General features: G+C 40.6%; 7 protein-coding genes across 8 annotated transcripts; 1 reads left to right on the top strand and 6 right to left on the bottom strand.

Annotated features, from left to right (window-relative positions):
• Positions 1 to 1,679: 1,679 nt before the first annotated feature.
• On the bottom strand, positions 1,680 to 3,911 carry LOC146636465 (putative E3 ubiquitin-protein ligase RNF144A-A). The gene is made up of 4 exons (XM_085349530.1): positions 3,821 to 3,911; positions 3,489 to 3,580; positions 3,059 to 3,232; positions 1,680 to 2,135 (listed from the first exon to the last, which is right to left on the bottom strand). Exons 1-4 carry the CDS (start codon positions 3,909 to 3,911, stop codon positions 1,680 to 1,682), a joined length of 813 nt encoding a protein of 270 aa, XP_085205656.1.
• Positions 3,912 to 11,115: 7,204 nt separating this feature from the next.
• LOC146636462 (uncharacterized) lies at positions 11,116 to 38,195 on the bottom strand. Its single transcript, XM_085350339.1, has 12 exons — positions 38,153 to 38,195; positions 36,130 to 36,232; positions 35,917 to 36,038; positions 35,662 to 35,732; positions 15,869 to 15,994; positions 14,844 to 14,939; positions 14,552 to 14,683; positions 14,338 to 14,472; positions 14,187 to 14,224; positions 13,209 to 13,249; positions 11,683 to 13,125; positions 11,116 to 11,123 (listed from the first exon to the last, which is right to left on the bottom strand). The coding sequence occupies exons 1-12, from the start codon at positions 38,193 to 38,195 to the stop codon at positions 11,116 to 11,118; spliced, it is 2,358 nt and encodes a 785-aa protein (XP_085206465.1).
• LOC146636464 (uncharacterized) lies at positions 25,635 to 27,652 on the bottom strand. Of its 2 annotated transcripts, XM_085349536.1 has the most exons (3): positions 27,508 to 27,652; positions 26,546 to 26,548; positions 25,635 to 25,814 (listed from the first exon to the last, which is right to left on the bottom strand). In XM_085349536.1, the coding sequence occupies exons 1-3, from the start codon at positions 27,650 to 27,652 to the stop codon at positions 25,684 to 25,686; spliced, it is 279 nt and encodes a 92-aa protein (XP_085205662.1). In that variant the 3' UTR covers positions 25,635 to 25,683. The 2 variants fall into 2 exon arrangements, with proteins under 2 accessions (XP_085205662.1, XP_085205661.1); XM_085349535.1 differs by lacking the exon at positions 26,546 to 26,548.
• Positions 31,349 to 35,314, bottom strand: LOC146636463 (uncharacterized). The gene is made up of 5 exons (XM_085349872.1): positions 35,306 to 35,314; positions 34,598 to 34,693; positions 34,303 to 34,428; positions 34,077 to 34,211; positions 31,349 to 32,437 (listed from the first exon to the last, which is right to left on the bottom strand). The coding sequence occupies exons 1-5, from the start codon at positions 35,312 to 35,314 to the stop codon at positions 31,349 to 31,351; spliced, it is 1,455 nt and encodes a 484-aa protein (XP_085205998.1).
• A 903-nt stretch (positions 38,196 to 39,098) lies between the features above and the next one.
• On the top strand, positions 39,099 to 41,631 carry LOC146636461 (putative E3 ubiquitin-protein ligase RNF144A-A). Its single transcript, XM_085349529.1, has 4 exons — positions 39,099 to 39,177; positions 39,430 to 39,530; positions 40,294 to 40,467; positions 41,176 to 41,631. The coding sequence occupies exons 1-4, from the start codon at positions 39,099 to 39,101 to the stop codon at positions 41,629 to 41,631; spliced, it is 810 nt and encodes a 269-aa protein (XP_085205655.1).
• Positions 41,632 to 42,214: 583 nt separating this feature from the next.
• On the bottom strand, positions 42,215 to 60,915 carry LOC146636460 (uncharacterized). The gene is made up of 21 exons (XM_085350338.1): positions 60,858 to 60,915; positions 60,668 to 60,764; positions 60,178 to 60,290; positions 59,984 to 60,054; positions 57,517 to 57,642; positions 57,329 to 57,424; positions 57,113 to 57,241; positions 56,905 to 57,033; positions 50,503 to 50,551; positions 50,129 to 50,276; positions 49,907 to 50,022; positions 49,683 to 49,753; positions 49,458 to 49,598; positions 46,286 to 46,381; positions 46,030 to 46,161; positions 45,802 to 45,936; positions 45,638 to 45,675; positions 44,724 to 44,764; positions 44,030 to 44,632; positions 43,420 to 43,448; positions 42,215 to 42,355 (listed from the first exon to the last, which is right to left on the bottom strand). Exons 1-21 carry the CDS (start codon positions 60,913 to 60,915, stop codon positions 42,215 to 42,217), a joined length of 2,559 nt encoding a protein of 852 aa, XP_085206464.1.
• A 4,830-nt stretch (positions 60,916 to 65,745) lies between these two features.
• LOC146636459 (sentrin-specific protease 1-like) lies at positions 65,746 to 68,516 on the bottom strand. The gene is made up of 10 exons (XM_085350337.1): positions 68,435 to 68,516; positions 67,634 to 67,749; positions 67,251 to 67,292; positions 67,091 to 67,162; positions 66,871 to 66,936; positions 66,652 to 66,740; positions 66,469 to 66,577; positions 66,282 to 66,390; positions 65,969 to 66,039; positions 65,746 to 65,847 (listed from the first exon to the last, which is right to left on the bottom strand). Exons 1-10 carry the CDS (start codon positions 68,514 to 68,516, stop codon positions 65,746 to 65,748), a joined length of 858 nt encoding a protein of 285 aa, XP_085206463.1.
• Positions 68,517 to 122,297: the final 53,781 nt, after the last annotated feature.

Raw genomic sequence — 122,297 nt, 5'->3', positions numbered from 1 at the left:
TGGGCATCTTTCTTTGCCTTTAGACAACAATTCTGATGGCAAAAGAGCCAAACGGGACAGGCAAAAAAAACAAAACAAAAAAAAAAAAAACTTACAAAGAGTTTCCCTTGCTGTTACAACAACAGGCCCCCATTACTTTACATCTGCCCTCATTACTGTACAAGTTCACTCATTCAGCCAACTAATACTGCCATCTTCTGGTGAAAAAGAATATAGTTCTACGATGACATCAGGTAAGAGAAAATGGGCTTTGCATCAGTGACACAACATTGCCTTTGCAACAAAATTCAGAAAGAAATAGGGGGGATTACAGTCACAGTAAAACTCCTTCAGTATAAACTCAAATTTATTTTATTGTTAAACTTAATATTAATAAACGTTTTATTAAGTTATCAAGTTAATGAATTATTAAATTATTAAACTTAAACAATTTAGCAATTTACAATATGTAAACTAAACAGTTGGGCAGCCTTCTCTTCAAAGAAGAGAACTTTTATTTAAAAAATCTAAACTTATATTAAAATATTCAGGGCACCACAAGCCATTTACTCAGATTCATGCGTGAGCAGCATTTTATTGGTAAGTCTGGTTCATGTTGTTCAACCACTGGCCAAAATAATGGAGTCACCACATAGAAGATATTCTTTCAGCTTCTTTACTTTGCAAATTAAACAAAGACATGAAACCAAATTGTTTTTGTTGAATAGCTAAATGGTCTGCCTTCAAATTGTTTACATTAATAATAATAATGAAAGCAGAGGGTAAAATATGAGACCATTAAAAAAAAAAAAAAAAAAAAAAAAAAAAAAAAAAAAAAAAATCACAATTGTGACTTTATTGTACATTCTCTGGCTTTTGTGTGCCCTTTATATGAACTGTTTGAAACATGGACTTCATCAGCAGCTGACATTTGACTTATTTCTGCTCAGGTACTTATAAACACAAGCACAGCTAAAGCAACACAGTGAGCAATGTTGCTTTTAACAATAATAGCTTTCGGTTAAAACAATGCATGAAAACAAAGTTCACTTTAAGAATTTGAAAATCTCTAAATAAAACTTTTAAAACAGTTTGGAAATAATCGCTCCTGCTGCAGCTGTCACACAGTGGGCAGGTTGCCAGTCTGAAGTAAAGGCATAAAAATAATTAATGGGACATCAGCATAATTCAAGACTTTGTGGAAACATTCATAAAGAAGTTAGAAACGCTTCCTGTTAAAGGTGAGTGATGTAAAAGATACCTACTTATATCCTTCTGGTATTTTCAGATTACAGTGCTTCACATTTTATCTGAACAGCATGCGTCGGGTGTGTTAGAAGATCAAAGATTTCCCAAATTATGTAAAAAGGGTGGATATTATAGTTTTGTTTAAGTCCTTATCACATTTTTAGACTAGTCCAAGCTGAAGAAAGGGGAAGAAAATACACCAGGTCAAGTTCACCAATTACCAAAACAGCAGTGTAAACACTCGGAAGTAGAGTCAAGAAACCTTTCCCAGAAGCACATAGGCAGAGTATGTTATTTTATGATTCATTGGGCAACGCTAGGTAATATGCTGAGCTAAACTAAGTAAAACAAGGTTCTGCTCCAGCTTTCTGTTTAGGTTTTACCAGAATGACAATTCAATTCTAAAGGAAAGTCTGGTATGAGAGAAGAGTACATAAAGTCTGTGTTGTCTGCTACTTTCTGCGCCACACAGGTATTGATGTTTGTCTGGGAGCCACACCATCACTGCAGGGCATGTAGTGAGTGCTGGTTTTCAAACACACAGGAGTGAGTTTCAGACACACAAAGCAGAACTCTTTCTGACAGCGAGGACAGATGATGTTCTTGCAGCCTGTTTTGTCGTGCTCCACTATCTCACCACAGGTGGGACAGGCCCGGATTGAGGGACAGGCATTGACCCCCCGAACCTGAGGGAGATCAGTAGTCTTGCAGTTCTTGAGAACTTCGAGTTCGTGGTTTACGCAGCCATCATTATCACAGCGGTCTGATCGTGGAGCTCTACCTTTCCACGGCCTCAAACACTGGCAGCAGAACTCATACGCTTTGTTGTTGTCTGCTGTACAGATTGTGCACCTCACACTCAGGTTAGTCAGGTCCTCTCTCTCCACATAGGTTTTGCAACCAGGACACTGTTGTGAAAAAAATAAAAAGAATAGTTTTAAATTTGAAAAGTAAAACATTTTGTGCTTTCCTCTGTATCTAGGATAAACTGTAGTCCCTTGGGCTGGAAAAGCCTGCATAAACCCAGCCCCACAAACTTTGCATGGAGAGTTGAGTTTAAAGGCTAGAAGGCCACACCCTGACAAGATCTCCAAACAGTGGTGATCTCGGCCAAACGCATCATTCGATCAGAGCTTCCTGACCTTTTGTGCATCTACACCAAGCGGTGCAAGACCAAAGCCAGGAAGATTATGATGGACCTCTCTCATCCCAACAATTGACTCTTCTCACTGCTGAGGTCTGGGAAGCGCTTCCGCTCCCTTAAGGCCAAAACAGAGACAATGAATTCTTCCCCCCGCAACTCGGGCCCTGAACCAGGTGTAGAACTGGACTCTGCTACATCACATCACTACACACACTGTTTATTTCTTCTTATAATTTCTTTCTTAAATTGTTATTTACATATTTTTTACTGTAAATTTCTAAATGTAAAATCTGTAAATTTTGTACATTTCTTTATTGTAGTTTAATGGTCGGACATTACACAGCATTTCACTACATGTCATACTGTGTATAATTGAGCGTGTGACGAATAAAAATTGAATTTGGAAAGGTGGGATCTCTCTGTGTAGAGTTTGCTTGTTTCCCTTTACGTACTCCAGCTTCCCCTTACAAACCAAATTCGTGCTCATTCACCTATATTTGCATTTTCTTATTTCCATCTATATCTACTTTGTGGGATCTTCGACTTCTTGTGCATGTCACTTCTGGGAGTTTAAACATAAATTTTCAAGCAGGGAAGTTGAGTCGTCTTGCCCTGTGTCTTTCTGTCTTATACCTGTTTGTTCATGATTGCTGAGTGGATTAGAAACACTCTCTATAGAAGACTTACTATTTTCAGTTCACAGTAGTCTCTGGCTGCCAGCTGGGCAATCTTCTCTTCAAAGTAGGCCATCTCTTTAACTGTCAGTGCTGCCAGCCTGCGCACCTCTGGATATGACCACACTTCACCACACGTCTCGTAGGTGTCCTCATTTAAAGCAGGACACTTAAATTTGTATTGTCCCTGCAGGGACACAAAAGGTTTAATCACCCGTAATGGGGAAGACAGAGTGAGAAACCTTTTTTAAAAAAGTTTAAAATGAAACAAAACAAAGTATTGTCTGGCAACAAAGAGCTTCATCATACAAAGTCCTATCAAACCAGATCAGGATGACAGTTTTTAAAATTAAGAGTGTGATTTCCATTTGACGTGTTTTCTATTTTACTGTAAACATTGACCAAAATTTGGAAAGAAAAAGAACAAAAATGAAGAAAGAAACCTGATCCAGCAGACTGCGGCACCATCCGGTCAGAGATTCCGCTGTGACGGCATGACCGCAGGACATCTCTGCTACGAGACTGTCATCACCGGCTGCACAAAACAAAGAGAAAGCACAACGAGTTTTATATCAACGTCACATACAGTCTGTATTTGACCAATAGGAAGAGTTGCCAAAGTACTGAATATATGTGAGCATTTTCCTTACATAAGCTAACACCGGCATAACACGTGTATATAACTGCTTTAGTTGGGTTAACTGGTAAAATAACAAGTATACAGACAACAGGTAAAAGTACAAACCGTTTATTTTAAACGTATTTTAGTTCTTACATAATGGATCCAGCTCATCCCTCCTGTTGACAAATGTCAGCGTCGTATCGTTGGGGTCGTAGCTCTTGTCATCCTGATCTTGTGTCGTCATTCTGGTTCAGACGAGGAGGTTTGCTCTGTCCACAAATTTGATCTTGGTTTAAACGCTACAAATGAAATTAGCACCGAGGATCTTGCTCTGCCTTCCTCTTTTAAAGCACCAAGATTCAGCAGCCCGTTTAACTTTCAGTTTCTCTACGGTACTTACAACAAGTCACATGGTGCACGATAACAGGCTTGCATTCCCCTCTGATATATTCGCACTATGTGTACAGTTAATCCTCACAGCTTTAAGAAGCCTACCGTAGAATATTAATTGTGAGTTGTGCGTTAGTGCGTTGGTTTAAAAAACAAACAAACAAAAAAAACGATTAATTCCAACACTTGATAAACAACGCTCCCTGGTCATACGACAAACAAAGGTGAAAATCACCCCCTAATAAACATTTTAAACAGTTTTACGCAGACGGAGAGGATACTACCTTCAAAATAACAATAAATAAAAATAATTAGAATCTGAAGAATTCTGAGCGAAAGTGAAAGAATTTATCTGCTCTCTGACGTCAAACCTTGGAGCCAAACAGTTGTTCGCACTGACATATCAGTGACAGACTTTGGGAGCGCAACAAATCGGACTTAAGCGGAAAATGGGAAAAATCTACCAGGTGGTCGTTCATGGACTAAGGGGTCAGAAGATGATGTTGGACCTGTGCAACACTGAGGAGCAGTTTAAGAGCATGACTGTGAAACAGCTCAAGGAAAAATTGGCGCAGAAGCTTCCAGAGACCGCAGGTAAGACAGCAGATAATATAACAGTGTATGTATGCTTTTATGTTGCTGGTTAATTCAAAGGCATATTTACTGTAATGAGATTCTTTATATAAAGTTCTAATCCTAAAGTAAAAACTCAGCAGCTTGAAGTGAAAGTAAGTGTAACCCTGGTAAGACTTACAGCAATCAGAAGTACAGGGTTCTTTGAATGAATCGTAGTTCTTGTCTGATAATTTAATTTCCGGGCTTGCCCTGAAGGCATCACCTGCAGCTTCACAAGCACCCTGTTGTTCTTTTCTTAAATCTTATGTAACCGAGGACAAGGGATGAGTAAACGGGGCAAAGAAATAAATTGATCATTTATTTATTACACGAGTTAAACATACAAATTCCCAGTCATTTCCAGACAGGACTTACAACACATCCTGCTGATATCCCAGCTGCACATGAGACTTACCACACAAACTGTGCGAAACAACACTGCAACCCGTCACACCCCGCTTAGCGACACTGCAATCGTGGCACACACTGCAAACAATTCAGGTCTCGGCGCAGCTGGGAATCAGTGCTATGCATGGCCTGCGATCTGGGAGAAAAAGGGAAGTGGCACAAACAATTAAACAAAAAACAAAAAGGGAGGTTAGTCCGCCCTTACACAACTTACTCTCAATCAATAACCGCCTTTACGGCTGGACGGACTAACCAAAACAAAATCACAAATCAATCAAAAGAACGAAAAAAAGGACAGCAGAGACAGCACAGCTGAAAAACAAACAACGTTATCAATTAAAATATTACCCAATAAAATATCAATTTTATGAAACCATTCAAAATCACGAAGCTAAAACAAACACTCAATATACCTACAATATTGATCAGTTTCCCTGCGCGCTGTCGATCTAGGGCTTGATCAATTCTTCTATTAAAATTCGTGGTCACACTAAAAAAGTCCAATGACACATTAAAAATAGGCACATGCAATAGCAAACGATCCAAACAGAAATGGCAAAAAGTCTCTTACCGACAGTATACCCGCTGCACCTGAGTGAATTAATTGCCTCTGGGTTTCTCCACAGAAGAGCGCTGACTTTCACCCCACACACCCACTACCTTTTCACAGCTCTTCAGCCAATCACCTGGCAGAGAGCAACAAACTGCCAGGTGACACTTGTTACACTTATATACATCAATCAATATGATAAATCTAGTGTGTGTGTGTGTGTGTGTGTGTGTGTGTGTGTGTGTGTGTGTGTGTGCGCGTGTGCGTGTGTGTGTGTGTGTGCGCGTGCGTGTGCAGGAGAGGAGGCTCTGCGCCTGATATTCACAGATAAAATGTTGGATGGAGACGACACCCTTCTGTCTGAATATGGAATCCAGCATATGTCCGTCCTCCACATGGTGATGAAGGTTCCTGGAGGACTGAAAGCTTGACTAAGACCATCTCCACCTGTCCTACCACTACTGCTGCTACTTTCTGTGATGCTTCATAAAACCTCTTGACACTGTTTACATGTATTGTAAATGGTTCACTTATTATGCTGTTTTACTGTTGAATGACAATGATTGTTTAATTGATCATCCTTTATTCCAAATGCACCACCAGTCTGTGTTGTTCTATGAAATAAAACATTTTTTCCAGTTATGTTCTTTGTATTTTTGATTATTTTTAATTAATATTTAATCTTTATTTAAACGTTTTTTCAGTTACCATAATAGTCCCACAGTCTTGTAAACGGCCATAAAATACTTAACGCTTCTGTATACTTGCTTTGAGTAATTTCAAGAAATTGGCAATGACAAAGGATACTTTTTGATTTTCACTTTTCCTACTTTAGCTATAGGTACAAAATATTGTATAAATATGATCTTAAATCGATTTTTTAATTTCAGTTCTCTAAAATGGTTTACATAGTTGGTGCTAGTTCTAAGTTTAGTTTCAGTTAAGTTTAATAGCCATGTTCTCTCTTAATGCTTCATCTCCAATAATTTTTTCAGTTGTTACAACACATTCACAAAGCATATTCAACAGTAAATCAAGAGCATGTCACTGGTGTCTTTTCATAAATATTGTATTTGCTGAAGATCCAGCTGCAGGTTCTCTGACTCTTGAGACTGAGTCTGAGCACAGACTATCATAGATCCCACAAAGTTAACAAAGAGGTAGTGATCAAACTCAAAATGAAGAACTGAAATTATCCCTTAGGACTACAGGACTGCAGATGTACACATATTGGAAAAGTGTCTTGAAGGGAGCAGATTCCAAGAGCTTTAGTTCAAACAACATGAACATACATACTTTCTTTGTCAAGAGCCCGTGGAAGACTCAAATTGTCATCCTCAAATGAGAGGAAGCTGGGTATGATTTTCAAGAAAAACCCAGGAACCATTAAGCCTCAAGCATGCCATTGATGTATAACTGCTGGAACACCAGTTTTACTGTTCATAGTGAAGACAGCTATACATCTCTGCTGACCAAGAACGAAGGCACTGCTCCATAATCAGCACCTTCAAGATTGACTGAAATTTGCTCACATTTCAAGCCAAATCTCGTCTGGAAAAAGGTTTTTATGGTCAAAATAGACAAAGATTGAATTATTTGGCCACAAAACAAAGAAGTATGTTGAAGGAGAAAAGATGAGGCTTGTGAACTTTTTGCCGGAAAACTTTTATCAGTTTTCTTTAAAGTTACAGAGGGGTGCATAAGTCTTTAACCATCCAGTGGAAGATATGTGTGATACTGTTGAGTACTTTGAGAGTTTATCAGGGTTATGTGAGCAAGACATTTTGTTCTCTAAAAAAAAGAAAAAAGAGAAAAATCACCCATCTGTGGTGTTTGGTATGTGTCCATGGCAACCTGTTGCTTCACATCATGTTTGTCTTAATAAAAAAGTGCTTTGAAATAATATCCAAGCTGTGAGTGGTGAATAAGGAGCTTCACAAAGACAACATTACCACAAAGGACAAAGGTTTATTTCAACCGCAGTACAATAAACCCATTATTTGACAAATAAAGCTGGACTGTTAGCAGAAATAGTTAAAAAATATTGTTATTCTGTGGTCACATGACCTTTTATTGCTGCAAAGAAGCTGAAAGCATATAAAAATGTAGATGCATGCTCAATCATCCAGGTAAGTAAATCCCCAAAAGTTGATTCTGTTCATCTGGATGCAGCGTTTTCAGTGGGAGAAAAGTTTGGTCACTCATCCAAGTGACTTCTTCGGTCTTAGAGACTGAAGAAGCCACTTGGATAAGTGACAAAACGTTACATCCAGATGAACAGAATCAACTTTTTGGGACAAAATCTACTATCTATCTTCTTAAAAGCTTATCCAGTTTTAGCTCAGAGGTAGCTGGCACCCGAGCAGCACGGTGGCACGGTGGTTAGCACTGTTGCCGCACAGCAAGAAGGTCCTGAGTTCAATTCCACCATCAGGCCGGGGTCTTTCTGTGTGGAGTTTGCATGTTCTCCCCGTGTTTGCGTGGGTTCTCTCCGGGTACTCCGGCTTCCTCCCACCGTCCAAAGACATGCAACTTGTGGGGATAGGTTAATTGGATAATCCAAATTGCCACTAGGTGTGAATGTGCGAGTGAATGTGAGAGCGAATGGTTGTCTGTCCCTGTGTGTTGGCCCTGCGACAGACTGGCGACCTGTCCAGGGTGTACCCTGCCTCTCGCCCCATGACAGCTGGGATAGGCTCCAGCGCCCCCCGCGACCCTGGAAAGGATAAGCGGAAGCGAATGGATGGATGGATGGATGGATGGTAGCTGGCACCCATCTCTGCAATGAAAACAAACAATGAAAAATAAATTCCTTGACCACCTGAAAGATTTTCTAAATAAGACTTTGTTACTGAAAATAAAAAAATAATCCTGTAAGATATTATCCAGCTGAATCACAGGGTTATAGTTATTAAAGGGTTATAGTTTTAAAGACATGTTTCCTGGTACAACAAATTTTCTGACATGATATGATCTCAGCTGAGGCTGAAGCAGTAAAAGAAGGTGTGGGGAGAAACGCCTGTGTACAAAAGACTTGCCACATCATTAGGTACACTTGTTCAACTGCACAGTAGTTCAGCTTTCCACTCAACCAGTCAAATGCGAGCAACTTAATTCATTTTGGCATGCAGAGTGCTGAGATGAATAGGAGGCAAAAACAACTCAAGTAACCATTCATTACAACCAGGTATGCAGGTTGGCATCTCTGTATGCACAACATGTTGAACCATGAGAAGCAGATGGGCTACAGCAGCAAAAGAAGAACAGTAAACTGAGGCTGCAGGTCACACAGGCCCATCAAAACTGGACAGCAGAAGATTGAAAAAGCATTGCCTGGTCTGATGAATCTCAATTTCTGCTGTGATATTCAGACAGTAGGATCAGGAACAACACGAAAGCATGGATCCACCCTGCCTGATATCAATGGTTCAGGATGCTGGTGTGAGGAGCATTTTCTTGTCACACTTTTGGACCTTTAGTACCACGCAGACACTGTGTGATGCTTTCATGTCAGGTTAGATCAAAATCTCTGAGGAGGAGGTGTTATTTTATCTGTGCCATAAATAATTTTCTTTGTCTCTATTGTAACTACTTAGCTTTATCTTAGTGGTTTCAGTGACTCTTTGTGCTCACATTTGCTCACATTTTGTTTCTATGTTCTGTGTTTCCATGTTTATGACTCTTATCATCTTGTAGGATGTTTTCTTTTCCTTCGTTAAACTTATTCTTTATCCTGAAATGTGTCACAGCACATCTCTGCTATTGGTTTATCAGCACTAATCTTTCCTTTTATGTCATATTGTGAGTCTGTGTTTGTTTTCTCCTTAGGAAATGTAAATATCGACCACATTTTGGAAAGAAGAAAAAAAGGAGAAAAAGGATGGAAAAAATGAAGAAAGAAAGAAACTTGATCCAGCAGACTGCGGCACCACCAGGTAGGCAGTGTGACGGCATAACCGCACAACATCTCTGGTACTAGAGTGTCTCCTGACCACTGCACAGAACAAAAACAAAAGACACTGAGTTTGTTATCAGCATCACAAACAGTCTATATGTGACCAATATAAGGAAATACCAAAACACTAAATATATGTGAGAATTTTTGTTATATAACCTAACACCATCATAACAAGTGCATATAGCTGCTGTAGTTGGCTTAACTGGTAAAATTATAAGTGAAATTTAACCAAGGGAAAAACGCTATCTCTTACTCATTTAAAGCACCAAGATTTAGCAGCCTATTTATCTTTTTATTTATTATCTTTTATTTCAGTTTCTCCTGGGTACTTGCAGCAAGTCACTTGATGCATTATGACAGGTTTGAATTACCTTTTAATATATTCACAGTTTGTGTACAATTAACAATTAGAACAGCTCCAAGGCTTTAAGTTGCCCACCACTGGATATGCATATTTACATTAAATGAGAAGCATATTACAGGGAACAGCTGATAAACACTCCCCAATCAGAAGAACACTAGATACTAGTGTATTATTGTCAACAGAAACTGGGTGAAGCCCAAAATGAAACTAACTAACCCAAGAATTAATAGCTAAAACTGAACTACAATGTGCATTGTAGTCATAGTTAAAGAGGTTTAGTGTGTGTTCTGTGTTTTAGTAGCTGCAATTCCAGCAGAACAAAAGAGACTTAGCAGCAGATTAGAATCAAGTGAAAAAACATTTATATATTTTCTGCCTCAAGTGAACACATTCCAGTGACAACACAATGAACTATTTACAGAGCTGCAATTTTATAGGTGTAGTCCATTTGTGATCTTAGTAGAGAATCTATATTACACCTAAAAATGCTGTAAATAAGACAATCAGTGAAATTCTGAGGTTAATTTGAAACTGAAACTTTGAACACAACCTGCTCCTAATCAGGTTATGTGATCAAAATCAGGTTAGTAAACACAAATTAAATAGACTCCAGAAGTATGAAGCTCAATAAAGCTCAAATGTGAATGAAGACCGAGAACAAAAAAGAACAATGAAAACCAACAAAATTCATAAAAGAATAAAAGAAAAAGAAAATAATAAAAAATATGATCATGTTCAGTTAATCAAGAACAACAACATAAGCTACTTGAATATTTGTTAAACAGTTAGGTAAAAAGCAATTTGGGAAAATAATAGTGATAACAATAATAAGAATAAGAATAAGAATAAGAATAAGAATTTTCCATTAACTAAATCTTAAATAGTCTGTCATTTCTTCAGTGTGACATCAGGTTTTTGCAAACAATAACTTACAACCACTAGTTTCAGTGTAACATTTATACTTGTGTTCCCTTCAGTGAAAATTAAACAAAAATATGCCACTAGTGGAAATATTATTTTTGCCTCAAAACAGATTACCATTTATACCATTTATACTAAAATCCAAGAAAAGAGGAACGGTCACATGAAAAAACTGATATTAAAAACAATACTGGGAAATATTAAACCGGGAAACAATATTTTTAAGAAATCAGTCTGGTCATTTAACAAACTGCATCACAGTGAAACAGGGTTTATGTCGCAAAATCACAATTAAATGGGATAGAGTAAAAAAAATAGCAAAAATCGTGTTTTCTTTTTCACAGCAAATGATTCTAAAGCTGCTTAAAATAATAAAAATATACTGGTATGTTTTTTTTTGTTGTTGTTTGTTTTGTTTTTGTTTTCTTGCCTCTTTCTTCTTGCTGATAACACACATACTGCATTCTCCAATTAAATCAAAATCAAGATAGTTACACTTATTAAAGAGCTCCGCATATGGCTTGTATGCTACTGATCTCTGTGGCCTGCTTATAATGTCTTCAAATAAAGATGATTCATTTATGCTGAATTATCACAAGTGGAGGCTTGTAAAATATATAATCTTTTAAAAAATATTTCAACTTAATCTGACTCCAAATTCTGGTGTGGCCTTTTCAGTTTTTTCCTTGCCTGCGCAAAAAACCCAGTAGTTTTCTTTTGTTTTGTTTTTAATTTTCTTTCTGTGCTGCCACTGTTTTTTCTTTCTTTCTTTTCTTTTCTTTTTTTTTTTCTTAATGGGATGCACCCACATGTCTCATTTGTTTCATCATATTCTGAACCTGCAGGTTCTATTTCTCCATCATCCATTTCATGATTTTTGTTGTATATTGAAGAACTTGTGTCATTATGTTTTTGTTCTTCTCTTTTGGTTCTTCTTTTCTGCTGCTCTGGCAAACTTGACTCATTCGGTTTAACTCCTCCAGGCTTGATAGCATTGTTTGCCTGCACTTTAGTTTCAGTCTTTCCTTCATTATTTTTGACATGTCTCTCAGAGCTGCCCTGTGAGGTTTTCTCTACAGTTTCTATTCCCGTGTTCTTCAGCTTTGTCCCAGAATGCTCTCCATCAGGGTTCTGCTTTTTTTCTACAGAAGTTATTTGAACGTTTCCTGACTTCTGTGAACCACGTCCTCCTTCTGTGATTTCCTTAATCTCAGTGCTGACCTTTGGTTGACAATTCTCTGCTTTTGTTTTTTCATTAGTACCAAAATCCTGGTTTTCTTTCTGTATTTCTATAGTTTCTGATCCTGCTGGTCTCTGAAGGGATTTCTCTCTTATCTGAATTTGTTCAGTATTTCCTTCATATTCTTCCTCCACATCAACATCTTTTTGTGTTTTAGCAGCACCAATTACCTTCTCTGCTGTGTTTTCCCCAAAATTACTGTGGTCACCTTTATTAGCTCCTTTTATTTCTGTCCTGTCCTCCTCCATATCACTGATTTCTCTCTCTACACAAGCATCATTATTTGAATGTGTAACACTGATATCCTGCATGTTCAATGTATCACTGTATCCATGTTCATGAATCTGATCATCTTTTATTGTGTTTTCTTTTCTAACATCAACTGTTTCTTTATTTCGAAGTGTGTCACAGCACATCACTGCTGTTGGTTTATCAGCACTAATCTTTCCTTTTGCATCGTTTTGAAAATCTGTTTTTGTTTTCGCCTCCTCAGTGTGACTACAGTCGTAATAAATTTCAACTGTTTGTTTATCCTCCTGATGTTCATATATGTTCTCTCTAACAGCTGGAGGATCTGCATGGCTTTTTTTCTCTGACTGTTTATCTTCGGCTTTATCTGATTTACCATCCATTAATTTACTCATCTCATACTGTCTGTTTAGTTCATCACATACTGCTGATGTGTCACTGACATCAAGTTTAAAATCAGGATTAATTTCTGGCCTGTTCTTTTTAGCATCATCCACTTCTGTATGTTTTTGATCCAGGTCATCACTTCCAGTGGTTCCATTGTCCTTATTTAGTTCTTTGTCCGGAGGATCCACATTACAAGGGGTGTCAGGTGATCCCCCTGCTTCTTGTAAGCGAGCAGCCTTTGGATTATCCTCGGTGTCTTTCTCCTCCGCGTCTTCTCTCTTTCTCTTATTTTTCCCATCTTGACTCTGATCATATTCACTACTGATGGTGGGTGGTTCACTGATGGACACATCTGTGGACTCTTGAATACCAGTATCTAAGGCATGAAGCACAAAGCAAAAACAAAGTCATGCAGGCACCAAACAGCTGAAGAAACCACAATAAAATATCTGCTCTTACCTTTCTTTTTCCTGTAAAACAGAAGATATGCAGTCTGGAACCTAATGGACAAATATGATATATGTTACTGTCGCATGCAGTGATTTATTTGGCTAATATTTTAAAACAGATTTATTTTTTGCAGCAGTGTTTTCTGACTTATTAATATGTGTCTGTGTATGTTGATATTTTTCTAATAGCGTAAATATTTAAAGATACACCTGTTTACATTTTCTTCATTCATTTTATTATTTTCGCTTTTGCACAGGAGAGTTTTAGGGATAGAGTTGAAACAATACTTTAACATGTAGCACAGTATATTTGAGAAAAGTGTATTGAATGCATGTTTTGTTTGATACAAATGCGACTCTACGCTGGGGCAAGAGGGGGCGTTGCCCCCTGAAACAAACATCCTGCCCCCTTAAGTCAAACTTTTTGAAGTTGTTAAAGAAAATAATAGATAATAAATAGAATAATAGACAAACTGAATATGGATAAGAATTACTACAGTAGCTGAAATATCAGCTGGTTTCATGTCTCGTTTATTCTTTTCCTCTGTGCTCTGTTTAAGCGCATCCAATCTACAATCTACAATTTTTTTATTACTATGCATGTATTATGTATTGTCTATGTATTGTCTTTTTTAATATATATATAACTTGGCCTACCCTTTTTTAATTTTGTTAATATTGGGAATAGTGAGTAGTACTATTGTTGGGTTTAAACATATTTAATGTAGGACATCCAATTAAGGTAAATTTCATGTTTTTTTGTTGTTGTTAGAATCTCACGAGCAATATTTTATTTTATTTTTTCTTCTTTTGTTTTTAATGAGGTCAGGGGGTTTGCGTGCCTCAGTTACCCTAAAAGCTAGATTAGCTACATTTATGTCTGCCCACATATATATAGATTTCTAGAACGGCCATGGATGCGAACGTGAAAAGTTATGAAATAATTGGAAAATAATGTACAGTGAGGATACAAAGCACAAAAACTTACCTCTCAGTGGTATCCAGCTGGAATGGCTGATAGTCAGCCTGATGATGGAAAAAATAATAAAGTTTGACATGATGGATTTGTTTGGCCACTGTAAGTCATGAGTAATGTAAACTATTTTTTGTATCAACAATGAATGAGTGTTTAGTCCTACCTCTGTGACAATGGTATCATCAAATTGATACCATTTGTCTCCATGTTCCTCCTGGATCTTGATTGTTGCACTGTAATGTCCACCTCTCAGATCCCCAAAATGATCCACAAACGCATACAGTTCATATGTCTGACTCTGATTACCAAAGGAAAAACAGAAAGCATCAGAATGACTGAAGAAAACAAACAGGATTGTGATAAAATACTAAAAATACCTCTGGTATCTGCAGCCTGTAGGGAACCTTCACAGAACAGGTGATTTTGATGTATGACATGTAATTATAGTTGAACTCAAACCTCTTCAGCATCAGACACAAAACATCTGGATGATGCTTTATTACATCTGTCTGAATGAAAAACATTCAATTCAGTTCAGTTTTATTCATACAACACGAAATCACAATAACAGTTGCCTCAAGGAGTTTGTCTGTTCCCAATACATGTTAATATGCTTGAGTAATTGTATTTAATGAATCATAAAACAATCATAAACTTCTTTATACTCACCATAGTAGCATCAACTTTGTCATCACACTGCTCACAGTACATCTGATTTTCTCCACAGAAATCTGAAGGTTTAAAAAACTCTCCAATTCCTTCTTCCTGAAAAATAAATACACCCATGTTATTTAAAATCAGCTCAAACAATCATGTGATGACCAGTGAAGTGAAGAATGTTTCCACGAGGAGGAAGATTTAAACATGACCTACTAACTTTATTAATTCAGACTCAAAGGTTAAGATATATTGCTTAAGAGAAAAGTGAAAAAAATCCAAACCAGTAAACATATATACAACTTCTCATGTTAGCATTCATTTGGACTGTAGGAGCTGATTTAAATAATTTTTAGCTTAACCAGTTACCTGATATAAAATTGCCACACCAGCTTTTTTTTGTAGTTTTGCCTCCGTACACCACCACAGTGGATTGTAAATCAGTCAGTATGTGACTGAAGTGCAGACTTTCAGGTTTAATTCAATGATTTTTAAAAATAATTTTGTATGACCTGTATCAAAATTACAGCTTTTTTTTGGACACAGATCCCACTTTTTCAAATTAATTGGACAACTGACTGACAAGCAATTTTTTGGTGAGATCAGGACTATTTGCTTGTTCTTTCATGACAAAGTCAGCATATATACTATCTAAGATTGATTCAAAGTGTCGAATGTGTGCTTTATATCTTATTGCTTTAATTTTAATTTAATATAAATTGTGAAACCCAAAGATACGTTAGTGCAAGTCAGAGAGGCCATGATTAGTATAAAAAATCTTCAGGATTCCATTTTTTTCAGAGATCATTGCTATACATTTTCCTGCTACATAATCAGACAAAGCACTGCACAGAATCCACTTAAGCAAAGCTAAATGCAGTGGATAGAATAAAACAGTCATCATTTACTGAGCGAAATATGAAAAGATTATATATCTTTTACTGGCAAAAGGATGTGAGGTCAAAACAATTTCTCACAGCTGCTACATCCTGAGAATAGAAACATGCAGAGAAGTTTGCAGCTTGTCAGATCCTTACCACACTGTAGTCTTCACTGCAGGAATCCACCAGTGAAAGAGGAAGATGCCAAAATGGTGCATCTCCATCAGTCTGTATATGACTTTTAGAACAGGTGGTCTTGTTTGCTAACTGACCGTGAAAGATCTGAAAATACAGATGCACAAAAATCTGTTCATTTTCTTTCAGTTATAATTAGATAGCATTTGTTCACAACAAAAGTTGACAAAGCATTTTATACTGTAAGACAAAGACCCCTGAATTAAAAAGTTATATATTGATCCAGTGTATAGATATATCAATGAAGACCTTACCTCTGATGCATCAGGACTGGTCATTCTTAAAATCCTCTCAAAGTACTCTGCAGCATCCTGCTGTTCATTCACTGTGATAAATGCATGTTATTATTATTTTTAAGTCATTTTGTAATTTCAACCTACAATTTTCCATTGTTATAATGATGAAACATTTGAATAAATAATAGTAATATGTTTAAAGTTATACAGTGCTCAGGAATTTACAGTGTTAAAAAAGTTTTGTTGTTCTGTACCATTGTTGATGCCCATCTTCTTTGTTATTTTATATGTGTATGTTGTATCCTTATGTAAGTTATCAAATAAGACTTTCAGATGATGATCAAGGAAGTCAGTGTTAGGATTTTTTTCAGAGTACCTACACAGGAAGTAAACATGAGTGATTAACAAATGCATCCTAAACTTCATATATGATAAATACAGAATCACACTTAAAGCTGGACAACAAACTTTTTCACAGCCTCTCTGAAGTCTTTGGTCATGAACAGCACCTGCAGCACACTGTTCAAGTAACATGTGGATCCTTGTTTCATCAGACCATGGTACCTGTTAGCTGATGGGAAGAAAGAATGCATGCAAAGAAGCTATATATTTAAAACGTTAGTCTTGATCATAAAATACCATAGAAGAGAAACAATCCAAAACAGTCAAACCAATATATATATATAACTAAACACCCAGCACGCCCCTGTGGACGGTCAATCCTTCAAGCTCGGGTCCTCTACCAGAGGCCTGGGAGCTTGAGGGTCCTGCGCAGTATCTTAGCTGTTCCCAGGACTGCGCTCTTCTGGACAGAGATCTCCGATGTTATTCCCAGGATCTGCTGGAGCCACTCGCCTAGCTTGGGAGTCACCGCACCTAGTGCTCCGATTACCACGGGGACCACCGTTACCTTCACCCTCCACATCCTCTCGAGCTCTTCTCTGAGCCCTTGGTATTTCTCCAGCTTCTCGTGTTCCTTCTTCCTGATATTGCTGTCATTCGGAACCGCTACATCGATCACTACGGCCGTCTTCTTCTGTTTGTCTACCACCACTATGTCCGGTTGGTTAGCCACCACCATTTTGTCCGTCTGTATCTGGAAGTCCCACAGGATCTTAGCTCGGTCATTCTCCACCACCCTTGGGGGCATCTCCCATTTTGACCTCGGGACTTCCAGGTTATACTCGGCACAGATGTTCCTGTACACTATGCCGGCCACTTGGTTATGGCGTTCCATGTATGCCTTGCCTGCTAGCATCTTGCACCCTGCTGTTATGTGCTGGATTGTCTCTGGGGCATCTTTACACAGCCTGCACCTGGGGTCTTGCCTGGTGTGATAGACCCCAGCCTCTATGGATCTTGTGCTCAGAGCTTGTTCTTGTGCTGCCATGATTAGTGCCTCTGTGCTGTCTTTCAGTCCAGCTTTGTCCAGCCACTGGTAGGATTTCTGGATATCAGCCACCTCCTCTATCTGCCGGTGGTACATACCGTGCAGGGGCTTGTCCTTCCATGATGGTTCCTCGTCTCCCTCCTCTTTCTTGGGTTTCTGCTGCCTGAGGTATTCACTGAGCACTCGGTCAGTTGGGGCCATCTTCCCAATGTATTCTTGGATGTTCGTTGTCTCATCCTGGACTGTGGTGCTGACACTCACCAGTCCCCGGCCCCCTTCCTTCCGCTTAGCGTACAGCCTCAGGGTGCTGGACTTGGGGTGAAACCCTCCATGCATGGTGAGGAGCTTTCTTGTCTTTATGTCAGTGGCTTCTATCTCCTCCTTTGGCCAGCCTATTACCCCAGCAGGGTACCTGATCACGGGCAGGGCGTACGTGTTGATGGCCCGGATCTTGTTCTTACCATTCAGCTGACTCCTCAGGACTTGCCTGACCCTCTGCAGGTACTTGGTGGTTGCAGCTTTTCTAGCGGCCTCTTCATGGTTCCCATTTGCTTGCGGGATCCCCAGGTACTTGTAACTGTCCTCTATGTCTGCAATGTTGCCTTCTGGTAGTTCAATCCCCTCAGTTCTGACTACCTTCCCTCTCTTTGTTGCCATCCGGCTACACTTCTCCAGTCCGAACGACATTCCAATGTCATTGCTGTATAGCCTGGTAGTGTGGATCAGTGAATCGATGTCTCGTTCACTCTTGGCATACAGCTTGATGTCATCCATGTACAGGAGGTGGCTGACAACTGCTCCGTTCCGTAGTCGGTATCCGTAGCCAGTCTTGTTAATGATCTCACTGAGGGGGTTCAGGCCTATGCAGAACAGCAGTGGGGACAGAGCATCTCCTTGGTAGATCCCGCACTTGATGGTGACTTGTGCTATGGGCTTGGAGTTGGCCTCTAGTGTTGTACGCCACATCCCCATTGAGTTCCTGATGAAGGCTCTTAGGGTCCCATTCATCTTGTACAATTCTAGGCATTCCAGTATCCAGCTGTGGGGCATTGAGTCATAGGCCTTCTTGTAATCAATCCAGGCAGTGCACAGGTTGGTCAGTCTGGTCTTGCAGTCTCGGCTGATTGTTCTGTCTACCAGTAGCTGGTGTTTTGCGCCTCTGGTATTCTTGCCAATTCCTTTCTGTGTCCCGCTCATGTATTGACCCATGTGCCTGTTCATCTTAGCCGATATGATGCCTGACAGGAGCTTCCATGTAGTACTGAGGCAGGTTATTGGTCGGTAGTTGGAGGGGACCGGTCCCTTCTTGGGGTCCTTGGGGATCAGGACCGTCCGGCCTTCAGTTAGCCATTCCGGGTGTTTCTCGTTAACTAGCAGCTGGTTCATTTGTGCTGCCAGACGCTCGTGGAGTGCAGTCAGCTTCTTCAGCCAGTAGGCGTGAACCATGTCGGGCCCTGGTGCTGTCCAACTCTTCATACTGGAGACCCTTTCTTGGATATCTGCCACTGTGATGGTTACTGGACCCTGTTCAGGGAGGTCGCTGTGGTCTGCCCTCAGATCCTCTAGCCACTGAGCATTGCCGTTATGGGTTGCATCCTTCTCCCATATGCTCTTCCAGTATTGCTCCGTCTCCAGCCTTGGTGGTGCTGTTCTCTTATTGTTCCCTTGCCACTGAGAGTACACCTTTGCTGGTTCTGTGGAGAACAGCTGGTTTATTCTCCTGCCTTCTATCTCTCTGGTGTACCTCCTCAAGCGGCTGGCCAAGGCTGTGAGTCTTTGCTTGGCAGTTTCCAAGGCCTCAGGTATGGACAGCTTGCTGTATTTCTTAGGCACCTTATTTGTCGCACCTTTCTGCAACTCCGTTAGTTGGCTACTTTGATCTTGCCCTCTAGCCTCCTTCTCCATGGAGGGTACTGCCCCTTGTCGCTGTTCAACTTGAGTTGAGAGTCGGAGTTGCAGCAAGGTGCGACAAATAAGGTGCCTAAGAAATACAGCAAGCTGTCCATACCTGAGGCCTTGGAAACTGCCAAGCAAAGACTCACAGCCTTGGCCAGCCGCTTGAGGAGGTACACCAGAGAGATAGAAGGCAGGAGAATAAACCAGCTGTTCTCCACAGAACCAGCAAAGGTGTACTCTCAGTGGCAAGGGAACAATAAGAGAACAGCACCACCAAGGCTGGAGACGGAGCAATACTGGAAGAGCATATGGGAGAAGGATGCAACCCATAACGGCAATGCTCAGTGGCTAGAGGATCTGAGGGCAGACCACAGCGACCTCCCTGAACAGGGTCCAGTAACCATCACAGTGGCAGATATCCAAGAAAGGGTCTCCAGTATGAAGAGTTGGACAGCACCAGGGCCCGACATGGTTCACGCCTACTGGCTGAAGAAGCTGACTGCACTCCACGAGCGTCTGGCAGCACAAATGAACCAGCTGCTAGTTAACGAGAAACACCCGGAATGGCTAACTGAAGGCCGGACGGTCCTGATCCCCAAGGACCCCAAGAAGGGACCGGTCCCCTCCAACTACCGACCAATAACCTGCCTCAGTACTACATGGAAGCTCCTGTCAGGCATCATATCGGCTAAGATGAACAGGCACATGGGTCAATACATGAGCGGGACACAGAAAGGAATTGGCAAGAATACCAGAGGCGCAAAACACCAGCTACTGGTAGACAGAACAATCAGCCGAGACTGCAAGACCAGACTGACCAACCTGTGCACTGCCTGGATTGATTACAAGAAGGCCTATGACTCAATGCCCCACAGCTGGATACTGGAATGCCTAGAATTGTACAAGATGAATGGGACCCTAAGAGCCTTCATCAGGAACTCAATGGGGATGTGGCGTACAACACTAGAGGCCAACTCCAAGCCCATAGCACAAGTCACCATCAAGTGCGGGATCTACCAAGGAGATGCTCTGTCCCCACTGCTGTTCTGCATAGGCCTGAACCCCCTCAGTGAGATCATTAACAAGACTGGCTACGGATACCGACTACGGAACGGAGCAGTTGTCAGCCACCTCCTGTACATGGATGACATCAAGCTGTATGCCAAGAGTGAACGAGACATCGATTCACTGATCCACACTACCAGGCTATACAGCAATGACATTGGAATGTCGTTCGGACTGGAGAAGTGTAGCCGGATGGCAACAAAGAGAGGGAAGGTAGTCAGAACTGAGGGGATTGAACTACCAGAAGGCAACATTGCAGACATAGAGGACAGTTACAAGTACCTGGGGATCCCGCAAGCAAATGGGAACCATGAAGAGGCCGCTAGAAAAGCTGCAACCACCAAGTACCTGCAGAGGGTCAGGCAAGTCCTGAGGAGTCAGCTGAATGGTAAGAACAAGATCCGGGCCATCAACACGTACGCCCTGCCCGTGATCAGGTACCCTGCTGGGGTAATAGGCTGGCCAAAGGAGGAGATAGAAGCCACTGACATAAAGACAAGAAAGCTCCTCACCATGCATGGAGGGTTTCACCCCAAGTCCAGCACCCTGAGGCTGTACGCTAAGCGGAAGGAAGGGGGCCGGGGACTGGTGAGTGTCAGCACCACAGTCCAGGATGAGACAACGAACATCCAAGAATACATTGGGAAGATGGCCCCAACTGACCGAGTGCTCAGTGAATACCTCAGGCAGCAGAAACCCAAGAAAGAGGAGGGAGACGAGGAACCATCATGGAAGGACAAGCCCCTGCACGGTATGTACCACCGGCAGATAGAGGAGGTGGCTGATATCCAGAAATCCTACCAGTGGCTGGACAAAGCTGGACTGAAAGACAGCACAGAGGCACTAATCATGGCAGCACAAGAACAAGCTCTGAGCACAAGATCCATAGAGGCTGGGGTCTATCACACCAGGCAAGACCCCAGGTGCAGGCTGTGTAAAGATGCCCCAGAGACAATCCAGCACATAACAGCAGGGTGCAAGATGCTAGCAGGCAAGGCATACATGGAACGCCATAACCAAGTGGCCGGCATAGTGTACAGGAACATCTGTGCCGAGTATAACCTGGAAGTCCCGAGGTCAAAATGGGAGATGCCCCCAAGGGTGGTGGAGAATGACCGAGCTAAGATCCTGTGGGACTTCCAGATACAGACGGACAAAATGGTGGTGGCTAACCAACCGGACATAGTGGTGGTAGACAAACAGAAGAAGACGGCCGTAGTGATCGATGTAGCGGTTCCGAATGACAGCAATATCAGGAAGAAGGAACACGAGAAGCTGGAGAAATACCAAGGGCTCAGAGAAGAGCTCGAGAGGATGTGGAGGGTGAAGGTAACGGTGGTCCCCGTGGTAATCGGAGCACTAGGTGCGGTGACTCCCAAGCTAGGCGAGTGGCTCCAGCAGATCCTGGGAATAACATCGGAGATCTCTGTCCAGAAGAGCGCAGTCCTGGGAACAGCTAAGATACTGCGCAGGACCCTCAAGCTCCCAGGCCTCTGGTAGAGGACCCGAGCTTGAAGGATTGACCGCCCACAGTGGCGAGTGGGGAATTATTTTTTTTTTACATATACATATATTATGAGTTTAACTGGGTATTTATTTCCAATATTGATATTACTATAAAATAATTTCTTTGATGTGATCGGCTGATTGGGAAAGCACGTGCTGATTTATATTGTGTTCCAAAATTTACAGTGCAGGGATAAAGAGAGCTAATAAGTCCAAAGAACTGCCTGTAAACTTCCAAAATAAATTACGTTGACCTATAGATCAGGGCTATTTAGGCTTGGAGCATTGCCAGGAGTGTAGTGGCTTTAGTAAGTGGTAAACTAGAACAAGCAAAACTCTTTCTTTAGAGTCCAGTGTCTGTCCAAACTAAGTAATCAACCTAGTGCAGGAAATTGGTTAGAAAAAAGAATCTGAAAATAACTTCAGAAATTCTAAGAGAGATCTATAATTCAGCAGTTTTCTGTCTATTAAACATTTATGATGATAAGGATGTTGATGTAGGCTAAATGGAAAAAAGCCAGCACTCCAATTACATGAGTACTAAAAAGACAAAAAGGAAATCGAAATTTCTGTACGCTGGATAATTGTACAACTTCAACAATACGTCTGAGTAGGAAAACAAAAAAACCTCTAAATATTTTCTAAAATCGTTGAAATATTTGTTATAAACAATACCTCTGTTGTGTCCGCTCATTTTCCGTGCCGTCCTGCGATCACTTCACTTCTGCACTGCTAAAGAAACCTCACCTTAAAAAGAAATAAACCGCAATTAATAGCGGTAAGAAAACACTAAACAGCAACTAAACAACAACAACACGTACAAACCTTTAGAAACTATTTAGTTTACTCTCGACGCCAACAAGCAAACAAGCAAACTGCGACCGGCAGATTAAGTGAATTTAAAAGCCCCGGAATACTTTCTCTTTCTCTTCTAGTCGAGTTGCTGCAATGTTGCATTCATGCTGTGTTGGAAATCTCGAAATCATCAAAAGACAGCTATGACTGACAATTATATACAGTTATTTCCTTTTCAGAACCCGATTATTAAAAATGTGAATGAAGAACACGTTACATGTCCTGTCTTAAAAACACATGTGAATTAACCCAGGAGCTTTTAACATGGACTCCTTCTACACTTTAGTTCCGGCATTTATTTTTAGCTTAGGACCTGAAATTAGTGTAAGATCAATTGGGTTGAATTTGAAATTTAAATAAGACTGTGAACGCAGCACACGAAGTAATTAAACGAAGCAGGGCGTAAAGTTTCCTTTGGATTTCATTTTTATACAGTACACAGCTTATACTATGGTGTTAATATACCTCCATAAGAAAATATGTGTTGTGAAAAGTATCCATCTACATCATCTACGCCACTTTGAAATGCAGCAAGTGTTTTTATCCATGGAATAATTTTTATCACAGACTTTCAGTCTACACGTTCAAACCATCAATGTGTCTTTTAGACCCCATTCCTACAAAACTGCTCAAAGAATTCCTGCCATTAATTAATTCTTCGATCTTAAATATGATCAACCTATCTCTAATAATCGGCTATGTACCACAGGCCTTCGAGGTGGCTGTAGTTAAACTTTTACTCAAAAAGCCATCTCTAGACCCAGCAGTCTTAGCTAATTATAGGTCAATCTCCAACCTTCCTTTCATATCAAAAATCCTTGAAAGAGTAGTTGTCAAACAGCTAACAGATCATCTGCAGAGGAATGGCTTATTTGAAGAGTTTCAGTCAGGTTTCAGAGCTCATCACAGCACAGAAACAGCTTTAGTGAAGGTTACAAATGATCCTCTTATGGCCTCTGACAGTGGACTCATCTCTGTGCTTGTCCTGCTAGACCTTAGTGCAGCATTCGATACTGTTGACCATAATATCCTATTAGAGCGATTAGAACATGCTGTAGGTTTTACAGGTACTGCACTGCAGTGGTTTGTATCATATCTATCTAATTTGTACATGTAAAGGGAGAGTCCTCTTCACACACTGAGGTCAAAAGTGTTCTACAGGGTTCAGTGCTAGGACCAATTCTGTTTACATTATACATGCTTCCCTTAGGCAGCATCATTAGAAGACATAGCATACATTTTCACTGCTATGCAGTTGACACCCAGCTCTATCTGTCCATGAAGCCAGATAACACACACCAATTAGTTAAACTGCAGAAATGTCTTAAAGACATAAAGACCTGGATGGCTGCTAACTTTCTGCTTCTTAATTCAGATCAAACTGAGGTTATTGTACTCGGCCCTGAAAAGCTTAGAAATATGGTATCTAACCAGATTCTTACTCTGGATGGCATTACCTTGGCCTCCAGTAACGCTGTGAGGAACCTTGGAGTCATTTTTGACCAGGACATGTCCTTCAACGCACATATTAAACAAATATGTAAGACTGCTTTCTTCCATTTGCGCAACATCTCTAAAATTAGAAATATCCTGTCTCAGAGTGATGCTGAAAAACTAGTTCATGCATTTATTACTTCCAGGCTGGACTACTGCAATTCATTATTATCAGGATGTCCAAAAAACTCCCTGAAAAGCCTTCAGCTAATCCAAAATGCTGCAGCAAGAGTACTGACAGGGACTAGAAAGAGAGAGCATATTTCTCCTGTTTTGGCTTCCCTTCATTGGCTTCCTGTTAAATCCAGAATTGAGTTCAAAATCCTGCTCCTCACATACAAGGTCTTAAATAATCAGGCCCCATCTTATCTTAATGACCTTGTAGTACCATATCACCCTATTAAAGCACTTCGCTCTCGCTCTGCAGGCCTACTTGTTGTTCCTAGAGTATTTAAAAGTAGAATGGGAGGGAGAGCCTTCAGTTTTCAGGCCCCTCTTCTGTGGAACCAGCTTCCAGTTTGGATTCGGGAGACAGACACTATCTCTACTTTCAAGATTAGGCTTCAAACTTTCCTTTTTGCTAAAGCATATAGTTAGGGCTGGACCAGGTGACCCTGAATCCTCCCTTAGTTATGCTGCAATAGACATAGGCTGCCGGGGATTCCCATGATGCATTGAGTTTTTCCTTTCCAGTCACCTTTCTCACTCACTATGTATTAACAGACCTCTCTGCATTGAATCATATCTGTTATTAACCTCTGTCTCTCTTCCACAGCATGTCTTTTATCCTGTCTTCCATCTCTCACCCCAACTGGTCGCAGCAGATGGCCCCGCCCCTCCCTGAGCCTGGTTCTGCCGGAGGTTTCTTCCTGTTAAAAGGGAGTTTTTACTTCCAACTGTCGCCAAAGTGCTTGCTCATAGGGGGTCATATGATTGTTGGGGTTTTCTTTGTATCTATGAAGCGCCTTGAGGCGACTTTTGTTGTGATTTGGCGCTACATAAATAAAATTGAATTGAATTGAATTGAACTATGCTTCTTGTTCATGATTCAGGGAACCCACTGGTGGATATACCTTAGGCTACAGTATTTGTGAGAAAATGTGCCCTGCATTTATTTAACTTATTAATACGGCTTCTGTTTTCCAAGGACCTCCAAATATGCATGCTTAATCAAAGATGACACATTTGAAATAATACAATTTTATTTTATTCATCAGTGAAAAATGACTGTATCAAAAGTGATTTAAAACAAGTCTTATATGTACGGTAAACAGTGGCAGGAGTTTTCAGGAGGAGTCAACGGCATTGGCAGCTGTAGGTGGAGCCTGTCTCAGTCAAGCTCTCAGTCCTCCGGGAAGTCTCAGCACTACTTGGATAACAGACATATGCTGGATTCCATATTCAGACAGTGCCTTCTTGTCTTCATCCAGATTCTTGTCTGTGAATATCAGCCGCAGATTCCCATCTAACACACACACACACAGAGCGAGTGAGAGAGAGAGAGAATAAGAGAGTTACTACTTTTTCTGTGTTAACGATCCACTTTACTAAACTAAATAATTAAATAAATCTATAGCAAAATGCTACTAAAATGCTTCTTATCAATAAATAAATAAACAAAGCTTCATAATCTAATAATAGTCTTCAGTGGCGGTCTCTGGGCAAACACTCCCTCTGGCACCCCCCCCCGCCCCCCCCAACAAACACACACACACACACGCGCGCACACACACACACACAAAACATATTAAGGATTGTACATTAACATAAACTGTTGTACACACACACACACATATATGAAGACAGAGAGTATGCATAGTATGCAAATGGCCACCAAACAGCCATCATAATTCGTCATACAATGAGAACAGGACAAATCAACAATTGACAATGACTATTTAATATTAAAATCTGTAACATATTGTATTGTTTGGAGTTTAGTCTGTTACTGTTGCTATTTTTACCATTTCTTCTTGGAGCAACGGTAACCCACATTATTTCCTTAGGGATTAATAAAGTATTCTGATTCTGATTGTTTCAGGATGACCTGCCATTATCCAATGACACATCTGCTTACCCGTATCTTTTGCTCATTTCTCCTCCTCTTCTTTTCTTTTTTCTAAACTGAGAATCTGATGGCTTTGAACTTTTCTTGTCCATCTTCCATTAGTTTTAATTTTGCACTCCAGTATGAACTCCCTCAATCCGAGGATCACCACAACATAACCTAACAGACCTACACCTTAGTTCACAGATTCACTTTGTCTAGGGTTTATTTCTGGGATTTCACACAACCCAGGATTCAAATCATGACTACATGATGGGCTTGGATTTACAACATTATAAATGAAATGTGGTCTATTTGGAAGCAGCAGGGCCCCCTCCCTTTTCGACGGGTTGTGTGTGAGACTTTAAATCAACTGTAAATTATAAATTTTAAATTGTTATTGATCTCTTTACCCCTGGTCCTAAAGTGTATATTTATTTTCTCACTCTTCTTATATTTATTGTTTGTTTACTTGCACTGCTGTAACTGGAGCCTCGTCCTCTCGTCTCTCTATATACTGGACTGTATGTAGCGGAGATGACAATAAAGTTTACTTTGACTTCAGCAGCGAGCAGGCGCACCGAGGGCTCTCGCGCTCACTTTTCGTGTATAGAATTTCGAAAAAACATCGGTGCAAATTATAAGTCTGTATTATAATGTCTGGTGTTTTCGTGTTTGTTGGTTTGTTTTTATTTTGCTTTATTTTGCGAGTTGGTTATTAGATGCTGCTCCAGCCAGCCAGAGAATCCCCGGCCGCCCCGCCCTCTCCTCCCTGTGCCGCAAGCAGCACGCGCACCTCGCAAACGGGGGGTGCCCTTACTCCCAGCAAATGGGCGATAGAAAACCGATCGGTGCCTATGACATTTCCTGGCTGACGTCGGTGCAGCATGACTATCAGCATTTTTTTTTTTGCCGATGCCCGTGATGCCGCCCGTGTCGCCCGTATCTAAAACCGCTACTGATAGTCTTGATCCGCCATAACAAATGAAATATCTTTTTAAAAGGAAATTTTGGAACAACCTGAACAATATTAAACCAAGATTCCGAAAATTACACTGAGCTCGTTCATCGTGTCGATAATGTAGGCTAATGGGTGTTTCGGTGTATTTACCTGCAGTCTCCGGAAACTTCTGTCTTATTTTTTCCCTCAGCTGCTCCACTGTCATGCTCTTAAACTGCTCCTCAGTGTTGCTCAGGTCGACGGTCACCTTCCCACCCCTTACTCCAGAAACCACGACCTGGTACAGCTTTCCCATCCTGTGCGCTCCCTCCGCTTCTGCTGCGGACGCTAATAAGGTACTTCTGGGTCTGACGTCATAGGGCTGAGTATTCACTTTCACTTTCATCTAAATGATTGTTTTTACCACTCACGCGTCTTCTTTTTCTTTTTAAATTTTACATAGCTGTATAAAAAAGTGGGTTGGATATATTAGATTTCCTCTACAAAATGCAAATTCGGCTTTTTTTTTGTAAAAACAAACAAACGATGAAAAACAAATCTTTTAATGGTGTTTGTGAGAAGCAGTTTACCTATAGTGCCTGTGCTGTGCATCCCTCACCATTTACACACTCAATTGTTCAGTGTGTAAATGCATTTCCTTTTTGGATGTCACACTCTTTTATAGCTGGAAATCACCTAATATGCCAGTTCATGATGAGTGGGCGTGTTTGTTTACCAGCTGTTCCCTTCTCATGCGCATTTCATTAAAAGTCAGGGCTGCAAAAAAAACTCTGTATAAACGCCACTGTAAAATACCTAGGCTATTTGTTTATTTTTATTACTCTTATTTATTAGCATAAAAAAAAACTGCTGCCCTCACCATCAGTGCTAAAGAGTAAATAAAGTGAAATAAACATAGAAGAACACAGACCTGCTACACAGCGCTATTTCACGTGACTTCTGGTAACTGCTGGGGGAAACTGAAAGTTAAAAACAAGTCTTGGTGCTGTCAGTGGTGATAACACGGTAGCCTCTGTGTTCACTTCACTTTACTGCATAAACAGAGCTTGTTTATCAACGGAGAGGACGGAGCAGAGAGCTTCTGAGCTAAAATGACTGAAGAGAAAAGATACGACCCCAGAGACACGACGCTGAAATTCGTCAACAGGCCCGATGATCTGGATCCGTTACATAAGAAATAAAAATTAATAATCATAATTGAAGTCCCTTCATTCATGTCTTCTCTTTTTAATAACTGTGTATGATTTGATTTGGAATTATTATAATAAATGCACTGGTTATCCCAATTAAAACCAAATGAAGTGGCATCCCATACACAAGTTTTAATTTTGTGCTAAATTCGGCCTTTGAGCAAAGTAGGTTCTCTTTAACACCGGGCAGGCTTTTCCACACTGTTTAGTTCACTGTCTGCGCTTATTGTTGTTCCTCTCAGCTCCAGTGGAAGGAGACCAGGGTCTCAGAGCACAGATATCCTGCGGCCATGCCGTCACCCCGGAGTCGCTTACTGGGTGGTGTTGCAACTTGTTGGATCAGGTATTTTCCAGGTTCTGAATAAAGTCATTGGTTTTATTTAGTTTTACTTTCAGTTTTCTACAAAACTGCGCTACCAAACAAAATGCTGCACTTTAAAGAAATGGTGCAAAGTGTTTCAGAAGTTAATTAATAATTTAAATGTATAATGAAAAATTAGTAAGGTTTTTAAAACAAGGGTATATTTGTAGGCTCAAATATTAGCTGGCATACCTTTTTAAAAATTGGCAAGTGGAGTGAATTATTAAGTAAAGAAAAAGCTCTTATTGTATACCATGTAATCAACACAAAAAGAGGGAGTTGTTCATATATATATATATATATATATATATATATATAATTATTATTATTATTATTATCCAGTTACATAAATTTCAGCTTACCATTACTTAACTGTAACCACGCTTGATACCGTGATATTACTTGGCTATTACATGATTATTACTTTGGTAATTGCATAGTATTAACTTAGAAATTATCTCACTCGTTTCCCTCTTGTAACCCTATTATTACCCCTTTATAATCGACCTGTAATCAAAATAAAAATGGTACCTGAATATTTTAAATGCTTAATTTTGCATTGCTGTAAAATAGAACTATATACCACTCAAAAAATGTGACTGGTTGACTTTTAGAATGCGATGTCTTTTATTAGTTTGTGTCCTCACATATTACACATTATAGGATGGATTGGGGTTTTCTTTTTTTCACATTTTAACTAGCTAATACTCAGGTACTTTTTGATGCATCTGTTATTACAGATCCGGATTCATTTTGATGGTAAGAAACGTGAGTGAAAATTCCAGGGTTTTCTTTCTGTGGATGTTCCCAGTCATTCAGGTCTTCTTTCCAAGCTTCTTAGTTTTCCAGGGTTATTGCCTTAATAGTTTTTGAGATATTCATGTTTAAACATCGCAGCAGATTTCAACGTGTGGAAAAAAAAGGCCTGATTGTTGCTCAACAGCCCATCTTTAAAAATATATATATATCTTGAAAAGTTCTTGATATGTGAAGCTAAAATTTCACAGAACTCATTATAAATGTCCAAATTTTAGTCTATAAAAAATTTATGCAAATCAGAGATGGTCAAGCAGAAAATGTTCTTAAAATTTGATGATATTACACACTTGGTATCATCAAACACTTGGTATGTCACACAAATGGTACTTAAAAAGGGGTACCAGAACTCGAGGGGATTCACTTTGTGAAACCTGACTTTAAACACAAAGCCAATCTAAAAATAGAATTGTTTTAATTTAATTCAAAATTTTTGTGTGATTCTAGACTAGCTTTGGCTAATAACTGCGTGTCAACAGAAAATTTTTTTTTTGATCTTTTGAACTTTCTATTTCAGTATATGAATTTAGCCAAATGTAACATTTTTTTTAAAACACCTGTGCTGTCGGCCTTTTAGGAACTGTAAGTTAATTAAAAATGCTACACTGACATCAGTCACCCCTTTTGTGAGGATGTGATAGTACATTTCTGAAGTACAGGACAAATAAGTTGAAATATATTCAAACATTTATTTTTTAAACTACATACTACAGACAAAGTCAAAGTAAAATTTATTTATATTGCACATTTAAAACAACAGCTGTTGACCAAGGTGCTGTACATTTAAGATAATTAAAAGAGATAAAAACATAGGAAGACATAATAAAAATGAAGAAAAAGTAGTATAAAATGAGAAGAATAAGACAAATAAAAGTAGTACAAAACTCATTCTGATTTAATAGCCAAGGAATAAAAGTCGGTTTTCAGACAGATTTTGAAAGTGTCTAACGTTGGGGAGGTTCTGATGAAAAGGGACAGTTTGTTCTACAATTTAGGAGCAGTCACAGCAAAGGCCTGGTCTCCTCTGTGCTCTTATCTGGACCTCGGGACAGTTAGAAGCATTTGATCCGCAGATCTCAGTGATCTTGCTGGAGTGTACCAATTTAAAAGATCAGAAAGGTATGAAGGTCTTTGAACTGTAGGAGGAAGCCGGAGGACCGAGAGAGAACCAACGTAAACAAAAACATGCAAACTCCACACAGAAAGACCCTGGTCTGATGGTGGAATCGAACTCAGAACCTTCTTGCTGTGAGGCAAGATCAAGTGTAGTATCATAAAACATATGTTACATAAAAATTCTGAAAGCTAATCAAGCAAACTTGGGCTTATTGTTACGAGACATTCTTTTTAGGCCACATTTCACACAGGCTACATTAGCTTGTAGATTTGTAAACATGATCATCAACATTACCCTTCAGTTATTTTAATAATTTAATGGACCTTTTACCCCCAAATCATATGTACATCTTTTTCTTTATGCCTGTTGTACTGTTCATTGATCTAGATTTCTTTGGTGTAAGCTGGCCAGTTTTAGAAATACTCACTGTAGAAGCATACTTTTCTCTTTATAACAATGGAACAATTACAGGTTTAAGTATTTTTCTTTAAAGCACTTCTATTGAGTTTAAATTACGTACATTTCAAAGTAATTGCTGGAAAGAATGTTGTCAAACTCTGTGCGGAATTCAGGGTAAGAACTGTAAGTGCACGGTATATGAAGGGTAGCGTCACAAGTATGACCAACAGGCCTTCTTCTGAGCCCAGTTTCAGCATTAAAGGACACAAGAATTTTGTCAACACAAATGACAGAAGACCCAGTGCAGAAACGCAGGATTTTTTCAGCTTTAGTTTCATCAGCAGTTTTGACATAATGCTGAAGATAAGTAAAGATGGTATGTTCTCTTTGAGACAGCACCATGTTTGTTGTTTCAAACAGTTGCAATACTCTTTTGCCTGTGGCCTTCTTTGTCTCATACAGAGACAAAACCCTTTCCTTGTCTGACAGTTTCTGCTGTAGACATACCATAGGTGTGGAGAAGCAATCAACTATGTACTTTGGCTCTTGCAGAATGGCCTTATGAGCCATTCTTTCAATGGCAAGTTGTATGTTGGTCTTAGGGGGTAGGGAGTGGGAGCCCATCCTTGTGAAAAGGTCAAGCAGGTCCTCGTCATCACTTTCACCCATTGTGCCCTGGAGAGCATTTTCAACTGCTGATCTCTCAACAGGAGCGACATAGTTGAGAAACGATGTCATCAGAATGTCTATACTGACTGAGTCAATTCCATGAATGCAGGCTAAAATGAAAGCCTTTGATAGCCTCACTGGAAAGACACCATGGTCTAGAAATCCTTTCACCCAAATTTGACCAACCGCTTGCCATTCAGCCTCACAAAAGTCAGGCCTCAGCCTTGGAACTCGCTCTGTTTCACCTTCACACTGTTCCACAAATTGCTCCCAAAATGCAGTGTAAACCTCCCTTGACACACCAGCATCATCGATACCTCTTTCATTGACAAAGTCCATCTTTAAAGTCACAGTCATTATGCTTTTGTCCTTAAATACAAACAAAAGATCTTCAACAACCTTTATCCTACGAATTGATACAGTTCGAGGGCTTTCTGGACTTCCTGAGTTGCCAGTTGAACTTGATGGAAAACGTTGCTTGCTGGACCTTAAAGGCAGACTTTTTGCGATGGAATTCAGTCCATTGTTCTGAACACAAGACAAAACATACAAATGGCATAAAAAACACAAATTAATTACACAGATAACAAGAGAAGTGAGAACACACAAGGGACACAGCTGACACAAATTAACATGACGCCACAGGGGAAGCACAACTAGATACATTGAACAAGGAAACAAGACCTTTACAATAAAACAGGAAACAGAGAGACATGACTGCCCCGAAGCTGTTTCCATAAAGTTGGGCGCATTAAATTGTCCAAAATGTCTTGGAATGCTAAAGCATTAAAAGTTCTTTTCACTATGACTAAGTGGACAATTGATTGTGGACTCTTTAGTAGTTAAAAAATTTCATGGCCTTTTTGCACAGGTAGCTTCCTATCATGATACCAAGCTGAAACTGACTGAGGTCCTAAGAGTGAGAAATTATTTTACAAATTACAAACTATCACACAGATGCACAAACTGCAACGTCTTTACAGTATGTAAAAGGATTTCAGAGTTGCCTACAGTGATAAATCTTACCTGTGGAATTTGGGCTGCTCCCTCATGTATGACCTGCATATTTGACATGGCCAGGCTGCGCATCTCCTTGACCACTTCAGCAGCAGCATCTGGGAGACGAATTAGAAATTAGGTATGCAAACATTTCATGTACTCACTACGAAAACCAGTTAAGTATTTTTTTTTAAAAACAGTTTGTCCTTACCTTTACTTTTTCTGTAAAAAAGAAGATATGCACTCTGGGATCTAATGGAAAAAAGCATTTAATTCATTTTCAAATAAATTTAAATGTATGGCTTACATAACAGCATTTTTGTAAACCCAATTTTTGCACTTTGTTTTATGTGTCTTCATTTTCCCTGTGAAGTGCATTGAGTTTCAATTATCATTGTCAGGGTTTTGCAAACCAGCTTATTTCTACATCTACTCCAATATTTGGATGCTAATTTTGCACCATTTACTCTCTACCAGTCATTTAAGAATCTCAATTACTTATAATTTGCAGAATTTTTACAAATTTTAAAATAAATTTTGTAATTCAATATTATTATTGATAAAGCTACACAGAAAATGGACATTCTGCATAATGGGTATTTCAGTATATTTTAAATATAATTTGATACCACCTTTTACTTTTTACAAAACGCTTGTTTTGCCATTAATTCTCCATTCTCTTTCGCTTATCCTTATCAGACTTGTGGGGGTCTCGAGCCTATCCAATCTACCACAGACAAGAGGCAGGGTACATCCTGTCTATCGCAGTGCTCTTGTTTTGCTACTTTACAAAATTATTTAATATAAAACAATTTTCACAAACGATTCAGGCACCAAAAGAAAGATAGCTGTACATGCCTTCAGTGCTTATTCCCTGCATTGTATACATATTGTATGTATGTATGTATTCATACCAACTTTCAAGTAATATTTGAACTACAATGGAAAAATAAATGGAAAAATATATACAGTCAGGGAAACAAGCACAAAAACATACCTCTCAGTGTTATTCAGCTGGAATGGCTGATAGACAAGCTGATGATGGAAAAAATAATCAAGCATAACATGATGGATCTGTCTTGCCACTGTAAGGCATACAAGTAATTGTGCAACACAGTGATTTAGGAGCATGTTTTAGTATCAACAGTGAAAAAGTTATCAGTCTTACCTCTGTGACTCTGGTATCTTGAAAATGATGCCATCTGTTTCCGTGTTCCTCCTGGATCTTGATTGTTGCGGTGTAATGTCCACCTTTCAGATCCCCAAAATGATCCACAACTGCATACAGTTCATATTTCTGATTCTGATCCCCAAAGAAAAAATGACAGCCATCAGAATGAGCAAAGACAATGAAAATGATATTGATTAAATATTAAAATATACTATACATGTACCTCTGGTATCTGCAGGGTTTCAGGAACATCCACATAAGAGTTGATGTATGATATGTAATTATAGTTGAACTCAAACCTCTTCAGCAGCAGACACAAAACATCTGGATGATCCTTTATTACAGCTGTCTGAATGAAAAACATTCAATTCAATTCAATTATATTTTATATTCATAAAGCACCAAATCACAACAACAGTTGCCTCGGGGAGCTTGTCTGTTCCCAATACATGTTAATATGTTTGAGTAATTGTATTCAATGAATCATAAAACAATCAAAAACTTTTCTTTAAACTCACCATAGTAGCATCAACTTTGTCACCACACTGCTCACAGTAAATCTGATTTTCTCCGCAGAAATCTGAAGTTTTAAAGAACTCTTCAATGCCCTTCACCTGAAAAATGTTATTTAAAATCAGCTCTGACAAAGATGTGCTGACCAGTGAAATGAGGTGAAGAATTTTTCTTGAAGAAGAAGGTTTTTAACATGACACATTAACTTTATTAGGTCAGACTCAAAGGTTAAGATGTATTGTTTAAGAGAAAAGTGAAAAGAAAAAATCTAACCAGTACACATATAGGCAAAACTAGATAAATTGTGTATTTTTAAATTAAATAAAGCAGTCCTAAATCAATCATTTAGACACCCCAAAAGTTATTTTATAGGTTTTAGGTTTTATAATGAAGTCTGTACTTAGGCCATGGTACTTAACATGGTTCAACAACTATTTCATTTTTATAGCACTGTAGCTACAGGAATTATCATGTCAGTACTCCTCCACAAAGAAATCGTTTGATTTATGCAATAATGATGTGTAAATGATGTATACTAAAATATTAACAAAGTGATAAAGTGTAACACAATTTACGCAGTGAAAAAAATGAGTGTTGTGCTTTTTATAGAAAGTGGATAAAATGAAAGTAAAACAGTTATTATTTACTGAAAATCGGAAAATATTATATATCTGTAATTGACAAAAGCATGTAAGGTCAAAACAATTTCTCACAGCTGTCATGTCCTGACAGACAGAACATGCTGACAAGTTTGCATCTTGTCAGATCCTTACCACACTGCAGGAATCCACCAGTGAAAGCTGAAGATACCAAAATGGTGCATCTCTGTCAGTCTGTATATGACCTTTAGAGCAGGTGGTCTTGTTTACTAACTGACCGTGGAAGATCTGAAAATACAGATGCACAAAAATCTGTTCATTTTCTTTCAGTTATAATTAGAAAGCATTTGTTCACAACAAAAGTTGTTCAAAGCATTTTATACTCTAAGGCAAAGACTCCACAATTAAAAAGGGATATTTTGATCCAGTGTATAGATATAGATATCCTTTGGCATCGATGAAGACCTTACCTTTGATGCATCAGGACTGGTCATTCTTAAAACCCTCTCAAAGTACTCTGCAGCATTACGCTGTTCATTCACTGTGACAAATGCATATTATTATTATTTTTTAAAAGAAGTCATTTTGTAATTTTACCCTACAATTTTCCATTTTTATAATATTTTAATAATTATTTTAAATTATGTATGTATTATTTTAAATTATTTTAAAGTTATACAGTGCTCAGGAGTTTACAGTGTTAAAAAGGTTTTGTTGTTCTGTACCGTTGTCGATGCCCAGCTTGTTTGTTATTTTATATGTGTATGCTGTATAGTTCTGCAAGTCATCAAATAAGACTTTCAAATCATGATCAAGGAATTCAGTGTTAGGATTTTTTTCAGAGTACCTACACAGGAAGTAAACATGAGTGATTAAAAATGCACCGTAAACTTCATATATGATAAATACAGAATCATGCTTAAAGCTGGACAACAAACTTTTTCACAGCCTCTCTGAAGTCTTTGGTCATGAACAGCACCTGCAGCACACTGTTCAAGTAACATGTGGATCCTTGGTTTATCAGCCCATGGTACGTATTAGCTGATGGGAAGAGAGAATTCATACAAAGAAGATATATATTTAAAACATGAGCCTGGATCATAAAATACCCAAAGAGAAATAAACCAAAAACAGTTATTTTATAATTTCTACATTAGGAGTTTAACTGGGTATTTTTTTCAATGTTAATATTACTCTAAAACATCTCATTTGCCAATTCCAGTCAAATTCAGTCATTTGATTTGGTTGGCTGATTGGGAAAAGCACATACCAATTTATATAATGTCCCAAAATTTACAGTGCGAGGAAAAAGAGAGCTAATAAGTCCAAAGACTACCTGTAAACCTCCAAATTATATTACATTGAACCAAAGATCGGGGGCATCTAAGCTTGGAGCATTGCCAGGAGTATAGTGGCCTCAGTAACTGGTAAACTACAACAGTTTGGAACAAGCAAAACTCTCTTTAGACTCCAGTGTCTGTCCACAGGGGCGGTCCTAGCCTGTTTGGTGCCATGGGTGAACATTCCCTCTGGCATGCTGGGGTAGCAGGTTGAGGGTCACAGACACTAACAGACAAAATAAACGGATCCACAAGACCAGTAATGTTGTGGGGATGGAGCTGGACTCAGTTAGGGTGTCTGAGAGCCGGATGTTGTCCAGGATAAGGACAATGTTGGATAATACCTCCCACCCACTCATGCTGGCTAGTCACAATCCTGGGTTGTGCGAAATCCCAGAAATACACCCTCGACAAAGCGAATCTGTGAACTAAGGTGTAGGTCTATTAGGTCATGTTGTGGTGATGGTTGAGTTGGGGGACTTATGTTCATACTGAAGTGCAAAATTAAAACCAATGGAAGATGAACAAGAAAAGTTCAAAGTCATCAGGTGTTCAGTTTAGAAAAAACAGAAAAAAAGAGGAGAAGAAACAAGCAAAAGATACGGGTAAGCAGATGTGGCAGGTCATCCTGAAACAATCAGAATCAGAATACTTAAATATTAATCCCTAAGGAAATAACGTGGATTACAGTTGCTCCAAGAAGAAATGGTAAAAATAGTAACAGACTAAACTGTAAATTATGAATTTTAAATTGTTATTGATCCCTTTACCCCTGGTCCTAAAGTGTATATTTATTTTCTTAATCTTCTTATAAATATTGTTTGTTTACTTGCACTGCTGTAACTGGAGCCTCGTCGTCTCGTCTCTCTATATACTGGACTGTATGTAGCGGAGATGACAATAAAGTTTACTTTGACTTCAGCAGCGAGCAGGCACACCGAGGGCTCTCGCGCTCACTTTTCGCGTATAGAATTTCGAAAAAACGAAAAAAGTCTGTATCATAATGTCTGGTGTTTTCGTGTTTGTTGGTTTGTTTTTATTTTATTTTGCGAGTTGGTTATTAGATGCTGCTCCAGCCAGACAGAGAATCCCCCGCAGCCCACCCTCTCCTCCCTGTGCCGCAAGCAGCAGGCGCAAACGAGGGCGCCCTTACTCCCAGCAAATGGGCGATAGAAAACCGATCGGTGCCTATGCCATCCCCAAAATGCGCTGGCTGATGTTGGGGCAGCATGAGTACGAGCAACTGTTTTGTTTTTGTTTTTTTGCCGATGCTCGTGAAGCCGCCCCCCACCAAGATGCCGCCCTGGGCAACCGCCCATATCACCCCTATCAAAAACAGCTACTCTGCCCAAACTAAATAATCAACCTGGTGCAGGAAATTGGCTAGAAAAAGAATCTGAACATAACCTCAGATCCCGAGAGAGATTTGTAATTCAGCAATGTTCTATCTATTAAACATTTATGATGATAAGGATGTTGATGAAAGCTAAATGAAAAAAGGCAAAAAGGAAACATCGAAATTCGTGTACGCTGGATAAATATCCATCTCCAACAATACGCCTGAGGATGAAAACAAAAAACAAACAAACAAAAGAGCTTTAAATATTTTCTGAAATCTTACCCAGAGATGTATTGGTGCACTGTCCGTTCATTTTCTGTGCCATCCTGCAACCACTTTACTTCTGCACCGCTGAATAAACTGCTCCTTAAAAAGAAATAAGCCGCATATTTTACCGGTTACGCTAAGCAACCACTAAACAACAACACATAGAATCCTACCTTCCGTTTAATTCAAGGCATTCCTTCCGAACTACTTAGTTTATTCCCGACACAATCTGCGATCTACAGATCCAATGGATTTAAAAGCCCCGGATTACTTTCTCTTTCTCTTCGGGTCTGCAATGTTGCTTACGTGTTTGAAATCTCGAAATTATCGAATTACTATTTTTTTTCAGAAACTTATTAAAAATGTGAATGCAGAACACCTAATATCTCCTTACTCACAAACACATGTGGATTAACCCAGAGCCTAACATGCACTCCTTCGGCAAATTAGGTTTGGGAATATATTTTTCAGTTGGGATGTATTGGAAATTCACATAAGATCATGAAGGCAGCATATGAAGTAATTGAACGAAGCAGCGCGAAAAATATCCTACGAATTTCATTTTTGCACAATACACAGCTTATAATTTGACTGCATGCTTCAGTTCAGCCATTCGATTAATGTTACAGCAGCTCATGGTGCAATAAAAGTAGTTTTAGAAGTACATTATTTCCCAAACACTTATATTTTATTACATTTATTTCAATTTATTTGAGTTGGGTTAGGAGTTGCCACCTCAGGATGTAGTCTTGCTAATGACCCACTAATTTTATTGAGGTGTGTTGCAGTAGGGACACATTTAAAGAGTAAATAAAGTGAAATACAGATGCAAGAAGACAGACCAGCGTTGTCATGTGACTTCTGGTAACTGCTGGGGGAAACTGAAAGTTAAAAACAAATTCATTTGACTGCAGACACAGATTGTTTATCCACGGAGAGGACGGAGAGTTTCTGAGCTAAAATGACCGACGAGAAAAGATACGACCCCAGAGACACGACGCTGAGATTCGTCAACAGGCCCGATGATCTGGATCCTCTACGTAAGAAATACAACTAGTTATCATCACTGAAGCCATTTAATTCTGCTCTTTCTAATAACTTTGATTTGATTTGGAATTATTATAATAAATGCACTGGTTATCCCAATTAAACCAAATGAAGTAGTATTTTATACAAACATTTTACTTGTGTGCTAAATTTCCGGGGTCGGAGCCTTTGCGCAAAGTAGGTTCTCGGGCAAGCTGCAGCACAATGTTGAGTTCACTGTCTGCGCATATTGTTGTTCCTCTCAGCTCCAGTGGAAGGAGACCAGGGTCTCAGAGCAGAGATGTCCTGCGGCCATGCCGTCACCCCGGAGTCGCTCACTGGGTGGTGTCGCAGCCTGTTGGATCAGGTACTTTCCAGGTTCCAAATAACGTCATTGTTTTCATATAGTTTTACTTTTAGTTTTCTTGTCTAAGCTTGCGTAGGAAAATTAATGTCTACATTTCTGCAAGGTTTTGGTTTATGTCTGTATCCAGACATCCAAAATTTATATTTAAATGTTGCTGATGGATTTATAATATTAAATAGGCAAATACAATGGCAATTTGACAAGATAGATCATCGGATCTTTTAGAAAGTTGTCACTCAAATGTGAAGACACTACACTAACCCTACACCACAGACACCACACATACAGACTGGGAGGTCTCCTTTAAAGGATTTACATCCTTCTTCTCACTTTGAACCTCAGTAGTTCATGGTGAACATGTCTAAATGCACTGACCTGCTATTACTGCATTTAATGGCTTAGATATTTATGTTATTATTCAATGTTACTATTGATTTTTTATGGTGAATAAACACATGAACAAAAGGATTTTCTGTAAGATCCATCCATCCATCCATTTTCATCCGCTTTGTCCGGGGCCGGGTCGCGGGGGCAGCAGCCTAAGCCTTGTTTTCTGTAAGATAAAAAAATGTATTTAAGTAAAAACTCTCGTTTTATACCATGTAACCAACAGCCATGGTGACCAAAATCATAATTGTTAAGTGTAAGTAGTCAACACATAAATGGAAACATTAAATTAAGCTTGATGCTGTGCCAGTGTTTAGAACTTGTTTCTATCAAAAACATCGATTAGATGTCTTTACATCTTTAACATCTTTTTCAGGGCCAGTACAAATTTAAGTGCCCAGCTCTAAAGAATGGTACGCTACAGAAGTGTGATGCAGCGTGGTCCTACCAAGAGGTGCGCAGGCTGGCAGTACTGACAACAGAAGAGATGGAGTACTTTGAAGAGAACATCGCTCGCCTAGCTGCCACAGAGTACTGTGAATTTAAAACTGTAAGTGTCCAAGTTAACCTCATTTAGTTAAGAGTTTAGTGGAGAATGATTGCTCCTACAAAACAAAAGGCTATTTTGGGGATAATTTTCTTTGTTCCCTGATTTATATCAACAGCAGGATCAACACACTGAGCTGTAAATTTAATAAATGATCTCAATCAAAACCGCCTGCGCTGTCATGAAGAAAAAAAAAATAGACGGAAATTTTTAACTCTCACTCCCGTTCTCCAGCCATAATTTGGCTGACAACTTGATAAATGACTTTTTTGTTAGAAAGAAAAACATTTTTAGTCTTTTGTTTATTTAAACATTTATTTTGATAAGTAAAAATAAAACCTGAAAAAAAATATTTGAGGCAATCAGGATAGGCCCATTGTTGAAGTGAGCAGGTCCTGGCCCCTTAGGCCCACTCACAGTATTCAAACTGTGCTTAAAAAAGGTAACATTTTCACATGATAAGTGTTTCAGAAATTATCGATAAAAGTATTTTAGTTAAAGGTGGTATAAATGTAGTCATTAAGCTTTGGTCAAAGCAGTGCCAGCAATTCCCCACTGCTCTTAGTCATCATGATAAAAACAAACTAACTTGGTAAGTTTACTGCACTGATGTGAGGATAATGTCAATCTGATCAGTTTCAGTCATGTGACTCTAAATAAAGAAAGTTTATATCCAAAAACAATGAAATTCTTGAATGTTTGTCATAACAGTGTCCTGGTTGCAAAACCTATGTGGAGAGAGAGGACCTGACCAACCTTAATGTTCAGTGCACAATCTGCACTGCAGACAAGAACAAAGTGTCCCAGTTCTGCTGGCAGTGTTTGAAGCCATGGAAAGGCAGCGCTCCACGCTCTGACCGCTGTGACAACGATGGATGCATCAATCACGACCTCGAACTTCTCAAGAACTGCAAGACTACCGCTCTCCCTCAGGTTGAGGGGGTTGATGCCTGTCCCTCCATCCGGGCCTGTCCCACCTGTGGTCAGAGGGTGGAGCACGACAAAACAGGCTGCAAGAACATCATCTGTCCTCGCTGTCAGAAAGAGTTCTGCTTTGTGTGTCTGAAACTCACTCCTGAGTGCTTGAAGACAAGTTCTTACTTCTTCCCCTGCAGTGATGGTGTAGCTCCCAGACAAACTTCAATACCTGTGTGGCGCAGAAACTAAGACACAGCATGCTCTCTGAGTCATATCCTTCTCTCATGTTAGACTTTTTCTTTTATATTTCATTCAGAGAATTTCATTGAGAGAAGCCAAATGTTTTACAGCCTGACTTGTTCATATGCTTTAAATAGTGGTAAATTATGTTTCCTGTATGCATTTTTATGTTGTACAACAGACTTTTTAAAAAATAGTTTTCTTTGATAAAGATTCCTTGCAAATAAACAGAATACATATTTAGTGTCTGACAAATATCAGTTCATGTAGATATTTATGTGTTAATCAGTTTCTGCAGCTTTAATATAAATGAAATTAGATGAAATTAACCCTAGGTGCAGTAGAGGGCCAACAATGAGACAACCACAAAAGTAGGAATGGTTTTATTGGTGGAGGATGCTGATATTTATTTTTTTTTTTTTGTCATCATCTATTCTTTTTTACTAGTTTTCCTTTGGTTATGGTCAGTTTCACTGCTTTTAGCGTGAGGTGAAAACTCGACCCTACAGAGGTTGCACAAACAGTCCAACTCCACCGGATGCCACAAAACTATATGCCACTGCCAGAAGGTTTTCTGTGTCTCCCAGCAGTCTTAAGAGCATGGAGCAGACTCCAGGAGACAAGCGGTTACTCTAAGAGAGCTGGAGAGGGTTGTAGAAGGCCTTCCACCCATCTGCAGGACCGGCATCTGTTCCTTTGTTAAAAGAGGAACAAGTTGACTACTACCTTGTCTCTGACCAAACAATTAGAAACAGACTTCTTGTGAGTGGCCTTAGGCCCTGATGTCCTTTAGTGGTCCTGTGCACACTACTCGGCATTGTGGAGTAGAAATGGCCTTTGCCAATGAATACCAGAATACTAACAGAGTGACAGTAACAATAAAAATAACGGTTTCCTTTCCAAATATTTTTGCCACTATGATTTCACCCCACATGTGCCCATTCTCCTTGTTGTTCTATGTTTGCTAGCTGACTGACTCATGTTTGTGCTGAAAAACTATGGGAGTCAAATTAAAGTAATGAAACACACTCTCCTCTCTGTTGTCCCATTTATTATATTTCAATTAGGAAGTAAAATTGTTTTAAGTAATGTGCATTGAATTCACGTTCATTTAACCATGTTAAGTTTATCCAGAATAATTTTTCTTCAGCTCAGCCATCGTCACCAAAATTATTTTTGTTAATTTGTAAATTTTAAGTTTAAATCTGATCTAAGCTAGGTGAATTTCTTATTGGGTCCAGAGGTAAAGTCATATACAATATATGGACAACATTTTAGCCATGATTGTAATCAAAACATACTGTAAAATGAGTATTTTTGTATTTATTAATTCAGAGCCAAAGTTAAGAAAATCAATATATAAATGACAAAGAAATGGCAACAGATGAGCTCAGAGGGCTCTGCTGAAGAACACAATATGTCGCAATGCTTTAAAAGGAAATGCACAGCAGATTGAAAAGTAATTAAGTAATACTGCAATTAAAATCAGGCATTAAACATATAAACACACAAAAGTTTACATTTAAATATTTCCTTGTGAAATTTCTTGTCTGAAATCATTGACACTTTACATTCATTGGTATGTTGTTTTTTTTTACACAAAGAAATGTGAAAATAAAATGAAATCGGTAATACACTAAAAGACTGCATAAAAATGAAACCATTAAGAACAAAAGACAAAAACACTCAGTGATAACAGAAATATAATTCTGTGTTAAGGTATATCCCAAGTTTCTTTGAACGTTTAAAAACGTTACGGCAAATAAAGCCTTTAGTCAATTCTAACTTAATTCTAACTAAACTTAAGCATTTTGTAGCTGTTAAAATGAATGAAAAAGAGACAAATACAACACTCAAGCCATATTTTTCAAAAAGAACAGTGGAAAAAATGAGCAGTATTATAACACTTTCTCTGCGATCTTCAATGCAATTTTGGTATCAATCATATTCATGAATGAAAATGTGTATTTTGTTGACATTTAAAGAGTTTACATTTTGCCCAAAGTGACCTCTTTATCTATTTCAAGATTTAAACTTCTTCTAATATTTCTTTGTTTTTCTAACCATTTCGTCATGTGCTGTGTGGTTTCATCCGTAGTTTTCTTTATGATGATCTTTGTCTGACTGTCGTCTTTACAAGCACTATCAATTTCTGTATGCTCTTCGTCAATTACTCTAACAATAGGACTTGAATTCTTTGAAACATGTCCTCCTTCTGTAAGTCGCTGAGCTCCAATTCTTGCTTTTGGTTGAAAACACTCCAGTCTTATAATTTCAATATTTTCCTCACTACCTCCGTCCTGCTCCTCTGTTAGTCTTTCCTTTGTTATCTTATTCCCCTCACTCTGATTCAGTTTGGTGTCACGTTCATTTTTCTGTTCTTTGCTCTGTATCTGCACACCACCAACACTTTGTGATGTATGAGTAACACTGATAATCTTCTCAGCTGTTTTCTGCCCTCTACCATCTAATCTCATGCTAACATGCTTCACAGCTTCACTGTTGTCAGGATTTTCAATGGTGATTTCACTCATTTGAATATATTTATCAGCTTCTTCCGTTTCTTCCCTGTCATCCCTCACACTCCTCCTCTGAGTTTGCACACTAACATCTTTATGTGCTGAATGTGTAACATCATGATTACTGGCTTCACCCATCACATCTTCTTTTATTGGTTCATTAAGAAACCTGCTAATGCTCCTCTGCTCATTCATCTGATTATCTTTAGGTATGATTTGTATTCTGTCACTGCCTGTTTGCTCGTCCTGAGATCCATTTAAGAGGTCATATCTTGTTAACAGCTTTCCTTCTCCTGTCGTTACTTTATCAGCTTCAACACTTACAAATTTAGAGCTGTAATCTTTTCCAACATTTGGTCTACCTCCCCCATGTTCTCCTGTATCCTTTCTAGAGTCGTCTGATACTTCACCACCCTCACAGTCTGTGTGATTTCTATGGCGTGTTGTCAGGGACAGCTGTTCCATCTCCTTGATCTCTTCACCAACAGCATCTGTGGGATGAATTTGAAATTTGTTATAAAAGCATTTAATGCACACCAACAAAACATTAATGGAAAGCATTATAAAAAGATTTGTCCTTACTTTTCTTCTTTCTGTAAAAAAGTAGATAAGCACTCTCAGATCTAAAGAAGAAAAGAAACTGATTTATTTTTCAACTAAATCAAAATGTGTAGCTCATGTATTCAATACAGTGGTTTGAAAAGTATGTTAAAGCTTTGTATAGCTACAGACTGCGATATTCGCCCTTTGAAAATTAGCTCCAGTTCAGTCAGATTAAATGGGGAGCAACTGTGAACAGCAATGCTTAAGTCTTGCCATAGATTCTCAATAATATTTAGGTCTGGACTTTGAGTGGGTAATTCTAAACCATGAACTTGCTTTGATCTAAACCAGTAAGGACTGAGGCCTCCTGGTGGGTTGCCAAGGTACTGCAGGTGGGCCTCAGCGATAACAGAAATTCAGTTTGAAATACTCATGTACTGATACATATTTATATAAATATATTTATATTAAAAAAACTGAATTTAAACCGGGAGTATGGTTGCTTTATTATATTATTATTCTAACCTAAATTTTCTGCTCTTGATTTGAAGTTTGTGTCTCTGGATGACACATTGACCTTAACAACTGGCATATAACTCGGTACAGCCTGTGTTGTTTATGTTATTTAATACAATTTTTAGAAAATACTTTTTTTTTTTTTTGTATTTTGATTAGACTGAAGATTTAAGAGTGAGTGGGCCCCGAGGGATGTTCTGTTTTTTTTAAGTAGGCCTCAGCACTCTTGACTTTGGGAATGGCTGATCTAAACCATTCCTTTGTTTGCATCAGCAGAATGGTATGACATAGTAATGTGGTATAGTGCATTAAATTCAATGCCAGTGCATTCACCTGCATACATGAGATCTAATATATCTACAGTATGCACTTGTGCAAAATAAAGAAATATTTGCAAAAAAACACTATGTGGATATAAGAAAAAGACAAAATCTTACTTCTCAGTGTTGTCTACTTGGAACGGTTCATAATCAAGCTGTGATGGAAAAAGCAAAGAAACATATGATCGATCTCTTTCTCCTCCTCTGTAATGCATAACTGCGCAACATGGCTGTTTTGTATAATGTTTCAGCAATAGTGAAGAAAGGACTAACAGTCTTACCTCTGTGACTCCAGCATCATCGAAATTATACCATCTGTCTCCGTGTTCCTCCTCGATCTTGATTCTTGCACTGTAAAGTCCACTTCTCAGATCACCAACATGATCCACAACTGCATACAGTTCATATGTCTGACTCTGATCACCAAAGAAAGAAATGACAGCCATGAAAATGAGCAAAGAAAATGAAAAGGATATTGTTTAAATATTAAAATAAACTGTTATACATACGTCTGGTATCTGCAGGGTGTAGGGAACCTCCACAGCACAGCTGATTTTGACGTATGACATGTCATGATAGCTGAACTCAAAGCGCTTCAGAAGTAGAGGCAAAACATCTGGATGATGCTTCATTACATCTTTCTGAATGAATAACATCAGAATATGTCATCATGTTTTTTTCATTATAACATTATGAAGTAATAATTCTACAATAACAAAATCAGCTAATGTGCATAAATCAGAAACAAGTTTTCTCTTTACTTACAGTAGTAGCATCAACTTTGTCATCACACTGGTCACAGTACATCTGATTTTCTCCACTTAATTCTGTCATTCTGAAAAACTCATCAATGCCATCCACCTGGAAAATGCACACATTTCATTTTATTCCTTAATTCCCTCTGACATAAACCCGCTGACTAGTTTCACGGATGTACGGTATTCAGAAATGTTTTCTCAAGAAGGAATGTGTCTAACACGAGACAATTAATTAACCCTTGAGTCTAACTTCCTTTTGAAGGAGATCTGAGAGAAAGCAATAAACCCTCACACACTAACAAACTACACAACCAGCACACAATTACTGGTGTCAGTAGGCATTCAGACTGCAGACTTCTGCATCAGCTGCAGCTCATTTATAAAAAATCTGTAGCTGATAACTCAAACCATTCCAGTTCCTTTGTGTTACTTAGAAAGAGACAGGGTTGGACTTTAGCACCCCTGTTATCATTGTGGCCTACACTGTTCTGAGTTGTGCTACTACTCTCCCCACCCCCACCTTCCCCTGCATGTGGATTTAGGGCGGGAGGTGTGTTCTTAGATTTATGACATGGTCTAAGGAGCTTGGAAAGAAAAGCGTCTGGACTTCTTTAAGTTGCTTGAAGATGTTTCACCTCTCATCAGAGAAGCTTCTTCAGTTCTAGGGTCAACAGACACAGAGACTAGTGCTACTGTAACTCAGACAAACTCACTGTGATGAACAACTGAATGTAAAATAGCAGCAATCCTAAAGAGAGCCTGATTGAAAATGCTGGTTTAAAGATTTATGACACATTAGTTTGCATCTGACTGTGCTTGGCCTCGTAGTTTAGATCAGCGGTTCTCAAAGTGTGGCAGAGTTCTGACAGGTACAAGTTACCTGGCAGATAAGTTTTGCGGACCTCATGTTTAACATCTGCGGCTGTCGACTTACACACGCAGCTGCAGCTTTTTGGCTACAGCCTACACACATCAACAACAACAACAGGACCCAGTTCATTCTGTTTCAAGCCGGCGAGGCATGATTGGGGATGCCGCTCAGGTGTGTCCGCCTTCCCCGCAACCACGCCGCAGACCACACCCCGCCAAAGCTCTGCAGTCAAAAACAGGCTCACTACAGCCAATAAGAGCTAATAGTATAAACTCTCAATAAATTCTATATTTTTCATCTGTGTTCACAAGTTTCTGGATTTCTTTTTCTTTATAAGACTAAGACTGAACTTTATTTTTGTTTGTCAATTTTCACATTCTGTTTAACTTGTTGCTTGTTTGAAGAGGTGGTGCAGACTAGTGAAGCGGTTTAGTGACAAAAGTTACAAATAGTTGTTTGAAATGAAAGTTATTTGTTTAAAACAAGTTACTGAAGGATTCATTGTGAATTTATTAGAGTTTATTATCTAAATAAAGTTGCAGTTAGGCTTTTCTGTCATTGTTTTTATTAGACAGTGTGTGAAAACATTTCTTCAAAGTTGGAGAACCCCTGGTTTAGATCAAGGAACCGTGAAAGTAGTCCAGGCCCTTTGATCACATTATGGTTAATTTTTGGTGGGGATGTACCAAGTGTGGCAAGAAACAGGTTTGAATGTGATGATTCAAAACTGTTCATGTTTATACTGTCTTGATTTTAAATAGTTAAAGAATAGGTATACTTTCTAAATATATGTATCTTATTTTATTTAGAACTTTAGTTTTGGATATTCATCTTTAAGTGGGAGATATTTCTTTGTCTTTTGTTTTCTAGAAAAATATTTTTCTTCGTTAGTTTGTCTTAGTTTTTCTAAAGTATGGCCAACTAATCTGCACTGTAATTATGACTATGAATAAGCCACTGCTGTGAAGTAAAGGGAATAAAAACTGGTGAAAAGCCACCGACACGCTCAGGCGCAAAAGTTAAACCAATTGAAAGCGTACAGTGGAGGGAATAATTACTGGGTGCCCTGCTGAATTGCTCACTTTCAAAGAAATGAACAGTCTCAAATGGAGAGAGACAGAATATAAACCAAAAATCCAGAAAACAACTTTTATTTGCACTGTATAGAGCGAAATAATAATGTAGTCTGCAAACCAGCCAAAATTCTGGCTCCCACAGTTTGTAATCTGTGTGCCACACGGGTACACAGCCAATCAGTGAATTGCAGATACTCCTGGTCTCAGTATAAAGCTCACCTTTTCACAGAATCTGTTTGTTTCATTCCAACATCTCCACCACCATGGGTGAGACCAAAGCTCTGTCAAAGGGACAAGACTGTAGATCTGCATAAGGTTGGAATGTGCTACCACACCATCAGCAAGAAGCTTGGTGAGAAGGTGACAACTGTTGGTGTGCCTCATATGGTGAAGATGATCATGTGCCCAAAAGTACACAGGAGGAGCTTGTTAATGATATCAAGGTAGTTGTGACCATAATGGACTAAAGTCTTGCAGCACCCAAAAGCTCCCTCTGATCAAGAAGGAGCGAGTACAGGCCCATCTTTAGTTTGTCAGTGACCTCTAAATAATTTAGAGAAGGTTTAGGATAAAGCGCTGTTGTCAAATCAAAACCAAAATCGAGCTCTACGGCATCAACTTGACCTGCCATGTTTGGAGGAAGAGGAATGCTGAGTATGGCCCAAAGAACACCATCTCTACAGTCCAGCACGAATGTGGAAACATTATGCTTTGGGCTGTTATTCTGCTAAGAGTACAGGATGACTCCACCGTATTGTACCTTCGTCCCTCAGCCAGAACACTGAAGATGGATCCTGGATGGTCTTCCAGTATGGAGCTAATGAAAAAGAACATTAAAGTCATGGAGTGGCCTAGCCAGACCTCAGTCCTTAAAATCTGTGTAGGGAGCTGAAGCCTCAAAGTGCTAAGTGGCAGCCAAAAAACAAACAAACAAACAAACAAACAAAAAAAAACAGGATTATGAGAGTTCCTGTAAAGAAGAGTGGGCCAAAAATCCTCCTGAGACATGTGCAAGCCTGGTGACCAGCTACAAGACCCTAAAACTTTTATGTCACGTGTTTTTATGAATTTTTGGTTAACATGTTGTCTCTCCATGACACTATCACAAAAATTAGAGACTGTTCATTTCTTTTTCAGAAAATTTTCAAATTCAGCAGGGTTTGAAATTTCCCCTACGGTATATATTGAAAACAGAAACATGCTCAGAGGTTTGAGGCTTGTCAGATCCTTACCACTCTGTATCCTTCACTTCCTTTTGTGTCAGTGCAGGAATCCACCAGTGCAAGAGGAAGATGCCAGAACGGTATATCTATGTCAGTCTCTGTCAGGCATTTACAACAGGTGGTCTTCTTTGCCAACATGCCATGGAAGATCTGAAAAACAAATGAACACAAACCTGTTAACATCTATTATTTTTTTCCATCCTGCTTATAGTTACCCTTTGATGAAGACTGTACCTGTGAGGCCTGAGGACTGGTCAGTGTTAAAATCTTCTCAAAGTACTCTGCAGCATCATGCTGTTCATACACTGAGTGCAGAGATGTTCAACAAAACAAGTCAATTATAAAAATGTTTCTTTAACTATGAACTTTAATTATGGGTTATGAATGCAACACTTCAAATGCACAGGTGATTTACAGAATTCAAATGTTTTGTTGTCCTGTGTGTTAACATACTGTACCATCGTCAATGCCCAGCTTCTTTATTAATGCATCCGTCTTTGCAGTATGATTCTGTAAGTCTTCAAACAGTGCTTTAAGATGTTGGTCAATAAACTGAGAATTTTCATTGGTGTGCCTAAACAAAGACACTGCTGGTCATGAGTGATACAAAACTCAGTTTTAAACTGCTAATCTAGCTGACATGAATACATTATGGTGCACGGCAACAGACAACAACAAACCTCATCACAGCTTGTCTGAAGTCTTTGGTCATAAACAGCACCTGCAGCACACTGTTCAGATAGCATGTTGCTCCTTCTTTTGCCAAGCCATGGTACTTTACATCCGCTGCTGGGGAGAGATTGTTATGAAAGCATGCAAGTAGCAGAACTGCTTTCATACCATAAGCATGGATTATAAAACAGCACAGACAGCGAGTAGTTGCACCCGTTCATGTTTTGCACAATTTACTGTTTTGTAGATTGAATTTTACGAGAAAAGCGTCAAAATCTCTGTTGATCAGTCCACATTCCAGTGAATAGACTGCTTAGTATTACATTTTTAAGACCCAGTTTGCTGCAAAAGAGGTTGAGGACACTAAACGCACTGCACCTACCTGCAAGATTAAAGAAAAACTGTCGACCCGTGTAATTCATTTTCAGTCCCTTTAGAACCTCAGTCCCGTTTTACGCCGCCAGCGGCCACAAAGACACGGCTGGTTAATAGCAAAACAGTCGCAACGGTTCCGTAAATACCTTTTCTACAAATGCACTAATGCATGTGAGCATGCATTACGATTGCAACTTCGAGACACTCCCTGAGATTCTTCACGGACAAGAGGATTAAGCTGTTTTCACGTCCAGTTAAGTCGAAACTGTGGAAACAGTTTCTGTTTGACCTGTTCGTGCTGTATTCAGGGTACACCGGAAAAAACAACTATTTCTATTAAAATAAGCGTCACATGACCGAACAACGTTATCCTCTCCAAAAGGTAGTGGGCACTGCACCCTTAAATGTGATATTTAAAAAATATGAACCCGTAGTTATTTAATCAGAAATAAGAAACCTGTTAATATGTTACATGTGTCCCGGTTCTCAAAGGAAGGCGGGATAACTGAACTCTGAAGCAAACAATGCATTCCTTTGGAATACGTCAGTCATCTATTTTTAATTCAGAAAGTGAAGCAATCACTGTTGGCACAGGGTGTTAGTTATTAGAGATGTAGAGCAGGTAAAGCAATGACGTTATCTACTTGTTGTTCGGGTTACTACACAGTACACCAGTAAAAACAAATACTTTTATGCAATTTTCTTTTATGTCCATTTCTGGGAAACACTGCTGCTGTATGCTGAAATGTATATAGTGATATATAGTGTATAGTATATATAGTGATATATACTGGGGGACAATACTTTTTACATTTTAAGGTATCTTTGCTCTCATAGCCTGCTTCAACACTAATATTCCTACAGAATATGTTTTATCCTCATCAGCACTCATCTGTTGTTGCATGTGTGTTTGTCAGTGAGTGCTGTGGAAGCTGAGACACTCATTCTGTGTTAAATGAAGAGACTAGAGTTGACGTTCAGCCGGCTTTGTTGACTTAGAAACCAAAAACACTGCCAAAATGATGAGCTCATGAGATTATAATTACCAGGAAATTCCACTGAACATGCAACGTTCTGTCAAAACAGCCACATTGATTCCAGCTGTGAGGGTGTTTACTTGATAAGATTCCCGATGAGATCATTCATGATTTCTGCTTTGCAGGCAGCACATGCATTTCCTCTGTTTAATAACAATCTTTAAGAAAGTTTCATCAGCTGCATTGTCTTTCCACCACAATATCTGTCAGAAAGCAGAAAACGTACACTTATTTAATGCATTTAATGTTAATTTCTCTTATTTCTTTCCTGAAGACCTCCATATATACTTACAGACAGGGATGCATTGAAGAGCGCAGTTTTATTTTATACAACAATAAAAGCTGATCTTTTTCAAACTTGAGCATATTATTAGATTATTGTCACTTTTTATAAACAGTCTATATACAAAGCAACTTGCAAACAGTGGCTGAAGTGCAAGCAGTGGCAGCTGAAGTCATCGGTGGAGATGATCTCAGTCAAGGCTTCAGTCCTCCAGGAACCTTCATCACCATGTGGATCACAGACATGTGCTGGATTCCATATTCAGACAACTTTGTCTCAGATCCATCCAACATCTTATCTGTAAATATCAGCCGCAGAGCTTCCTCTCCTGCACACACACACACACACGCACGCACGCACGCACGCACACACACACACACACACACACACACACAGAGTAAATACTATTTTAATACATGCATTTTAATAGGCACATCCACAGAGATGTATTAGATTACTAGCCCACATTTAGAACAGAATCAGAAAGGGTTTTATTGCCAGATGTTGTGAAGGTTTACAACATTATGAAATTGCTTCGGTACTTAGTGCAAAACATACTATAAAACAAACACTTAAATAAACATAAAAATTAAAAGTGCTAAGCAAATAGATATATACATAAATGCAGGTGATGATCAGTGCAAAAATGGAGCAGATGCAGAGAACATAGTAGAGAGTCATGTGTTTGTGTTGGGAACAGTCTTATTTATTGTTCATGAGTCCAACAGCAGAGGGGAAGAAACTGTTCTTATGGCGAGAGGTTCTGGTCCGATTGGACCAGAGCCTCCTGCCTGAGGGGAGCAAGTCAAACAGACTGTGTCCAGGGTGAGAAGGGTCAGCAGTGATCCGAGCTGCACGCCCCAGTGTCCTGGAGGTGTAAAGGTCCTGCAAAGACCTACTCTGCAGGTCTATTAAGTAATGTACTTAAAGTTGGACTTGCTTGTTACTAGACTGAGTTTCCACATTATCTGCTTTATCTCCAAAGGTTGATCCAGTTCATCTGGACGTAGCGTTTTCAGTGGAACAATGGGCTGGGAGGTCAGTTCCTTCATCATCAGTTCCTTCGAACTGACCTTCCAGCCCATTGTTCCTTCAGTGGTGCTAGTTTCAGTCATTATGCAAATGCACTGTTTATAAGACTGGGAAACCTGCAGTCAGCTGAGACTGAAGAAGTCACTTGGATGAGTGACAAAACGTTTCTCCCACTGAAAACACTACGTTCAGATTAACAGAATCAACCTTTGGAGATTTACTTACCTGTATGATTGAGCATGCATCAAGACATATGTGCTTTGTCCTTCTACTTCATCTCATTTACTCCCTTTACAATATTTTAAAGAAAAGTACCTAAAACTGCTGCTTGAATAGACCTAGCGGAGCTGGAGCAATATACTAATACAGTAATGTTTAAAAAAAAAAAGCTTGTCGTTGTGTATAATGTAGTCTACTTTCACTTTTGATTCTTCAGTTTACTAAAAGAAAAACAACATTTTAAACGCTACTATGAGCGCTTTCATCAGCCACGGGTTACGTGGTGTCACATGATGTAAGTAATGGAAGTCTTAATGTCTCAGTGCATTTACCTGCGGTCTCCGGAAGCCTTTGACTTATTTTTTCCTTCAGCTGTTTCACTGTCATGCTCTGAAACTGCTGGTCAGTGTTGCACAGGTCAATCATCATCTTCTCACCCCGTAGTCCATGAACTACAACCTGGTAGATCTTTCCCATTATGTGCTGGTTTCTGTGCCCCTGGTTTTGCTCTCGCAGTGCCCGTTGATGAAACTAATAATGACACTTTAGTTTCTTCTTTGGGTTCATCAGAGGGCTCACGAAACTTTCACTTTCATTTAGATAATTGTTTTTGTCGCTACTCATGAGACGTCTTATCTTTTACAATCAGCACCTCTTTAAAAAAAACTGTCAAATATATGTTGATGTTTCCTCAAAAGTGTAAATTAAAATATTTTTAAAAAAAAAAGTTTTTAATATTTAACAGTGTTTGCTATAAAAAGGTTCATCACTGAGTTTATTCTTAGAGTTTATGGTCGTCATTATAGTTCCTGTGCAGCACTCAGCATGTAACAGCCTAAATTACCAAGTGTGTGAATGTGATTCTTTATTAGACGTTTCCCTAACTGGAAATCTAAACTGATATCTCAGTATATGATGAGAGCAGGGCGTGTCCTGCTGTTCCTCTTTAACACGAATCTCATTAAAAATCACTGCAAATATTATTTATCAGTTCCATTATAAAACAACATGTACCATGTTCAACATATTGACTGACTGTGGGGAAAAGTATGGTGGCCCTGAGAGGTCAAACTTACTAAACCCAAAGGAAACGACAGCTAATAGAAAATGCTGCAAAAAGCACACAAACACAGCAGAGGTAGAAAAAACAGAATGGACACGAAGCTGGAAAAAACATGTCAAAAAATGCCAAAAAGCACATGTGAATCATGTTGTTAGCGCACAAGTTATCTTGGACACAAGTGAATCTTTCACTTTTTCAGCACCTCTCAGCACAGTCCATCATATGGTTGAGTTTCTGTCACTCCTTCAGTTGTTGTGATGCATCTGACCTCTCAGGGCGACATTACAAAGATGTGTGTTTGAGATCTTCTGCAAGTAAATTTTTCTAACACAAATGCACAAAATGTCATTAAAGCAACGGTCCCAAACCCTTTTTTTTTTTGCACCACGGACCCATCGGGCAATATTTTCATGGACCGGCCTCTGAGGTGTAGCGGATAAATACAACAAAATAAAACTATTACTGGTACCAAAAGAAATATTCATAACACACGGGAAAAGGCCCAAGGAAACTGACTTAATGATAAAACATTAAAAAATAACGATAAACCCCCTGAAAACCATAAATTTCACCCCTGAGCCTCAACTCTTGCGGCCTGGTACCAAACTACTCACGGACCGGTACCGGTCTGTGGCCCGGGCGTTGGGGACCGCTTCATTAAAGAATTTACTGAACGTTTTAAATACATACACAGTTTGTTAGTGATTTATTTGGATTTACAGAGAACATGTGTAGAGGCCCAAAATGGGAAAACTATGATTACCTATGTGCAGATAAATAGTAAATAAGAAAGACATTGACATGTAACAAGGTAAACAAATGCATTCCTGATCACAGTTTACCAATCACAATTAACAACATCACCTCCAAGGCTCTTTTATTAGATTTTTTTTCTCTGTCACGCTTGCAGTTTGTTGTTGCTTGTGTTTGGTCTTGAGTTTGCTGTCTGTAGTAACAACGTGCTGTTCTTTCATAATGTTGCTGTTTAAGGTATTTACATTTCTGCCCTGATTTACTGAGTTTTTATAATTAGAGGCTTCATTGATTGTACGGTGACTCTTGGAGTAGTTTGTTGGGTTCATGACTGAAGAACAGTAACAACTACAAATCCTTTTATCAGCAGCAGAGACAGAACCGTTCCCTCCCCGTCTAACAGGCCTGCTGTTTTCTCGTGTTGATGCTTCTTTTAGTGCCTCTTCCTTCTTTTCTTCGGCTTTAGTCTCTCCAGGTTTCTCTCTATTTCTTCCTGGGCTACTCCTTGGTTTACTTGTTTTCGTTCCAGTCTCAGTATCAGTGTCGTCCCTAACTTCCCAGAAAGTGTCTTGTCTTGTCTTTTGGGAATTACTGTTTTGCTGAGTCTCGTAAATTTTCCGTGTTTTCAAATTTTCTGTTTTGTTGATATGAGGATACATGTGTGCCTTTGTATTTGAATCAAGCCACTGCACAACTGCTTTAATTCTTATTCCTATGTCAGTTGTTTTGTTTATCCGTGCTGCTCTTTGGTTTGGCTGTTTATCCGGTTCTCCATTAAAGTTCATCAGTTCTCCCAAAATTCCATCATCACGACAGCTTTTTGGCAAATCACCATTGTAGCCCTTTAAAATGTCCTTCCCTTTGTCATTATATCTCTCTGGTTGATAATGAGGAAAAGCAGTGTCCCCTCTGTGTGTCTCACGACTCCTTCCTTCAGCCTTGACGTCTGAATGTGCACACTGAGTGTCGTGGTCACTTCCTTCAGTCTTTGGAGCTTCTTTGCTCACTTTGAACATAAAAACGGAAGATTAGTAAAACACAGAATGATCAATGACTAATCTGTCTTTGGAGAAGAGATTATTGCTCTTGTGGCATTTATTATGAATGTCATCATTTTTGCATCAGTCTGATATGTGTGTAGCAAAACAACTGGTACTCCGTAAAAAAAAAAAAAAAAGCTGTATTAAGTGACATTTGGCTTTTAGGAAATTAATATTTTAGGCAAACAGTCCAATCAATTGTGCAAAAAACAGTTAAATCAGTTTGTGTTACTGATTAATTTTCTGATTTGTACATTAGTGTTCTTCAAAACAGTGAAAGAACTTAAAACTGAAACAAAAACAACCAGTACTTCTTTAAAGCATGCAGTTTTGGCTCCTCCTACAGGTCAAAAATAATTCTTCAGATACTCTTAATATTATTTTTATCTACAAGCTTTTGGGAAACACTTCTTAAGTATGCTAGTAAGACAACTTTTACATTTTTACACTCTTTGCACTACATCTAAGTCTAGTGAAATAATGTCACCTTCAATTAAATGTTATTTATTTGTCTCCAAATCACAACAACAGTTGACTCGATGCACTTTATATCATAAGGTAAAGATTACAGTAGGAAATGATTTTCTTTTCTCGGTGGGTTAACCATTTCAAATAAAGTGTAATTATGAATTTTAAAAAATTATAAGAGGTGATCTTAAGCAAACTTACCTTTCCTGTACAGGAGGATGTAAGCTGTAGAAGACCTGTTATGAGGAATTATGAGAAAGACGCCATCAAACGTCATCAAAAGTCAACCAGCTGAATAATGTGAACTCCAGCTGCATCATGTCAGACATTACATGGTTCTAGCTCAGGAAATATTCCTCATGTGGCATTAAACAAAATCAGTGTTTACCTCAGTGGGTTTTCTTTAGCAAAAAATAGTTTGACCTGAAAAATGAAAAATAATAATAAATTAATGACTTAATGTCATGTTGTTAAACTTAACTGTCTGAGGACTTGTCAAATTATGCTCCCTTACACTTTCGACACGTCCATCATCGAAGCAGTACCACTGCCCATTTTCATATGATTTGATTTCTGCGGTGTAGTGTCCTCCTGTTAGACTGCCAAAGTGGTTAACCACGGCGTAGAGCTCATAAGTATATTTCTGGAGAGAAGGAAATAAAACAAAGTCATTAAATTTAAAAGATAAAAGTTAAAACTTGTTGCTGTTCTCTCTTAAATACCTCCATGTGTAAAGTTTGAGGCACATCAGCTTTGCAGTGAAGCTTGACGTAGCGCCTCAGCTTGTAGTCAAAGGTAAATCTCTTTAGTAGGAGGGTCAGAACATCTGGATGTTGAGTTATCTCCCATTTCTAGGACACAACATAAAAACAACTACATGAACCAGAGGCATTCATCTTTTGTGATAAAATCTTTAAGAGATCAGATTCATCACTCACAATGTCTGCATTTTGCTTTTCATCACAGCGGCTGCAGTATATCTGGTCATCACCAGATACTTGTTGTAACTCAAAGAAAGCTTCGAGACCTTGCTCCTGCACACCATGAAGATTTTATGTAAAACAGATTGCTTTCTTAACATTTTGAAAATATATACCCTTCTTTTTGATGGGGGAAAATTCAGTACCACATTGTAGGTTTTATATCTTGAATCTTCCACCATTAGTGGCAGAATCCAAAAGAAGCTCCTGGAATCGTTCTTCATGTCGCACTTACAGCATGTTGTCCTGTGATTCAGCTCTCCTTTAAAGATCTGGACACGAAAAAGTGCAATTGTTGCTGTGCACCCGTGTAATCAGAGACACTGTTAGAGCTATACTGCACTGACAAAAGCATTTTGTTAGATTAAAGTACAATAATTTGGCAGGCTTATTGCTACATCTACTCCTATTTTCTGTTCAGGAATGCAAATGAATAACTCATTTGGCTTATTAATCAAAAAAGTAATTTCTGCTATTTTTTCTGCTTTTTTTGTAAAATGGGAAATGTGAAAGTTCATGGATTATATATTAGAATTAAAACTATCATTTTGATTAAAGACATCGTGAATGCGGTTAAAGTCATTATCACACGGTGGCGCTCTAATTCATTTATTAAGCATTGTATAAAAGAACTTTTAACCTGTCAACACTCACTAGAACATAACAAACAGTCTGTATAGAATCACCAACATTTACATTTTTAAAAAGATTCCTTTTTAAACTTTTTCTCCTTGGAAGTTAAACTTCTACCACCATCTGCACTGCTTCATAATTCTGCATGCAGAATTCAAAATACTTTGACTATGTTTCCCTCTCTTATATTGTCTCGGGTAAATCTAAGTATTTTAATCTTTACACTCTAACTCAGCTAATGCACATATTTGAAAAAGTATATGGATGTAAAGTGAGTTTGGCATATATATATATATATATATGTGTATATATGTATGTACACTCAACAAAAATATAAACGCAACACCTTTGTTACTGCTCCCATTCCCCATGGGATGGACGTAGAGACCTAAAATTCATTCCAGATACACAATATAACCATCCCTCCCAAACAGTGGTCACAAATCAGTCCAAATGTGTGGTAGTGGGCACATCTGCCATATTGAGATAATCCATCCCACCTCACAGGTGTGCCACATCAGGATGCTGATCTGACATCATGAGTAGTGCACAGGTGTACCTCAGACTGCCCACAACAAAAGGCCACCCTGGAATGTGCAGTTTTTTGCGCTATTGGGGGTCTGGGGACCCAGAACCGGTCAGTATCTGGTGTGACCACCATTTGCCTCATGCAGTGCAACACATCGTCGCATGGAGTCTATCAGATTGTCAATTGTGGCCTGTGGAATGTTGGTCCACTCCACTTCAATGGCTGTGCGAGGTTGTTGGATATTCGTGGGAACTGGTACACGCTGTCGTATACGCCGGTCAAGCACATCCCGAACATGCTCAATGGGTGACATGTCCGGTGAGTATGCTGGCCATGCAAGAACTGGGACATTCTCAGCTGCCTTCTGCCCTGAACAATGTGAACCATGATTCATCCGTGAAGCGCACACCTCTCCAACGTGCCAGACGCCATCGAATGTGAGCATTTGCCCACACAAGTCTGTTACGGCGACGAGCTGGAGTCAGGTCAAGACCCCGATGAGGACGACGGGCATGCAGTTGAGCGTCCCTGAGACGGTTTCTGACAGTTTTTGCAGAAATTGTTTGGTTGTGCAAACCAATTGTTCCAGCAGCTGTCTGGGTGGCTGGTCTCAGACGATCTTGGAGGTGAACCTGCTGGATGTGGAGGTCCTGGGCTGGTGTGGTTACACGAGGTCTGCGGTTGTGAGGCCGGTTGGATGTGCTGCCATATTCTCTGAAACGCCTGTGAAGACGGCTTATGGTTGAGAAATGAACATTCAATGCACGGGCGACAGATCTGGTTGACATTCCTGCTGTCAGCATGCCAGTTGCACGCTCCCTCATTGCTTGTGGCATCTGTGGCATTTTGCTGTGAGACAAAACTGCACATTCCAGGGTGGCCTTTTGTTGTGGGCAGTCTGAGGTACACCTGTGCACTACTCATGATGTCAGATCAGCATCCTGATGTGGCACACCTGTGAGGTGGGATGGATTATCTCAATATAGCAGATGTGCCCACTACCACACATTTGGACTGATTTGTGACCACTGTTTGGGAGGGATGGTTATATTGTGTATCTGGAATGAATTTTAGGTCTCTACGTCCATCCCATGGGGAATGGGAGCAAAAACAAAAGTGTTGCGTTTATATTTTTGTTCAGTGTATATATGTGTGTATATATATATATACACACACACACACATATATATACATATAGATATATGTATCTGTGTATATATCTATATGTATATATTGATTTTTACTCAACTACCCAGACACGTGTTTATGGTACATAAAAAAATCTGATTCTTTATTTTCCAAAGGACGCTTTTGACACCGATTAGCAGACAGCTACAGCTGGTGCCTGCTGTGCTGTACGTTGTACACGTGTACCTAGATATTTTCAAATTTCAGCACTGATTAATGAACACTGTGCCCTTAAAGTAAACAGAGCTGTATATTGGTCGCACCTTGGAAGCGTCTTGGCTCGTCATACACAAAATCTTCTCAAAATACTCAGCAGCATCACGTTGTTCAAATACTGAAGATCAGGGAGATAGAAGAGGACGCAAAATTATTACCAGAGCACCAGTGATAATATATTTGTTACAGCATTTCAAATGCACACACAGAATAATGAGACATGTCAAATAAACCATCTCACCATCTGTGATGCCCAGCTTCTCTGTGATGTTACGTGTTTCGGCCAACTGTTTCTGTAAATCATCAAACAGCCTTCTCAGCTCTGAGTCAACGATTGGTGATTCTTTCCTGCCCCTCCGATGATCTGGACTGCTTAATATGTAACCAGGAAACAAAGGTAATGTGATTAAAAATCTTTATATTTCCACTTAGTTCCAGATTTTAACACGTATTAACTCCTGGAAGAAATACACTTTCACATCAATCTGACACTTCTGTTAAATAAAAGAAAAACTTCATCTTGTTTCTTAAAACTGAGTCAAAGAGTAAAAGAAAACAAACATTTTCTGTGATACTCTACGTTTCTGATTTATTCTGATTTTCCTACATTTCTTCTTTTTTTTTCTTTCCCATTCATCCAGGCTTTATGCTAACTTATGACAGCTGTGTTCATCTCCTCAAGACAACAAAGCCACATTTAAAAACATCCCAAATAAAGTTTTTTTTCAAACCTTTTCAAAGCGTCACGAAAGTTTTCTGTCATGAAAAGCACCTGAAGCACGCTGTTCAGGTAACATGTAAGACCTGGACTCTTGAGGCCATAGTAATCTAAAAAGTAAGTCAATGAGGGTAAGGAATATAAGTCACACATCATTTAATCAGAGCCACATGCTTTAAGCTGCTGCATTTTATACTACTTACCTGCAACAGGAAGGCTTTTTAGTTTCTTTCTGAACCTCGACACGAGGGAGTGATTCATCCTGATGTCCGTCTGATGTGTGTCGGCATTTTCACTCCTGAACTTTACTGTCAGATGCTTGGGTTCATTCTGTTGAAGGATATTAGATACAGCAGAAGTTAGAGCAGGAGAGTCAAACACAATGCTCGGGGGCCACACTTGACCCGGTAAAGATGCCAATCCAGCCAATTAGATGCTTTGGAAAATTAGTAGAAAAGCATAGACATTAAGAAGCTTTTAAGAAGTTTTTTCTCCTGATAAAAACCTTCCCTGTGGCCATTCATACTGAGCCAAAAATAGTTAATTAATAGATAACAGTTGTGTGTAAAGTGCTGACAGAAGGGGGAGCTTCACTGGTCTGGCCCACTTAAAATTAAAGTTTGCTGTATGTGGCCCAGGATGTAAAGTCAGTTTGGCATTCCAGAATTTGAGGATAACCAGAAAGGCACCAACAAACATTCAGACGGCAGGGTCAGAGTTTGGTATAAACAACATGAAAGCATGGATCCATCCTACCGTATAGCCACAGTTAAAGCTGCTGGTGGTGTACAGTGGACCATTCCTGATGACTGCTTCCAGCAGGATAACTCACTATGTTAGCTCAAATCCTCTCAAAATGTTTTCTTTTTACATTAAAATTAGTTCAGTGTACTCAAATGACCTCCACATTCACCAGATGTCAGTCCAACACATCAACTTTAGGATGTGGTGGAACAGCAGAGTCATGGATGTGCGCAGACCAGGGGTGATTTTAGCCCATTTTTGGGGGTGCTTCAGCACCCCCAAAATTAATCAAAGCACCCCAAAGATTTCTTACTTTTTTTTGACAATATTTGCTGTTTGTGTGACACACTACTAAAAATATAAAAAGCATACAGAACTGTACTTGTTTGAGACGTAACATTTTAACAACAAAAGTATAGATAACCCCCCCTCCCAAAATGGTTTGTTCCAGCTCTCCCCTGCTCTGGCTCTAGCGCTCTTGCTGCCAGAGTGATGGTGGCTGAGACGCAGCGGAGCGGAGGTGTAAGTGCCTGACTTAAAACAGGACATATCAGCTGCATTTAACCTTCAGTTACTCTTTATATAGTTAGGTAGGAGTCAGACCATGTTTCTTTTTAGCTGAAAAACATTACACCAGGTAACATGCAGTGTTGAAAACGTGTTTCCCGACGTTTGCTACCCTACAATCCGTCCTGCTCTGTAGTAAATTCAGCGACATTTCACCGTCCTGTTGCTCCCATTGAAATGTATACAGCCTATTTAAAAATCTAAAACTTTAAATTCTCTGTAGCCTAAAGTTGTTACCACTGTCCTGCTTGAAATGGATACTAACTAGCTAACTGACTGGATGCCCATTAACCTTATAACTCCTGTTGTGCGTGTGTGTGTGTGTGTGTGTGTGTGTGTGTGTGTGTGTGTGTGTGTGTGTGTACAGAGAAACAGCCAGGTTCATAATGGATATAAGGAAGTTTTTTCAAAAAAAGGAGCCACATTCAGGTAAAAGTGTAAGATCAAATGATCCGTCAATCAAGAATAATGTTGGTCTAGTGTTTCAATATTTATATCTTTTATTGGTTGTTCATGTGGTTTGGTTATTTGCCTTATGGTTGAAAGTAAACTGAGAGAGGACTTTTTTTTATTAGTGATCTTAATAGTATTTTTTCATATTAATTAAATTTTTCATCTAATTGAATACAATCTATTTGTGTATGATTGTCAGTCCAAAGAGGGAGAGAGGAAAGAGGGGAACGTGAGGAGAAAGGGCAAGGTCAGGAAGAACCAGGTAAGAAAACAGACAGGGAACAGTGACAGGCACAACAGAAACTATTAAACTGACAAAGAGAAAAAAACCCTGATTTTACTCACACAATCTGGAAGTTGTGTTCTCCCTATATTAAAGCTGCTATACAGAATCTGCAAAACAAACTGGGTTGAAACATTTTGACCCTCTTTAACAACATTCCAACATAACATTATCATTGATTGGGGAGATTAAAATTAATGATATATTTTTATGTGGTTCAGCCACAACTCTACTAAAACCTCAGCCAGTAATAGGTAGGCCAACATTTGGACCGTCCAGTTGTCTGTATGACTGCCGCAGTACGTGCACCACATTTGCACACTATCAGAAAGTGCCAAACAGCCCTGGTGGAGTGAGGAGCTGTAAAGATAAGCAGAGTGCTCTGTTTATATTCTAAAAATGTTTTAAGCTTGTTTCAAAGATTCTGTACAGCAGCTTTAAATGTTTTCCAAAAGCACATATACACTTCTCAGTGTTTCTCAAACTTTTTACAGTGTGTACCACCTGATAAAAATGTCAAGTACCACTATGAAAGCATGAAAGTCATAAATCTTACAACACAAAATTATTATTATTAAATTAGTAAAATTAGTATCTGCATACATTGTATACATTCTACCAGAGGCAAAGTTGCCTCCATTTTTATAGTTTTTATTAATATTATGTAATAATTTATTTGTAACAATTTATTCTGTTTCGGGAGTGTTTTTTATGTATCTGTATTATATTATACATACACATTAAAAGTGAATCTCTGTCCAAAAAATGCACTCAGTTTACTTCTTACTAACTATGAGCATCATTCATAATTTTCCCCCAGTAATTAAGGTTAGGATATGTATTTTTTTTATTCCAATCCATTCTTCTTTAGCAGCATTTAAATAACTTTGATCAGATTTCATGGTTTTGTTACAGACTTTTCAAAAAAGTGTTTTGCTTTTCTTTTACAAATGTGGGGATTAAATTGTGTTAAAAATGTACAAAACAGTGATGTCATGTTTTGTGACGAGGACCCAGGCACAGAGAGACTTGATGAATTTAAGAATCTTATGATTAAATAAAGAAATTTGCAGACTTACACAGAGATGGTAAAATTATGATGACCGATAATGGAGATGAATACAACAGACGATGAGGACAGGGAGGAACAGGGGTTTAAATGCACCAAAGTGACAGTCAGAGAGAACTCGGGACAACATTTAAGGATGCAGGAACTGACAGAGACAGGTTTATCTTGCCTGGCTGGGCAGCTCTCTGGGTGCTCAGCACCCCCAAAGCTCTGATTCTAGAATCGCCCCTGGCGCAGACACATCTGCAACAGCTGTGTGACGCTGTCGTGTCTGCCTCCTCTCGTTTGTTCTGTTTTCTCTCTTCCTGCAATAACGTCACTGGACTGTGTTATGTGGCATCCTTAAATAAAGCTGGTCTAACTAAAGTTGAGCTGGTAATAATTAAGCAACATTATAAACATAATACTTTTACGGTTTGTAGTACAGGTTTCTTTTGTAATGTGCTATCATTACAAACCCTTTGGTTTACAATTTAAATTTGAATGAATTCGTCCACAGTAACAGTCTGTGTCTCGAGTGTTATCGAACCATGCTGCCGCCTCTTAGCTGTGCTTACCCGCCTTCAGGGGCGATAAAACAGACCATTCAAGCAACAGTAAAACAATCACAGCTTCAGTATAAAGTACCAAACGCACTGACGCTATAACCCGTAAGTCCAGACAGCAATAATGATGATGTTTTCTAACGGTGAGTAGTAAAAAGGGAGGGTAAACAGGAGAGTACTCACCGTGCAGCCTATCTGATTTACCGACATCAGCAAACTTTCACTTTCGATGCCGTAGCGACGCTGAACGAGGAAGTGCGACAGAGAGGAGGTGCGACAGACACACAAGGACCCACCGCTGGAAGTACACACAGACCCTGGAGACTCTATTTACCCTGGTAAATTTAATATTTATTTGAATACTTAAATTGTTATGGTAAGGACTAATTCAATGGTTCATGCAGCACCCTCTGGTGGTTGTGCCATGTGTATTTGTTGTTGCAGCTTGGCAATAAACAGAGTCGCCACGTTAAGACAGAGCTGGCCCAGTCTCGTTAATGGTGCTGCTATTATAAACCCGAGATTTACCAAAACATGGTGTCAGAAGTACTCTGGAGGGAAGAAGAACGCCACGAAAACGGAAGCTTTCTCACCGGAGAGAAGTCGCCCTGCAAGTTTGCATTAACAGCCACAGTAAGAGCTAAGCTAACAAATTAGCAAACGCTAACTAGCAGCATGGCAGCTAGTTCTGACAAAACGTCCTACCTTGTCAAAACATCCTACCGTAGCGTAAATTTATGGTCTTGTCTAACAATCCGTGCTACCTTATCAGAATATGCTACCTTACGTAGTTAATGGCTCCGTCATATAGGTTGGACGTTCAGATGGCTAAATCACACTATCAAAACATGCTTCCTGCTGGGATTTATTTAGGTAGCATGTTCAGATGGCCAAATCACACTATTAAAACATGCTTCCTGCATGGTTTTATCTAGGTAGCATGTTTAGATGGCCAAATCACACTATTAAAACATGCTTCCTGCATGGTTTTATTTAGGTAGCATGTTCAGATGGCCATATCACACTATTAAAACATGCTTCTTGCTGGGATTTATTTAGGTAGCATGTTCAGATGGCCAAATCACACTATTAAAACATGCTTCCTGCATGGTTTTATCTAGGTAGCATGTTCAGATGGCCAAATCACACTATTAAAACATGCTTCCTGCATGGTTTTATCTAGGTAGCATGTTCAGATGGCCAAATCACACTATTAAAACATGCTTCCTGCATGGTTTTATTTAGGTAGCATGTTCAGATGGCCAAATCACACTATTAAAACATGCTTCCTGCATGGTTTTATCTAGGTAGCATGTTCAGATGGCCAAATCACACTATTAAAACGTGCCTCCAGCACACAATCATCTAATGTTGACAAAGAATCCAAAGAGACATGGAGGGGAAAAGACAGCTGTTTTTATTAGAAGTTGTTATGTGTTTTCCTTACATTTTTTGCATTTATATTCTTGGTTGCTCTCTTTATATTTTGCACATGCAAAATGTGCCCATCTTTGGCAAGATTCACACTGCACCTGGAAAGGAAAAATAAATAGCTCATTATGTTTGGTGAATACTATTAGTCAACATTTTAAACATGATTAGCAAGTAATGATACTAAGACTTATGTGTTTCTTTTGTTTTGTTTTGTTTTACCATTTCAATCATGCTGCGGTCAGCGTCAGCATCTAACATAGAGCAAACAATGCAGTAATCCTCAGCGTTCCCTGAAACACATTCATGGTTAGGTTTTAATCAAACATTATTTATTGATTAATTAAAAAATAATAGTAAATTTGTTCCACAAATACTTCATGGCAAATTAGTCCCCTGAATTTTTTTAATTAGACTTAAAGAAGGGTCTTATCTGAAAGTGTTTGAAAAGCACTATTTGTACTGTGCTGTTTAAAAAGCACTATTTAAAATGGAAGTACACACTCTAACGTGATAAGGACTTTACTGGACTTACCTCGATGTTCAAGTAGGGTGCAAGCTATCTGCATTCGCTCCACCACAACTGCTTCTGTAGTGGTTAATACTTCACTGACCTCTCCAAAAGCAAGGTAGTGTTCTGCAAACTGTGAGATTTCTCATTATTATAATGTGAAGTCCTAATTGTAGCTAACAATAAATGGAATAATTTGAATAAGGGTTACCTTTAACAGCAAAACTCCGCAACTGCTGGAATCCTGTTGCTTGTTGTGTTGCATAGTCTGTAACTGCCACTCCATGGTGTCTTCATGCCCTCTCATCCTCAGAAAATTCCTAGTTGAACAAAAATGTTTGTAATGAAACAAGAAATGTTTTATCTAAGAATAATACCTCAGTATCATGCATACCTCCAGTTGCGCAGAATTTTCCTGTCATAAACACCTTCATTCCCCATGGGGTCTATTAGCAGTATTTTCTGTGCAGAAATGTTGACAATCTAAAGAAAAAGTTAATAAATTAAAAATTACTATAGTTTTTGCCACTGAAAACCTATTTAAGAATAACACTTTGAGCAAGAAACTGCTTCACAACAAATTACGCAAATTAATAACTAAATGAACACATACCACAAGAATCCAGTGCGTACCAAAGTTCACAGGGCACAGCCACATGTCTTCAACTGGGAACTTCATCTGTGGGATTGGAAGTGCAGAGTAATTTCGATTTACTTAGGTACCATGCATCTCAGGGTGTTTTCAAATATAGTGTTGTTTAAAGGAACTGAACTCTGTCCTCAGAAATAGAAATGAGTCAACTTTTTGGACCACTTCTTAACTTTCAACTTACCTTGGTGAGGCATCTGAACTGCCCAGAAAACAACGAGCTTGCAACTACTGAACAGAGCAGGTGTACAGCATTCTGTAGAAGTATACAAAAATGTTACAGAACAATAAATAAATTTTTTTTGTATTTCAATATAAGTGGGCAAAGGACATTTCTTACTTACCTTGCATCTCTCAATGACACGGTGCAGGTATGCATCAATGACCTGTTTTGAAAAGTCAGAGTTTATACACCAGCAGCAACAAGTTCTGAAGTAACTGCTTGAGTGCTGTACACAAAAACTTGGAAAGGAATATAATTGCTGATAAAGGTTCTTTCTGCATATACTGGAACTGGGTATTATGATGTCACAGATGTCACAACATCTGTGTTGTTGTTGATAACAATCTTTCCTATTGAAGTGAATGGGTGAAACTTTATCAGAGTTTTGCTATATAAACCCCCCACCTACCCACACATTTTAAACTATTAATGGTGTCTGCACTGCAGATGCTTCAGAAGGAGCAGCACTTCAAAATCAGAATCAATAATGATAAGTTCTCTTACCTCATCAGAAAGCCACCGTGACCCCTGCAGTGTTCGAAAAGAGGAATCAAATAACTTGTATGGTCCAACAACTGACTCCAAGCGCCCAGTATCCTTTGCACGCCATAGCCTCTTTACTAAAAGAAAAATATGATAAGTTAGCTCAGGCATGCATGAGATTTTTAGTGGAAAAGCCGGGTAAAGGCCAACGGGCCACAACAGGAAAAAAGTCAACACAATAAACATGCATTTTCACGCAGAGAAATAGGAAAGGTACAGCGGGTGGGCAAAAGAGAAAATTACTGACAGGCAGATCCATTTCCAGACTTCCACAAGCTCAGTGCTCGTTGCATGTTTCTTCCAATATGAGTTGAAGACTGCAAAATGCAAACAAAGTCATGCAATGATCAATCATGTTGCAACGGCAAACTGGCAACAAATGACCAACGGGCCAAAAAGAGTTGTTCACTATGCCACCTTCATTTTCTAAGCTTTGTGTCTGGGAGGGAAGTTCTTGTTCACGCGTTTCCGGTCCTGGAACAGAATTAAACTCCTTGTGGGAGCAACAACTTTTGTCAGCCGTTTTGGGTGCATAATGAATAATAGAGAGTCTGGTATCCTCTGGACTTTGCTGGCACTGAGGGTTAGTAGGATGGCAGGGGGGCATCTTCAGGTCTGTGCTGCTGTTCACTGTCTGACTGTGAGTTGGGTATTTTTCATTGTCACTGACATTTACATGGTGGCTTCTTCTGTACGGCTTGATATGGTCAGTGCTGTAGTGATTTTTTAAAGTTGCTCCTTCCGTGTTTTTTAATCTCACACATTTGCCAGCGATGTCTTGAATGGTGTAGGGTCCTGAAAAATCTGGATCAAACCTTCCTCCCTTCCTTCCACGTTTCCTCATGTTCAAGAGAAGAACTTCATCTCCAACACTGTACACAAGGTTTCTGTACTTCTTATGGACTCGTCTGGCATAGGCTTCCTTTTGTAAGTCTTGGGACTTTGCCATATTTTCCTCTACAGTTTTTTTAACTTGCTCTTGTGCGTCTCTTGTAGAAGATACAAAGTCACTGTAACTCGACTCCTCAGGGAGAATGATGGAGGACAGCTAAAATTTTCACATTTTAAATTACAATTAAAATCATAAAGAAAAATAATGCATGTGAAAAATGAACTGAAAATTCTAACTAAAATAACTCGTGTTTAAAAGTAAATATACTATTATAAAGCTTTGAGCACAGAAAGCCACAAAGATAGACTCATATCATTTTTTGTATAGTCATTTTTACTCTTGATACACTTCCATAGGTGAACACATTATACTTAAAGGTCTCCTCAAGATTTATTACTTTACATAAAGATACAAACATAAAGAAGTAACTAGTCACTTACTTTATCTTTTAAATGTATCTTGCATATAGAAGTTGAGCAGAGAAGATTAAAGCTGCAGCCAATATCAATATGCACAATTTCCAATTAAGATTACATTTAATTTATGCATTATCATAGTTGTTGCATGAATAGAATTCCTTAATAACACTTACTGGGACTTCAACAGGAACTTCAGAAGGATACAGTGGGGCAAAAAAGTATTTAGTCAGCCACCGATTGTGCAAGTTCCCCCACCTAAAATGATGACAGAGGTCAGTAATGTGCACCAGAGGTACACGTCAACTGTGAGAGACAGAATGTGGAAAAAAAAATCCATGAATTCACATGGTAGGATTTGTAAAGAATTTATTCGTAAATCAGGGTGGAAAATAAGTATTTGGTCACCTCAAACATGGAAAATCTCTGGCTCTCACAGACCTGTAACGTCTTCTGTAAGAAGCTTTTCTGTCCCCCACTCGTTACCTGTATGAATAGCACCTGTTTGAACTCATCATCTGTATAAAAGACACCTGTCCACAGCCTCAAACAGTCAGACTCCAAACTCCGCCATGGCCAAGACCAAAGAGCTTTCGAAGGACACCAGGAAAAGTATTGTAGACCTGCACCAGACTGGGAAGAGTGAATCTACAATAGGCAAGCAGCTTGGTGTGAAAAAATCAACTGTGGGAGCAATCATCAGAAAATGGAAGACATACAAGACCACTGATAATCTCCCAAGATCTGGGGCTCCACGCAAGATCTCATCCCGTGGGGTCACAATGATCATGAGAACGGTGAGCAAAGATCCCAGAACCACACGGGGGGACCTGGTGAATGACCTGCAGAGAGCTGGGACCAAAGTAACAAAGGTCACCATCAGTAACACACTACGACGGCAGGGAATCAATTCAATTTTATTTATTTGGAATCAAATCCCGCAGTGCCAGACGTGTTCCGCTGCTGAAGCCAGTGCATGTCCAGGCCCGTCTGAAGTTTGCCAGAGAGCACATGGATGACACAGCAGAGGATTGGGAGAATGTCATGTGGTCAGATGAAATCAAAGTAGAACTTTTTGGTATAAACTCAACTCGTCGTGTTTGGAGGAAGGAGAATACTGAGTTGCATCCCAAGAACACCATACCTACTGTGAAGCATGGGGGTGGAAACACCATGCTATGGGGCTGTTTTTCTGCCAAGGGGACAGGACGACTGATCCGTGTTAAGGACAGAATGAATGGGGCCATGTATCGTGAGATTTTGAGCCAAAACCTCCTTCCATCAGTGAGAACTTTGAAGATGAAACGCGGCTGGGTCTTCCAACATGACAATGATCCAAAACACACCGCCCGGGTAACAAAGGAGTGGCTCCGTAAGAAGCATTTGAAAGTCCTGGAGTGGCCTAGCCAGTCGCCAGACCTCAACCCCATAGAAAATCTGTGGCGGGAGTTGAAGGTCCGTGTTGCTCGGCGACAGCCCCAAAACATCACTGCTCTCGAGAAGATCTGCATGGAGGAATGGGCCAAAATACCAGCTACTGTGTGTGCAAACCTGGTAAAGACCTATAGTAAACGTTTGACCTCTGTTATTGCCAACAAAGGTTATGTTACAAAGTATTGAGTTGTATTTTTGTTATTGACCAAATACTTATTTGCCACCCTGATTTACGAATAAATTCTTTACAAATCCTACCATGTGAATTCATGGATTTTTTTTTCACATTCTGTCTCTCACAGTTGACGTGTACCTCTGGTGCAAATTACTGACCTCTGTCATCATTTTAGGTGGGGGAACTTGCACAATCGGTGGCTGACTAAATACTTTTTTGCCCCACTGTATGTAGCTTCTCTCCCATACATTAAACGGAATGGTGTGTATTTGGTTGTGGTGTAGACCTTGGACCTCAAAGAAAACAGTGTAGCATCCAGATACACATCCCAGTCATTCTGTTGACTGTTGACTAATTTTCTCAGGGCTCTACATGTGGACAGAAAAAAACCACAATAGTGACATTGTCTTAAAAGCAAATTAAATGTTACATACAAATAAAACATACCTTTTTATGTTGTCATTTGTCTTTTCGTCTAGGCCATTTGTCTGAGGGTGATATGCTGCTGTGACACTTCTTTCTATTTTCATTAAGCTGCAAAGTCTTGAGTTGAGCTTCAAAGAAAAAAGAAAATATTTTTTTAAAAACAATCACACAAAACGTTTGGCCTGGCAGCTACTTGGCACACTGTGGCCAAGTATTTACCTAAAGAGGTATGGAAAAGTAAACTTCAAATTCAAATTCAAATTTTATTTGTCACGTACACAGTCATACACAGTACAATATGCAGTGAAATGCTTAGACAACTGCTCGTGACCTAAAGAAAAAAAAAGGAAAAAGCTATGGATAAGATAGGAAATAAATATGAAAAATTAAAAAGTGTAAATTTAACTAGGAAGGAATAAAATATAAAAAATTAAGGTTAAAAATGAAATAACTGTACAACACAAATTAGAATGAAGGGTAAATTTAACTGGGAAAGAATAAGATAAAATATATAAATTAAAGTTGAAAATAAAATAACTGTACGACAAAATACACAATACACAGTATAGAACTATATAAGAATGTATGAAGAAATATAAATAAATATATATATATATACACACACAATAACAGCAGCTGTACAAGTATTAACTGGAAATGAAGAATATAGTGACCAGTGTTGTGCAATCCACATTATGTCTTGTGCAGTGCAAATATGCTTAAAGTGATTTAAGTGATGAAGTGAAAACAATGTCCAGAATGTCCAGTGTGTGTGTGTAAGAACTATATGTGTGGGTCAGTACTGTGTGGTGGTGTGATTGAGAGACCGTATCGCCTGCGGGAAGAAGCTCCTCCTCAGTCTCTCTGTGTTGGTCTTCAGGGAGCGGAATCGCTTTCCTGACCTCAGCAGAGAGAACAGTCTGTTGTTGGGATGGCTGAGGTCCTTCACCATCTTCCTGGCCTTGGTCCAGCACCGCCTGCTGTAGATTGAGTGCAGGTCAGGGAGCTCGGAGCGGATGGTGCGCTCAGCTGAACGCACAACCCTCCTTAGAGCTCGTCTGTCCTGCATGGTGCTGTTCCCGAACCAGGTTAAGATGTTTCCCATCAGGATGCTCTCTATGGTGCACGAGTAAAAGTTCCTGAGCACCTTGGAGGGCAGTTGGAAGTCTCTCAAGCGTCTGAGGTGGTAGAGACGCTGACGGGCCTTTTTCACCACGGTGTTGATGTGACAGGACCATGACAGGTCCTGCGTGATGTGACTTAACACTTACCTCGTTAACAAATTCTCTTCCTTGGTCGGATAAAACTATTGATAAAATTGTTTGATGGCAGATACTCCCTTCACCCTGGCCAAAAAGGCTCAAATGACCAAAGAAAAAGTGGAAAACCGTTAAACATGAGAGGTTTTTGGACAAAGTTTGTGTTTTTTCCATTGTTTAAGCACTGCTTCCAGCCAAGAGTGATACCATATATGCCCCATAGCTGCAGAAAAGGCTAACATTGTTATCTTTTTACAAAAAAAACAGCTGAACATGAGAGTTTTTTTGGACCAATTTTGTGTTCTCCAGTCTTTAAGTACTGGTTTGGCACCGGTATCGGATAAAACCTAAACGATACCCATCCCTATGTTACTTTTTAGGTCAAGGCCCTGCTTTGTAAATATTATTTTATAAGCTCAATAGTAGGGTGCTACTGGTACTCATTTCCATGAATAAAGGTTATCATTGTCTGTTTGCCAAATGTTATTGTGAAAATAACTAGAGGTTTATCAGATAAATGTAACAAAGTATTACTATAATGAAAATAAGAGCTCTGAAGTACTCCAGATTTGGACTTTAAGTAAATGTATTTAGTTATTTCTCTAATTATGCAAGTCTTTTGTTGTTGTTGTTGTTGTTTTCAGGGGAATTACAAATTCAGATGTAGGACTCTGTCCTACATGTGGCATGAGGGTGGAGCATACCACAGAATACTGCAAAAACATCAACTGTCCTCGCTGCAAGATGGAGTTCTGTTTTGTCTGCCTGGAACTGAAGCGTGAATGTTCACAGACCAGTTCACCATATGAAATCTGCCCCAGTGGAGTCGCTCCAAGGCAGACCTCCATCCCTGTGTGGAGGAAAACATAAAAACAAGACACACGAACAATTAAAGAGAAAATTTATATTTTCCGTCAAGGTTTTAACAATTGTTGATATAAAAAAAAATCATGTTGTGTAACTCAGCTCCAAAAGATACAGCTTTATTTTGTCAGCCTTCTGGCTGAACTTTAAATTGCACAACAAGAGACTGTTATTGTTCTGTTAAAATCACTAACTGCAGAGAGATCATTATACATGCATCTTTTACTGAAACATGTCTGTGAATATGAAATATGAATAAACTTTATCAGCACTCAAGTCTGTTACAAATGAAATCTTAGCATCACCCATCAGGTCTACTCGTGTGGCAAAATGTTAGCCTGTAGTTTAAGCGCAATGTGAAATAAATAAAGAACTTATAAAAAGTGCTGCATTTCTTCTGTTTTGTTTCAACATGCATATAGTGGATCACCAGCTCCTAAATTATAAGCATTAAACAAAATATCAGCTTGATTAGAAAGAAATAAAAGGAGACTGTGGGATTATAATATTATTTTATGCCATGTTAGACCCCTAATTAAAGATTGTGAATTATTATGTAGTTTTAGTTTGCATTATTCTCCTGAATTAGAAGAAGGTGATAACTATTACATTTGTTAAACTGATTTGCATTACATTAGACTGCTGATTTATTGTGAATGAATGATATTGTTTTATAATGCATTATACTGCTGAGTTATAAGAAATGCTGTTCGGAGAAAGTCATCGCCTTATTTGTCTGATTAGAAGAGAACAGAACATACTGGAGAGGTTTTCTGCCCCATCTCAGCAGGAGCAGATAAACAGGGAGCCAAGGTCGTAGTTTAGGCGCCGTGTGAGAGAAAGAATGTGAATGTGTAGGCTTTTATGATTAGGTGGGGGCCACTAGAGGCTACAAGAGTTTGATCAATGCTCCACCATTTTGAGATCTGATGCTGTCTGCGTACGGTGTCCATCTCCCACGCGTGTGATCATTAAAATCATCGTTTGACTCAACCCGGCCGGACCAGTGTTGTTATTTTGGTTTTTCCTCTTGTATCCATCCCCAATATTTGAATCCGTAACATGTTCTACTATTTGAATGTTTTCCAAGGCAGTAAGCGGAGCTGTGTTAGCTAGCCGCCTACCAATATTACTGATATATTTGATGTGTACAAGTAAGTTACCCTTAGTACAGCGGAGGAGAGAATATGCGGATATTTCACTCAGGAAAATGGATGGCGTTCATACACAGCCCCGTTTTTTTTTTTTCTGACCGTGGTCAACTGAAGATCCCTTCACACAGTGTTGCCAACTCCTCAGTAAGGAAAACCGCTTTTGGCTGTCCTAAAAGTTGCTAGAAGTCGCTAAATGACGTCATCACCTAATTTGTATAATTGGTCATGCTAATGTAATTGTCACCTACGCCAGCGGTCCCCAACCCCCGGACCGGTACCGGTCCGTGAGTCGTTTGGTACCGGGCCGCGAGAGTTGAGGCTCGGGTGTGAAATGTCTGCTTTTCAGGGTTTTTATCGGTTTTTAGCATTGTTTTGTTATCTTTTTTATTGTTAACTCGGTTTTCCTGGGTCTTTTCACGTGTGTTATGAACAGTGTTGGGACTAACGCGTTGTTAAGTAACGCGTTACAGTAACTACATTATTATTGTGGTAACGAGCACGGTAACTACACTGTAATCCCTAACAGTTGTTCTAGCTCATAACTAATAAGCTCATAACACTCAAATGTCGTTTTGTAGTTGAGCAAACTATAAAGTATTGAGCTCTGTTGGCTTTTATGCAGCTTTAATTGAATAGGGCTCAATATTTTTTAGCTAATTTTTTTGGAACGCTCAAAAAGTTTAAGAAGCATATATTAGTGACGTTCTGGTGGGTGGAGTCTTGTCGCTCCCTCAGGAAAGCTGAGTCAGCCATCTTGAATTTACCTTGATGCGGGGAAGATTTGGCCAGCCCGTGTGGATTAAGAGTCCCCAACTTCAACCCACCACCTTATTTTTTTTCATCAACTGCCCTAAATTTGGTAAGTCTAACGTGTTTTTGTTTTGTTTAAATTTAATTTCGATAAACATTCTTTTTTATTTTTTACTGGAAATATATTCGTACTTTGTGCACAGTGAATGTTTGTTATAAATGAATTCGAATCCAAGTAATTGTAATTTTAGAAGTTTTCGAATGTGACAAATTAGAATGGTGTAACGTTTTGGCGGTTTTCCGTGGGGGACAACATTTCCCATAATGCATTGTATTCTTGCCCGGGAAGTTGACGGTGGCAGTTCTAGCTCCATGCGTTTGAACTTTCTACTAAAACTTTCCACTGTCCGTTTCTACCGGTTGTCGTATTCGCTGGTAATGCACGTGCGTATTGTGAGTATACTTATTTCAATAAGTGTCCGTGTTACACAGTCAGTAGTTTATGCTGTTGAGCTGTGTGTGTGTGTGTGTGTGTGTGTGTTTGTGTGTGTGCTAGCATGAAGCGAAAAATAATAAACAACATGAGTGTGTTATCATGATGGTAATTAGACACATGTTTGTATTTTTTCGTAGTCTCAAATGTGTGGTTGTGAGATAATCTCGAAATCCTTTTAACAGTTTAGAGGGGTATTCCACTAAGCGAGCTCTACAAGTCAAGGCTTGCGGAAAAATGCATCGCCCGATTCAGCCTAACATTATACACTGGTTGAACTCGGTGCTACGAACGAAGTTCAGCTAAATTGTTCGCGCTAATTCGACAAGGCTCAACCAGCCAGACTGAGGCGCCTCCTTGACACCTTTAAGCCAGACCCTATCGATCTTTGCTAGATAAATTGAAATGAAATGAAAATAAAGAGCCGCGTTCTGCTCCCAGGCTAAGAAAGAATCATTGATGCAGACTGTGCGGATCACAAATACTCCCTAACCTGTAAGGCTGGGGTGTCCAAACTTTTTTCACTGAGGGCCACTTACTAGAAATTAGGTAAATAACCTTAACTTTAGTGTATTAAAGATCACAAAATCACTTAAAAGTGGTCGAATATGTTATATTGTTGAATATAATTAAAGACAAAACTGCCTTCATCACAGCTTTCCATAAATGGATCTTTATTGATTCATTCAGAAAAAGCTTTGGTAGCTTATTTTCAGAACAGCAGCCTCAGATTTCTTCTTAGACAGAAGATTTACAGCACAGAGAAAAAACAATAAAGGGGAAAATAGGACGGGTAAATTTCAAGTTTGTTATTTAAGTTATTAAGCTTATGTTACACCCCGGCCTAGGCAACCGGCGTGCAACACGGGAAAAAAATAAAAATAAGGAAAAAAAACAAACAAAAAAAAAAACCACTAAGGTACTCCACCAAAAATCCCAAAAACGAAAGTACCAACAATTATTTACATCAAAGAAAAATAGGACATTTATTTACATCACCAAACACCAAACTATTTACAACCGGGGGGGATCGCGAACATGACAAACTGACACACAGGGCTTAAATACATAGAGGGAGCAATCAGGGAATGGACAACAAGAGGGAAACACAGCTGGGGCAAGTTAGACCTGACGAGACAAAAAAAGGTGAACTGAACACACTGAGATACCACAGACCTTCAACGTAAAGCAGGAAACACATAACAGTCACGCAAAAAACAAAACACTGACAACATCGAAACGTAACACTTAGCAACACACCTATCAACATTAGTTTGAAACGGTTAACATTAACAGACTGAACTGGACTTAATAACAGGAGTGCATATAATCTTAGTAAATTATTGTGAGTATGAGCTGCGCTGGGTATGTAAATCGGGCCATCCAGCTGCGGTGCTGATTTGACGTCACTCGTGCCAAAAATCCGGACAAATGTCACTTGATCAAGAAGCAGATCTGCATCAGATGAGATCAGCTGACTACGTGTGTGTGTGCTGTGCAAAAAATGTTTTTGAACATTAAAAAGTTGTCTTTGTGCACATATTGTTTACAGATATCAGACTGCAAAGAGTGCTACAGAGAGTCAACATTTCACCAGTTGTCAGTGGGTGAGTTTTATAATTTGTGTCCTAATTTAAATAAAAAATAAATACAAAGAAACTAGAGAATTTTGCCCTGAATTATTCAAAATTCTTAGATTTTTTTGGGTTACCCTTCTAGATTGACAGGTTTAGCCCGTTACACAAAAAGTTTGGACACCCCTGATCTATAACAATGACAATCAGAACATGGCTATCCAACACTTTGTTTTTACTCTGCATTTGTGTAAATACTATTCTAATAGATATTGTATGTTCATCTAGGAACAGCATGATGTAAATACAAGACGGGCCCTCGTCCTTCGTGCACTTCCTGTGTACCTGCGTGAAGATGCCTCCACGTTATTCAGGACTTGTGATGTAAGTGTACTAGCCTCAGCATCAACCATATGACATCGCTCAGAACTCAAGGAGAACCAGGGTGTATATCAGGAAGGAGGTTCAACACAGTCCTCATCTGACTTGTTTTCTCCCATATATCAACTATTGTTGAATAAGATTGCAAGAAGATTGTTACGCATAAACCAGAAAACATGAAAATAGTTGAAAGATTATTATACAAAAAAAATCTGCAGATAAAAACTATCTCCCTTTTTAAAATTCAAGTGTTCTATTTTTTTGGAGGTGCCATGTTGTGGTCAGAGAAATGTTTGGTAAATAACAAAAACAAATATCTTGGCATATATTTATTATTGAAAACATTTATTTAAACATATGTTTTGAAACCAAACCCAAATTAAGATTATTGTAATGCATCATGATGTATCGCAATATCAAATTAAATCGTTGACATTATAATCCTAAAAGAAACGTGTGACTTATGAAGATTCACAGCTCTAATCAATAGCATGATTTGTGTCCTTGTGGGGCTGAACTCATTCTTGTAATTTTTTTTGTTTTGCAGTCAGCAGATGGTCCAGACCTCACTGACACTCCTGTGGCTCTGCTGACAGTTGTCACGGATGACACTACTGATTCGGCCCTCTTCAGTCCCGAAAGCATCTGCATTGTCGTTGAGGATGAAATACTTGTGAATGATCCCACAAATCTGGCTGAGTCATTTCTCCTGCTCTTTGGGTACATCTATGCACTAGACCTACAATACCCAAAGAAACTTGAGCTTACATCAAGCCTATTCAAATGGCGGCCCGCGGGCCAAATGCGGCCCAGAAGCAACCTGCGAGTGGCCCTGTCTGTGGTCCTGGCAGAAACAGAGAGAAAACGCAAAAAATTAATTCATTAATTAATTTTAAAAAAAATCAAAAAATGAAAAATTCCTACAGCGTAGCGTAGACTGTGAATGCAACACTCCTAGTAGCCTAGCAATATTTAACCCACAATCCACCGTGATGTAAACAATAGTGATGTGCGGATCGATCCTGAAATATCGATTCCTCCGATACCAGTCATTTATGTTCTAGAATCGATTCTCACATTAAAATATCGATATTTTAGTAATTTAGGGTAAATTTGTAGTTTATCATTAACAGGAACACAGTGGAAAGAAACTATAACATTCGGATTGTCTACATTCAAAGGAACTACTTCCTCTTCCACCTTTCATAGTCATGTGCGAAATACGGCTGTATAAATGTCTCGCAGCCCCTTGGCGTGCGCACTCACAACAATGGCTGAGCGTAATTGTGCGGACGTATTTTACCTCCACAAACAGCTGAGACGTGGTTTGCGATACATATGGCAAAAAAGTGAGGTGTTGTGGCCATACTTACCAACCTTGAGACCTCAGAATTAGGAAGACATTCAAAAGGGCTGTTGGGGGGGGGATAAATACATTTTACAGTGTTTATTTATCGGATAAAATATGTTAAATGTCACCGTTATTATTGGCCGGCCCGGAAACAGCGGGGGTGTCCAAATTCAGGGGCTGCTTCCACATGAGGACCCGGCCTTCGTGGTCTAAAGATAGCCGTCACGTATACGTCACGAGCTCCCTCGGTGGAGTGAAACTCTGCCGTCTGCTCCTTGCTATCTAAAATATAACAGGGCGCTGGCGTAAACTCTCGACCGTCTCACACTTTGTTTAATTAGTTTTCTGTTTAATGTTTATTCAGCTGTGTGAAAACCCTGCAGGAACCTTCCTGAGGGATTAATAAAGTTAAATTTAATCTAATATAATAACTTTAATTTCAGCCAAACCGATTTACTCACGAACAAATAAAACACTGAAAAAGCCAAAGAATAGCATTTTTAAGTTATCAATGACTTATATATCATGTTTAACCCGAGTAGCGAAAGACAGGGGGGTTTGAAAACGATGTGTCGATCGGCTCAGATATTTAAAGTTTACACAGCTACATTCTGAAAACCTGAAACCTGAAAATATGTTAAAAGTTTTTTTGCGACCCAGAAAGAGAAATAAGAGTAATATTAAAACTAAGTCGCTGCCGCCATTGTTGGAAACTGGAATTGGCTGGGGCGCGCTATGAATTCTGCATATGGTTTTTCAATTTTGTTGCCTGGGTGGAAAATCGGGAGAAATTCGGGATTCTCCCGGAAAAATCAGGAGGGTTGGCATGTATGGTTGTGGCAACATCATTAACCTTGTCAAACACCTCAGAGTAAATCATATCACAGAATATGACGAGCATATGTTGAGATGAACTGAAGAGGAAGACAGGGACAGGTGACGTCTCTCACGGAGTCCTTTAGTGCTGCAGGCAGGCAAGGTGTTCAAATAGTGCACAACTTCAGTTTTTTTATTTCTATATGATGAACTCTGCATTATTAAGTGATAAGAACAAGAAATCTGATGTCCTGTAATCATTATGACGCTATAATTTGAGATACAATAAATAAAATGAGTTTTTGTGCAAAGTATCGGTATCGGATCAGTATCGTCGATACCACCCTGAATATTACTTGGTATCGGATCGGAAAGGAAATCAGTGGTATCGCACATCACTAGTAAACAAATTAAACAATCATCGTAATATATGATGCGACAACAGCATGTCTTTCTCACTCCTAAAGCGCAAAATTGACAATGAAAACTGTCGGTTTAACCCTGCCTGGACTGACAAATACTTATTCATTTTACCGAGTTTAATAATCTTACAACCGGAGTTGTACTACCATGGTGAGGGTCCTGTACAGCCCAAGAGAGAGCTGCAGCATCTTCCCTTCGTGTTTGCTTCTTGGCGAAGAAGAAAAGGCCTTTCACAGATTCTGAAACGGTGAAATACTGCATGCTGGCCGTGGTGGATGTGGTGAAAAGTGATGAATAAATTAAAGTAAGTGTGATATCTGCTATTAAAAACGTACCCCTTTCAGACAGTTCAAATATTCGTAGAGTTGAAGTTCTGGCGTCAGACGAGTTTGAAATGCTGTTAGGTGACCTGAAGAAAACTGATGTAATGTACAGTGGGGCAAAAAAGTATTTAGTCAGCCACCGATTGTGCAAGTTCCCCCACCTAAAATGATGACAGAGGTCAGTAATTTGCACCAGAGGTACACGTCAACTGTGAGAGACAGAATGTGAAAAAAAAATCCATGAATCCATATGGTAGGATTTGTAAAGAATTTATTCGTAAATCAGGGTGGCAAATAAGTATTTGGTCAATAACAAAAATACAACTCAATACTTTGTAACATAACCTTTGTTGGCAATAACAGAGGTCAAACGTTTACTATAGGTCTTTACCAGGTTTGCACACACAGTAGCTGGTATTTTGGCCCATTCCTCCATGCAGATCTTCTCGAGAGCAGTGATGTTTTGGGGCTGTCGCCGAGCAACACGGACTTTCAACTCCCGCCACAGATTTCCTATGGGGTTGAGGTCTGGAGACTGGCTAGGCCACTCCAGGACTTTCAAATGCTTCTTACGGAGCCACTCCTTTGTTGCCCGGGCGGTGTGTTTTGGATCATTGTCATGTTGGAGGACCCAGCCGCGTTTCATCTTCAAAGTTCTCACTGATGGAAGGAGGTTTTGGCTCAAAATCTCACGATACATGGCCCCATTCATTCTGTCCTTAACACGGATCAGTCGTCCTGTCCCCTTGGCAGAAAAACAGCCCCATAGCATGATGTTTCCACCCCCATGCTTCACAGTAGGTATGGTGTTCTTGGGATGCAACTCAGTATTCTTCGTCCTCCAAACACGACGAGTTGAGTTTATACCAAAAAGTTCTACTTTGGTTTCATCTGACCACATGACATTCTCCCAATCCTCTGCTGTATCATCCATGTGCTCTCTGGCAAACTTCAGACGGGCCTGGACATGCACTGGCTTCAGCAGCGGAACACGTCTGGCACTGCGGGATTTGATTCCCTGCCGTTTTAGTGTGTTACTGATGTTGACCTTTGTTACTTTGGTCCCAGCTCTCTGCAGGTCATTCACCAGGTCCCCCCGTGTGGTTCTGGGAGCTTTGCTCACCGTTCTCATGATCATTTTGACCCCACGGGATGAGATCTTGCGTGGAGCCCCAGATCTTGGGAGATTATCAGTGGTCTTGTATGTCTTCCATTTTCTGATGATTGCTCCCACAGTTGATTTTTTCACACCAAGCTGCTTGCCTATTGTAGATTCACTCTTCCCAGTCTGGTGCAGGTCTACAATGCTTTTCCTGGTGTCCTTCGAGAGCTCTTTGGTCTTGGCCATGGCGGAGTTTGGAGTCTGACTGTTTGAGGCTGTGGACAGGTGTCTTTTATACAGATGATGAGTTCAAACAGGTGCCATTCATACAGGTAACGAGTGGGGGACAGAAAAGCGTCTTACAGAAGATGTTACAGGTCTGTGAGAGCCAGAGATTTTCCATGTTTGAGGTGACCAAATACTTATTTGCCACCCTGATTTACGAATAAATTCTTTACAAATCCTACCATGTGAATTCATGGATTTTTTTTTCACATTCTGTCACTCACAGTTGAAGTGTACCTCTGGTGCAAATTACTGACCTCTGTCATCATTTTAAGTGGGGGAACTTGCACAATCGGTGGCTGACTAAATACTTTTTTGCCCCACTGTATATAGCAGGAGATCACTGACAGAACTGATAATGCACAGTTGTGCGTATATGTCCGTTTTTTGGATGGGAAATTGCTCGGCTTACTACCGTTAGAGGGACACACAGCTGGCGAAATAATGTTTGAGAAGATTTCAGCTCTTTTTGAGGAAAATGGTCTGGATATGAAGCGTGTCTGTATACTTGTGACGGATGGGGCTCCATCCATGGCAGGAAAAGTGAGTGGTCAGAGAAATATTTATTTTAATTTGAAAGGGAATTATCAAAATGTTTTTTTTTTTTGTTATTATTATTATTATTTCAAATGTGCAAAAAATAGTTTAGTTATAGCTCCCTTTTTTTTTAAATGGACCTTTTGGTGTGCATTTGTGATTTACAGGGGAAAAGGAATAAAAAAATTACTTGTTTTTCAATACAGTTGTGTGGGTTTGAAATTGATCATGATCTGCTGCTTACTGGCTTCAAAAAAAATATCTGGCCCAGATAAATTCCTCGGTTTGAAAATCTGGCCCAACTAACTTCGTAGTTGAATAGCCATGGCTTACATTCACATTTATCCAGAAGGTTGTGATGTGCCTTGAGGACAACAAACCACTGAAAGGGCGTCTACTGATGCTGAAGAATGATTTGTTCAATGAGTGAATCACTCAGAATGGACTACTTGTTGAGCTGAGTATTGAGGAAGCTTTTTTGTTTGTTTTTTTCCTAATCATTTGCCTCTTCTACCTCACATTTAAGATGAATGACTGTTCAGTTCATGCACTATTCATGTTTAATGTTCTGTTGCCTAATTCGTAAATGCACTGCCTTGATGTTTGTTCCCTATAAGTACAGCAGTGGAAACCAGTACTGTTTTTTTTATGTATTTTTAAAAAAGAAAGTGAGCTGCAGCTGTCAAGGTACAGTAAGTGTTAAATGCCTCAATGTTCTATTAGCTGCAATTGCTGTTAATACTGAAAATGTTATTGAAATTTAGAATTGAGATGGAGACCCTTGGAGTCTTTTTCTCTTGTTTTATTTATGAAGCACTTTTTTATGAGTGAGCTCTGTTGTTTGTGCCTTTTTTAAAAGCACATTGTGTTTAATAAAAAGTTGTTAAATTGTTAGTGTTGTTACTTTCATGTTTTCTAACACTTTTAGCTGATTATAATTTACTGGGCAAACAGTTTAGAATTATTTGTAAGTGTATTTCCCACAGTATTTTAAAAATATTGAAGATTTTAAGTGTTATTTCCCATATTATAAGTTAGAAAATATGAAAAAGTTTGAGTTTATTTCCCACATCGTATGAGTTGCAATATGTAAAATATTTTGAGTGTATTTCCCACCTTAATTAAGTTGAAAAATATTGAACATTTTGAGTTTATTACTCCCTAATTATAAGTTGAGGAATATCAACATTTATGAGTTAACATTGAGGTAATTTAAGGCAACTGCAACTATAATTTTTATTTTAGTTAAACTTAAAACTTTTAAAAACATCACTAAAAAATTGTTGTGTAATCTGTTACACAACAATTTTTGAGTTCTGTGAACTTATTAGGTTTTACAGTGCACTGTAAGACCGAATAGTAATAGTTTGATAAATGAAATGAGTTCCATCTACTTAAAAACCTGTTATAAGTTCATACACCTTTATTTTTTTGAGTAGTTTGAACAAGTTTGTTTTTTCAAGTTATCAGTACTTGAATATATTGATTAGTTTCTGGCATTGCCCTCAAATAATTTGAGTTTTAACACTGACGTCACTTACGTGCCTACGTACTTACCTACGTGCGCCACCTGTTTCTTTATGAAGTGCTGGCAACCATCTTGGATTCCTCGCTTCGAGTGCGAATGCCCGCTCATTACTCCGAAAGAAACTTGTGGAACGTTAATATCCGAACAGAAATAAAAACATTTGTCAAGGGGTTTTTTGCGGCATTGCCTTTGACGCTGGATAAAGGAGGGCATGCTATGGTATGTTACGGACTTTTGAACTGGAACAGCTAACGCTCTGCACTTGGCTAGCTGCATTTACCGCCTTTGCAGCATCTTCAGGAGCGCTTTTGTGGTAAGTTTTATTTTTTCTGAAACTATAGTTCTCCGTTGTAATATGGGTTTTTATCGTCATAAATGTACAACTCTAGCAGGCATTTAAGAATTACATGCATGCGTCGTTTTATCCATGTCGGCTTGGCCCCAAAGTGTTTTGCATGAATTATGCTAATAAGCTCATATTTAGTATAACACGTGTTAATAACTTTTCTAATTTCTTACTATTTTAAAAGAAGTCTTTATTAGGCGTTTCTGGATTTGCAGATTATAAACTGCCTTGTGGTTAAATTGTTGAATCAATATGCACTGCTGCGCTGCTTCACACTTGGCGCATATGTGGATATTGATATTGGCTAGCCCATTTGCTAACTGGTGGAACTTAAAACTTACGTTTAGTTCTCTGGAGTTGTACATATTAAAACTGGGGCAGCAAAATTGTAGGCACAGTACATACTTACAAAAGCAGTGAATAATCATTACATAATTACGCGGTAGAACTTGGTTTACATTGCAAATAGTTATGTATACTAAGTTGAAATGTAGAATCTTCTGAACTGTAAAATTGTTGTGCCTGGTCTCTATTTTAGGTTAGCTTAAGGGTGAATCCATCAATAATATATTTACCAAACAGTTATTTTTTCGTTTTATTTTATTCTGATGCCCAGTGTTCATTAGTGAAAGACTTAGTTTTTTATCTGTCAGGGGCTGGGTCTGTGACCCAGCATTTTGAGTTTATTTTGTATTTTTGCTTTCTTATGTTATATTGAAATGAGGTGAAGTTCTTGTATTGTTGTTATTATTAGTTAAGGTTTAGTTGAGTTCTGGGCTGGTTATGTTTCATCTGTGTCTCCTTGGTTGTGTGTCTTTTCTGTTCTCTGTTTAGTCTGTCTTGTCTTCTGTGTTTTATGGTTATGTCCATGTCAGGGCAGAAGTAAATTTTCAGGGGTGAAGATGCTGTTTACCTTGACCAGCTAAGACTACAGATTGTAGATGAAGTCCAGAAAAGTGAAAAGAATCCTGATTACAAAGCTGATGCACACAACTTTGGCCTTGCAATGCAAAGAGATCATCATTGATGACCTACCAGTAGGTCAGATCCTGGATTGCTGGCCTACTCTGAAATCCCAGTCCCAGGTAAGAATGTATATAGATGTATCTAACAAGATGTATTTTATATCAACTCCTGTTATCTGGCCTGTCTGAACAAATTATGCCTTTGGAGTGTAAGGATTTTGATGTATTTTGCAAAGATTTATAGACTAATTGAAACTTGTAAACACAAATGTATCCTGTGTGTTCAGATCTGTGCAGAATTCCACAGGATTACAAACCTCCACCTGAAGAACCACTTTTATGCTGTGTTGGACCAACATGCTCCCCGGCTCCAGAGCTTATTCAGAAAGAAAGCTGTTTGCACAGGGAACGTGTCTGATGTCCTGTCTCAGCTCTTCAGAAGCTATAATCTCCAGGTTAGTGGGTTTTTGTCTTGTTTTTTGAGCTTTATTTAATTTGATCAATTTTTCAATTTTAACTACTATTCTTGACTAGGTTAGCCAATAATTTAAAATAAAAATTTTCTTGTGATGTAGGAACAAGCTGATATCCATGCCCAAAGTGCTGGTGTGCTTCATGCACTCTCTGCCTATTTGTACGAAGACACCTCTACCTTCATCAAAACATGTACGTTTTGGACAAAGTTGTGAACAATATCTTAGTAGCATCCTTGTTTAGATTTCTCAAAACATTATGACACTTTGAGAAGCATCTCCATGCTTGGATCTGTCTACAACAGTGTCCATGTCACATAATGGAAACACTACATGTTTTTAATGTGTGTAGACCTTCTATAATGTTCCTAGCCCAACCATACATCACTGTACAAATGAAAAAAATATATAACTCCTATTGACTTTCTGTTGTTATTGCTACGAAGAGGTATGACTTTGCTTTACTAAAAGTACTATTTTTGTCAGTTTGTTTTCTCAAATCTTTGGTGTGTTGTGGCTTTTTTTGTTGTTCAAACAATTGATTTCTGAGCTAGTAATAATCCAGAAATGTGACTTGTATAGATGAAACTAAGATAAATAGGAATGCACTAACATGAAGTAATTTTGTTTTCTGTAGATGATGCATTCTGATAGACCAGATATTAGTGAAGTGCCACTTGGACTCCTCCTGATCAGAGCCAGTTCCAGCGATGCAACATTCTTCTGCCCTGAGAAGACTGCACTTTTGGTTGAGGGTAACATGATCATTGTTTTCACCACCCTGGCTGATGCATTTCTAGTGATATTTGGACTGACCGACGCCCTGCACCTAAGCTACCCAAAATGTTTGGCCAACATTTTTGACTTCATTCAGAACGTTTTGATGGGTCTGGAGGGTGGGAAGTTGAAGCCCAAAGTACTGAGTCTTAAAAATGATGTTTTGGCAGCAGAATAATGTCCAGGATTCCTACACAGCCCTCAAGTGCCTGTTAAAGCAAGTAATTCAGTTTATCATGTTTCCAAGTCTGGATAAGGTTTTTATAAAAAGAGAGAATAGAATAAAGAAATCTTTGCAGACTCTGTTTCATACTTCATTATCTAAAAGCCACATCCAAAGTAAAAGGGGTGATTTTATTTATTTATTTTTTTCCCCCATCATCACTTGTGTTTTAGTTGATTTTGATTGTGTTTTTAGTCAGATAACTGTAAATCTATAGAGAAAATGAAGGACAATCTCACTACATTAATGGCTTCTAGGTGGGATCTTGAATGTCACTTAAGGAACGTTCCTCCTGAGCTACTCATAACTGACATAAGGCGCTAAGGAGGTTTATAACACTTTGTTTTATGTCTCTAAAGAAGTATTTTTCTATTTAAAGTTTTATTGCTTTGTTGTTGAGACTGTGATTGCACTCTACAAATGTGCATTTTGCATAACCACAGTATTGGCATATTAAAAAGGTTACCAATTATATTTCAGTGTATTAGCTGCACTATACTATACTATTACTTTCATTCGGTTTTCCCTCCTAATAATGCAGGATTTTCTTTTCCTTTTGTTTGTTTTTTGATAAAAAGGCCGTACTCATGTGTTAATCAAATTTGAATACTCTTAAAACATGTTGTGAAATTCTTTATTTCTAATATTGTAACCTTGTGCCAAAATTTCTGACATTATTCCCTATAAAATGTGGTGGATTTATGTCTTTGGGCTTTTTGTTAGATAGGCTATGTGTCAAAGTAACTCAATAAATTTGTAACTTGAATTTATATTTTCTGTCTTATGTTTTTACAAGTGTAATTATTTTGGGCACTTTTTTTTTATATCAAATTCAAAACACAGTAGATTTGGATATTACAAGCGTTTGTATTTTAAATTAGCTTAAAATGGTTAACATTTTGAAACTAAAAATTAATTCCTTAAAGTTACTTGAGCTAGATTTGTACTTGAAACTCAAAATATCAAGTAGAGAGTACTAAACCAAAAATGTGGATATAACATAAAAACATTTATCAATGGTACTTAAAAATATTTATCTAAAGCTAATAAATAAAGTGTGTTTATTTAACTTTTATTTTTAAGTTTTAGTTACTTAAAATATTTTATGTAATCAGTTTCACCAAAAGTTTTGAGTAAAATTAACTTATTGGGTTTTACAGAGTATGTATTCTGTTGTGATTTTGCCATTTGTTAGGTTTCTGTTCTTTACCTGCCTGCTCCCACTTCTCTGTGTTCCCTCTGTCTGTCCATGGTGTTATTGTGTCTACTTATGAGTCCGCCTGTCAAGTTCAGTGTCCTGTCTGGTTCTCTGTCTGTTAATCAATCAATCAATCAAGGTTCTTTATTTGTCACATGCATAGTTATACAAGTATAACACACAGTGAAATGTGGCCTGACACGCTCCTCGACATGTGCAATAATTTGGGGGGGGTGTAGAGGAAGAACATTATATATATATATATATATATATAGTATATACACTGGGTGAATGTGCAGTAGTAGCAGCAAGCAGGTGAATTCTGTACATTAATATGAATAGACATCTGACTATTTTACAGGATAGACAATATAAACATATTTAAAATTAAAGGAATTTGGAATGTACATTGTGCCTGGGTTTAGTGTCTGGAAGAGAGTCCTGTCTCAGTCAATTATAGATGATGTGAGAGGGCGGGTGTGTGTGTTTAGGGCACGGATGGCTTGGGGATAGAAGCTCCTCTTGAGTCTCTCTGTCCTTGCCCGGAAGATGCGGAACCTTCTACCAGATTGCAGAAGTTGGAACAGTTTGTTGCCAGGATGGGACGGGTCCTTCAGTATCTGCGCTGCTCTAGTCCGGCATCTCCTGGTGTAGGTGTCCTGAAGCGGGGGGAGAGCAATCCTGCAGCAGCGTTCTGCTGTACGGATCACTCTCTGGAGAGCTTTTTGGTCCTTCACACAGCTGTTCCCAAACCACGATGTCACGTTCTGTGTGAGGATGCTCTTTGGAGAGACCCTGAACTTCCTCAGTTGTCGAAGGTGATACAGGCGCTGCCTAGCCTTTTTGGTCTGGACCTGAATGTGGGCAGCCCATGTCAGGTCTGAGGAGATGTGGACACCAAGATACTTGAAGGACTGCACCCTCTCCACTGGAGCTCCATTGATGATAATGGGCTTGTAGTCTCTGTGCTGACCCCTTCTGAAGTCCACCACCAGCTCCTTCGTCTTGCTGACGTTCAGCTGGAGGTGGTTGTCCTGGCACCACGATGCCAGATTCTTCACTTCATCCATGTAGGCCGCCTCATCGTTGTTGGAGATGGCACCCAACACCACTGTGTCGTCAGCAAACTTCACAATGGTGTTGGAGCCATGGGTGGCCACACAGTCTGAAGTGTAGAGGGAGTAGAGCAGTGGCGAGAGGACACATCCCTGAGGTGCTCCTGTGTTGATGGTGATGCTGTTGGAGAAGCACCTGCCCACCCTCACCACCTGAGTTCTGCCAGTGAGGAAGTCCAACACCCATGCACACAGACGGCTGTTAAGTCCCAGATCCCTGAGCTTTGTGAACAGTCTGCAGGGCACTATTGTGTTAAACGCTGAACTGTAATCAACAAACAGCATTCGCACATAGTTACCCTGTTTCTTGTCCACGTGGCTGAGTGTGGTGTGTAGGACGTGGGCGATGGCATCCTCTGTGGATCTGTTGGATCTGTAGGCGAACTGCAGCGGATCTATGGTGTCTGGGATGGAGGAGGAGATGATGTTCTTCAGCAGCCTCTCAAACACCTTCATTACTACCGAGGTCAGTGCAACTGGCCGGTAATCGTTCAGGGATGAGGGTTTGCTGTTCTTGGGCACAGGGATGATGGTGGATCTTTTGAAGCATGTGGGGACCACAGACTTCGCCAGGGACTCGTTGAAGATGTAAGTGAACACACCTGCTAGCTGGTCAGCACAGCAGCGCAGCAGGCGGCCGGTGATGCCATCTGGCCCCGCCGCTTTCCTTGTGTTCACTCTCCTCAGTGCCGCTCGGACGTCATGCTCCGCGATGCTGGTCACCGGTCTCTCGCTGATGACGTCACTGTCCTCGGTAGCCAGGCGGTAGATAGCATTAGCCGCCTGGTTAACCTCGAAACGGGCGTAGAACCGATTCAGCTCGTTGGTGAATGCGGAGTCGGCTTGATCGGCGCAGTGTCCCTGGCTTTGTAGTCCGTAATGGTGCGTAGTCCGTGCCACATACTCCGTGTGTCGCCCTGGTGGAAGCGGGACTCCACACGTTCCCGGTACCGGCGTTTGGCATCTCTCACCGCGCGCCGCACGCCGTATGAGGCCGCTTTGTAGGCGCTCATATCGCCAGTGGCGAGACCCGCGTTGTAGGAGGCGGTCCTGGCGTTTACTGCAGTGCGGATCGATCTGTCCATCCACGGTTTCTGGTTTGGGAATGTGGTGACTCTCGCAGTGGGGATAATCTCCTCCGCTAGCATATTGACGAAGCATACTGCTACTTCCGTAAACTCGTTGATGTCGACTGCGCATGCTCTGAACATGTCCCAGTCGACGTCGTTGAGTGCGTCCTGTAGCGTAGCTTCTGATTGGGCAGTCCACCGTTTTACCTCCCTCGTGGTCACGTCTTCCCTCCGTATGCTTTGTTTATACTGGGGAATGAGGAAGATGGCGTTGTGGTCAGACTTCCCAAAAGCCGGGTGTGAGACAGCTTTGTAGCCCTGCTTGTATGGCGTGTAGCAGTGATCCAAAATCCGATCCCCTCTCGTTGGACACGAGACATGCTGGTAAAAGTTTGGCATGACTTGTCTGAGGTTCGCTTTGTTAAAGTCTCCTGCTACAATGAGGGCTGCGCCCGGGTCCTTGTTTTGAAGCGAGCTCAGCACATCATGTAATTCGGACAAAGCCATACCTGTGTCCGCTTGGGGTGGGATGTAGACCACCGTGGCGATGACTGAGGTGAACTCACGGGGCAGATAGAAAGGGCGGCACTTAATGCTCAGGAACTCCAGATGTGGCGAGCAGCCGCTGGAGAGAGTAGAAATGCTCCTGGCATCACACCACTTTCTGTTTACCATGAAACACACTCCTCCACCTTTGGTTTTGTTCGACTCTGCCGTTCTGTCCGCGCGGAGCACAAAGAATGGCCTGGTCCGGCACGGTGGGGGTCAGCCATGTCTCCGTGAAGCACAGAATGTTGCAGTCCCTCATGTCACGTTGGAAGGTGACCCTTGCTCTTAGGTCATCGAGCTTGTTCTCCATGGATTGTACATTGGCCAGTAGGATACTGGGCAGTGGTGCACGATGCGCCTGCTGTCTCAGTCTGTTCCTAATACCAGCGCGTTTTCCCCGGCGCTTCTTTGTTCTGCGCCTCGGATGAGCGGCCCGTCCTTTGTTGTTCTCCGCGCCGCGTAGAATCTCTGGCGGCCAGGAAGGGTCAGGTTTAAAAGTGTCCAAGATTAGATGTGCAACCTTGGCACCGATGTTTGCAAGTGATCCGCTGTCGTATACTATAAGACTAGAGGATTTGGGGATGTAAACCAGAGCAAAAAATAAGTAAAAAACAAGAAAAGTGGATAGTCGGAGCGGAGCGGTCAGGAAGGCGTCTGGACGTGGCCGCGCCATCTTGGTAGTTTCCTGTTTTATTGTGAAGGTCTCTGTCTGATGTGAGTGTGTTCAGTTTACGTTTCCCCTGTCCCGTCAGGTCTGATTCCTCCCAGCCGTGTTGCCCTCCTGTCTCTCATCCCCTGATTACTGGTGTGTGTATTTAAGCCCTGTGTGTTCTCCTGCCTGTTGCCGGTTCGTCTGTGTTACCCTGTGTGCCCCTGTGTCCCCCTGTGTCCTGCGGTGTCCTGCGGTGTCCTACGGTGTCCTACGGTGTCCTGTTCCTCGTCTGCGTCTCTCTGCTTCTCATCCCGTTGTCGTATGCTCCCAGGTCTGTTATTTTTAGTTCTCCCAGTTTAGGTGTCTTCAGTTATTTGTCATGCCCCACTGCTTGTTTGCCACTACACCTTTGTAAATAAACCTCACTAGCATTTCATCCACTGCCTGCATCTTGGGTCCTTCTTCCAACTCCACACGGCTCGCCTCGGCAGCCGTGACAGTACGAACCGGCCACAATGGACCCAGCAGCATTCAACCCGCCCAAGGAGCTCCGGGAGGATATTATTTATTCTGTGGACCGTTTAATTAATTTATGGCTGGGGCATGAGGAGAAGGGATTCCGCCAAGCCATAACTAATCGATTGGAGCGACTGGTTTCCGGTCTCCCCTGGCTGCTCAGCTCACTCCACCCACTTGTTCAGAATTTCTTTCTGAACGAGCTGCACCTTCACCCCCCTACCGCTTGTCTGCTCAGTCCACCGGAGGATATGCAGTCCGAACTGCCGGATGTGGAGTTACCCGGCCTGTCGGAGTGTTCTCAGAGGAGGAAGCAATGTTCGCGTCGTAGGCACCTCACCCCACAGCCGGGTGGTGGGACTTCAGAACCGCCGGCTGTGGTGAGTGAAAAAGACACTCTTTCTGTTTCACCAGACTTTGGGACTGTTAATTCTGGGGCTGTGTTTATTCAGTTAGCCACCCGGCCTAAAGCCCAGTCGCCACCTCCACCACATTCAGCCTCACTACCCATAGCTCAGTTACAGTCACAGCCAGACTTACTACAAACTATGCTACAATCCAACTGTAGCTCAGTTGGCAGAGGAATCATTAGCCCTATCATCAGTTCAGCCTCCTGTTCAGCAGCCACTAGCCCTGCGTCCTGTGTCACCAGCTCCTCCAGTACAACAAGCTGAATCTATGCTATCCGAAGGGAATTGTTTTTCATCCGTCCATTGTAAGCAGAGAGACAAACCAGTTAATAATGTAATCATCCCTCAACAGCTGACCAGTTCTGAGACTGTGATGCACTCCAGGGCCTCCCCAGAGGCTGGGTTTCAGCCCCCAACAGACTCTGGACCCCTGGAGGTTAAGAAGCCAGCTGAGGACTGCACCTGGCTGTCGCTGCCTGAGCAGAGTCGATGCTCTGTGCAGCTGCAGCCTGCTATGTGTTTGCCAGAGGCCACCGTGCCTGCTGGTCCTGTTCTGTCCCTGCCAGAGGCCCGTGCGCCTGCTGGTTCTGTTCTGTCCCTGCCAGAGGCCCGTGCGCCTGCTGGTTCTGTTCTGTCCTTGCCAGAGGCCCCCGCGCCTGCTGGTTCTGTCCTGTGCCTGCCAGAGGTCCCCGCGCCTGCTGGTTTTGTCCTGTGTGTTCCAGGGGCCCCTTTGCCCACTGGTCCTGAGACTGTTCTCACTGGAGGGCCCGAAGAGCCCGTCCAGCCTTTTGCATCGTCAGCTGGAGGGCCCGAGGAGCCCGTCCAGTTTCATCCACGCCGCCGCCTGCTGCAGCGCCTCCGTCTCCAGCTTCCTCGCCTGGTCCAGCCTCAGCTTCATCCTCGCCTGGTCCAGCCTCAGCTTCATCCCCGCCTGGTCCAGCCTCAGCTTCATCCCCGCCTGGTCCAGCCTCAGCTTCAGCCTCGCCTGGTCCAGCCTCCGCATCCGCTTCAGCCTCGTCTGGCCCAGCCTCTGCTTCAGCCTCGTCTGGTCCAGCCTCCGTCTCACCTGGTGCTGCAGGGGCCACGCAGCCGTCAGGTCCCCAACTGCCGCCTCAACTTCGTCGGTCATCTGCCAGGCCGCATGTTGGGCATCTTCGCCACCATGGCCGGCCTCCGGACTTGCATTGTCACCGCCGCTGTCGTGAGCACGGTCGGCCCCCAGAACTGCTTTCACGCCGCTGTTGCCGTCTGCACGGTCGGCCCCCAGAACTGTTTCCACGCCGCTGTTGCCGTCCGTACGGTCGGCCCCCAGAACTGTTTCCACGCCACTGCCTACTGCGTGGCCGGCCTCTGGACCTGCCCCACTGCCGCTGCCTTTCACGCGGTCGGCCCCCGGAACTGTACTGTTTTGGCCTCCGGCGCTGTTGGCCTCCGGGTCGGCCCCCCGAACTTGTCCGTCTGGGCCTTTTTGGACTAACCTCGTTAAAAATAAGTTAGAGCCGGTCATTTGATTTACTCTGGGTCTGGTCCTGGCAAATTCTGTGTAATGAGTCAGAAGAGTCATTACTTCACACGCAACCACCCGACTATGCCGCGAGGGAAAATCAACAACACTCAGGCTACTTCGCTAACCACTATGGTGGAGGCACCTGATGGTGCGGATGCTAGGTGCTCTTCCCAAGATGGTGTGGTGGCCGAGCTGACTTCTATAAGAGCTCTGCTTGAGCAGGTAGTGCAAGACATGATGGCGGTGAAAGGTGGAATTGAGTCTCTTAAGGAAGCTGTGAATAGCCTAGGTGCGAGGGTGGACAAAACAGAGACAAGAATCTCCCGTTTGGAGGACGAGGAGGCTAAAGCTAGCTCAATAAGTAAGAACTTGAAGATACAGAACCAGCGGCTGCAGGAAAAAGTAACGGCGCTCGAGGGTTTTTCACGACGCCAGAATATTAGAATATCGGGTATTAGAGAAGGAACCGAAGGCCGTAATCTTGAGGACTGTGCGAAGAATCTGTTGTCCGAGGCTCTGGACATTGAGATGGAAGATTGGTACGAAATAGACAGAATCCATCGGGTGGGGCCAGCACCTCCGATGCCAACTGCGGATTCCAGACCGAGACACATCATCGTTAGCTTCCTACGGCATAAGGCCAAAATGTCGGTACTGGCGGCTGCCAGAAAAAAGAAGCAGATCGTTTGGAAAGGCATGAGAGTCTGTTTTTTCCAGGATTATGCGCAGGAGGTACAAGAAAAACGCAGGAAGTTTGACGAGGTGCGTCGTCTGCTGCAACAGCACAATATTGGCTATTCCCTTCGCTTTCCTGCTGTTATGACCTTTTCAGTGGATAACCAGCATCATCAGTTTTCCAACCCTGCAGAAGTTAAGCACTTTCTTAGCGGCCTGGATTTGGCTAACATTCCGGGTGATGTAGATGAAGAGGATCTCTAAGCTAAGGCTAAGGGTCAGTTTACTTCTGTGGTTTATTCATGGATCTGGGTTTTGTTACACCTTTCGACCTTTTGGTTGAGATTTGAGGGGGGGGGGGGGGGGGGCGTGAGGAGGGACGCCACTATGGGATTTTTGAGTGCTACGGACCAACGAATTCATGATTTATTTTTTTTTTTTTTCTTTCCTTTTTTTCGTTTGGTTTTTCCCAATTGTTTTTGTTTTTTGGTTGTTTTGGTTGTTTTTTTGTTTGTTTGTTTGTTTTGTTTTGCTGTTTGTTTCAATGTTATGGTGCCAACTAGGGCTGGGTATCGTCACTGATTTCTAGAATCGATTCGATTCCAATTCACGAGGTCCTGAATCGATTTGATCCACGATTCGATTCAATTCGATTTGATTCAATTCGATTCGATTCTGTTCGATTTGAATCTGGGAAATTTTGACAGTCAGAAATATTATAATTCAGATCAGTATATTTACATATTTTTGTATCTATAAAAAGGAAGCTGACAATTTCGAGACTTTATCAAAGGTGTGAGCATCACAGCAGTTGTCCTTGTGTCAAAGTAGCTGAACATCAAAAACGAAAGAACACCATTAATCAACTTATGAATATTACCTCTGAAGTTACAGCGGTTTTATTACAGACACGGCTAAGCATTTTGCATTTTGCATAATTTTAAAAAGTTTAAATTTGTTCAGTAGCCTATTGAACAGCAGAAATTAGGTTTTCTTTTCGGAAGTAAGTAAAAGGGAAAAAAACATCGTCCGACAGCGCTGTAAATAACGGTAGACTTGTGCGTAACAAGCAAGCAAATAATGCAGAAAACTGATTTTGGGGATAGACGGGAAACTGTTCTTGAAGTAAACTGAGAGAGAGAGAGAGAGAGAGCTGTGCATGAAGTGTGATTTTTATCGTGGCGGAAGCAAAACAGCAAAAGTCAGAGGGAATTCATGACGATGTTTATGTGAAGCATAGTTTGGATCTTCTTTTGCTGCTGGTTCGGTCAGTATTGTTTGGAGAGAAATCAAACTAACAGCTTTAGAATCAGCGCAAAAAGGGCGTAAACACAAAGCGCGGACCCGCCGAAACATCAGAATCAGCTAGCTGTTGGCTTTCAGCCCCGACCGTGTCTGTGCCGTCGGCAAGGCTGGACTGGGACAAAAAATCGGCCCGGGCATTTTGACTAGAGACCGGCCCACCAGGATAAATGTGACGTCATTCAGGGGTAAAACCGCAAAGGATTCTGGGAACTTGTGGCAAGAGGTACTAGCGCACGCAGGCTTTCAATTGAACTCAGTTACACAGCGATAAAAAGAAACCCAAAAAAATGGCAAGAAGCTGTTGTATTATTAACTGCAATAGCCGGTCGCATGACAGCCACGGGAAGCCGACGGGTAAAGAGATCGTTTTTTTTAATCGGATTACGTCGTTGAAGAGAATTTTTTTAAGCCATGTTTCCGAAGTAAGAGCCGACGGATGGTCTGGATATACCAAATATAACGTCTCAGAACACTCCAGCTCACATGTTAGTCTGCTCCAAGCATTCCCACAAAGGTCAGAGTTTTGTAGTAGTTAATACGTCATTTTTCTTAACATAATTGGTGATATAGGTTACAAGCAAGTCTGGCGCTGAACAGAAATTGTCGCGCTATGCTCCTTTGTTTATTGTGCATAAATAGTGAATTGTCCTGACACAATATTGCGTTTCGCTTCTGTTATTACCATGGTACATTGACAAAAACATATACTTTTATTCACAGGATAAAACAGTTGTTTTGTATCACTAATTGTCCAGTGCGATTACAACATACAATATTATTGTCACTGCTACATTTCTGTAATGCTACCAGAAATTATTTCCACTACTAATTAATTACCGTTGAGCTCAAAGGTTATATTAATAAACGGTTAACGAATGTGTATTTATGACGACGATTTGTGAGACTGGTAAACTTACCTTTGTTCGTACGATGGTCTTTCGTTCTACACGGTGCATTTCAAGGTCCTGTACCCATCCGTCAGTAAACTGTACCTGGGCTTGTTGCAGTGACCTGAAGTTACTAAAAACTTCATGAGTGTATGCACTCACTCCAAGAACCGTATAATTATAAATCTGAGCGTGGTGAAAGTTGGGCAGCACGCTGACGTCTTTTGTCCACTCTGTGTGCTCGTAAGGGTCTGACCCTTTCACTCCTTTGATTTTTTTCCTCGTATCTTTTCTTTGACTTTTCATCAAGTCTGTCTTTGTACGGACCGGCATTGTTCTCCTTTTGTTTTGTACATTACTTTTTTGTGCAGCAAAGAAAAAACAAGAAGGTATTGGAACCGGAGAATGAACGTTTTGCGGTGCTGCAAATGCTTGCATTTGATGCGGTACATGGATTGTTTTGCCACGAGTTCCCGGCATGCAATGCGCGAAAATCACGTGATTGCTAAACAAGGGGGAGGGTGCATCCGGCCTCCTCGGCTGTAATTGGTCCAGCCCAGAGTCGATCATGACCAACTGGCCAATCCAACACCTTTCATTATATATACCCTTCCTAAAAAAAAAAAAAAAATCCATCGGCCCATAAAAACAAAAAATCACCAGCGGCCCACCGGGCAAATGCCCGGTATGCCCGATGGCCAGTCCAGCTATGGCCGTCGGGTAAGAAAGGCGACATCTCACTGATTCTGATCCGCGGGTCCGCGCTTTGTGTTTACGTCTTTGTGCAGAAGCCGTGTACCTGCTCTCATTTACTGTTTTAGCTGTTTGGTGGTTGTCAAAATTTTGTGACGTTTCACCTGAGATTCTGGAATTTCGGGCAAAATACATTTATATTAAAAAATCGATTCAGGATTTTAATGAATCGATATCACATTATCCAAGCCAGAATCGATTTTAATCGATGAATCGATTATTAAAATCCACCCCTAGTGCCAACTGTTCCGTACAGACCTATTTTCTGGACCACTGGGTTGTTTCATGTAACTGGCTTTAAGGTTTGTTATATGGGTAAATGGGATTTTTTTCTGGATAAATCTGTACAATAATTTGGCTCACGTGGTGTCATGGAGTTATGTAAAATAGTGTCATGGAATATAGAGGGTTGTCATAATGTTATTAAAAGGAAGAAAATCCTCACATACTTGAAGCAGAAAAAGACAGATATAGCCCTGATTCAGGAGACCCATCTCAATGAGGTGGAATCATTAAAGCTTAAAAGAGATTGGGTGGCTCATGTCTATTTTAGTGCATTTTCTGCTAGAAAAAGAGGGGTGGTCATATTGATCAGAAGAAATTTGGATTTTCAGGTATTTAAGCATTATACAGATCAGGAGGGTAGATGGGTGGTCTTGGATGCATGTTTACAGGGGCGGAAAGTGACATTGGTCAACATATATGCTCCCAATTCTCCTCAGCCACAATTTTTTCATGAAGTCTGCAACACTGTGCGGTCTATTGGTAATACAAATATTGTAATTGGGGGAGATTTTAACCGGGTCAGGGATGTATTTTTGGATAAATCCTCCCATCCTGGACTAAGTAAGGACCCTGTAAATGCTGCGGTGGACGTGAGGTCAGAGGAACTGAGCCTGGTAGATATATGGAGACTTCTTTATCCTCAAGAAAGAGACTATACTTTCTTTTTGCATCCTCACTCAACCTACTCTAGGATAGATTACTTCTTGGTGTCTCGCTCTCTGGTGAGTCAAACTATTGGGTCCTCTATTGGTAATATTGCTGTAACGGATCATGCTCCCATCGACCTTGTTCTTTCTGGTAATGATAATATTAAACCGTCACCTAGGTGGCGTCTGAATACCTCATTATTGAAGAATAAGGATCATTGTGAATGTATAAGGGAAATGATGAAGGAGTTTTGGTTGTATAATGAGGGCTCTACTGACGATGTTGAAATGACCTGGGATGCTTTTAAGGCCTACCTGAGGGGGCGCCTTATCCAGTATTGCTCCTTGATAAAAAAAAAAGCTGAGAGGGACAAGCTGGTAAAGCTGGAACAGGATATCAAGGAGCTTGAAAACAGCACATGCTGCACCCAGAGAGGGAAGTGTGGAACAAATTAATTAAATTTAAATTTGAGATGAATAGCATACTGCAAAAAAAAGCTGAATATGTAATGTTTTGCCTAAATCAAAAGTATTTTGAACAAGGCGAGAGCACAGGTAAAATGTTGGCACACAGGGTTAAGCAGATAAAATCTAGCAACCTTATACCATCTATTTTTGTTCCTAGTAATAATAATAAGTTGACCACCAGTAAAAAAGAAATTAATGATGCTTTTACTAAATTCTATCAGGAGCTTTACACCTCCAATGAATTGGCGGAGGAACAGAGGCTGTCAGATTTCTTTTCTTCTATTAAAATTCCCAGCCTGTCTGAAGACCAAAGAACTGTATTAGAAGGTAAGATCACACTAACTGAAGTTAAGCAGGCAATTGGTAGTCTTAGATTGGGCAAATCTCCAGGCAACAATGGATTTCCATCAGATTTTTATAAGGTGTTTGTGGGCGAATTAGCTCCAAGGCTACTGTCGGTATATCAAGATGCATTTCAAAGGGGGAGATAATCACTTAGTATGCGATCGGAGGTGATCACGTTATTACATAAAAAAGACCCACAGCATTGTGGGAATTACCGCCCAATTTCATTAATGGACGAAAATATTATTTCCAAGATACTAGCTTTTAGGCTTGAGAAGGTTCTTCCTTGTTTGGTGCATAGGGATCAGGTCGGTTTTGTGAAAAACAGAAGTTCTGCAGATAACTTACGTAGGTTATTGCATATATTGTGGAAGAGCAGGAATAATTTAGATCCTGTCGTCGCCTTCTCCTTAGATGCAGAGAAGGCCTTTGATAAAGTTGAGTATCCCTTTCTGTTTTATACGTTGAAGAGATTCGGTTTTGGTCCCATTTTCAGGCAGTGGATTCAGGTGGTATACACAGATCCAACGGCTACAGTTACTACCAATGGGATAATGTCACCCTCCTTTTCGTTAAGTCGGGGCACTAGACAAGGTTCACCCTTATCACCTCTCATTTTCGCCCTGTTTTTGGAGCCTCTGGCTATTGCACTACGTGAATGTAAGAAAATCAGAGGGGTGGATAGGGGTCAAGAAGAACATAAAACTTTTTTGTATGCAGATGACATTTTATTGATTTCAAGTAACCCAGAACAGGCCGTTCCTGCAATTTCCTCAATTATTGATTCCTTTTCTGTAATCTCTGGCTACACCATAAATTGGTCTAAGTCGGAAGTTATGCCCATTTCTAAATTGTGTCCTCCAGTCATTAGGAGCTCATGGCAGTTTATGTGGATGCCCGAGGGTTTGACTTAATTGGGGATTAAATTGACCCTTGGTTTAGATAACATAATGCAAGTAAATATCTCCCCAGTGATTCAAAACATTTGTCCGCTTTTGCAGAATTGGGTTAAAATAAATCTGTCCCTTCTGGGCAGAATTAACTTGGTGAAGATGATTATTGCTCCTAAATTTCAGTACTTTCTTCACATGTTACCTATAGCAGTCCCACATAACTTGCTAAAGCTTTATAATACATGTGTGGAGGGTTTTGTGTGGGCAGGCAAAAAGCCATCTTTTAATTGGTCCAAACAATATGCTGCTAAAGATAGTGGCAGGCTGGCAATGTCCAAGATGGTCTGGTATCACTATGCTTTCTCCCTCTCTCAGTTAGTTAAGACACATTATTCCCATACGGAGAAGCCATCATGGGTTGCGATTGAGGAAAGTCTTGTGGCTCCCTTGTCTTTAGAGGCCTTCCTCACTCAGAGGGGAAGACCAGTACCATCTAAAGATCCAGTATTGGCTTTCATACAAGAGACCTGGTTTAGAGCTCACCAATTTATCAACATTAGCCCCTATCTTACCTCTAGAGCCTCTATCTGGTATAATAAGAAAATATTAATTGGTAAGAAACCGGTCAGGTGGGAGGCTTGGGCTAGGGCAGGTATCAATCAGGTGGGGGATTTATTTGGGCAGACTGGCATGAAATCGTTTGTAGAAATCAGACGAGAATTTAATCTGGATCCGAGGGAAATTTGGAGGTTTTTTCAAATTAGACACTGTATTAAAACCATTTTGAATAATAACCCAGACCCTCCATCTAGTATTTGCAGGTGTTTGCAGCTCCTGGCATTAATAGAATCAGGGCATCCAAATTCTACGGGATCTTCAGAGAGGTGCACTCTCCCAATTTGGGGGAGCTGAGGCAGTGCTGGGAGAAGGATCTGGGAATTCAGATTTTAGAGGACAGTTGGAAGAAGTTGTTTTCATCATGGTATGTTTGCTCACCTGAAACACAGTCTCAACTTATCCAATACAAGTTGCTTCACAGAAATTACTGGACTCCCAGTAAATTAGTCAGGCTGAAGCTTGTGGATAATGACACCTGTTGGAAATGTCAGGAGGAAGCTGGGACCCTAGTTCATATGTTGTATACATGCCGGAAAAATGATTATTTGTGGGACGGGATCATTAACTTGGTGAATGATATTTTTAAACTTAAGTCTCCAGCTGTGTGTGTCCTGGGTCTGTTACCTGACAACAGTATCCTCTCCAGAAGACAGAGACTATGGATGCGTCTGGCTTTCTTAACAGGATGCAGGATAATACTGAGGCACTGGAAGTCATCCAGCCCCTGTTCTCCCAGGGAATGGACTGAACAAATGTCTAAGAAGGCATTATGTGAACGGGTTATGTACAGAATTAAGGGGAGAGAAGATATTTTTGAGCAGGTCTGGGGTCCTTTTTTGTTGTACATTGACAATGTCTCCTAGATAATGTGATAAGTGTTTGTTTTTGTTTGTTTGTTTGTTTGTTTGTTTGTTTTCTCCCTTTTGGTTTTCTTTAGTTATTGTTAGTCCTTATTTGTCAGTTGCTTTTAAGAAATGGACAGAGATCTGACAATATGTATAAGAGATGTTGGTGTACTATAACTGAAGTAATTTTGTTAAGTCCTTAAAGTCATTATTGTCATGACTGTATTTGAAGCTATTTTTTATTTTTGTATGATACCTGATTCATATGGAATATGGCTGAAGTAAACTAAAGTCTAAAATACTTAGTCAGTCATTTGTCTAATAGTAATTTAACATTATATAATTCACATATAAAACTATGAATTGTGATTTTAAATGGTTTAAAAGCATGTAGAATAGCATATGCAGGCAAGTATATTTCTCCTTTTTTATCAAGAAGCAAAGACAAAAAGGGAAAGAAAAAAAAAAGAAACAGGGCAGGGTTCGGTGGTTGAATCATCCGTCCCCACCAATGCCAAAACCAAATCTACGCCCTTGTGTGGTTTAGTTATTTGCCTTTAGGTTGAAAGTACACTGAGAGAGGACTTTTTTTTATTAGTGGATCTTAATAGTATTTTTTTGTCATATTAATGTAATTTTTTCATCTAATTGAATATGGTCTATTTGTGTATGATTGTCACCAAGGAGACAGTCAGAGGGAACTCGGGACAACTGGAGACATTTAGTGATACAGGGACTGACAGAGACAGGGAAGAAGTCTCATCGTGACAAGTAAAGTTTATCTTGCCTGGCTGGGCAGCTCTCTGGGTGCTCAGCACCCCCAAAGCTCTGATCCTAGAATCGCTCCTGGTCACCACTAATGCCAGTAGGAGAGTACTGACTGTAGTTATCAGAAAAGCTATCTATTTTATGCAGGGCGAAACACAATAATGAAAGAAGCAAACTAAGGCATAGCCTTTCAGTAAATAGTAAATCCTCTTCTGTATTTAAAAAAATGCAGGACTTGATTGGTTATAATGAAGGCTGTATCTACTCTGGTCGAAAGAATCAGCGTCATTTCAGCGTCAGCTACACTCCCACCAATTACCTTTGATTATTACAATTGCATTGCTCATTAAATCAATGGTAATTCCCAAGCACCATGTTGTTGTTTTAAAACACTCTTGCATTGACATAAACAATATTCTTTTCTCAACAAATGAATTCAACAATATGAACAGTAGAATTTACATCTCCATAACATGTGCATGAAGTACAGCATAATGACAGCTTCTATTTTAGAAGGGAAATCTAATCAATGAATGACATTTTCCCAATTTTAGCTTTTTTTCACCAGGACCACTAGTTTCTGAATGGGTCTTTGAATGATTGAGGGTTGGACGAGGCGTTCGCCTCCCTTTCCTAACTTCCAATCACCAGTCTGGCTTGTCACCTTCCATACAAGTCCATCATCATCCTCATGTGCTTCCACAACCCTAGCGAGTTTCCATTCATTGCGAGGAACATCTTCCTCTTTGAGAATCACAATGTCACCCACCTCCACATTACATCTTGGTGTATGCCATCGCTGTCTCAGAGCAATATTGGCCAGGTATTCCTTTCTCCATCTGTGCCAAAATTGCTCAGTCAGATACTGGACCCTTCTCCACCGTTTCTTAGCATACAGGTCCTCCTTGACAAATTTACCTGGAGGTGGAAGTGGGATTGAGGATTTCATGGTGATCAAGTGGTTCGGTGTGAGTGGCTCCAAGCTTTTGGGGTCGTTGATGTTACCAACAGTGAGTGGGCGGTTATTCACGATGCACATAGCTTCATAAAGGAATGTCCTTAATGAGGCATCATCCAACCTTCCCACACTGCAGGCAAGGACCGTGCTCAGTACGCTTCTCACTGTCCGGATTTGACGCTCCCATGCACCTCCAGCATGACTAGAGTGGGGCGTATTCATCTGGAAGTCGCACTGATTTTCTGCTAGGTATGCAGTCACTCTTTCCTTATCAAGTTCTTTCAGAGCCTTTGCCATCTCGTTTCTTGCCCCTATAAAGTTAGTTCCCTGATTGGACCTAATGTGCCTAACAGCTCCACGAAGGGCAATGAAGCAGCGCAAAGCATTGATGAACGCGTCAGTCGTCAAATCCTCCAACATCTCTATGCACTGCCCTTGAGCAAAAACATGTGAAGAGGAGGCCGTACCGTTTTTGATCTTTGCGACCTTGTTTGGTGTGAAAAGGACCAAAGCAGTCCATACCACAATAAGTGAATGGTGGTGTGGGATCAACACGGTCACTAGGTAGATCTGCCATCCGTTGCTCCTCTGGTGGCGCGCGGGCTCTCCTGCACTGTACCTGCCTGATGTATTGGGCTACAGCCTTACTTCCACCAGTGATCCAGTAACCATTGGGTCTCAGTGCACTGAGGGTTTGTCCTCTGCCTTGGTGTTGTATCTTGGTATGATGGTGTGCAATGATGAGGTTTGTAACAGCACCATCTTTAGGAAGAATCACTGGGTGTCTTAACTCGAGAGGCACAGATGCCTTCCTCAGTCTTCCTCCTACTCTCATTATGCCATCTTGGAGGAATGGGTCAAGCTGAAAGAGTTGGTGGTTGCAAGGCAGCCTTCCTAGTTTCTGGCTGAGTGTGTTTAACTCCTCTTGAAAGGCATCTTGTTGTGCAAGCTTGACGAGAGTCTGTGCAGCTTGTTTTCTCTCTTCCACGTTTAAAGGCTCAGCGGTCCTGATCCTCTTTGCCAGCCGCTGGATACGAGCAATGATGTTGACAGCTGTAGTCCATCTTGAGAACCGCAGCAGATGCTTCTGGATGTCAAACTGCCTTGCTACATCAACCTTCAAAACCTGAGTAGTCCTCACCTCTGGGTCTCCCACCAGCAAATCTGAAGTAGCCTGTTTTGTGGCTATCTCTCTTCCCCATAGAAAGCTGGGACCAGAGAACCAATTTGACTTGATGAGGTCAGCTACTTTGAGGCCTCTCGAGGCATGATCAGCAGGGTTTTCTCCTGTGTCAACATAGTACCATTTCCGTGCATCGGTGGTTTCTTGAATTCTCTGAACGCGGTTTGCCACGAACACATGGAACCTTCTTGCTTCATTATTGATGTAACCAAGCATGACCTTTGAGTCTGTCCAAAAATATTTGTCATCAATCTTGAGTTCTAGCTCCTCCCTTAACATGCTGCTCACAGATGCCGAGGTTACTGCTGCAGTTAACTCAAGTCTTGGTATGGTAACTATTTTGGTTGGTGCAACCCTCGCCTTGCCCATGACCAAGGAGCAGCATACCCTTTCTCTGCTTACCACTCTGATGTAAGAGCACTGGCCATACCCTTGACTGCTTGCATCAGAGAAATGATGAAGCTCGGCTCTCTGAATCTCACCAAGGCTGTCAGGTGTGAAGCATCTTTGAATTTCAATTCTTTCCAGGCTCTCCAAATCCTTCATCCAAGTCTCCCACCTTAACTTCAAGCCTTTGGGTAGTGGCTCATCCCACCCTGTGCCTCTCTGACACATCTCTTGCAGCACTCTTTTCCCTTCAAGAATGACTGGGGCTAGAAACCCCAAAGGGTCATACAAGGAGGCCACAATTGAGAGCATCCCTCGACGTGTTGCTGGTTTCTCCTCAAGTGGCACCTTGAAGGAGAAGCTATCATTTTCATTGTTCCACCTTATACCTAGCACTCTTTGAACTGGTAAACCATCGTGATTAAGATCAACATTCTTTACCTCCGTAGCACGCTCTGCAACATCAACAGAGTCAAGGACCTCTCGGCTGTTGGAGAGAAATTTGTGAAGGTGCAGCTTTCGTTTGGCACACACAGCTTGGGCTTCTTTGACCAGTTCAATTGCCTTACCCACCAACTCTACGCTTATGAGACCATCGTCAACATAGAAATGTTTCTGGATGAAGCTACCTGCGGAGGGGTACTCTCTCTCACATTGGCTGGCAAGGTGTTTCATGCTATAATTGGCGCAGCCAGGGGAGGATGATGCTCCTAACAGGTGAACCTTCATGCAGTACTCTCTGGGTTCAGAGTTTGTGTCTCCATTTTCCCACCACAGAAAACGCAGGTAGTCTCTATCATCCTCGCTCACATGAAACCTGTGGAACATTTTCTCCACATCACACATGACTGCGATGGGATATTTATGGAAGCAGCACAGCACGGCTGTTAGGCTATTTGTGAGGTCAAGTCCTGTTAGCAGATGGTCGTTTAAGGAGGTGCCTTCATACCTTGCAGAGCAGTCGAAAACCACTCTGATTTTGCCTGGTTTTCTGGGGTGGTAAACTCCTTGATGTGGGATATACCAGACCTTCCCCAGCTCTGCTTGGTTTTCCACTTTCTTTCTATCTCCATCCTTGAAGACACCTTCCATAAATCTCACGTAGTCTATTTTGAATTTGGGATCTCTGTCCAGCTTCCTCTTTAGATGCTTCAGCCGTACTAACGCCAGCCTTTTGTTGTCTGGGAGATGTGGACGTGCTTTGAAAGGGAGAGGCATCTCCAGGTGACCATCCTTATTTTGTTGGATTCTGTCTTTCAAGATCTGCAGGAAGCAAATATCTTCTTGAGATATGCTTCTGTCACCAGGTTTTGTGTCTGCAAAATTGGACTCGACGGCCTTGATGACAGCAAATGGTGTTATGGGTGGCACCTCTCTGACAGACACTCGATGGCAAAAGCCAGTCACATCTTTAGCCTGCACACGCTGTGGTGCGCTTCCCACAATGCTCCAACCAAGGTCCGTCTCAATAGCATAAGGCTCATAGTCGTCCCCAGTGATGACCCTTCTTGGAATTAACGCTCTGGAGCAGTCGTATCCAATCAACAATCGAACACCACAGTCCATCAACGGGGGTATCTCCTGGGCCATGCTTACAAGGTGTTTCCATTTGTTGGTTGTCTGACAAGTGGGAATATGTGTGCAGTCAAGAGGAATGAAGTCCCTTGTGTAGGCTGGAGGCAAACTGATGGAAATGTTAGAGGAAAATCCTCTAACTTTGAGCTTGCATACTCTTTGACTCTTCACGACTGAGTCTCTCCCCATCATGGTGGAAAGTTTAAGTTTCACTGGTTCCATTGTTGCTTGTAGCTTTTCACACACCTCCTGATCAACAAATGTGTGAATGCTTTGAGTGTCCAATAGTGCATACACTAGGGTTTCAGTGTCCGGAGCACTAAGTGTTGAGATCCACACTGGGACTATCATCGACGTACTCCCACCTTCACCTCCACTCACACAACATGATAATGATGACGTACTTTCTTCAACTGCGCCTTGTGTTGATGGTACTCCTGCTGTAGAACGATCTTCATGCAATGGCGTTGGGTGACTCTTTTTGCATATGCCACACATGGACCTGTTTCTTTGGTTTCTCTGCATCTCCCAACTTGATTTCATCAGGGTCAGATTTGGCGGTGGAGCTTGATGGAATTGGGGGTTTCACATTTGTGGCAAACGTGTTTGCTTTTGAACACTTCATCTCTCTTGGTGGTGCCTCTGCAGAGTGCCTTAAGGCATGTAAGGATGACACTGGATTGCATGCTATACGCGACTCCTTAGAGATAAAGGAAGCAAACTCATGAAAGCTTGGATAGTCGTTGCCCCGATCTAGCTGCTCTGTGACATAACGGTTTCATCTAGATGTCACCCAATCAGGAAGCTTGACTAGTATTTCCTGATTCTCCTCACAGTCGTTAAGAACCTGTAAGCCCTTTAGGTGAGGCATGGCATTACTACATGTTTGGAGGAAATCACTGAACTCTCTTAACTTGAGATATTCCTTTCCACCAATCTTCGGCCACCCATTTAGCTTCTCTCTGAAAGCCCGCTGCACTACAAAGGAATGGCCATATCTAGCATTTAACCTATCCCATGCTTGTTGATAGGCTTCTTCATCTTTTCTGTAGAAGCTGCCTTCAAGAGAGGATTTTGCCTCACCTGCTATGTACTTTTGCAGGTAGAATAGCCTGTCTGCAGGGTCAGAGCATTGTCTCTCTATGAGGGCTTTAAAGCTTATGCTCCATTCTGTAAACTTCAGAGGATTGCCCGAGAATACAGAAGGTTCTGGAGTTGGCAAGCGAGTGAGAGCTAATGACTCTTGTAGCGATTGGACCAATGATGTCTCGTTTTGCACAACCTGCCGTTCTTGATCTGGGATGTGGTGCGCAAAGGGGTGTGCATCACTCACTTTGCTGAATGGAGGACTGCGTGTCCCATCCCTTCCCTCTTCTTCAGTGTAGACATTTAGCTTTGCCTGAATTACATCAATGTACCTCTGATTTTCAAGTTTTCTCAACTGCTGACGTTGAGCTTCGATGGCAGCTTCCATATCAATTTCGGCTCTCTTTGCAGCCAGCTGAGCAGCCGCTTCCGCCCTCATAGCTGAAATGCTAGGTGACTCTGAGAGATGGTTAGAATTGTGACAGGTGGGTGCAGTAACTCTGGAGGCTGTGGATCCATATATGGACCTAGCATATTCATTATCAAGTAGCATGCGTAACCTTGATCTTTCTGCCACCGTGTCAAACTCACCTTCATCTTCAGTCAGATGTACTCTCATCAGCTGCAGCAAGTCGGCCGTCACAGCTGAGCATGCATCGATCTTTCTTCGAAATTCTTGACTTGGTGAGGTTTGGAGTCGAATTCTGTCATACTGTTCCTTTAATTCAGACTCTAGCTTCTCAGCCTCATCCATCATATTATACATGTCACTCTCAGAGCATACTTGCTTTAACCTTGTGCGAATGTCTCTTATGTTGCTTTGAACCTCTTCTCCTTTTGAGTTAACTCTTGATCTTTCAGTTCCTGCATTTTTGGTGTTAATCGCCTTTCACGAGAGGATTTTCTTGTTTTTGTCTCAGATTTCTCAAACACTACACTTTTTTCCTCTTCCAAATCCCCTGCATCTTGTACTTCTGACATAACATCAGGGTGACTATGACCATCTTTAGACATTTTCAGACGTTAAAGGGGATATCTTATGAAGAAGACAAGATATCTAAGGTAATTACAAGAATAGAATGGATGTAATAGGCGGAGAATTATTAAAATTAACACAAAGGCACCTTAGCTTAGATTCTTACGTATGACAGCAAATAAATCTTCAGTTTCAGCCTTCATGAAGCTTGTAAACAATAGGTAAGAAAACAACAATAATTTCCAGAACTTCAACAGATTGTCTTTTTTTTTTTTTTTTTTTACAGTCTGAAATCTGAACACTATTAATTTCTTGTCCATTATAACAAATTTGTAGTTCATGTTCTATCCATCAGCTCATGAGGCATAATAGCTGCGCAATATAGCCTGAGGACTCACGCTTTAGCCTGAAACCGCTTCTTGGAGTGTTCGCTGAATCTGCAGCTCCCGATTGGTTGTTACAAAATGTAAAGCAACGTGTGCACTGAAGCCTGTAGCTCGCTGCAGGATGAGAAGGAACCGAGACCTGTAGCTTGCTGCAGGATGAGAAGAGCTTTGCACACCGAAGCCTGTAGCTTGCTGCAGGAGGAGAAGCGCGTTGCAAACCGAGACCTGTAGCTTGCTGCAGGATGAGAAGAGCTTTGTACACCGTGGCCTCCAGATGGATTGGGACACGTTTTCACTGTATCTACTCTGGTCGAAAGAATCCACGCTTCGTACTGATGTCCACAATTCTTTTATTCCTCTCACAATCATGGAGCACCGTGAAAACTAGAAACAAGTAAAATAATATCAATAGCACATATGATATTCATCTCAGCCACTTATTTCCTTTCACAAAGTGCACAAGTGTTAAACAAATAACAGCATAATGGGTTTTTTTTTTTACCGTGTACACCTTGTAAAACCAGCAGTAGAAAAGTTGTATATTCCGAAAAGTCCGCCGTGTTACCGTTCTGTCTTGTCTCTCCCATGCACAACTTCCGGTTCCCGCAACTCACAGGAAGTGACTACTTCACAATAATATTTTAACAGAAACATTTCTTATAAGAAGGATGTATCACTGGATTCATAGATTATATTTTCCTACTGCAAATGTACACAAGCATGAGTAGCAAATAAAGAAAACAAATAGAAAACAATAACGATCTCAGATGCACTTTGGTGTTGTCATGGCAACCCACACAAACATTTCAGCGTCCGCTACAAAGGCACTATATGTCTTCTAAGGATGTTCTACGACACTGTGGTGGCGTCTGCTATCTTTTATGCTGGAGTGGTGGAATGGCAGAGAGGGACAGGGGAAACTTAACAAACTGGTCAAGAGGGCCAGCTCTGTCCAGGAACGGTCTGCTAAAGTCCACTGAGCAGATTGGGGCGGAGAGGATGTTGTCTAAGCTAACATCCATCATCGACAACACCTCCACACCCCCTGCATGAGGCTGTACGAGCAGTGAGCAGCTCGTTCAGCAGTACACTTTTGTGTACACACTTATGTACATATCTTTGTACATTTTATACATATCTCTGTACATTTTTATTTGTACATATGAATTCCGGTTGCTTATGTATGTAGGACTACTTTGTGTCCTTCTTCTATATTTTATAATTCTCTTGCTATAAGAGCTGTGTAACACCCAAATTTCTCATTCGTGGGATAATAAAGGTTTATTCTAATCTATTCTATTCTACAATAACGAAGAGTCATAAATACACTTTTTTTCTCAGAATTCTGAGAAAAAAGTCAGAATTTGTCAAAAAAAAAAAAGACTTGCCCAGTTTTGGTTTGCCCAGTTTCAGTTGGCCCTAATCCTCTTCCATACTTGCACATGTCCCTTGTAAAAAATGTAATTTACAGTTTTTCCCAATTGTTTACACACACTTACTTGTACTTCAGACGCAATGACTACAACATGTAACTGATGCACCAACTCCCTGAACCAATTATGCTAAACTACAAGCACAATTCCTGCTTTATACTCAAATTGCAGTTTTAAAACACACTTTTTTAAAAACACTACACACAATTCTCCGCATTTGGCACAATTTTCATGAAGAAAATATTTTGTTTGCACAATAAACACACTGTCTTTTAAAATTGTAAACTTGGTTGCCCTACTTGGCACACTAACTCTTCACATTGCTAAACACTTTTCACACACAATTGCAATTAAGAAATCGGAGCTTTATAAAAGGGCAGCAGGTGAGCCCTTCTGTTTTGGAGCAATGGATGCCAACATTGGAAAAAGAGGCAGAGGCAGAGGACTGAGAGTAAGAGGTGAAGGACACGGAAGACGAGGATGACGAGGGCCAAGGAACGTAATCTCTGATGAGATCAAAGCCACTTTGGTTGACCATGCGGTCAAGAATGTCTTTTGTCTCCTGAACAGGAGACTGAAATCATAAACATGGTTCTAGAAAATAGCGCCAAAACAGTACAGCAAATACAAAGGAAAATAATAGAAGACAACAACATATTTCAAAATATTGATAGAGTCAGCTTATCAACACTGGACTGTGTCTTGCACAGAAATAATTTTAGGATGAAGCAGCTCTACAGGGTGCCATTTGAACACAATTCAGAGAGAGTCAAAGAATTGCAATACAACTATTTGCAAGTAAGTCCCACACAATCCCACTGATGCATAATCTCAACAATGTATAAATTACAGTGCTCCACAATAGTGACCACTCCAAGTCTGTATTACGTATCATGTCCGTAACTGGTTCACTGCCCACCAACGCCTTTTAGTTGTTTATCTCCCTATATATTCTCCATTCCTCAATCCCATTGAGGAAGTTTTTCTGCCTGGAGATGGAAAGTGTACTCTCAGAAAAATTATGGTTCTTAAATGGTTCTTCAGATGTCTTCATGGTTCTTTAAAGAACCATCATACGTCAAAGAACCTTTTTATTTATTAGATGGTTCTATAGGTATTACAAATGGTTCTTTAAAGAACAAAAGGTTCTTCATCCTTAGCAATCTAAGTTTGATAGTGTAAAATGGCATAAATATTTATTCACTATAATGAGGGTGTGAATTATACTGTGTTTTGTTTGTGTGTTTTGTTTGCGTGCATCTGTGTGCGAAGGGGGAGGGCAGGTTACCTGGCAATTACCCTTTAAGAGCAGATGGTAGGAAACTGAATATTCAAATAAAAGTTAGAAATAATTGCTTAAAAATATACTGGTGGCTGGGGTGGGGGCCAAAGCCTAAAGAACTTACCCCCAACCCCCCTAACTCCGCAAACCCACTGATCACAAATAATGTGGTAATAGAATATGGAATTTATTATTAAGACGTTTATGAATATGGTGAGTTAACAAACAGTAGACACAATACACACATTCAAATACTGTACTTTAGTTTAAAATTTTAATAAAGTATTACTATTTTCTGCTTCAAGGCATTACATTTGAGATTATTATATACATTAGAAAATATAGCATTATGATAATACTAGTTATTGTAAACTTTACAAACCACCCAGCAGTATGTAAAGTCAAATTATAAAATACAAGTAAATCATTGAGCAATTTGTTAATATGTGTTTCGAGCCAAATAAATGACAGGGGGAGAGAGAGAGAGAGAGAGAGAGAGATGTTAGAACACGTCGTACTATGGCAACCTCCCGAAAGGTAGGGGAGGGGAGTCAATCGTTGGGATGCACATGCGCAGACAGATTGCGCGACCGGCAGGCCTTGAACTTTGTAAGGGATAAAACTCTTTCTCATGGCCGGTGACAGCGAAGCGGATAACAGTCTTCAGTACCTGCTGGTCTTTGAAGCTCTGGATTCTGGGATGTCTGGAGCATGCCAGTGTCATTTGGCACCAGATTCAAACTGCCAAGAAAGAACGAAGAGACCTTCATGTGGTCTTTTTAGACCTTGCCAACGCCTTTGGGTCAGTTCAGCATGAGACCTTGTGGATGGCCTTCAACTATTTCAGCGTACCAAACCACATCACAGGACTGGTCAAGACCTACTTTCAGGATTTACAGCTTTGTGTGACAGCTGCCAACACCACCACAGCCTGGCAGCACCTGGAAATTGGAGTAATGGCAGGCTGCACGATTTCCCCTCTGGCATTTATCATGGCAATGGAGTTGGTCATGCCGGCATCCCGGTGGGTAGTGGGAGGTGAGAGACTCAAGAGTGGCCTTCGTCTTCCTCCCATTAGGGCCTACATGGATGACATGACCATCATTAAAACAACAAAACCATGTACTAGGCAATTGCTACAGAAGCTCCAGGAAAACAGAATGGGCAAGAATGGAGTTTAAGCCAAGTAAATCTTGCAGCATCACCATTGTAAAAGGAAAGCTGACAGCTGAGCAATTCTATAACAGTGGAGAACCATTTCCAACAGTCTTAGAGAAGCCCATAAAGAGCCTGGGACGGTGGTATAATGCAGACCTCAATGATACGTGGCAACTAGAACAACTAAGGCAGAACTTGGCTGATGACCTCAAGCAGATTAACAACACTGCACTCCCATGGAAACTGAAGCTCTGGTGCTTCCAGTTTGGGTTATTGCCCAGACTACTATGGCCATTGACAATGTATGAGGTCTCACTCAATCATGCCAAACAACTAGAGAGGCTAGTGAGCTCCTACGTTAAGAAGTGGCTCGGACTTCCCAAATGCCTCAGCAGCGTTGGACTCTACAGCGACGGGATACTGTCATTACCAAGAGGAGCATCAGTTTTCATCAACATTTGTCCGGGAAGGAGACAAGCTGAGGACAAGCCCCTCAACCCCAGATCTGGGCCCGCTGAAGGTTGCTAGGGATTGGCAGATGTAAGCGGACTTGGATCAGAGGCAAATTTTTCCCACAGAGATTTTAACAACAACTTTGCGACCAGACCTCATCCTTTGATCTAACTCCCAAAAACTTGCGTACGTCATTGAGCTGACAGTACCATGGGAGGAAGCGTTTGAGCGTAAGAAGCTGCGGTAAGCCAACTTGGCAGCTGAGGCAGAGGACAGAGGCTGGAAGATCAAGGTGCGCCCGGTGGAAGTGGGGTGCAGGGGCTTTGTTGCCAGTACAACAGCAAAGCTGCTTAGAGAGATTGGCATCAGAGGACAGGCGCAACGGCAGGCTATAAGAGAACTAGCTAACACTGCTGAGAGGACCAGTCACTGGCTATGGTTAAAAAGGGCTGACATCACTTGGGCAGCTAAGGCAGTCAGCTAACCGTGAGAGAAAAGAAAATATTCCGCCCTTCTCCCCTCTGCTCTTCTTCCCTTTTCTGGGAGGCAGTGGGGAGGTAGAGCGTACAGCCCGATCCGGCGGGGAGGTGTGGGAAGCCAGATCGGGCACCTCCCTTCCGGCTCTCCTCTCTGCTCTCTCCAATCTTTTTCCTTTTGTCTTACTTCTCTCTATCACCTTTTCTATATCTTTGAAGAAGTTAGGCTCCATAAATGCTAAAGAGGTAAGTATTATTTCTCAGTTACAGTGAATAGATAAACTGTAGGAAACTAAACAGAAGAAATAAGAAGAGAAATAACAAGTGACACACTCCAGGGCCTGATCAACCCTGGCAGGGGCTCCTTGGATGAGGGTGTCTAGTGATAATGGCCGAAACACCCTATGAATCCAAGGTCCACTACTGATGATGTGTCCCAAATTTTAAAATGATAAACTAGATCAGATCTTTAATCCCTAAACCTAACCAAGGAAGGAAAATGGCAGATTAGCCTGGGTAAAAAACTGAAAGTTGACCCACACAATGATGCGTGCTGCTGACAAAGTTTCTGGGCTGCCTTTCCTCATAACAGCCATCCCTCAAGAGTCTCTCCATCTAAAGCAATGCATTATCAGGGACTGTAACATCTAGTCCTTACTGAATAAGTACAGTGTACTTACAGTGTACTTATTTTATTGTTTGCTTTCAAAATATAAAAAATTATTAATATTAAAAAAAATTATTTTGTGCAACTCAGCTGAGTTGTGTGAGTAAAAAAATTTAAGTCAGAGAGTGTTTCTAAACTTTGGTTTTTACAAATCTTGTCACCAGTACCATTGTTTTCCTCAGAAGGCAGAACACCTCTTTCACAAACCCTCGCCACCATTTGAATGAGTCCATACTCTGACCTGCAACGACAAGGTACAGAGTCTCTGAAGCACACACAGACACACACACAAAGCTGGTATAAAAAATGGGGTCTAAGTTTGAGCATTTCTTTACAACAAATGATTTTTTTGTTAAATTAAAAAAACTTTTAGACTTGTGTGGCGGGGTGTGATTTATGGCTCACCTGCAGGGGAGGAGTGGAGCAGGGTGTGGTGTCAGGGGAGGCTGATCTGCGCAGCCAGCAAGCATCATCTAATCATGCCTTCCCTCTTTCATTACTGGCCAGGGATGGAAGAGGCCCTGCTACCCCTGCATCTGATCAGAGCAGCCTGTGCGAGAGGACCTGGCAGCAGCGATTGCAGAGAGCACTGGAAAGTGTGAAAGTGTAACATGCAAAATAAAAATTACCTTTACGAGCATCTTCGCCATGCCAGACCCACGCAGCCGGTGGAGGCACTGGCCAAGATGGTGGCAGAGCTGGTGGTGATGCATTGCAAGCAGAAGGAGTTGCAGGCACAGACTAAGCGGCAGACTGAGGCCTTGGAAAACCTCATCAGTCGGTCTGGTTCCTCAGCGGTGACGCTGCTGGGAGGGGAAACAAGGACAACCCCCAAGCTTTCCTGGAGATGTTCCAGGTGATGGCGGAGGGGTGCTGGTGTCCGGCAGAAGAGTGGGCTCTCTGGCTGCTCCTTTTGCTGTCAGGGGAAGCCCTTCCCAAACATGAGGAGATCATTACTGGACCAGCTATGGCTCTCCCACAAGGACCATAAGCACCGCTTCTGGGAAGGTCGGATGGAGTCGGAGGACCAGCCCTTCGGGTGTTCCAGGTAGCTAAAGCCTGACCCCAAGCTGGGGGAAACTTGGCTGCTCAACAATGTGGTCCTTGAGAAGTTCATGAAGGGACTCCCCTTAGGGACGGTGGAGTGGATCTGTTGCCACTGACTGGTGAACCTAGAGGCTGCTGGAGGACCACCTTGCAGCATGGCCAGAATGTCCGTGGGAGCAACCACAGGCAGCAGTAGTGAAACGATCGGTCTGAGCCCAGCGAATCCCCTCCCCCCTCCCCTCCCACACCCCTCTGCACATGTATGGTCTTCAGGTGTAACATGAAAAGGAAAAATGTGAAGCACTAAGTGATTTGCTGTTTCAATTGCAGTAGGTAGTTTTGATAAGGCTATGAAACTGTGGTTGGTAGTGCTATAGACTGCCTTCAAGAACCTGTCTGTGTTGGGAGGAAGAAAGCCTGCCATCCCAGCAAGCTCTCACTAAAAAGAGAGGAAAGAAAGTGAGATGCAAGTGAGAAATAAAGAAGATAGACTACACCTCCTTGGACCATGACAGGTGAGAGAACATAAGCACATTCAGTCACAGTTTCTGATTGCTTTCTTTCACAATCTTTGCCACTAGGTGGCAAACTAAAGTAAGCAGACTAAGGCTTGGTAGCAAGCTAGACCTTTTTGAGAAGGCCCTTGCACCTCTCAGCCAGTACTTTGTGATATTTTTTTTTTTTTTTTTTTTGGGGGGGGGGGGGGGGGGGGGTTGTTAAACTTTAGTTGGTTGTGGAAAATATTGAAGAATATATAACTTATTGCCCAGAGAAGATGTTACATCCTTTCACAAAATTGCAACTGCTGTTAGTAGCAGAACATTATGGTAATGATTAGTTACAAAAGACTCAAAGAATGTGTGAAAGTGATCAATATGACGATGAACGTAGGTTAATTAATGCCTAAAGAAATCAATTAAAATTTTTCTTTTTTCTTCTTTCTTTTACAGTGGAAAACCATTTGTTATCCCTAAGCCAATGACTACAAAATAACTGTGTATAATCAAAGTTTCTTTGATTTTCAATTAAGTTACAACAGTAGGACAGGGGGTGGTGCACTTTACCAATAATGAATGACAACAATACAACATACAAATTAAATAGCAGAGTAAATGCAGGGGAGAACCAGTAAGGCTCTGGTCCAAAGCCTCAGAGAGGGAGAGAATGGCAGAACAACAGCTGGTTTATGGGCTCAAATTGTGGTCATAAATATTTTGTACTTGTAAATCAAATGCGTATTTGTGTACTGAGTTTCTTGTAAACCAAAATATGTGAAAATTTTATGTTTGTGCATCTACAGATGAGAATTTGTGTGTTTGTAAAAAATATTTACACGAGTTACAATTTTTTTTGGTAAGGTCTAGTCACAGATATGAAACTCTAAAAAAAAAACCCTCTGCGCTCAGGTTCCCTGGCTGCATGTGGATTCCAACTTACACGTACAAATTTTGACCCGATTTTTCTTCCTTTCAGCTAATTGGTCAATGTCATGTCAATCACAAATTTAACAATCCAATCAGAGAACAGATGGGTTTGGCTGTTGGAGGGGTGCGTTACTGAGCTACAGGTCCTGGAAGGGTAATACAGTTTGAGGCTGGAGGATCTCTATATAAATTTCCCATAGAAGCTAGGTCCCCTAACTTTTGGTAGCTGTTGAAAGGATAAAGTTGTGGTATATCAGCGGTTAGAAATACCATTATTACTTTAGGATTAGTTTAACACAAAGTCAGGGCTGACCCAGGACCATTGCTGTGAGTCACAGTGCGCAGCATAAAGGTCCTTTCACAGCGGACGCAGGATGTGCTGCTAATGCTAACTGCTAACTAAAAGCCAAGATTCCAGAATTTGTTGCGCTGGCTGCTGAGCTCTGTGGGGTTTTGCGGCAGCTCTACGTGTACTAGACACGCCTGCTCCTTGTCGTTTCTATCTCTGACTTTATGTCCTCTACAAGAGTTTGTGTTGTTATATCTTTAAATGTTCAATAAAAACACGTATCGCTAATTCATAACAAAGAAAGCTTTGTAACTATCCCCACTAGTGAAGACAGTGTCATTTCTAAAACACTGCTTTCCCTCCAAAGTCCACAGCGCTGTTGAAAAGGCTCTGGAGTAGCCCATACTGGAGGTCTCTGTATAAGCACATAAACCTGTGACACAAAAATCACCAAACTCGGACAAGCACAGACTGTTTTCCTTCGTGGTGATGAAGGAAAACACTGGGCATTTCTTCTTCCAGGACCTGATGATTCCTTAAGCACCCCTCCAACAGCCAAACCCATCAGTTCTTTAATTGGATTGTTAAATTTGTGATTGACATGACATTGACCAATCAGCTGAAAGGAAGAAAAATAGGGTCAAAGCTGGAACGTGTAAGCTGGAATCCACACACAGCCAGGGCACCTGAGCGCAGAGTTTTACATGTAGTTTTTTGCTCCGTATCTGTAACTAGACCTTAACCAAAAAAATTGTAACTCGTGTAAATGTTTTTTGCAAACACAAATCATTTTTACATAAACATTAAATTATCATCTGTAGATGCACAAACATGAAATTTTTACATATTTTGGTTTATAAGGTTAAAAAACTGAGTATATAAATATGCATTTGATTTACAAGTACAAAATATTTATGACCACAATTTGAGTCCATACTAGTTTCATCATAATTTCAAGCTAAATCTATCAACAATTAATTCATGTTTTTTTAATCAGCTATTTTTAACAAAAATATAATAATTCCAGAAATTATGCAGTACTTCCAAACACTAGCACCTTACAATCAGTTCCTATTATTAATATTGCTACCGACAGTTTATACTTAAATCAGGTCATCATGTTTTGACCTACTTTCTTTGGGTGGCAGCTCAGGTACTTTCCATCATCAGTCATGCACAGCAAAGGGGAAGCGTAAACTGCAAAAGGAGCATGAGCAGCAACGATAGCTTCCTTTTACTCTGTTATCACTGAAAGCAGATAAAATTCCACCCACCTATTTTCATATTTTAAAATTTGTCCTTTTTAAGGTCAGGATGAGCTGGACCTTATCTAAGCTAACCCTAATCCTAACCCTTGCCACAATGTGATTGCCCAATCCACTGTCAAGACCAGAATTTGTTACTTAAAACATATCTAAATAGGTTTTACACTGAAAGATTAACTTAACAAAACTCAGATGAGATATTTTAAATATGAAGTCTTGTTAAGATTTGCTACAGGAAGGGTTTACATAAGGGAAGGCCAAAGTTGACTGTACAGAAATCATGTGAGTTCCTGTAAATGTGTAACAGATTCTGAAAGTGAAAATCAAGTATCGGTGGGTGTGGGTAATCACTCAACACTGTCCCAGAATGAAACTAGTGGCTGATACTGTGAAATGCTTTCAGCTTGACTCAGAGGGTAAGAATACAAAATATGGTGTTTGTGACTGTTCACTATGAATTCCCCAATTTATCCAACATAAAATGACTGCACAGATCTGGAGCAAGAGACGTTGTGATCCCAGAGTTATGTCTCTGAATTTTACCACAGAGAACCGATTATCTGTATATTTTTTTGGTGTCTGTCAGTGTACATGAGAGATTTGCTTGTGTGTGTGTATCCTGTATTCAACTTGAGAGAGAATGTCCTTTTACCTCGTTAAGCAAAAGTCAACTGTCCTCCAGCTGATGCAGGTGACCTTGAAGGATAGGAGCAGATAGTCAAAACACAGTCCTGTTTTCAGGGAGAATTGTTTTTCTGGCCAGTCTTGGCCTAGGGTAGCTGCATGAAGGAGATGGTTGTTTGGGTTCGAACGAACAACTGCATTCCAGTTTCGCAGTTGGTCTAAATGTCCATCACTGGTCAGCTCGCCTGCTGCGTCACAGCGGACGCAGGATGTGCTGCTAATGCTAACTGCTAACTAAAAGCCAAGATTCCAGAATTTGTTGCGCTGGCTGCTGAGCTCTGTGGGGTTTTGCGGCAGCTCTACGTGTACTAGACACGCCTGCTCCTTGTCGTTTCTATCTCTGACTTTATGTCCTCTACAAGAGTTTGTGTTGTTATATCTTTAAATGTTCAATAAAAACACGTATCGCTAATTCATAACAAAGAAAGCTTTGTAACTATCCCCACTAGTGAAGACAGTGTCATTTCTAAAACACTGCTTTCCCTCCAAAGTCCACAGCGCTGTTGAAAAGGCTCTGGAGTAGCCCATACTGGAGGTCTCTGTATAAGCACATAAACCTGTGACACAAAAATCACCAAACTCGGACAAGCACAGACTGTTTTCCTTCGTGGTGATGAAGGAAAACACTGGGCATTTCTTCTTCCAGGACCTGATGATTCCTTAAGCACCCCTCCAACAGCCAAACCCATCAGTTCTTTAATTGGATTGTTAAATTTGTGATTGACATGACATTGACCAATCAGCTGAAAGGAAGAAAAATAGGGTCAAAGCTGGAACGTGTAAGCTGGAATCCACACACAGCCAGGGCACCTGAGCACAGAGTTTTACATGTAGTTTTTTGCTCCGTATCTGTAACTAGACCTTAACCAAAAAAATTGTAACTCGTGTAAATGTTTTTTGCAAACACAAATCATTTTTACATAAACATTAAATTATCATCTGTAGATGCACAAACATGAAATTTTTACATATTTTGGTTTATAAGGTTAAAAAAACTGAGTATATAAATATGCATTTGATTTACAAGTACAAAATATTTATGACCACAATTTGAGTCCATACTAGTTTCATCATAATTTCAAGCTAAATCTATCAACAATTAATTCATGTTTTTTTAATCAGCTATTTTTAACAAAAATATAATAATTCCAGAAATTATGCAGTACTTCCAAACACTAGCACCTTACAATCAGTTCCTATTATTAATATTGGTACTGACAGTTTATACTTTAATCAGGTCATCATGTTTTGACCCACTTTCTTTGGGTGGCAGCTCAGGTACTTTCCATCATCAGTCATGCACAGCAAAGGGGAAACGTAAACTGCAAAAGGAGCATGAGCAGCAACGATAGCTTCCTTTTACTCTGTTATCACTGAAAGCAGATAAAATTCCACCCACCTATTTTCATATTTTAAAATTTGTCCTGTTTAAGGTCAGGATGAGCTGGACCTTATCTAACCTAACCCTAATCCTAACCCTTGCCACAATGTGATTGCCCAATCCACTGTCAAGACCAGAATTTGTTACTTAAAACATATCTAAATAGGTTTTACACTGAAAGATTAACTTAAAAAAACTCCATCCATCTATCCATCCATCTTCATCCGCTTTATCCGAGACTGGGTCGCGGGGGCAGCAGCCTAAGCAAAGAGGCCCAGACTTCCCTCTCCCCAGCCACCTCCTCCAGCTTATCCGGGGGAACTCCAAGGCGTTCCCAGGCCAGCCGAGAGATATAATCTCTCCAGCGTGTCCTGGGTCTGCCCCGGGGCCTCCTCCCGGTGGGACATGCCTGGAACACCTCACCCAGGAGGCGCCCAGGGGGCATCCTTGTCAGATGCCCGAACCACCTTAACTGGCTCCTTTCAATGTGGAGCAGCAGCGGCTCTACTCTGAGCCCCTCCCAGATGGCTGAACTTCTCACCCTATCTCTAAGGGAGAGGCCAGCCACCCTTCGGAGGAAGCTCATTTCTGCCGCTTGTATCCGCGATCTTGTTCTTTCGGTCACTACCCACAGCTCGTGGCCATAGGTGAGGGTAGGGACGTAGATCGACCGGTAAATTGAGAGCTTCGCTTTTACACTCAGCTCCCTCTTCACCACGACGGACCGGTGCAGCGTCTGCATTACTGCAGCTGCAGCCCCAATCCGTCTGTCGATCTCCGGCTCCCTTCTCCCATCACTCGCGAACAAGACCCCGAGATACTTGAACTCCTCCACTTGGGGCAGGAACTCATCCCCGACCCGGAGTGGGCACTCCACCCTTTTCCGGCTGAGAACCATGGCCTCGGATTTGGAGGTGCTGATCCTCATTCCCGCTGCTTCACACTCGGCTGCGAACCGTTCCAGTGCGAGCTGGAGGCCCTCACCCGATGAAAGTTAAAAAAACTCAGATGAGATATTTTAAATATGAAGTCTTGTTAAGATTTGCTACAGGAAGGGTTTACATAAGGGAAGGCCAAAGTTGACTGTACAGAAATCATGTGAGTTCCTGTAAATGTGTAACAGATTCTGAAAGTGAAAATCAAGTATCGGTGGGTGTGGGTAATCACTCAACACTGTCCCAGAATGAAACTAGTGGCTGATACTGTGAAATGCTTTCAGCCTGACTCAGAGGGTAAGAATACAAAATATGGTGTTTGTGACTGTTCACTATGAATTCCCCAATTTATCCAACATAAAATGGTTGCACAGATCTGGAGCAAGAGACGTTGTGATCCCAGAGTTATGTCTCTGAATTTTACCATAGAGAACCGATTATCTGTTTATTTTGTTGGTGTCTGTCAGTGTACATGAGAGATTTGCGTGTGTGTGTATCCTGTATTCAACTTGAGAGAGAATGTCCTTTCACCTCGTTAAGCAAAAGTCAACTGTCCTCCAGCTGATGCAGGTGACCTTGAAGGATAGGAGCAGATAGTCAAAACACAGTCCTGTTATCAGGGAGAATTGTTTTTTTGGCCAGTCTTGGCCTAGGGTAGCTGCATGAAGGAGATGGTTGCTTGGGTTCAAACGAACAACTGCATTCCAGTTTCGCAGTTGGTCTAAATGTCCATCACTGGTCATCAGGTCTCTCAATTCCCGTTGCAGAGCAGTGAGCTTTTCCAAGATCCTATAAATATTGCTTTCAATAAGCACAGTCTGAGTACTCACGGCTTGCCCATCGTCAATCGTGTCAGCCACCCTTGTGGGGTTTTGAACAGCTGTAACTGCTTTCTTTTTTCGTCGATAAGCCCGGTCCAAGCCAGCTCCAATCAGCCAGAACTCTGTTATCATTGTTCCAAATAGATAGTAAAGTGTCGCCAGGCACACGATGTAACTGATCATCGTGTATCCGGCAGCAAATGTCTCTGCAGCAGTGGGGGCGAACACTCCCTCTGCCCCCCCCCCCCACACACACACATAAAACATATTAAGGATTGTACATTAA

Source organism: Diplotaxodon limnothrissa, linkage group LG3 (genome assembly GCF_057381915.1).
Source record: "Diplotaxodon limnothrissa isolate DT_005_m linkage group LG3, D_limnothrissa_male_GT1.1, whole genome shotgun sequence".
NCBI classification, from domain to species: Eukaryota; Metazoa; Chordata; class Actinopteri; order Cichliformes; family Cichlidae; genus Diplotaxodon; species Diplotaxodon limnothrissa.
This window is presented reverse-complemented; position numbering and strand designations above follow the sequence as displayed.

What these genes read in the sequence shown, in the direction of transcription:
- LOC146636465 (XM_085349530.1), bottom strand. Translation starts at nt 3,911, where the DNA reads ATGACGACACAAGATCAGGATGACAAGAGCTACGACCCCAACGATACG. An exon ending in GCCGCAGTCTGCTGGATCAG is followed by an intron (nt 3,233 to 3,488) that starts GTTTCTTTCTTC and finishes GTGTCCCTGCAG; the next exon opens with GGACAATACAAATTTAAGTG. An exon ending in ACTACTGTGAACTGAAAATA is followed by an intron (nt 2,136 to 3,058) that starts GTAAGTCTTCTA and finishes TTTTCACAACAG; the next exon opens with TGTCCTGGTTGCAAAACCTA.
- LOC146636464 (XM_085349536.1), bottom strand. Translation starts at nt 27,652, where the DNA reads ATGGGAAAGCTGTACCAGGTCGTGGTTTCTGGAGTAAGGGGTGGGAAG.
- LOC146636463 (XM_085349872.1), bottom strand. An exon ending in ACAAAGTTGATGCTACTATG is followed by an intron (nt 34,429 to 34,597) that starts GTGAGTTTAAAG and finishes TTTTTCATTCAG; the next exon opens with ACAGCTGTAATAAAGGATCA. An exon ending in AAACCCTGCAGATACCAGAG is followed by an intron (nt 34,212 to 34,302) that starts GTACATGTATAG and finishes TTTGGGGATCAG; the next exon opens with AATCAGAAATATGAACTGTA.
- LOC146636462 (XM_085350339.1), bottom strand. Translation starts at nt 38,195, where the DNA reads ATGGCACAGAAAATGAACGGACAGTGCACCAATACATCTCTGG. An exon ending in CCAGTCCTGATGCATCAAAG is followed by an intron (nt 15,995 to 35,661) that starts GTAAGGTCTTCA and finishes CTGTATTTTCAG; the next exon opens with ATCTTTCACGGTCAGTTAGC. An exon ending in GCAGTGAAGACTACAGTGTG is followed by an intron (nt 14,940 to 15,868) that starts GTAAGGATCTGA and finishes TTTATTTTTCAG; the next exon opens with GAAGAAGGAATTGGAGAGTT.
- LOC146636461 (XM_085349529.1), top strand. Translation starts at nt 39,099, where the DNA reads ATGACCGACGAGAAAAGATACGACCCCAGAGACACGACGCTGAGATTC. An exon ending in CGATGATCTGGATCCTCTAC is followed by an intron (nt 39,178 to 39,429) that starts GTAAGAAATACA and finishes TGTTCCTCTCAG; the next exon opens with CTCCAGTGGAAGGAGACCAG. An exon ending in GTCGCAGCCTGTTGGATCAG is followed by an intron (nt 39,531 to 40,293) that starts GTACTTTCCAGG and finishes CATCTTTTTCAG; the next exon opens with GGCCAGTACAAATTTAAGTG.
- LOC146636460 (XM_085350338.1), bottom strand. Translation starts at nt 60,915, where the DNA reads ATGAATCACTCCCTCGTGTCGAGGTTCAGAAAGAAACTAAAAAGCCTT. An exon ending in CGAGCCAAGACGCTTCCAAG is followed by an intron (nt 57,643 to 59,983) that starts GTGCGACCAATA and finishes TTTCGTGTCCAG; the next exon opens with ATCTTTAAAGGAGAGCTGAA. An exon ending in ATGATGGACGTGTCGAAAGT is followed by an intron (nt 50,552 to 56,904) that starts GTAAGGGAGCAT and finishes GAGGTTCTAAAG; the next exon opens with GGACTGAAAATGAATTACAC.
- LOC146636459 (XM_085350337.1), bottom strand. Translation starts at nt 68,516, where the DNA reads ATGAGGAAACGTGGAAGGAAGGGAGGAAGGTTTGATCCAGATTTTTCA. An exon ending in TCAAGACATCGCTGGCAAAT is followed by an intron (nt 67,750 to 68,434) that starts GTGTGAGATTAA and finishes TTTTTCTTTTAG; the next exon opens with TAAAGAGGCTATGGCGTGCA. An exon ending in CACCCTACTTGAACATCGAG is followed by an intron (nt 66,040 to 66,281) that starts GTAAGTCCAGTA and finishes AATGTGTTTCAG; the next exon opens with GGAACGCTGAGGATTACTGC.